This window comes from Ammodytes marinus (assembly GCF_949987685.1).
Source record: "Ammodytes marinus genome assembly, chromosome: 19".
In the NCBI taxonomy this organism is placed as follows: domain Eukaryota; kingdom Metazoa; phylum Chordata; class Actinopteri; order Uranoscopiformes; family Ammodytidae; genus Ammodytes; species Ammodytes marinus.
Genome location: NC_137223.1, coordinates 16,830,406 through 16,958,345, shown reverse-complemented (window position 1 = coordinate 16,958,345; position 127,940 = coordinate 16,830,406). Strand labels below are relative to the sequence as shown.

The window sequence follows — 127,940 nt, the reverse complement described above, 5'->3', positions numbered from 1 at the left end:
GATAAGACCCATTAAATGTGACTTATCCTGCAAATACAGAATTGTGCACATGGACTTGTATGTAGGCCTATGATATACTTTACACCATCACTGGTTACATATATGAGTGGAAGCCTGTCAGTTACTACCAGCATGCTTGCCTCCTCCATTACTCCATCACACCGCCAATTTGATGGTAAAGCATGCAGCACATTATCATCACTCAATTCCATCCAATCCTCAGTTCAAATATCTGAACTTCTGTCTTTTCCAAACACGTTAAAATATCTTGAAGTGCTCCCTTTTTTATTTTTTATTGTTTTTTTTGCGATGGGCGCAGCAAGAGATGCTATTTCCATGCAGAAAATATGTTGCCAAGGTAACAGAGCAGAGAGAGAGTGAGAGAGAAGCTGCGATACCCCCTGAATACCAGGACTGCCTCTGCAGACGTGGATCACAGCGCTCCACCCTGCATCACTACAGCAGACTCCCTTTCTGTGCACCACAGCTGCTGCCCATCAGAAAGCTTTTAAATGTCAAGACAGCTTGTGTTTATTTATTTGCTTTAAGTGTTATACCAAATAACAGCAAGGGTTGCAATGAATAGCTTTCGGTTCCCTGCTCTTTCCTGCACACCTCATACTAGTCTTCCTTCTGCACCCCTCATCAAGTCTCTGCCTATCCAGGTTTGTCTCCACCTCCTATATATAGACTTTGCAATTTTCCCTCTTCAGCTTCAGTTTGAGTCTCACTCCATCTGCGTGCACCTGTTTCACTTTCGTCGACCAAATCGGCTTCATCCTCAGCATGGCCATAATTAAGTGGACTGCTTCCAAAGTAGGTTAAGACAAGGGTTTCAATTCAGAATGTACAAAAGGACATAATTGGTTTGCATGTTAAAGCACTTTAAACAAAATACACTACATTTTATATATTGAATATTATCATTATAACCTTGATGACATAACAGTGCTGTCGGAGTATTGAATTTGGACACAACAGACATTTTGATATACAGTATATACTGTATACAGCATTGAGTGGCAGTAACAAAATGTTTTCATTCACAGAGTACTTGACATATTTGTCTGGCTTTATATTTTGGGGGTTATAGATTGGCTTTGAGTCTGTAAGTGAGTTGCTTCACATATTATGGCCTGGACAGGTCAGTAGCTGGTAAACATTTGGCATAAGCAATGAAGGGCACAAGCTGTCTCCACTGATCTTTTTTTAGTAGTAGACAGCGGTAAGAGCATTTGCTCTGGTGCACTTCAATGAATGCCTAGGTGATATTCAACATAGCTGGAAGATAACCGGGTCACTGAGCTTTGTGCTTAAAATCCTCCCACAACTCTGCATGTAGGCTAAGGTTGAGTGAGAGTCTAGGCAGTTAGCCAGAGGGATGGAGTTCAACTATCAAGTGATGGTGAAAAGGTTTTGTCTAGGTGATAGTTTTGGCCTAACCGAGCTGTGTTGGTATAACTATGTATTTGGTGCAGGAAAATATACCCGTTGGATGGCTAAAAGTTTAGATGGCTTTTATTGAAGATTGTGTTCATTCTCCAAGTAAAGAATTGCTGAATTCTTACAAAACAGATCAGCTCTTGAAGGTGGCTGACCATTACATTGTGGAGTTCAGATGAATTGTTGGTCACATTAAAGGCCCAACAAAAGGAAATAAAGTTAACAAAATCTTTTTTTTAAGTTTACAAATGTATGCACCAGAAATGTTCCTCTCTTGTGTCCTATACATCAGTAATTACGACCCTATTACTACTCTTGTATCTTCACTTAAGTACTCCACTAAGCGCTGTCAAAAAAAAAAAATCAACAAATGAATCAATAATGAAAAAATAATAATTAGGTGCAGCCATATGACATACAGTAGTATAGCCTTGTTATAATGACAGTGCTTTAAAGTCTGAGATTTCTTGCAAGCTTATTTTAATTTCGTTACAAAGCATCTCCTGCTTGGTTCTTGTCTTTTCATTGTTGCTCAGTCTCTCCCCTCCTTGTTTTTGGCAGACTATATGTCGCTCTACTCTGGGTTGCCAGGTATGCTTGAGTCCAACTGTCTCAATGGCCAGGTTTTGATCGCTCTCTCTGTATTCAGTTTCTAGCATGTGCTCAGATAACCTGCCACCCGGTGTGTCTGCTCAGTGCCTGATAGCTTTGAGTTTTGTAATCTCATTTAAATGGATTGTGAGAGGGTTGTACGCCCCCCCCCCCCCCCCCCCACAATAACCACCAGGCGTCAATCACAAATCAACCTTTATTTGATTAATTCTTCAAATTTGGGATCCTCATCACGTCCACTGCTCAACTGCAACCGGTCACTAAAGCTGAACTGTCTTCAAAAGAGCTCAGCCGTTGCAACTTAATTTCAAATCACTGACTGTACGGCTCTGCAGAGATGTGTGTTCTGCCTGCAGCTTTCAACACCGCAAACGTGGTCCCCAGTCAGATCAAAAGACCTTTAGTGCCTTGTTTACGAGGAGCTACCTGACATTCTCCATTTTACTCACAGTGGCTCTGTCCCATCAGTTGCAGTGTGGATGACAACTGATCAAACAGAAAACGATGGGGGCACTGCACTGCTATTTTTCTATTCAAATCCCCATGTGTGTTTGCATGCAGCCTACGCCTGATATGGCCAATTAGTGTGAAATTTGTGTTAAATGTGACACATGATAAATCTAAACTTAACAAGCACACTAAGATGAGATCACTGTGAGCAATAAATAAGATTAGCACTTTAGCAGTAACGCAAGCAATTCCTAATCCTAGTGTGAGCTGGTTATGAAAGCCCCCGAAGCCACGCAGATCTCAATGGCCGTGGATATGCGTTGTTATTATTCAGCAATGGCCCAAGAGAAATGCCACCTCGAAAGTAGTGCATGGAATTGTTTGGGACTAACTTGGTGTTTGTGTGATTTGGTAATGTGGCCCACCACTTCCCCACCCCACAGCTTCCTACTGTATATCCTCCATTACCAGAAGCCTGAAGCAATAACAAGATTAGCATAAGCACTTTCAGTAAGTCACTGTGAATGGGATTCTTGAAGAGGCTTAAACTGCCTCCCCACCCTCCCTTCACCGGCAACTGATGGATAGGCCTAGTTGGGAGCAGGCAGGCAGACATCTGCTTGGTTGCTGCACTGTCTTCTTCTTTGGTGATCTCCAACGCTTGCGAATCAATGCGAGATCCATCATTGAGGAGGCATGATGCAGAGACAGAGAGCAAATGACTTTCTAGAAGTGATATCAGCTATCTAATGGGCAGAAAATGGCTCCAAATGGTGCCTTGCATGTCTGGGTGTAAACTGCAGCCAGCCTCTTTGTCGTCCATCACCCTGGAGCATATGTAACCGAAAGAAGGGAGGCGGCAGGAGCAGTGAGGAGGGGGGGGGGGGGGGGGGGGGAGAGAGTAAGTAAGCATCTGTTCGTTCAGCGTGGGAACCCCTCAGGGGGGGCGACACGATAATCTGGGTTCACGTCAAACCAAATCTGGTGCCCGTGCTGTGGGGAGACGCTGTGTCACATAGTTAGTCTAAGCGTCAAACAGTGGGAGTCACTCTGTTGGCGCCCCCGTGTGCGACCTTCACCCAGACAGCACCCAGGGACTTCAAAAATTGCACACTCGTTTTCTCTGCTCGGCTTAGTCAAAAATCCTTTTGGTAATTGAGGCTTGGTTGACTTAAAAGCCGAGATCATAAAAAATGAATGACTCAGACCGTCCTCCTTGAACTATAGTCGAGAGCAGGACACCACTGGTCAAGAGGGGAGCGATTCACAGCAATACAGGTCAACCGGCAGGCGGCAGCATGAGTTATCAGCTCATATAAAGGGTTTGACGACTACACAGTAACAGTTGGTGCTGTGTAAAATAAGGAAGTCTTTAGTCGAGATTTTGACCATTTCAATTATTCGCCCTTATCCACCCCACCACTTGCCTGGACTGCTGTTTTCCCAGAAACAGTAATCACATTCACTATTAATGATCCATGATGTTCATCTTGGACCCATTTACTCCTCTCAATAATGCATGCTCTTTGGAATTGCCTGTGCATATTTTACACTGTGCCATCTCGCCCCTCTGTTTGTGTCCCCCCCCCCCCTCCATACCCCCAAGAGGGGTATCAGTGGATCGCTCTCTGGCCACTACATGTAGGGATAATTGCCAAGCCAACAATGTCTCATTCAATGGCTCTATGACTATATGACCGCCTGCTGCATGGAGATAATGAGACCCTGAGCTGCTGCATGTAGAGCCAAAGGTGTTAACACACTTGTTGAAGGGCCTCGGTGTACGTTAAGCATTCATATTATTCCTCTTTATGTGTGATTCTAATAGGCTGAAATGGGCCCAATGATCTCTTTCACTAAGACAATTGACAACAAATAGGACACATCAATGTCGCAATTTGATTGCACATCTTGATGTAATTTAAAAGTCAAGCAATTGTGGCACAGGGCTCCATGTTGGCTTAAGTGCTCTGTAAAGCGGCTCGTCCTGTCAGAACCCACTGAAACTCACACAAAGGAATGAGAAGCCCATTAGCAGTAATTGGTAGAGAATGAATTTAATTAGCAGGGGGGTTAATCAAAATGCTTCTGCCCATCAATCTGACCCGATCCGGTGGCATTTGAGAGGCATATCGAATCAACCCAGACTGAGGAGGGGATTGGCCAGTGTTTTGAGGGCAGGTCAGAGTCTGAATGATTGTCCGTTTCAGGTATAGTAAAGCCCCTGTAAATCCAAATCCCCAAATCCTTCTAACTGGGTAATGTTGGGAGTCAGTTGCATTATAAGAATCTAAGAAAGTTAGTGAATATTTATCAACACAAGTTAAAGATATTGACATCTAAGTTTGATAAACTCTTCAGAAATTCGGTTTAGATGTGGCGGGCTATGCTCTGGTTCTTAATACACTTAGGGCCGGTTTCGCAGACATGGATTAAGCCTAGTTCTGGACTAAATTGTACTTTCAATGGACAATCTCCATTCAAAATTCCATTTAGTTCAGGACTAGGCTTAATCCATGTCTGTGAAACTGGCCCATAAAGTATTTTGAACCAATCAAAGCAGTTCTCTACACGAATGTTCTAAAAAACTTTGTTGCCCACGCCCACACAGTCTTTTCAAATGGTCGAAAAGCAAGTTTTATAATATTTATGAATATTTATGTATAGGACTTTTGTAAAAGCTTATTGAGATACCAAACTTCGATATAATACATTTGATGTTTGCCATTTTAGACAAGGTTTCCAGAGGCATTATGTTGGTGGATTGATGGGTGGTTTGGATGTGGGTCATTTGGGAGCATGGCAGCACGGCAGGACTCTTGCAGCTGAGAGCAGTGAGTCAGCATGATGCAAGGCGAGGAGGTAAGGGAGGGTGTCAGATGGCGGGTGAGAGGGAAAGGAAAACTAGACAAGGGCCAGGAAACACATTATAGCGCTTTGGGAAAGCAGGTCAGGTTGGTGCGGCATTGTGACGGGGAGCATGTGGTTCGGATCTGGCCACAGGGCTCACACTCTGCTCTGCTCGTTGTCAGACCTCCAGCTGAGGTCTACCACCCACACTCACCCCTCTGCTGCCCCCTCAACCCCTTTGTGAAGGTGCACTGAATACTGAAGAGCCACAGGCTGCATGGCTGGGCTTACAAAGGATGCTCCTTTTCCTCTGTCTCTGTTATAGCCCTACATTCTCTCTTTCTCTGTCTCTAAGCTGTCTCACGTTCCTTTCTCTACCTCTCTCTCACTCTGTATTTCTCCCATCCTCTCCCCTGCCTGCCTCCCTCCCTCCTTAGCGTATTTATTTCACAAAAACTCCTCTCTGCATCCCCACCTCTCCTCCCCTCCTGCTCTCTCTCTCTCTCTTTGCTATCTCTCTCTCTCTCTTCCCTCCCCAGAAATGCATCTATTATTAACACACACCTCGGGCTCTATATCCAAAAACTGAACCAAGGGGTCCAGGGCCAAGCTCCTCAGCATTTTAATCACCCATAATGAGCAAGAAATAATGAATAAACTGCGCTTGAATCCAGCCTTATTTTGGGTGACAGCAATTAATTTATGTCTTAAATATGCGCAGCTCATCCTAACAGATTCTCCCCTACATATTGATGCCTACTCTCAGCCTGCTGTATTCCTTGAAGTCGCGAGCTGTTAAGAGGCATATACGAGTGCATGTATATAGGGCTATAAAAAATTAGGCAAGCATTCGTACACCAGAACACACGGTTGGATCAGAGCTTGTTTTCCCGGCAGCACATAATGGAAAGCATGTCAGTCCTGCTGTCAGGGAGACGTTAATGTAGAATCAGTGGTGCATGGGTTCCCATTGCGGAGGTTGTGTTAAAGCTCTGGTGCGGCTGGGTGTTCTGCAGTGCCTAGCGCGCCTTCCGATGGGCACAGGCACGGCGCTGTCAGACGATGGAGAGGAGATGTGCAGGAGAGAGGCGTCCCTAGTGACTAGCTTGGCCTCTTTTCATCATCAGCTTCCATCCTCCCTTTGAACAAACAAACGGTCTCAGGCCAGGGATCTATCCGTCAGAGGTCCACCACTAAAACAGAGGAAGGGGGGAATTATGTTGCTGCAAGACTGCTGAAACTCCAAAACTCACTAACACCACTTTGGTCAGTGGAGCTTTGCTGAACTGAGGGGATGCGTCTGCTGTTGTCTTCTGAAACAACCGCACACACAAAAAAAAAAAAAAAAATTCAGATGTTGGTAAAATTGTGTGACAATTCAATTCAATTTGCACGTTGAAAATGAGATACGTCCGACTGTGCCCCTTATATCACTGGTTTATTTAAACTGGTAAACATCAAACAGAAACAACAGCAAAATCAAGAGCTGACGCCTCCTCCCATTACTCATGACAATCGTTTCTCCTTCATCGACAAGTTCATTTACAATGGTTGTCGTCGGCGTGACAAGATAACGTCAGTAAGTAAAATAAGTAATCTACGGACATGAATCACTCCTCTGGATCTCATCCACACTGAATATCAGATCATTTCCCCGCGCCTGTCACGCTGTCGGCGTCGGCTCAATTGTCGCTCAAACCAATCATGACAGGAACCAGATTTGAGTCTCTACGTAATAATGTGATAAAAATGTATTGATTCAAAACCCGAGGGCAGTATTAGGCTGAGTCGAGAAAAAAAAGAAAAGAAAGAAAGGACTGCATTGTGCTGTGTCTGGGAGTGTCAGGATGAAAAGATGGAGCGCTTGTCTGTCTACAACATTCTGTTTCAACACCTCTGGGATGTAAAGCACATTCGTAATCTCTCCAAACCACCGCCAAGGTAATTAAGACATGTCACCGTCAGTCTGTAGAGCTGGAGACAAGAATCATGTTTCATTCCACAGAGATTGTATCACTTTAAGTAACAGGCAATGAGACAAGTGCGTAGAATAAACCCATCCCCTGCATGTTTCTTTCTTTGTTATAATACAGTATGTCTAGGTTACTGCATTCAATACCACATGGACACTTATTGTTTGTATCAAGATGTATAGTATCTCACACAGCTAAACATTTTTGTACATGGAGTTGTTTTAGACTGTACATTGTTGTGCCTTTCATTAAAGTTTGATCAAATGCCGTTATAAAGAACACTTTGATAGGTTATAAGGTAGAAAACAAATGTGAAACGTTCCCCCCATAATAACCCTGTATGCCTGCCTTGCCCCCAAATATATGAGAGAAGCTTACAGGTCCCTCTGCAGAGAGCACAGAAGCTCAAAACAAGGCATAAAGTCGCTGTCTGTTTCACAACTGGCCACAAATCCAATCCGAGAAAAACAAGAGCACGCAGGTTGTAAACTCCAAATCATAAAGTGCTCTCCAGAAGCCACTCAGACCTGGAGAGCTTGTCCCTGGCCCGGTGAATGTTTGTGGTGCTCCCGAGCTGCGGCAGCTCTCCGCTCATTGAGAGGCTCCGCTTGGAGCGCAGACTGGCCCCAGTTTTAGGGTAGGCCACATGGCAGCGCTCCAGATACAAGTCTGCATTTATGGAGTGCCTGCGGTTCATTCTCACTCCTGCTGCAGGCACAGTCATGTAATGTCGAGGGGCATGGTGGGGCCGTGAACCCCTGGGAACAGCAGTCCATTTGGTGGGCTGGCCTGGAACAGCCAGAGCCACGGCGGTGGCCATTTTAACCTCCGAAGAGTTATTCTGGTTCATGTTGTCCAGCTCCACGTCTGCCTGGGCTTCAGCTCGGCGATCCTCGGAGGGTTTTGGTGGAGCACTGAAGCGTTTGGGCCTGGGAGCGCCTGGGGAGGCCGGATGCCAGCTGTGGCTAGCGGCAGAGGAAGAGACAGTGCAGTCAGGGACGGTGGGCTTGGTGGCGGCTACAACAACTGTCGGTCGCTGCTTGACTGGCTCCGGGGGCGGCAGGGCTACTCTGAGAGAGTCCTTGTCATTCTTCTCTGGACGAAGAACCTGCTTGGAGAGGGACTTTGGAATCCCACAGCCCTGCAGCTGTCCATCACTGCTCAGTGAGCGAATATCCCCCATCTCTAGAGCCTGACGTGGCAAGAGAGAGAGACAAGTATTGGAAGACGGACAAGAATGAAAGCAATTCTGTCAAACACCACAGTTTCAATATTACCAGAAATAATATAGAGATAAAGAACAAAACAGAACGGAATCCTACCATACTGACCTTATCTCCATCTCCTTGGTTACACACCCGGTAGCGCACAATGAGGAAGATGATAAAAGCCAGTACAGAGGCCACAATTATCCCTCCGATGATCACCACAATGGTACCGCCGAGGAACTGGGACTGCATGAAATGGCACCTGAGGTACTGCGGCTCTGTGGTGAAGTGCACACAGCCTACAACCCTGGTGGCGGTCAGCGCTGTCACCTGGTCGTCGTAGATGGCCAGCACACACAAGTCGTATTGCGTACCAGCCGCCAGGTTGTTTACTAGGATGCTCTTACTGGTCGGGGGTATCATTCTGTAAAGATAAAAAAGCTTTGTCAGTTCTCATGTAGTTTTAGGGAAGGTTAAATGAAAATAGACGGGAGCAAATCAGATCCTGCAGCTTATTGTTTTGTAGGGATGAAATGACATGACAGTCATTCTTCTCATTCACATCTCTCGGGGGACTATTTAAGATCTGCTTGGGTCTAATCCTTTTTGACATTTGATTTATTCTCTGCAGCATCATGACTGATAAAAGGTTGCTTTCTGTAACCGGAGACGCAGGAGGCCCCCCAGTTTGTGCAACTCAACATCATGTGTGTCAAAGTTTCTTTTGGCCGGGAAATGAAAGGGTCTGGGCGGACATATCACAGTGATAAGCACGGAAAATGGAGCGGAAGAGGGCATACATTAAAGGATGCTGTGTACGCCAGTTTCTCAGACAGGCAAGTGTGAATGCTTTTCGTAAAACACTGGCAGACTACTCTTTTATCTTCAATCGGTCCACAGCTCAGTGCTGACATTCTGTTTTGATTTTGTTGATTAAGCGTTATCACGGTTTTGCACATAGTAAATGATACATTCGGGCGAGCGGGGGATTATGAGTAGAAGAATAGGAAGTCTGATACAGTGCACGAGTCTGTCTTCCTGAGTGGATTAACGGACACCAAAAATAATCACGTCGACACCCAGGTCCAGATTGTAATGACAGAAAATACAAAGGGATTTAGGCACTGAAAGCGCATGTAAAGGTTAAACAAGGTTCAAAAAATGTTTTTATTACTCCATCTTAAATATATTGCATACCTGCTGATTAAGATTCCTCGATTTGTTTATGTATTTATGTTTACCTGTAAACCAGAGAATCATCATAGCTGCCATTGTATTGGATCTGGAACATGCGTATTCCAGGTATATTCCTTTGGAAGTTAAAGTTGACCACGGCCGAGGTGGACGCGGCCTCAGCGATCACTACTTTCTTCTCCTGGCTGGTCTTGGCGTTCCCCAGAGGCAGCCCTCCCGCCTCTGCCCCTGTCTTGGTCACGGTGGCGATGTCTGAGGAGCCGGGGTCTGGCTCCTGCTCTTCCACTGTCTTGTTGGTGATGTGTGGGAGCTTGGCAATGACCAGATCCACCGTCTGTTGGGCCTCACCTGCCGGGTTGGAGGCCACGCAGGTGAAGGAACCTGGAACACAAATAGTTAGATAATAATCCTTCCTGATATTTATTGTGATATAGACATATTTATTTATCTTGTATACACAAGATTGAAAATCTATATATTTTTTGTCAATTCAGGAGGTCCGTGGTTTAACTTCTTTCTTTTTTGGAGGCTAGTAGGCGGTTGGATTAGTTTAGCATAACGACTGGAAGGCAGTCATTCCAATGTTCCCAGGGCCCAATGGCGCATAACGCCCTGTAAAAGCACAACCTTATGCGTCTACAAGCAGTGTTGGGAAAGTTCTTTTTCTACGTGAACTAGTTCAAAGTTCAGTTCACACACTTTAAAATGAACTAGTTCAGTTCATAGTTCATAATTCAAAATTATGAACTAAGTTCACAGTTCAAAAATGAACTAGTTCATAGTTATTTTTTTTTTAAATATGTTGCTGCAGGCTATTATTTTTCTAAATAATTGCCACATACCATATAGAACCACAGACAGAAATTATTTCAATAACATTCAGTCGACACTAGAAGCCAGCTGCATCTTTTACCCCTACAGTATATTCTCAAAAACATGAGGAAAAAGTTGTTGTTTGAATGATCTTTGAAGAATTATTCAAACAAAAACGATTACGGTGCAAATGTTTTTCCATTTTTATAATTTTCCAAACCTGGAAACAATTCACATGATTCAAAGAAAGCAATACTGGGAAATATACCAGGCAGGTTCTACAACCAAGCCTACAACTTAAACTAGGAAAGCCCTCAAGGAGACCATTCTAAACTGCAGTGTAGGGCCTACTGTTAACAACAAAGTCCAGAAGATGTGTTGACATAATTATTAACACAAACACAATCTGAGGAAGGTAACAATCATACGAAGAAGAGGTAGAGCCTGAGGCTAGGTCCATGGTCTGAGTAAGTGCTGCTGCACATAGACATTATAAAGGATAGACGCCGCATTGGGCGTTGAGCGCAAGAAATGCGGGCGCCATCTTGGACCGGTCACACGTTCCACTCAGTGTAGTCTGTTTGGCAGGTGGAATGAACTGTCAGCGCATGTAATTAATCATATCTCATTAAATACCAAACTGATTTTCACGCGGTTTTCTTTGCTGCAAAGATCATACATGTAGCTAAGATAGAGGGCACAAGTTTCGACGTGTTTTAATATTCATAGTGGGCTTAACAGTCATAGAAGATTCTGATATGATATAAGTAACCAGACGTCCGAGTCACACACTTCGTCCGGGAGGAGATTGAAACGGAGGATGTGTTTCTGCTTGGGGAACATATTGAGGAGACACAGTTTGGCATCGACAACCACCATTCCGACTTGTTGTCATTGGTTGTGTCTGTCTTTCACAAATTAAGGCTGCACCACATTGCCAAACTCGCCTCGCTTGAATTTATCTTCGGAGTAAAATGCGATTGTAAGGATGGTTAACTTTATTTTATGCATTTGAGTATTATTGTTGGCACCTGCCAAACAGACTACACTGAGTGGAACGTGTGACCGGTTCAAGATGGCGGCCGCATTTCTCGTCAGCGCCAATAGGCAGTAGCGGCCAACGCGGCGTCTATCCTTTATAATGTCTATGCTGCTGCATTCATTTGTTTTTGTTTTTTTTCCGCGGTGTTTCGCATTTTGATGACGCAGCGGCGGTGCGACGCTGTGGTGGCATGTGTTGCCAGATTGGGTGTTTTTCAGCTACATATTAAGGGCTGTTTACACTGTCTTTTAGCGGGGGTTTTCTATGGAAATCTGGCACTCTAATGAACGATTGAACGACTGAATGAGCGCCGTTCACAAACGCCAGAATGAACGCGTTCGCAAAAACGTTCATGAGGCAGAAATACATACGTTCAGTTCACGTTCGCCCCCAATATGAACGAGTTCATGAACGATCGTTCATTGAACGCGTTCAGGCACAACACTGTCTACAAGCACGTTTTAGTACAGATTAAACAAACAAGATTAGTAGGGTTGTGTGTTCATTGTACTCTAGCTTAATATAAAATGGGCAGACAGGAGAACAGTTACAGCCTTTGCATCCAACTCTCACTAAGAAAGCAAATAACTGTATACCCGATAAGTCATGATACATTTTTTTTTAAATTATCCTTTAACCACTAAAATAAAAAGGTGTAGAGAAAAGTACATTTTTGTAACTCGTATACAACGGACAAGTTGAAGGGGTAAATTTCCATTCCAGTGCGACTTTAATCATTGTGTGAGCCAGCACTCTTCCACACTCTAAACCTCATCACCTGATGTAGACAAATACTTCAGTCCTATAGCACACAGGCAAACACCTAATTTCGTTCAGTCAACAACAAAAGCACAGCCACCGGGGATGTAAACAGACCAGAGTCCTTGACAGTGCTGATGAGGATGTCCAATGTGCCGTCTGTGTGGACCGCGGCCCTGGAGGAGTTGGACATGAGGCGTCCGTCGGGTGCGATCCAGTGGATGATGGGGTCTGGGTCGCCCCTGGCCTTGCAGCGCAGAGTCACGCTCTGACCCTCCAAAGCTCTCAGCTCCTAATGCAAAGGAAAGGAAAGGCAGTTAGTGGGAGGACTTTGGCATGTGTAAAAAGGTGCAGTGTGTAATATCGGAATATTTAGTGGGATCTAGTGGTGAGATTCTAGATTGCAACCCTCCCTTGGTAACCTCTCCCATTTGAATAATTACAGAAGCTACAGTGGCATTAGAGGACAAGAAACCAGTTACTCAATATGGAGTCATCCACCGCTGCCTCAAGTCTTTCCACAATATCAAGTGATGAGGACAATATGTTTTTGTTATTTTAGTCTATAATACTTCTTCGTCTTCCTACAGGTGCATTTTTTCCCAGGACTCCCACTATATATAAATTACGCCTATAGCGGTTAAGTTTGTCCATTTTGTGCTACTGTAGAAACATGGCAGTGCAACATGGCGCCTACATGGAGGGTGCACCGCTTCTCCTTTAATAAAAGAAGACTAATTTACACTAATTATAGCATACTAATGAAAATTATATCCCATGTCTACCAAGTCAGTTCTGAAAAATGCCAATAAATACACACTGCACCTTTAAATTCAGAGACAAGCTGATTAGATAATGCACTAAACCCCAAAACTGAAAACACAAACAGTAATCATTTGTCCTGCAAGTTTGGCTTAGGGCAAACCTGAATAACTGAGATATTATAATTAATTCCCACATTAATGATTTGGTGTTATACAGCTTTATCCCCGGCGAAAAAGACAATTGATCATTATCATGATATTAAATTAGCATGATTTTGAAGGCAGTACATAGCTTTGTATATGGTGGAGGCTAAGTAAAAGATCATTTTCTCTGCAATTATGGAAAAAAGGTCTGCTGAATGTAAATTAGATAATATAGTTGTGGTTATTTGGCAAGGATTTGATTATATAATTTGGTTTGGATACATAAATCAGGGGCTTATTCATTGCAAGCTTTCACTGTGTAATAAGAGCTTCACTGCGGATCCTTCATAAATCTGCAAATAGCTTTATTAAAACTGAAAATCCTGTTAAAGAAAAGTGTCTTAAAAGTCTCCACGGGCCATGATTTGATTACATTTTTTAAGTGAGTCCAATATATTTGACAATATTCAGTTAGGTGAGCGGCCCAGATGAGTGCCACAAGTCTTGTTTGACTCCTCTGACTCGCAAAAAGAAAGCACTGAGTTCCGCCTTGGATTAACTAACTGAATCAAAACCCTCTGGCTCAGACATTTATGAGTTCTTTGTCTTACAGTTCTTTTTGGAAGGTTATACCTGAGAATGCCTGGTGATGAGAGGAGGCTCACAAAGGAACTCTTCCTCTGAAACCGTCCAGAAATAGCGTCCGGCCAGGTGTTGCGGTGAAGCACAGGTCTCCAGATCATCCTCCCTCCGCAACCTCCGCAGCCAGAGTAGCTCACAGTTACACCTAAGAGGGTTCCCACCAAAGCTCAACGCGAACGAAGTGGGCCCCATTATCCCGGAGGTGGCTAGGACCCCTGCTTTTTGGAAGATAGGGTCGGGGGGAAGCTTCTGGAGCTTGTTGGAAGTCACGTCCAGCCTCTTGAGCTTCTGCAGCCCGGAGAAGGTGCCCTCCGGGATGTAGCTGAGCATGTTGTGGTCCATATTGAGCGTGTGGAGACTGGACATCCTCTGAATGGCAACCCACGGTGCGCTCTCTAAGTTGTTGTAGGATAAGTCCAGCTCCTCCAGCGCCGTCAGGTCATTGAAGGCCCCGATCTGGATGTGTGTTAGCTGGTTGTTGTTGAGGATGAGGTGGTGCAGCTTAGACATGCCGCTGAAGGTGTCGTTGGTGATGCGGGTTATGCGGTTGCTGTCGAGGTGAAGGGCTCGCAGGTTCTCCAAGTCTTTGAAAGCGTGAGGCGTGATGGAGCCGATAGTGTTCCGAGACAGTGTCAGGTCTACCAGCTTGGTCATGTTGGCAAAGTCTTTGCGCTTGATGCTGGTAACAAAGTTATCCCCGAGACGCATCTCCACTGTGTGCCTGTCAATGTTCGGGGGCACAAAGAGAAGCCCCTTCTTGTCGCACAGAGTTGCCAGGTTGGGGTTGAGCATCTGGCAGACGCAGCGTTTGGGGCAGATCTGAACTTTGTGGGCCTTCACGGCCACACCGAGGACTATCAGATAAACCAGGAGAGACTCCATTTGGCTTCTCAGTCAGGTTGATACACCTAAAAAAAAGAGAATGACATACTGTTTTATATGCAGGTTAAAGGTGGAGTCAGCGATTTTGGTGAATGCTTGTTGTCAAAATGACTTTGTATAAATCAGTGCATATCTTCTCCTCACATTCTGCTACCTGTCTGTACTGTGTGTGGGCTGAAAACAATAATCTGGTGTTGTTAACACACAGCCTAGGCTCTATAAACTGGTATGAGAAAAAAAAAACAGAAACACTATCATTGCCAAGATTTCCAACTTTTGAGCGGGAAGCTCAATGCCTCAGATAAACAAGAAATGTTGTGTAATCAGACATGAAACTAATTAGTCACCTGCAGACTTGAGAGTGATCATGTGTGATTTTTGTTACAGCTTTCCTATTTAGCTCCTGCTTCCTTTTTTTATATGATAACGCCAGCCCTTTAATGTTTGTGTACAGAAGGATGAAAGACTGGTCGTCAAAGGCCTCGTCAAAATTAGACTGTTATCTCCCAGGATCACATTGCCAATAGGAAGAGATGAGCCCAGTGTGTCTGCGAAGATGTGCTATGCCGTGCTATTGATTTTCCCTCTGCGCTCCCTCTGCTGCTACTCATACTTATGACACAACTGAGATGGGGGATCAGGAGAGATCCATCTGATGAATCCTAAGACCTTGTCAGGGATATGCCATGTCATGAAACTAAGACCGAGGAGATCAGATTGCAGAGTGGCATTGTTATATTAAGAACTGAAATTGTGTGTCATTCTGGTTGAACATACAATTTTCAACTCTATGGGTGTCCAATTACAGCCCACAGAAAAAAGCATTAATCCAATCAAACACAGTGAACAAGAGAACCAATTCCGCAACTGTAGTAAAAAAAATCCAAAGGGCTAACCTTTAAATACCAAGGAGAATGGGTGATTTACGGTTATAGCTTTCTGTGGTTTTCTAGTAATGCCTCCATTGTCGACGCTGGGTCTTGGAGAGTGTGCGTAAAATTCTTGCCTCAGCAAAACAGCCTGCCAAATGGGCACCTTCATGCTTCAAAAGCGTCTGTTGCACTGGAGCGGCGACACACAACTCACGGTGTAATAACCTTGACAGCTGGAGTATTTGGAAAATATCATCAAGTAAAGAAAAACCTCAGACAGGACTGGGAGTGACACACTCGCCATGTGAGCGCATGTTTTTTTCGTTGCGAGAAAGGGTAGCGAAAGAAGCCCAGTTTCATACGCTGACAACAGTTGTGATTACTTGGCAGGGTAAAATGTCTCAGGCAGGGAAGAGGTCGCCTAAGAATGGCCTATTATAGCACAGGGAGGAATGACATCATTGGAAAGGGGTAAGCCAGGTGTGAGATTTCCATGAATACTGATGATCAAGAGGCTATGAATCAGTGTCTTTCTCGACCCAATGTTTACGAGGGAAAACTGTACCAAGTCACACAAAAGCCCGGGTTTTTGAGTTGTAGTCTGGTATGCAGTTGTGCAGAGGTCTGTGCTGCTGAGAGATGGACTGTGAGTCATTATTAAATGTTGCTGACTCTCCTTAAAGATGGCATGGCAGATGATCTCAGTGTCAAGCAGCACTGCAGAGCTATAGTGGTACCTAAGCATCTGCACGGAAACTTTAGTATCTATTTCATGTGCGTGTGTGCATCAGACGGTGAGTGTACAAAAGCTGAATGTACACAAGTGTGTGCTCATGCTGCTAGGGTGCCAACCACCTTCTGCTCTGACTCCTCTCAGTGGCACGGCCTCTGGATGTGCAATGAGGCGGAGAGGACTTTCTACTTCCTGACTCCAATGGCGCTGAAGACGTGAGATTGATTCACTCTGTGGAGATGTGGGGCTTCTTTTTTTTCCCGCTGCTGAAAACTCAGCCAAATGTGAAGAGAATGGTTGCAACGTTAATCCCCTACAAAATTTCCCTCTGTGAGGACAAAAAGGACAGCCCCCCCTCGTTGGTTACAGGGGAAGGAAATATCTGTTGCCGTCTCCCTAATTTGCATTTAATTACGGGTGTTCCAAGGGCGATTTGCATAGCAGGTTGCACTCATGAGGTACATGAACAAATAAGTAGACAATCAATCAATGCATTCATCAATCACGCACTTCATCTTTAAATGTCACACCCCCCTCTGAAAGAAAATCCTTCTCCTCCAGTTTAGGCTGTTCATTATAGGGAGGTCACTTGGGAGGGCCACAAATGGACAAGAAAACAGATAATCTACTGATGCCTTAACCGTAGTCTCCTTTTTACTCAATCAAATGTTCGTTTACTACCTCTGAGCAGGTCTTTTTTGCCTTCAGAGAATAGAACAGACAGCACACACCCACATGCGCACACCAGTGGGTGGATTTGTGCCCAATAGAGGTAGCTCAATACACAACAACCCCCCAGCTATGGAGGCAGACATACATGCGCAGCAGTAGAAGCAGCAGCAGCAGCCGCAGCAGCAGTGTACTGTAGGAGAGGATATCTATGGTCTCCCTGGGGCAGCATTCGCCAAGAAAAGCCTTATGCAGCATACTGCATGCCGATCGGCCGGTGAGGTCATGGGGGATATGTTTTCAGATGGTCTAACTTATGCTTGAGCTCATGTGAGAAAGCCTCTGCAATCCTTGTCTGGGCAGGGAATCAGAGAAAGCATGCAGCCCTGCGAGAGGAAGTTAATGATATGAAGTCTGTCCTCTCGACAGCGTTTTACCTGTCTAATAGAAGAACAGCCCAACATCTGCTACTGGCAAAAACAAGCTCTGTTGTGTCAAGGAGGTAAACTGATGCTGCAACATGGGGGCCAAATGGTCTCGACAAAGCAGTGTAATGGGTCCAGCCTGCCTACTTCATGAGACCATATCAAACTGCTGCATCTGCTGAAGTGGATCATATTTTGACAGAGCTTGTAGAAATTCTATTTTGTCAGGTAAATGCCCACGTAGCCAGAGTACAAACATCCTGACCAAACACTGATTATTGGACAGTCTAACTAACACATCTTTGTTTTTGTGAATGTGGGTATGTGTTGTTAGTGTGAGTGTGACACCCTTTTCCTACAGAGTGCCAATGTTAGAGTGCCATAGCTCCTGGGCGACAGCCGTGATGCCATGGCAACACAGTAAAACGTCAGTTTTAGATGAGATGTAATCATTGGCTCGTTTTCAGATCACCTAATAATATTTAGCACAGAGAGTCCTCTTTGGAGGAAGCGCCCTCTACAATAGAGATTCCCGGTTGCAGGGCCACAGCAGACTCGTTGTACCATTCATGACCCAGTCGTGATGAAAGACAGGATTGTTCGCTCATCTAATTTTGTTTTGGAGACGATGTTTGGAGAGACTGAGTCATTACTGTTTTCCAGTCTAGCGCGTAATAAAAACCTAAATTACTTGATGTAGAGCTCTGATGTAGTTGAAATGATGTGTGTGTGTGTGTGTGTGTGTGCCAGGGGGATAGCATACTAAGCAGACCCCACTGCATCAATAGAAGTGCTGTTCATCAGCATTTACAACTCCCCCTTGTAATTCCAAGTGTTTTACCTCACATGCTATCACAGGAAGTTGTCTGAAACATTGATAAGCTGCATATCTCCTGCCTGGGGGCATCAGTCCAAAAAATTACCAAACAAACACTCTTCGAACTTTGAAAGCCTTCTTGTGTTAAAACAGGAGGCCAAATGAGCCGAATCCAAATGCTGAGCACTCACTTTGGATCTTAATTCTTGCACGGTTGTGATGAGGCCTGATGTGAGGGGCTTATGGCCAGGGATTTTCTCTCCCGGAAAGAGGAACGCAGAATCGAAGAACACCACCTCTGAATATCAATATGGCCTCCTCAATGGAATATTCTCCAGAGTATGGGCCCGCAGGACTGTAGACTTTTAAATCTGCCAATTCCCAAACGCAATTTACGGTTTATGATGTATAAGAAAAATAATAATCCTTGCCTTTCCTAGTGAAAACAAAGAAATTGGCTTTTTTTCATGCCACAGTCTAACTATGGGTGAATAAAGGACAGCAATAATGAAATCCATGATCACTGTATCCATTGACTTACTTCCCCTCTCTTTCAAAGACCCCCAGGACGCTGTGTTTTGTACCTCATAGAGAAACAAAATAGCTAAATAATGCATCAGCTTCTCTCTCATTGTGTCGTGTAAATAAAAACCAACCCCCATACTGTGCACACTAAAACACACATGTACACAATATGTTGACCAGGTGTGTTTGCATGCAAGTTTATGTCAAATAATCTCAGTCTTTTCGAAACCTTAATGCAAGCGCTTCCTTTGCAACAAAACGTATTTTGTGTTGAGTACGAATTTGGGTCAGTGAATACGGAGCTGATCTGCAGGACTAGCCTCATTTGTTCAGGAACTACATATCACTCCTGTGCTGAGAGTGGAAGGTAGCAGCATATACAGGCTACATAACTGAGTGCATTAACGTAGCAGTAAAGAGCAAATAGAGGCAGCAAAATTAGGCGTGGGCCTGATTCCACTGCTGTAGCAGTATAACAATGGTGCCTGGGGCACTCGTGAATAATAAGATGTGTGATAACTAACACTGTACATACAAAAACACTATACCTCATGTCGGGCCATGTTTTTCCACCTGTCTTCATCAGTCACTTGGCAACATGTCCTCCTGCCCACACACTCATCCTCTTATCAATGTTCTTACTTAGGCTAATTTAGACTGTATTGCACCTTAATGACTGCTGGGCAATTCTCACATCATCAGGGGGTTTAACCACAGCACGGAGCGGTCCCATTTCTTAAGCCCGTGTGCTGATTAAGAAAAGACTATTAGGAACATCTGAAATCAGTCTCACACTGCACGTATCTGAGAGCGGGATGAATAATGGCCACAATAAGGCACGATGCTCGGTTTCACCTGTAGGGTAGAAAAAAAGAAAAGCGCACACAGAATGCAGCCAAATAGGCCACTAAGAATAAAAATTGTCTATCTGACGACGTTCCACTGCAATTGAGAAGATATATTTTGACCTTGCGGTGCAGGTCCTGGGCTGGTGGGTTACAGCCACAACCCGTGTCACTCACAAGGGAAGAATCTGAAACCTTTTCAGATGGGATCCTGGCTGGAGGAAGTGCCTACTTCAAGTTAAAATTGCGACACTTAAAAGGCAGTAGCCTACCCCCTAAGAGTTCATAGACTGTAGCCTAGATCATTCACGCCAATTGCAGCCTATAAAAACAAATTGGAATTTACCTTGCAGATGAAACATGAAGCCGAGTCAAAGGGGGGTGGGTTTGAGCCGATCTCCTCCCAGGAGAGCGGAGAGCATGCCGAGAGTGGCTCGCCTAAAATGGGACCGACGGTGTCGCTTGGAGATAATTCAGGTGTCCCGAAACACGCGTCTCGGCTTCTATAACATTTGACGGCCTGCGAAACCGGCGATGCCCTTCAAGAAATCCATAACCAGCGGACAAAGGACGGCTCCTCTACGTTCCCCACTCTCCCACTGGAGAAATGTAACCAAAGCTTCACTCCTTTCGTGGGAGGAAAAAGAGAAACTGGAAATCGCAGAGGGTCCCGGTGAGGCTTTGAGGCTGCAGCTGTGCGGGATCGCCTCTGCGCATCGCCTGGTATGCACCTCCAGAAGAGAAAACGCCTTGGTAGCGACAGGCTGCTTTAATATCTACAGCGCTGTATGACTGACTGACGGCTGGTGCCGTGGTGAATCCAGCCAGATGTTCCTATCGCTTTAATTTTTTTTCTTTTCTCTCTCTCTCTCTCTCTCTGGCGACGCAGGGCTCAGTGCGAGTTAATCCAGATTGACTGAACGGTTGCTACTATAATATGCCCCTCTCCCCTCCCTCACTCCTTCCCTTCTGCCCCCGGTCCACTGTCAACCACCGACCCGGCTCCATTTCTGACCAGAGGTGCTGTGCTCTGAATGGTAATCAGCGCTCTCCGAGCTGCACAGAGACCATTTGTGTGCATGGACAGATGCAGTGCCTCACAGGCCGATCTCACACGGGCAGGCAGGCATCATCATTTATTCATGTCGAATGAAAATGCACCTTACAAGATTTTACACAAATTCAATTAAATTGAAGAAAGCACAGGACGTTTTTTTTCTTTTTGGTTTTTCTCTTAACTAAGATTCAGATCCTACTCAGGAGAGTTAAAAATTAGTCATGCCTGAAAAAGTCTCCATCCTTCTTTCCCTTCGGAGAAAAACCTTTGGTGTGTGCAACATCTTGCCTGGGGGAAAGCCAAATATAGCAGCCTATAGCTGAATATTACTGCATGTATTACGTAGGTTATTGGCCAGAAAGTGTTGAGTTGGCGGAAAGTGAAAGCCCCTGCTCCCCTTGGCTCAGCTTGGCACTCAACCCATCATCACTATCTGATGCAATGATCCCATGGCCTGTTGTGCAGGTTGTGCAAAGTAGCTTCTATGTCCATATCTGTTCAAGTACAACGGTGCAGTAGTGTTCTTCTCAGATTTGGATAGTGTCTTTTTTTGTTTGTTTTTTACACATATATAGGCCTATACATTTCTAAAAACGATGACCGATGCTCCTGGGGCCTTCTGGCACATTGAAATGAGGTGTTCACTGTCATCCACAGAAATACCCTGAGGATTTTCTTCTCCAAATCCATAGCTCCATCCAATTACAACACATCCACTTGGGATCAATAGGAATAGCCTATGTGGTCTGAGCATAGGACTAACTATCCAGAACTAGAACGGCAAGAGCTATGTTAACCTTTTATCACAGTCACACGACATATGTTGTGTGGGCTGTACCTGCAAAAGAAGCTCGAAGAATAAGTGATTTTTCACTGGCCACAAAAACTTTCAGTCATTTTGCTAGAGGGTATGTGTTAATGTCAAGACCTGCGTGTGACCCTCTATGAGTGTCTCGTGTGAATCATCGTGAACTGACAGTTGGGTGATAGGAATCAACACAGACATGTATTTTTTTCTTTCTTTTTCTTGCTGCACTCCTTTACTTCTTTACTGCTTGTGATTCACGTCAAGCTCACAATCAGAGTCGCGTATCCTCCAGGAATCTGCGGTTAAAGGCCAGTCTGTCTGCCCGTTCACCTGTCTGACTCTTCCTCTCCAGGAACAGGTCCATGGCGCCTGCTGTCTTCGTGATCCCCAGCAGCTCTCGCACATGAGCAGAGATGACCTGTTAGGTGAACAGTACAGTTCAGTTCTTTGATAGAGTGCGTGTTTAAATCATCTACCTATATATCTAATAAGGAAGTCCTGCTGGGAACGAGAGCATCTTTTGTAATTAAAGCTATAGTGCGTAACTTTTTTTTATACGAAATGAATGTCTGTTACATCCAAGCCATCGCCAAACGAGTTGACAGAAAGTTGATTAAGCCCATCAGCTTCAACACACTCTCTCTGTATTGTTCTCAGTATGGCAGCGTATACAAACTGGTGCAGGAGCCCAAGACGTTTCAGTTGTTGATTCTACGTTCAGTTGATGTAGGTCCAGAAAAAAACCTGGCTGTACAGCAGAAGGCAACAAATCAATGCACAATCCCTGAAAGCTTGCCTCATGTAGATGCACCGACAGTGTTGTTTTAGGCTAATTACTCACAATTCCTCATGGGGGGGGGGGGGGGGCAACAGAAGTTATGCACCTAAGCTTTAAGATTGTGACATCATTGGAAGGAGAAACAAGGAACACTCTCCCAAACGCCTGTGCATCAAAGTCTAAACCAATAAAAAATCTTTACTAAATAGAGCGCAGATAGCTCTTTACTGAGTCGCTCTGTCTGTCTACAAATCGTCTGATGCGTTTGCAGTTAATAAGAGCTGCATGGCCCTTCAGTTAATTTAGGTCTGACCTCAGGGTGAGAAACAGCTACTAACAGCACATGTGTGATACAGCAGATTTGAGGTGTTTGCTGAAAGTGATGCTAGGATAAGATGCAAAACTTGAATTGGATGTCACACTCTTCGAAGAAAAAGTACTAGAGTTCCAATTGGGATGTGCAACTGAGTTGGCACAGACTCAACGCTGGTTTTCTGGTGTTTAAAGTCCACTTAGTGCCTACTGGGGAGACATTTGGGATACAATTTAGAAGGAAACTCATAATTATTTCTACTAAAAGGTAATCTTTTTTATTTTATCTATAGGCCTTAGGCTACTCTACCATTTGAATATGGTACTTCAATTAGCCGATGCAAAAATGCCCAGGCCAAAAGTTGCTATGTCCATGATGTCCAGAAATGTTTTAGAATCTCTGCACAATGTTTAAATGATCACTTATCAACATTTGAATAAATTAGACAAAAAAACAGTTGTTTCAGTAGGCTACCAGGTGGTAGGCTAATAGAGTAGGCTAGGTTATATGGCAGCGGTTGTGGTAGTGGAATCATTCATTTGCTAGCTGCCTGTTGAAACCTTTTTGAACACAATCTAAAACATTTTTTTTTGTAGGTTAGAATCCAAACTCTTCTGAATAATAGCCTACCTGCATGTCTTTAAAAGCTGTGATTCCGAGTCTTGGCATGTAGATACAATTGACATAAATTAGCCTTCTTCCAGTGATGAGGTTCTCCGTGAAACATCCCTGCGAAAGAAACGAGTAAGGAGGTCAGAGCTGTGATAGCCTAAGTGAGACATGATATCATCTGGAAGCTGACGTATCCTGTGACAGTGAACGTTATCTCTGCTCAGTCAGTTGTGTGGTAACCTACTTTGTACTGTGGAAACCCTAAAGACTCAATCCACCTTGCAACATCATGACAACTCCACCGAAGGAAATCCATGTTGCCTGCAAGCATGTTGCCATGGAAACTGTCACTGTGACTATTGACTTGTGTGTACCCCGAAAAATAAATAAAAATAAAATAAAAATATATTTTTTAGGTCATAAAATATTAGAAAGTGTGTTTTCCACGGGAAGTGTCGAGCGTTTGAAATATTCAAAGTTTCCAATGGAGTTTATTTTAATTTTCACATCTGTGTTTATCGAAACAAGCCAATCAGTTTCTTCTAAATTAGGGCGGCTTGCAAATTGGGCGCGGTGATTGGCTTTTAAATCGGGTCTGCCCCGCCCACAACGAACGGAAACAGCGAATACCGTTGCGCGCTGCTTTCTCAGATCTACAAACCACGTGCGCTGGTGTCAGTCGCTCAAGTTATAACCGGAAATTATTTGTAGATCGTTTTAAAGCGCAGCGCTGTGTCCTCTCCGCGTCACTACTGCAAGCTGAAGTTCTCTTTGCACTCCAGTGTTTTGTGGGTCGGTCGAAGGGCTTTTCTGAGCAGGAATTATAATACCCTAACTTCCCACAAATGGCAGCAATTCTCCTCCGCTCCCTTTCGACCAAGAAGGTAAAATAAATTCGTGCTCTAGTTGCTTTTGTTCGACGCGAATGCAACTCAAAATAGCTAACAACCTGAGCTGATAGCTAACGAAGTCGTTGTCTAACACCACGCATGCTGCACAAACTGTCCTGCTCCTTTTTTGCAGGGCAAACGTTTAATGTGTGCAAATCAAGTTGGATAAGTCAGTGTAGGTTTCATTTGCATTGCGTGCACAGGAGTGACATTGGCTCTCATTCACTAGACCTTGGACAATTATTATAAATAGAGGTTGACTAAATCAATGCTCTGGTGTTTTATTTCTTACAGGTCCCCCTCCAGCTGGGCCGCTGTTACTCCTCCTCAGTGGTAAGAGCTTCCACGGGACAGCTTTTATAACTGCAATGAATGAATGTCATGTGTCCAGCATAGACTCTTGTTTTGTTAGTTTGAGAAGTCTCCACACACACACACACACACACACACACACACACACACACACACACACACACACACACACACACACACACACTTCCATCTCCATGTGAATTATGTTATGGGCCCCATGAATACAAACAACGCCATGTTTTTAGAAATGTTTGCAAAGTTGTTAAATATTGTTCAATGTTGATGTCCAATGGGACTACAGATAGAAGTCACCCCCATCATCTTTAAGAATATTAATGAAACAAATACAAACGTGTCCTCTTCTTTTTTTTAACTTTTTCTTCATTCTTATGTCGTGTCTGTTCATGTTTTGTGTGTTTGCTTGTAGTTAAAACCAAAATAAAAAGAATTATACAACAACAAAACAATTATATTAATGAAACTGGGTTGTTGATTGCAATATCAGTATTTCATAATGTAATAAATATGGAAAAGGTATGTTGGCCATCAGGTTATCTTACCCCTTATATTTGATGAGATGAAGATACGAAGCAAGTGGGGCATTTTAAAGTTGTTTGAAAAAATAAACATTCTTAACCCTCTGAGGTCTAGGGGTATTTTCTCCGATTTTACATACTTCTATGAATACCTATTTCAAATGTGCAAGAAGATAAATTATACCAAAGTGTTTTATATGGAAATGTTCAGAACACATTAGGCCTTTGTTTTCTGAGGTCTACTTATGTCCTAGACCATTGTGTATATAAATAATTGGCTTAAATGCTGAAAAATGTATTATGATTTTTGAAAAACCTGGACATTTGTGTGAAAGAAGAACCTTTAGTCATCCTGTTGAGTTGTTTTGGCTCTTGAAATTGCTTCTCCTAAGCCTTAGCTTAAAAAATGCAGTAGGGGAGTGCACAAAACATGACTAATATAAAATTTGGTCCAGACGCTTTTTGGTAGAAATGTTGTCTCTACTTTCAAAAAACATTAGGAAATTAGACTGAATGAAGACTTTGAACCACATATGATGATTCATGGGATGTATACTAATAAAAGAGGAAGCATCACAAAACATTTTTCAAACAAACCATTAAGTAAATATAAAAACAATAATAACAAACTACTTTCACACTATGTATATACTCTATGCACTATTTACAAGCTAAGTGGTAGCTGGGGAGCTTCTGGGTCTTGCTTCTCAAAGTGTTTTCTAAGCCTGTAAGGGACTGACAGTATCACAAGAACATTCCCTGGAAACAGGAGGACCTCTAGTTTGAGATGTTTTAATTTTATTTTTCAGCCATATCTTCTTTATCTATTAATAAAGATATGCCCGCACGCGCGTGAATAGACCTCAGAGGGTTAATGTTTCCTGGCGGGCAAACCATGTATAAAGGGACTGTTACAAAATGACCTCCAACATGGACGCTGTGTCCTTGTCTCAGGCTATTTCAATGGAGAACAGATCCTCATAGGCTGCATGTTTAACCCAAATTCATATGAAGCTGCCTTTTTTCTTAATCCTTTATCTGATGTTTCATCCGTATCAACCACATATGTTGTTTTTAGTGGTTGACTGTAATCATGTGCCTGACCCATGTTTTACTTTTGGCCAATCCTAAACCTAACCCCTCGGAAGGGTCTCTGAATGACTTATGCAATGACTTCCAGCTGTTTTGACAGGTGCAGAATATTGTATTGGTTGATTAATCAGTCGGGCTCTACGCCAGAGTTTTAAGTTGTGGCATTTCATTTTCTTTTTTTGACTGGAAGTTATTTGGTCTGGGATATTTCTATGTGCTAGGTTTCACACTTTTTCAGAATGTCAGGATAGAACTCCACTTAAACCTTAAAGTGAGGACTGTGTGAGGAGACCTAAATCCAAAAAGGGGTGTTTAAATCTAAAGCATTTGAAGTTAGTACTCACTATTGCAGATTGTTCTGAACCTGAAAAGTTAGTGTTGAATGGTGTGATGATGGGTAGAAGTCCTTAATGAACTTTGTTCTGATCATGTGCTTCTTTAACCCTTTAGCCCACCACCAAGCTGTTCATTGATGGCAAGTTTGTTGACTCCAACACCTCTGAATGGCTTGACCTTCACAATCCTGTAAGTATTTGAGACTAAATGTATTCAATGCCATACAGTAACAAGACTTCTACTATGAGCTGGCTGAAAATAATCAGTTTATTGAAGGGGAGATGTTGAGAATTCTTAATTTACCAGTTTAAAATGTTTTCAATTGTAAAACCATTGGGATTATTTAAAAGCTAGATACTTCCATCACATGAGTATGTCAAACCTGTAAAGGATAGAAAAACATTTGATTACGAATGAAGGAATGAAGGAATGTTCATACTGTAAGAATGGCCTCCCCTGCTCTCAGTCAATATGTCTTATGTGGGCTTTCTCCTTCTCTTCAGGCCACTAATGAAGTGGTGACACGTGTTCCCATAGCCACCCAGGAGGAGATGCTGGCCGCGGTGGACTCCTGCTCCAGAGCCTACCCAGCCTGGGCCGAGACCTCCATCCTCAGCAGGCAGCAGGTCTTCCTGCGCTACCAGCAGATCATCAAGGATAACATTGTAAAGAGCATTTAGCTAAACCTTTTACTATTTTTTTTCTCTGAAGCACTTTGAGATTCTTGAATATAAAGTGCATTATAAATAAAATGTATTATTATTATTATTAGGGAGATTTGTCACAATTCAACCGGTTTCCATTTTAAGATAACAACTAAGAGAGAAAGGAAATAGACTGTATGTGTACTAGGGGTGTGAACGTTTAAAAAAATGTCTAACCGTGTACACAACGGAATTTTTTTGATGTACACGGTTAACCGTGACGTCATTGTCCTCGTGCGCTCACGGTCTTGTAGGCGTGCGCGCGCCGCACACACATACGCGTTTGTTCGCCTGTAAACACACAGTTGACATGAACTTCGCTCGTTTACACACCTCTTATAATAGGTCCATGGTACACACACACACGTTTGCCTGTCATGTGTTCGCCGTCATTATCGTCCTTAATTAATTCCCTGATTTAATATAGCCTATCGCTTTCTACATGTCCACGTTTATACAGGTTGAACAGGTGTTATAAAGTTTGGGCTACTTTCGCGCTTAGTTCACGTCAACCGGGTAACTTTAATCTTTAGGTTATCTTTCATCACTCGTCCGTGGCTGTGACTCGAGCCCGAGCACGGCGACTGTGTGTGTGTGTGTGCGCCCCCCGATACTCACACGCCGAGGGACAGACAGACTCGGCAGACTAGCTTTTATCCTCCCCAATTAGTTTATTAGTGATGTAAAATCAATAGATGAGTGTCTCCAGAACATATTTAAAAACTTTGAAAAAAATAAAATTTGATTTTTGATTTTTTTTTTTTTCAGATATCTTTTGGGCATTTTTATGCTTTATTGATAGTGTAGAGACAGAGTTGAAATGGGGCAGAGAGGGGAGTGACATGCAGAGAACGACCGTGGGCTGGAATTGAACCCGAGTCCGCTGCTGGCCGAGGCCCATGGGGGGGACGCCCTACCAACTGAGCTAAGGGCGCCCCCAAGATTTTTTTTTTTAAACGGTTTTCGTTCATTGATTTTTCCTAAACGGTTATGATTTACTAAACGGTTACATATGTACACCAGAGGGGTATACTACAAAGCAAACTCAACAGAGCCCAGCTCTCTTTTTTTGATCTGGTTCAACATAACACATACCCTCGCTCAGAGCTAACCGGTATCACGAAGGCAGTTATCAACCTCTTATGTTGAACGAGGGTTTCAGCTTCAGGCTCTGTGCGCGTCCCCATGAGAGGGGGCGTTTGGCTGTCATTTGACTCTGCTGCCGCTAACTTTACACTAACGGACTGATTGCGAGCGGCTGACTTCGCTGACTTCACTCAAGAGGAAGAGTTTATCAGTCTGAATTATCACAGAACAGCAGGAAACAGAGAGCCGAAAAAAACTCTTACTGCAAATAAGGAGAGAGTGGAATGTTGTCAGAAAATTGGGCTACTGAATTCATTAATTTATTTTACAGATCGTTCTCGCAGTGCGTAACGTGACATTATAAAGCAATAAAAGGTTGAACTCGGATTTAAACAGTACACCATTTAGCCTAGTTGATAATCCTACACTTAAGAATCTGATTTAAGTCTGACAATGTCCCCTAATGAATAGCATAGCTTGTGTGGAAAATCACGTTAGTTTTGATTTAGGCTAATAGCCCTTTATTTGCATCTTATAAATACCATTAAAATAAATAGCCTAGATACAAAACCTGTAGGCTAGTCTGTATTTTCCGGACAAATATGAATCTACTGTGAGAAGCTTAACCTGCGAGTCTGCAGCGATGTCCGAACTGTGACAGCTGTCACTTGTCACGTCCCAACTGTAATCGCAACTGATGAAAAAAAAGAAGCCTACAGTGAAATAATGTTGCATTGCAACCTGTGATTTTATAGAACGCTTCATTAAGAGCCAGTGTGTGTAGATCGCCAGGTAAAATCATTTGAGGTGAGAGCATAGAGTGGCGCTGCATACGCTATTTTACATTTTCTGCACAATAACTATGCATGTGGCAAAAAGCCGCAGCGCAATGTTACAGTTCACTCTAATGTAAGCCTTATGTCACGGCTTTGTTTCATTCATTAACTTACTGATCAATAAGTTTACTGATTTAACTAGTTTAGGCCTACTCAGTGAGAAGTATCGCTCAGACAATATAGTCAGGTCCGCGCCTCCGCGGGATTTCAAAAGGTGTAGTTTCCTTAAAGGGCGGCGCTCTAAGAGCCGAATTTAAACTCAAACTCTGGAACAAAAACTGGTCTGGGCAGGTTAGCCGTGCAGCCTCTGTTACCAAGGTGATCTAGCCAGGTAGAAAGAGAGCCACCTTTCGTGATACTGAAAACTCTGGCTTTAGACCGCTTTAGACTCAACAGACCTCGCTCAGCCCTTAATCTCGCTTCGTAGTATAGGCTACTGCACACCCCTAATTTGTACATCTTTTTGTTGTTTTCCTACCAATAATCTTTTTTTCCCCATTATATTTCAGAAAGAACTGGCTAGAAGTATAACCTTGGAGCAGGGCAAAACTCTTGCTGATGCAGAGGGAGATGTATTCAGAGGACTCCGTAAGTTAAGCACACAAACCTCCGTGTGCGTGTGTGTGCGTGCGTGCGTGTGTGTGGCACTGCACTGCCACAGATGCCTATGCCGATTCATTCACCATCGTCGTACTCATAGGCAAAAATATTGACACACACGGGGCGGGTGTCCGTTTACGCGGGAGACGAGACAGCTAGCAAACAAAATTGAGACACACGGAAAGATTGAGAGATACTTTTGAACCTACATTGTTGCACCCACTAAATCAATAATGCACAGACACTGCGGAGAATAAAGTAAGATGTCTTCCTACCTTCATGCTTAATTGCCCGAAGCATCCCATAAACCGTCCATAGAGCCCTCGGCCCCGCCCTTTCCCCCAGCTTCTCTCTTTACTTTTCACCCGTGCGGGCTGTGTATGCAAGCTACAGGTGCAGCTCGGTGCAGCTGCGCACCACTTTTGCACCGGGTCAAAGGGCATTATAGAAGTGCGATTAATCTGTGTTAATTTTTTTAATCACGTTAATTTTTCTGTGATTAATTAATCGAAATTAACGCGTTAATTTGACAGCCCTAATATATATATATATATATATATATATATATATATATATATATATATGTGTATATATATGTATATATATATATGTATATGTGTGTATATGTGTGTGTATATATGTATGTATATATGAGAGGGATCAAATTCCACTGTTTAAAGCTGTTGTCTATGGTATTTGTATCTCCTGATGAAAACTCTGTTTCTCTGGCAACGCTTAATGCCAGTGCCAGGGTTGAACTGCTGTAAGTGGCGGTGGACGTCAATTATTTGCGTGTAACCACTAAACCAGACACCCCGGCCAAAGCGACCTTCACTTTTTAATAAATAATGGTGGAATAAAGATGCTTTCAAAGTGTCCAATTATAACATATCAACAGTTAAGGAAAAATGCTTCACATTGTTAAGTCCTGATGTTAAAGTGTGACTTTTTTATCTAAGAAAGTTGGCAGGCTCTGCTTTTAGTGGCCTGGTATTTAAAGATAATTATGCAGTCTCCCTCTCATTGAGGTGCATTTGTTCACTTCGGCACACTTTCATCAACAATGTCAAGCCATGTTGAGAGATTAACAGAGCTATGCGCAGTTATAAAGTAAGATATATTTAGTTTTTACAAGAAGGTGCTCCCAAAGTAATTATCATACTCGGTACAGCTCCCAGTTTTGAGATGCCCAAGTCATTATTGCATGCTAACATTTAATGTATAAACTGAAAGATGGCCACACCTGCATATGTGCTGCCAACATTACAGATTTCTAACATTACTGAGACCGATAGTTCTTGCAGTTATTTGCACTAGCAGGGAAAATAAATCAATTAGCATTTTCTTTTAATACTTACACAAGAGCATGAAGTACAAACTGCATTATGTGTAAACATGAAAACACCTTCATCTTAAATAACTGATATATCCTTTACAATTTTCAGAAATGCATCCATTAACTGATTGTGTATTTCATGTTCTCGTCACCTTTTTTAAATTTGGTTTCTTCATCCTTGCTTCCCCCCAGAGGTGGTTGAGCATGCCTGCAGCATCACATCTCTCATGCTGGGGGAGACCTTGCCATCCATCGCCAAGGACATGGACACTTACACCTACCGCCTGCCCATCGGAGTGTGTGCCGGCATCGCCCCCTTTAACTTCCCCGCCATGATTCCTCTGTGGATGTTTCCCATGGGCATGGTATGTGGCAACACCTACCTGATGAAGCCATCTGAACGGGTCCCAGGGTGTACCATGCTCCTAGCCAAGATGCTCCAGGATGCCGGTGCACCAGATGGTACAGTCAACATCATCCACGGCCAGCACGCAGGTTTGTGTGTGTGTGTGTGTGTGTGTGTGTGTGTGTGTGTGTGTGTGTCTCCTACTTTCATTCCGAAGCATCTTTGTGTGTATAATAAGCAATAAAAAAAGGTTCAAAGATGACTCCAACACTAATCACATAACCCCATGGCAATATGTAGATGGAAAATTTCCATAAAATGTGCAGCCTATATCTGTAGATAAATCAGAAATGGCTTAGGCAAAAAGGATTTGAATCTCTGTATTCGAGGCCTTTGTGCTCTTGTATTGTGCCTTAAGGTGCAGCATAGAGGAAGAAGAGAGGATTCACAGTACCTGTTTGTATCTTTTGTATAGCGGTGAACTTCATCTGTGATCATCCGGCCATCAAAGCCATCAGCTTTGTGGGCTCCAACCCAGCTGGAGAGCACATCTACGAGCGGGGATCTAAGAACGGCAAGAGAGTGCAGTCCAACATGGTAAACCAGAACTCACTGTACTCAAATGAACACCAATTAGACTAAATATACCTCTCTACACGAGGGATTATTAGTCTCTCTATCTTAAACCCACATAATAAATGCTGTTGCATAGTATTGACTGATACTGTTACCAAGACACCAGCTCAGTGGTTAGCTGTCAATCATTGATATGTGTTACTTTATGTGCTACAGTAAAATACAGAAAACTCTAAAGAGACGTGTCCCACATTTTTCCATTACAGGGTGCCAAGAACCATGGTGTGGTGATGCCTGATGCCAACAAAGAGAACACCCTCAACCAGCTGGTGGGTGCTGCCTTTGGAGCGGCAGGCCAGCGCTGCATGGCGCTTTCCACCGCTATTTTTGTAGGAGAGTCTCGTGAATGGCTCCCAGAGCTGGTGGCGCGCTCCAAAACACTGCGCGTTAACGCAGGTAACTCCAGTTTCAAATAGTATACATTCTCATGCATTTTAATATAAATGTTACATCATGATCCATGCATCTCATTAAGGGAAATGTTAACTGTGTGTCCCCTAAAGGCGACCAGCCTGGGGCAGATGTGGGTCCCCTGATCTCTCCTGAAGCCAGAGCCAGGGTGGAATCTCTGATCCAGAGTGGGGTGGATGAAGGTGCCAAGCTGATGCTGGATGGGAGAAATGTCAACGTTAAAGGATATGAAAATGGAAACTTTGTAGGACCCACCATTCTGAGCAATGTTACGGTGAGCTTTGGCTGGAGAAAGAGGCGGTCATGTTATACGCTTTTTGTCCGAATCAGTCTAGTGCCAGTTTTGTATGTTTCAGAGAAAAGGCTTACATTTAATTTTGAGACTCAAATGTATTTAAAAAAAATTGCAAACATTTTAGTAACAAACAAAAAACGTCTATCACTAAGGGTAAGTAAAAAAAAAAGATATTGTCCATCTGTTGAGCACAGGTTGGAACAGCTTCACAGCTCTACTATGAGCAGATCATTTCAAGAGTTAAGAAAGCTGATGAAATGCTTTTACTCCTCAGCCTAAGAGTCTTCCACTCTATGATGTATGGGGCCTTGGGACGGATTTTCCTGTTCAGACAACTTGGCTGTCACAGTAACAGACTTAAAATAAAACGTGATCCATAATGTTAGCCCATCAAGGTTTCATGGTATTAGCCGAGTGTTAGACCTGGAACATATTAAAATAGAAAGTAGCTTTATGTGTTACTAAATGCACATCAAGGACTTTTACTATTGTCTTTTACTTGTATTGATATAGCATCATAAACTCTGAAATGACATGGTCTTTATGTGCTGTTAATAATGCCTCCTGGAGTTTTAGTGGTAGGTGACATTAAATACTGTGCTTTCCAGCCAAGCATGACGTGTTACAAAGAGGAGATCTTCGGACCAGTGCTCGTCGTCCTGGAGGCTGAGACTCTCGACGAAGCCATTTCTTTAATCAACAGCAACCCCTATGGTAACGGCACCGCCATCTTCACCACTAATGGAGCCACAGCGCGCAAATACACTCATGAGGTGGACGTTGGCCAGGTGAGAGATTTGAATGATAACTAGTGGTTTGTTGGAAGATATTTATTGAAGGGACTTAACGGCTCAAAGGAATTATAAAAGTGATTCATCCAAATTCAGTTCATCCTTTTCAACTGGAGCCGCTACTTTTTAGTGATATTGAAGGGTGGGTCCAAAAATGTTCTAGTCTTTCTTAAAACAATTTGCAAAGGCTCAAATTGACCCCCTTTTGCCACGTTTTGAAGTATCTGTGGGCAAGACACTGAACCCTAAATGGTGTGACTGGGTGAATGAGAGGCAAACTATGTAAAGCACTTTGGAAATATAGTAGTGATGTCCATTTACATTGAGGGAGACATAGGAAGAGATTTTTTTTAATTGCCGTTATGAACTGAAATAATGATTACTGCAAACAAAAATAGTTAATATTTTAGGACTTATATGGGGGGAAATGTCAACCTATCCTCTTTTAAAATTTAAATTTATAAGAAAGAAGAAATAGTACTTTTTTACTCAGTATTTCGTAACGGATGTAAATGCATTATATTGTTCTTTCACACCGGCTTTTTTAGCATAATGTTTCCTTCCAGGTTTGAGAATGATAAGCCAAACCAAAAGAAACAAGTCATACTTTGATCCTTGGTGTATTTGTAGACCTGCAGTAGTTATGTATGATTTCTAATTTGGGTGTTTGCTTTTTCTACAGATCGGTGTGAATGTGCCTATCCCCGTCCCCCTCCCTATGTTCTCCTTCACTGGCTCCAGAGGCTCGTTCAGAGGAGACACCAACTTCTATGGCAAGCAGGTAAATGACTAACGCGACTTGTTGAGTTGTACATCAATATATTGAATAAACTCGTACTGGCTTGCTGACACAGCAGTTGTCTCTTTACTACCAGGGCATCCAGTTCTACACTCAGATCAAGACTGTGACGTCGCAGTGGAAGGCAGAGGATGCGACTGTGACCAGCCCCGCTGTTACCATGCCAACAATGGGACGCTAAGCTAAAATGCCAGCACATCCAGCTTTACCTTCAGTGACTTCTCATATGCCTTAAGAAGGAGCAGAGGGACGGAATTAGGAGGAAAAAAGGTTGAATGTCCTTTTCCTGTTGAGAAATATTAACACTGGAGATTATTAGTTGGTGATGTTAACATCCTAGACACAATGCTGTTGCACAAACGCATAAATGAAAATTATACGTCATTCAGAGAAGAGGGGGGGCAATGAACTGGACTGAGGCAATGAATGGTACTTTGAATTTCTTCATGGGTTTGTTGTATTCTGTACCTTTTTCTCCTTTTCATGCCCTGGATGACTGAGTGCAATGGTTGATCATTTTCTTGGACTGTTGTTTAATCGGATGTCTCTTTTTTTTTTTTTTTTTTTTTAACCCCGGGCCGTAGAAAATAAATGGATCAGGGATTGTAATCAGCATTGAAAGCAGCAACAGTAAATGTCTTCCAGCACTATCCTCTGTGGTTCTGTAGCTTTAGCAGTGTGTAGATAGTTGACAAGTAGATAAACAAAACAAATGCTAAATGAGAACAAAAACACTCCTATTCTCTGTTACACCACATTAAAACTGAAACGATGGTTGAAGTTCTTGTCCTCAATGTATATCGTATTTTATATTGTCCAGTGTCCGGATTCTGTGTGTTTGGGATATAGTGTGTGTGTGTAATGGCTTGTATTGTATTGTCAGTACTTTTTTTTTTGTCATGAATGTAATGGAAGGAAAATTACAGTGTTAACATCAGATGTGAAGTCCATATCATGTATAACTTATACATGATATGGACTTCACATCTGATGTTCTTTCTAAACTATTATGATGAAATCCCTGGGGTGAAACTGTTACTCAGTTTACAGTGTCATCTTTTCATCCCTGACGTCTCTGTTTGATCATGTGGCAGTAGAAATAATGGGGTATTTGGGCCCTGTAGTTCACTAGATGAATAAAGACACTTTAATTAAACTTGGTTTCTGATTTGTGTTCAAAGGGTCTTGTGGTTGTGGTGCAATTATGTATCGTTCATTACACTCGAAGACATATGTACAGGCGAAACTCGAAAAATTAGAATATCATGCAAAAGTTCATTTATTTCAGTAATTCAACTTAAAAGGTGAAACTAAAATATTATATAGACTCATTACATGCTAAATGAGATATTTCAAGCCTTCATTTGTTATAATTGTATTTATTATGGCTTACAGTTTATGAAAACCCCTCATTCAAAATCTCTGAATATTTTAATATTACATAAAAATCAATAAAAAAGGGATTTTAAATACAGAAATGTCGGCCCTATATAAAGTATAATCATTGATAATGATATGTACTCAGTACTTGGTTTGGGCCCCTTTTGCATGAATTCTTGCCTCAATTCCAATTAATTTTCCATGATAGTCCAATATGAGTATCACCTGTTTGCTCGGGCCAAGACACTGGGACTAAATTATCCCAGAGATGAAAATTAAGACAATGTTTGCAGCAATGCACAACATATAGGCTAATTTTGTTTCTGAAAGCAGTCTGTTGTTCTGACTGCCTGTGAAATATGCAATGAATAAACCCGCTCGAGGTTCCCCCATTGAGAAAAACAAACGGAATATATTGTTTATTTGTGGGCTGCCTTATTTTGCACGAGGCAGGGTTTTATTCTGAACAGCGCACGAGACTCAAAATAACTCCCGGGGCTGTCATAACAACACGGATGACGTGACGTCCTAGACTGGGACATCATGGTGAGTTCGTACGGTTTGGCGTCCAGAAAACATTTCCATAAGTCAGCCACACGTTACTCATTGTGTGTTTCATTGTTTTTCGGGTGTTTCTCTGTTTGTTCTCACCGTTGTAACGTTTGGTAATTTGCTAACGCGTGGACAGTGGACCGCCTAACTTCCTTGCTTACTCCGAGTAGGCTACAGGCTAGCTATTCTCACATGGCTCTATTAAGGTATCGATAGCAGCTGTAGTTAGTTGTGATACAGGGACAGCAAAATTAACTGCCTAGAATTGTGCCGTACTGTTATTTAAAAAATGGTTGAACAGGCACAGTTCCATCTTTTGCTCTGCCTGATGGAGATTTTTTAAATACATGCTAATGGAAGCCTTGTGGCACCTCATATAATGAGATGAGATGGTCATGAAAAGTTCATGATTGAACCGAAATTGTCTCGCACACTTGACATCATGAAGGCTCAGCCTCAGACTCTGGCAGTCTGTTCCAGACATTGGGCGCATAAAAGCTGAATGCCGCGTCTACCCTGTCTAGTCCTAGCTCTGGGGACTTTTAGTAGACCTGTCCCAGACGACGTGAGAGCTCTGGTAGGTTCATAACGGGTCAGCAGATCAGTAATGCATTTTGGCCCTAGACCATTTAAGGCTTTGTAAACCAACATCAGTATTTTGAAATCAATTCTTTGGTTGACAGGAAGCCAGTGTAAAGACTTCAGAACTGGGGTGATGTGATCCACTTTTTTGGTCCTACTGAGGACTCGAGCAGCAGCGTTCTGAAGAAGAGGATAGGCCTTTGAAGCGGGCTAATAAAACATATGGGTATTGTTGAAACATTTTAAGTGATGAATAAGTAATAACAGAAAAAAGGGACCGAGCCAGGTGGCACAGTTGTTGGAAAGCCACGCCACGCCATTGATTCCACAAGAGTCGAGCATTTCAATAGATTTTTTAAAGTTGCTCCACACACGGTGCAAGTTAAATACCTGAAAAGTAAAGCCTTAGTGGGAATCCACAGTCAGTAAAACTTCTTAAGTGGAAATGTCTTCATGTGGCTTTCTATGTACGCAGGATTTTAAGACATCATAATCCCTAACATACACGTCTGAATTTTGCAGAGAGATGTGGAGTCTTGTTTGAGTCACAGTGTACACACACATCAATATCAAATCATTTAACTCCACACATTTCCCCAAGTCCAACATGGTGAACGAGTGATGTTTTTCTAAAGTGTCTGCAGGAGTTGACTCAGCAGTTAGCAAGGCTGATTTTTGCTGGGGAGTGGTCAAAGCCTTTACTCCTCTGTATGTCGTCATGCTGTAATTTACCATCTTCAAACCAACAACTGCTTGAACTATCAGCTGCTTTATTTTTTTTTAGCAGTTCAAACCATTTTATAATAGAGTTATGGTGCTCTAACACAAGGACCTGTTCTGTTATTTTCTGATTGGCCAGAGTAAAGATGAAGTTCACCGTGCCTCTTCTACTCCCGGTCCTGCTGGCGGTTGCGGGACTGAGCCTCGCCCAGGCCGACACCTCTCTCCTGGGTTTGACCAACAGATTAGGGAGCCTTCTTCCCAGCCTCAGCCGACCGGCCAACCACAGCCGCATCTTCTACGCGGTGATGTTTGATGCAGGGAGCACGGGGACACGCATCCACGTCTACACCTTCATCCAGGGGCACTCAGGTAATACTGGGCAGAGCCGGACAACAACTGGGATAAGACCCAAACTCAGATTATTATTAAGGATGCCAGATCTGATCAGGTCCGGTATTGCCGAAAGGAATTTATTGGATACGAGAGTGAAGCCACCTATCCACATTCGATAGTCTGTTTTTTGAAAGCTTATTATCTTAATACATTTTAAGAACCTAGCTACATGATCTAGCACACACTATACATTTTTAGTAATCAAAACATTTGTCATTGATGTTTTTTGCTCTTTTAAATTAGAATTGCTGTGTTGCTTAAGCCTAATGTCCGATATAATTATTATTAAAAAAGTGCGTGCATTATCCGTATTGACCTATATCCAAAACCCAGATATCAGAATCAGATTGGAACTGAGAAATAGTGGGTCGTGCATCTCAAATTATGATATTGGCAGCATCCAGCAGGGTGAGAGGCAGGTTAAATTATGTGTATTACCGCAGCAAGTATTTCACATGTACTATGAAATTGGATTGACATTGCAAACAGCAGAGTAACACGCTCTCCCTATTCTTTTCCTCGGCTCTCCCTCTTCTTGCAGCCTCTCAGTTCTCTGAACCTGTACTTATTCACTTAAAGAGACAGAAATTACACTCAATTTCATTCACCTTTTAAGTAATAATCCTATTTCGTCAGATTCACGTCAACACGCCTAGTCTGGAATAAGGGGATATGTTCTGCAAGCTAAAGCAGATTTAAGGCTTCTTAATGCTTTTAATAGCTGCTGCATATTTGATGTGGGTTGATCTTGTGTCTTTTAGTGGAGCTGCCTGTTTTGGACAATGAGATGTTCCATTCCTTAAAGCCTGGTTTATCAGCATATGCTGACTCCCCTGAAATGGTGAGTTCTTTGTCAAATCCAATCAATTATATAGAGCCACAGGAAAAGGTCCACTGGCTTTACATTGTATTCAGACACACTGCCAATACCCTCCCTCTGCATGAAATTACATTGATAATGATTGTAAGTAGGAAGTGAGAAAATGAAAACTAGTTAAGATCCCAGCAGCCTGCTATGTAAGGCAAGTGTCATCTCATCTCTAACCTACGGAAGAGTATTAGGGCCACAGGAGAGGAAAAAATTAGAGGAGGAAGTTGGTTTTTCATTATGCACAGATTCTGACTTCCAGTATCAATAACTAATTTCAATAATGGGCTACAACCTATTTTTTATGAAACAAGATATCCTCTAAGCTCCACTAATAACATTTCTCTCTATGTGCAGTGAGATGTAAGACGAAAACGCACAGGCCTTCTAATAGGTGCAACACATGGGGAAAATATTCAATACCTTCACTTGTATACAGTGCAGTGCAGTGTAGTTTTTAGATGAGGTAAGAGGACGTCTGGTTTCGGTAAAAATGAGGCTGAGGCAAAGGTGCATAATTTGGTTTATGAGTTATTGATCTGGGGAATTCAAATCTGTCAGCATCTTTCAAACTTTACTGCAGTCTCGAACTGTCAGATTTATTCTTGACATTGTATTTTGTCTTTATTCACAAAATTGTATTTCCACTTGAGTCCCAACATTTTGTCTTTTTTACTTAAGCTTAAATGCTAACCTGTCATCCTAATGTCAATACAATGCATTGTAGTGAGTATTGTCTCTGTTTTCCAAAAGGGCGGACACACAGTGAGGATGCTGTTGAAGGTGGCCAAGAAGACTGTGCCTCGTCTGGAGTGGAAGAGAACTCCGCTGGTCCTCAGAGCCACCGCTGGACTCCGCCTGCTGGCCCCGGAGAAAGCCCAGGCTCTGCTGGAACAGGTGAAAAAGAAAGTTCCCCTGTACCGAGACGCGACATAGTATTGGGTTCTCTGTAAAGAGAGAAGCTCCTAATCTCTGGCTCTGCATTGTCTGACACTTTGGAAGGATAGGGCGACCTGTTCTCCAGAAGAGGAGCAGGCAGAAAAAGGACAGAGCGCTGTCAGTGCAATGGCAGGTAGTACGGAGACAAAGAGGTAGAGCAGGGATGTTGGAACGGTGTGAGCTTAGTGGGGAAGGGGATATGATAGTAATGAATGGCCCCCTGGGCACCTTTGGAGATAAGAGATACTTTAATAATAATAATCCCCTTGAGGGAACGAATGAATCCCTTCAAGCAGGGGGCACCTCCATATGAGCTACCATTATAGTAGATAACCTTAAGGCCATTTCTCTTCTGCTTACCTTGGCTCCCTTCTCTCCTCCTCCCTCCCTCTCTCTCTCCTTCCATAGGTTCAACATGTGTTTGATGAATCTCCTTTTTTCGTCCCTGACAACAGTGTCAGCATAATGAATGGCACAAACGAAGGTAACGTCTGCTGCCCTGACAAGCAACACATGCGTCAGTTATCACAGCCACTCATGTTCTCTCAGCAGCGCTATGTCGGATTTAGGCAGCCGTGATTTTATTCTGCCCTACTTTCAGTGTGCTGGGGAATTTCTTTTGGGAATCTTTTGTTTACTACAGACATTTCAACCAAAATAACAGGAGTGTTTTGTGATGACACTCAAGCAAAATAGAATCGATCCTCACCACAAAGTTGTTGTGACCTATAAAGGCTGTAATTATGTGGTGAAAATCTGTTATTGTTATGGTCTGTTGTGAAAATGATTAGTCAGCATTTAGAATTGGAGCTCTTACTCACGTGTTGGCACATGTGTTTGTCTATGCGCTGTAACCATTGTAATTTCAGTAAAAAATTGTTTGTCAGCTTTTCTTAAATGCACTTCCACCTGAAATGATTTTTTTTTCTTCTCTTTCCTGGTTTGCTAATCTCTTTCATGTAGGAATGCTGGCTTGGATATCTGTGAACTTTCTGAAAGGTGACTGAGTACTCAAAAACTCACTTACTGTATATTTATGAATTTAACTTGTTTAAATTGTCATGGTGTCTTATCATAGACCCTGGCTCACAAATACACACAACTATGATCATATCGCCTAAAGGGATAGCTCTGATCTTTTTCAGGCTATGTGTTGGGATTTTGTACTTTTTGGGCTGCACATTCTGTGTCAAATACGGTAGGCCTTTTGAAGATAGCATCTAAGGTGTAACTGATTAGCTTCTCACCTGTGGCTGCTGGATTAAAGTGGGAAATGTTTTCCAGGTCATCTGAAAACACAAACCAAGAAGACAGTGGGGATCTTGGATCTGGGTGGAGGATCAACGCAGATCACGTTCCTGCCAAAACTGAGCGTAAGTTGTTTTGCATTTGGAGGTTTGTGTACAACAAATTAAACTCTTTAGTGATTAGTAACCCACTGTGTCCTTCACACTTCACTGTAGAAAACCATTGAAAGAGTTCCTCTTGCTGATTACGTTGCCAGATTTGACATCTTCAACTCCACATTTGAATTGTACACTCACAGGTAACAGATTTGATAATTAATACATTTCTCATAAAACATAGTAATCCTACATTTTGTTTTCATTATTTGTGAAAGCACAAATCAATTCCTGATTTAATCTTTTCCAAGGTGATTTCCATATACTTGTTTTAATTGGCCTCCAGTATTAACTAGTTTGTGTCGTAACTCTAACTTGACTCTAATCTGTTTTTAATTAGGAAAAATTCTATATTTTGTTTAGTCATGATATTGCAGACCATTTGTTTGGCCTATTTTCATAATGACTTCCTGGTTGGTTTTGTAACTGTACACCAATCCTCTTATTTCATCCAGTTACCTTGGAAATGGACTGATGGCAGCGCGTCTGGCCACACTGGGTGCTCTGGATGCAGAAGGTAGTGTGCTGTCAATGAGTAAATGGAGAGTGTGTTGCCATTACCTGTCCGTCAGTGTTGTTCATTTTGAGTTTGTCTCCGAGACACAAACGTGTAAGTGCTCTCTCAGGTGTTCTTTGTCTTCCTGCCTATTGCTCCAAACACTAGGTGAAGGAGGTAAAGAGAAAACCATGTTTTTGTGTGATGTGCTTCAAGTCTTTCTTTAGTATTAAAGAATTCAAGCGAGACGCTGTGATGAAAGACGAAAGGGCTCGAGAGGAAAGTTGTTAGTGACTTTCTCTGTTGTCTAGAGTCAGTCTAAGACCCGGGGTGGTGACCAGGTGGGTAGCTGTCGCGCCCGTTATGAGATTAAAGGAGTCACGTCTGTTCTCTCACAGGGCTGGAGTGGCAGGTATTTAAAAGTTCCTGCCTACCAAAGAAGTTCAGGGATGAATGGAGCTTTGGAGGGCTGACCTATCAAGTGAGCGGGGACCCAGATGGTAAAAATCCTGTATACTTCAAAGTCTAATCTGTCTTTTCGAGTCGAGTGAATCCAACGGTATTGTATGAGAGAATAACCGTTTTTAAACATCCCTTTGAATCGCATTGTGATGGGGTAGGAACGCCCAGCGTGGAGTGACACATTCCACCAACTAAAAAAATAAAATAAATTGTGCGATTACGTGTAATGTGTTGATTACAGCCACAAATCTGCAGTAATGTTTCCAAAGCCCATTAAAATGGACTTAGTGGAATTACGTATCATATTGTTGTTAAAGTATAAGGTGTGTTATTTGCCTCGCTCTGTTTCCTCTCCAGGTTACGCAGGATACAAGCTGTGTTATCAGGAAGTGCTTAAGGTGGTGAAGGGGATTATTCATCAGCCGTATGAGCTCCAAGACAGCAACGTTTTCTATGCATTCTCCTATTACTTTGACAGAGCGGTGGATGCAGGCCTTATCGGTTAGCACACACACACACACACACACACACACACACAGCAGGATGTTATTGCCCATTCCTTTGCTGCAAAGAAGCAGGACAATGCGAATTGTCTGCACCAGTCTCGGTGGATTAAATGAGCAATAGGGGTGCAGTTATTAGAGGAAATGCTATCCTCTGAAAGGGCACAATCTCTGTTATTAGTTTTATGGAAATGTGCACGTAGATCTGCTCTCATTCTGAATGTTAAAACATTATACATGTGAGGTAGATGACCAAAATGACTGTCTGTTCCAGATGGGGTCCACGGAGGGATGCTGGCGGTCAGGGACTTCAAGAAGAAAGCTAAAGAGGGTGAGATGGGCGAAGCAACGCATCATCACTATGACAAATGTGCAGCTGCCTGTACTTGAGACAGCTTCACTAGTCTTCAATGAGAAATCCTGCCCTTGTCCTCTCAGCAGAATACAGATGACTAGTTTTTCCAAGCTAAACCACACGATTCCCCTTTTTGTCTGCCCAGTGTGCAATACCATGACCAAGTCCGCTCCCGTCAGTTCTTTCCTGTGTATGGACATGACCTACATCACTTGTTTGCTCAAGGACGGCTTCGGCTTCAAGGAGAGCACTGTGCTGCAGGTGAGGCCGTAGAGTACCAACCGACAGGGTTTGTGGCCTTGTTTATAACGATGCCACAGTGGGAACAAGCAGTTTTTGTTAAGGTTGCAGGTCTTTATAAAACGTTAATATAGCACGCGCTTCGTCATGATCACCTAAAATAAGTGATATCTGATATAAAAAGTATGAAATGAACGAAAACAAGGGAAATTCTACACAAACATTGTTATTTTATTTCAATAAATACAGAAGGCATTTGAGTGATTTAATGGTGTTCTTTTTCCTCCACTTCCTAGTTGACCAAGAAAGTGAACAACGTGGAGGCAAGCTGGGCTTTGGGCGCCACGTTGGACCACTTCCACGACCTGAAGATCCACTGAGGACGAGGACGGAACAAACACTGCAGATTAAGTTGGTGTCAATAGCAAACAGGAGTAATGGGCACCACCTTATCTAGTGGTTCCAGAAGGCTGCAGAGTGCAGAGTACTTCTTAATTCAATGCATTGAATGCAATTATTGTCAAGTTTTAATATATTGAGCTGTAAATGAGCATGTGTGCTTTACTCACAGAGGAAGTGAAGCACTGGAGGTTGACATTTGAGTGAAAGACCTTACCATTAACACACTGAGGGAATGCAGCTTCAGGCTTTTCTAAATAAACAAGTTATTTCAGATATTTCTAGGTTTTTCTCAGGCTAATAAACGCAGTGGCCTGGCTTGCTTGGCTGCTTCTGCTGTGAGCAATGTTTACGTGTAGCAATGTGATGTGCAGTTTTTGTCAGCTAGTAATATGGATAATGGGGATTACACATGTCTGGTCCATTTCAGTTTGACAGTTAATCACATTAGCCTAGTTTAAAAAAATAAGTGGGACTTTCGAGAACATAATTTGACAACATCACTGCATTTCAACCTCAGACTTGTTTACAATGATAATGCACAACACAATGCATGGTCACTATATATTCATAAACTTTTAAACCCGTCTCATTATTTCTTTGGGAGTATTTGCTTTCAAAAACCTTAGGAAAAAGGTTTTTTTGTACAAACTTTGCCATTCCACAATTCAAAATAAAACCATCATTAATAGCTAATTACAGATATGTACAGGGGTGAAAGTCAGTGATCAATCTATTTACAGACAGATGTATTGTCTAGGTTTAGTCCACTTGGACTGTAGCTCTGCTGATATAGGCAGTGTGTGACATGTTTCATGATGGCAGACTACAGCAGCGCAACAACATCATCGCCATATGCATGGCCTTCGGTCGTCATGGTCACCAATTCGTGTGGCTGAGAGAGAACTACCACCGAGTCTGCAGAGCCTGGAGGGGGACACACAAACAAGTTAAGAGAAAATACCTGGCAGAAGAAATGCTGTCTAATACAGAGTGTCAATCATTACACAGCTACAGGCTTCACGAGATAAAACATTCCTTTCAGGGCAAACCCTCCTCATACATTTGTCCTTGAGTTTCTGCAAGCTTTCACTTGGTTATGCCTTTTGATTGTAATGCTGACACGCCAATTTCGGGAAAACATGTAAAGTGCAGTTCTGAGAAAATAGCTAAGAGCTGGGCCATATGGTTGAAAACTGTAGATACATGCTATATAAAAAATATGTATGGGTGCAAAAAAACATGTAAGCACAGCAATGTTATGTGCAAAACAATACACTAATGTTGAATAACCATTAAGCCATAGACATAAGATTAGATCAAAGAAAAAAAGACTGGGAAAATCAACCAAAGAAGTTAAATTATATAAGAAACCCCCAACTTCTACTATAGCTCACACCAGTATTAATATCCAGTGTATAATGGAGATGCGGCACATTTACTGTAGAAGACTGACTAAAATATTAACACTGCATAGGGTTAATAACGGTTAAAACCATATGAAATGAAAAAGAGAATTTACATCAAGGCCCTAGTAAATCTGACAGCATAGGACCAATGTTAGGTGCTCCAGTTGTATGGGTTGGAACCGACTTTCAGAAAGAAAAAAAATCTGCAGTGGATCTTCAGTAAACAGCAGGACCAATTAAGGCACGTTTGTTCGGCAGATCGATACTTGAGATCACACAAATGTTTAAAAAATTTAAACAGCATCACAATACCTAAACACATCCTAAAGGTGCTAACCGCAGAGGAGCAGCCGTTTCATTTATCACAATCGGAAAGGTTTATCCTGATAGTACATGTTTTAATATGTTTAATTTATAAGCTGGGTGGGAACGATTTTAGAATATTTGAAGTCGTTGCTGAGATTTTGCTGTCTTTTTTCTACTTGCCATGTAACATCATTTTTGTGTTAACAGCTGATTCACCAGGAACAGCAACATCGCCAGTACAAAGACAAATGACACAATTGAGTCATTAAGTAGAGAAGGTTACCAACAAGCTGTGTGTTCCTTTGACAATGAAGCATTTTTAACATGAGCAGATTCCACAGTTACAGTCAAAAGAGAGCTGACAGTTTGGAATTCAACGTTCATTGTTTGAGAATTACCAAAAGGAAATGTCTCACAATGGAGACAACTTCGGCAAACGCAGGTAAGCTAGACTGTTAGAGAGAAGTAGTGACGGTCACAAGCAACGAATGAAAAACAGGACGACAGCAGCACCGCAGGTTCAGCAGAATACTGAGCTTAACTTCAATGATTGTTTATATCGATGTGTAGGAGTCTACCTGGCGATCTCAGCATGGCATGGTGAAGATTCATGGGCTCCACGCTGGTTGTCATGGTGACCATATCGTCTCCGTTTTCGCCGTCTGCCTCCAGCAGACTGCTTTGTGTCAGAGCTTCTCCTGTGCCACAGGCAGACAACAAACTTTCAGCACAGAGGAAGTATCATATCGGTGACTGACATGCAGTGGTGGACAAAGTACTCAACCCCAGTCAAAGTATTGATACAAATATTACTCAACTACAAGGGACATTTGCCCAGTCAAATCATTACTCAAGGTAAAGTACCAGAGTATTTGCTTTTAAAAATACTCAAGTGTTTAAAAGTACTAAGTGTACATTTTTGCTAGATAAAGACTAGGATTAATGTAGGACTCAAATTCCAACAAGAAATGGGGTTGACATTTAGAAGTGAAGTGACAGATATTTTGCTTAAAATATGTTATAAAAGGACAACTTAATTATTGTTGATAGCAGAAACTTACAATCATGACAACATTTGAAAACTTCATTTAAATTATCTGGAGAGAATAGAATATATACCAGAGAGTTCTTGTTCGCGGTAAACATAGTAAACATTTTAAACAATTTAAGAGTCATTTCTGACATCTGGAACAGTGACTAGAGATATGGCCATAGGTGCTCTGATTTGGTGGCGTATTGCTCTGCATCTCTACCACAATTTGGTCTGCATTAAAGAGCGCACCTGTGTGACGTACATGTTTTTCTGTATTCACTTGAAAACCAGCTGAGAGCGGGTACTGTGATTGGTTTCCTTATGGGAGGAACATAGCAATCAACAGCTGACTTCAAAGCTTTTCTTAGCCCGAAAATGACAAATAACGACACGCTCCTTGGAGCGCAGTCCAAAGTACAATTTTTGTCTTCGAAATGTAGTGGTGTGAAACTCATAGGTTTCCACAAAAACAACTACTCAAGTTGAAAATGTACTTAAGTTCAGTACTAAATTAAATAGACTTGTTTTACTGTCTACCACTAGTGACATGCATAGAGAAATCATGACAAACTTACTCAGCAATGAACTTTTGACACTTTACTTGTTTTTTTTAGGGATGTAGTTATTCCAACAAAGTCAGTTTATTAATTCATCCAGTATAAATAAAACAGAAACAATCCCTCTGTTAGGAAGCAGCTTATTCTTTTGCTCGGGTTTTACAAAAGAAGAACCTCTTTGGGGAGGCTGACCCGTATAAATCTGCTGTTTATAATTAGAGCTTTGGCAGCATTTCCGCTGTGGTGATTCAGCTGTGGTGCTTCCCACTGCTACAGGGATGTGACTGGGAGGCAAATTCTCTGTCTGCTCTCATTGTTTCACGCCAAAAGAACTCATTTATGTGGATTTGATGCAATTAGACCATATGCTGCGATGTAAAAGGCTGAAAGAGAATCACTTTCAATCTGAAAAGGTTCTGAAACCGATAGCAAGAGAAGAGAAGGAGTGAACTGGGGCACATTTCCCACAGGTGCAGTGGGAGATCTACTCAAGCATCCACTCGTTTATCTCAGTCATTGATGTTTGAGCAGGGCGATAGGCGCTTCAGGAAATCAATCTGAGTTACTGTGCCATTTCAACTTGGTGACTACACACTATTTGGGAAAAATCTGACCACATCACGAGATGCCTACAGGCCAGTTTCTGCGGTAGACTGTTCTGTCCTCTCTCTCTGCTTCATAGAGATAGAGATATTTGCGCAGTCTAAAACGATTCAGCACCTGCTCCTGAAGAATAAAGAAAAAGTGAATGATAATTTTTTTTACTAGCTAAAAAGGCATTAATTATTCAAGAAGGTTCCAAAATGTACCTTGAACTTATTTAAAATAAAAGATATAGGGGGCTTGAGGCTACATAATGCAAGGATTAGCATATATAACTGCTAGTGCTTAGGCAATAAGTACAAATGTGTTTATTTGTATTAACCTACTTAAATATCTGATCAGAAGTGTGTCTAGTGTGTGCAAAGATTATCAAGAGTACTTTAGGATTAGGGAACTGGTCCGGACAAAAAAAAAGTTTGCCTTTTTAAGCCCAAATGCCATTATGTTCCCTAAAAACTAAAAACACAGTCTGAAAACAGTCAAGGAAGAACTTGTGCCTTTTGGAATATTAACTGTGCTCATTTACATTCAACTTGAAACAAAATTCAACTGACCTAACAAATACAAAGAAGTCTTCTGTAAAAATAAGACCAACTATCAACTTTGGCAAATTAACCATTTGTTTGCAGAAAAAAATATAATTTATGCCCTCTCAGGAAGGATACGAGATATTTAATGTACATGCTGTTCTAATGTGCAGCGCGCTGTTTATTATTAATATAACAGCCCGTCATCAGACACATTTGCACATCGGTCGCTCCTCAAGTAATCCAAGTCTTTTTTTAGTATGGGCAGAGATCGTTATTTTAAGTGTGTAGTTACAAAGTTTCATGTTTAACTTTAGTGTAGGGTTCGTCTCAACCACCGTGCGTAAAGGGTGCATTAGAACAGCTGACGGGAGGAAAAAGAAAAAGGCTCTCACCTGTTTATCTCTTCCTTTTTTATAAGCCCGCCCGCTGTTTATTATTAATATAACGGCCCGTCATCAGACACATGTGCCGGATGTTTTTTGCACATCGATCGCATCAGTGCTTTTTGTATGGGCAGAGATCGTTATTTTAAGTGTGTCTTTATGAAGTTTATTGTTAAACTTAAGTGTAGACTATTGTTTCCTTATCACCGCCGAGTTCCGCTGCATGTTGTTTTGGGTTCGTCTCCACCTGCCGTGCGTAAAGGCAGCACTATAACAGCTGACGGGAGGAAAAAGAAACAAACCAGCTGACGAACGTGAGTAAATACTGCGGGGCTTAAGGCAGCGGTCAATAAAACCTTTTTGCTTTGCTTTTATGCTGCTCTCACCTTTTTATCTCTCTCCCTCTGTTATTAGCCCACACATAGATGCCTATACACTAGCTAATTCTCACACATTGTATGTAAGTCCAATGGGCAATTCTGGTGTCTACTAGACAGGCAGCGGAGATTTAAACGTTTAACCGTCACGACCGCCGTCTGCTCGCTTGCGCTCGTGTGCATGTCATTTGACGAAATGGAAACTTTACAATTGTTGCAAGTGGCCGTATTGTCGTCTTTTCAAGTGAAAAACAACCAACTTTTAGAGAGATTCTGTCTCAACGCCATGTTTGCTGCGTTCTGAACCAAAACAACGCAGCGTGAGTGTCAAGTCATGACGCATTTGCAACAAGCGGAACCGATAAGCGGAATCGTTAAGCAGGCATGTTAACGATTCCAAGGAATTGGTTGACTCGGCACCGGTTCTGAAGAGGAACCTGGTCTCGATTCCCATCCCTGTGAGTGAGTGAGTGAGTGAGTGAGTGATCGAGTGCGAGAGAGGGGGAGACACACACACACCTGTTTCTCTGCTTTCACTGCCGAGCCCCTCTTCTCCGTGTCTCTTCCTCATGTGGACGTTTCTGCTGCCGGACTGGGAGAAAGTCTTCCCACAGATCCCACAGTGATGAGGCTTCTCACCTGGGGGAGACGTGGAAGCAAACACACAAACCAATTGACTCTGCTGTGATCCCTTCTTAATTTCTCAATCTTTCTCTTTAATGCCTATGATGATATGTACAGATGTACATGAAAAAAGAAAAAGAAGGGAAAAAAATGGTGCTCAGCTGTGCACCGGTAAACTCTGCCCCACTCACCAGAATGTACGAGCATGTGTTTGCGAAGACTGGAATACTCTGCAAAGGATCGCCCACAACCATCTGCTTCACACAGGAAAGGCTTCTCTCCTGAAAGCAGCCCCACCACACACACGCGCGCACGCGCACACGCACACACACACACAATAAGAACACTTACCACTTAATCTAGTAAACTCATTATTGCAGAACAAATTCAAAGCAACTCTAATGACAGCTGACCTATTTTAATGCACATGAACTAAAAAATAGGATATAATTTCACTCAACTAAGTGGATATTACAACTCATAGCAAGCTGCTTTTTCGGGGGCAAAATATAAACACTGTTTACTGTAGCTGGTCTGGTCCCCAGATAGAAGAAGCAGACTGTAGGACAAGCCGTGAAATATCTTAATGTCACCCTGAATAAAATATGATAGTACTGTTACTCATTGCAGCAGTGAAATGGAGGCGCCAGTGCTGCTGACTCTTCAAAATCTCCAGCCTTCACTGCACCAAGGAAGCATTAAATAAGCAGGGTCAAATGGCCTGAGTCAGTTATTGCTTTCAGCACGTTTGGGCTGTTTTTCAGCACACGGGTATACCTCCTGCTCACCCCCCCACACACCTGTGTGTATTCGCCTGTGGTTCTTCAGGTTTCCAGCGGTGGTGAACTTCTTGCCACAGTTCTTCTCTTTGCAGGTGAAGGGCTTGTCTCCGCTGTGTGTCCTCATGTGAACCTGCAGCCTCTGCAGCACGTAGAAGCTTTTCCCACAGCCCTCAGCGCCGCACCGGAACATCCGGTCGTTCCTTTTGGGGAAAGATGATCAAACAAACCAGGCTCAAAAGATTTATTTGCAACAAAGTAGGGGCCTGAGCAATATGGATTTTTATGCCAATTCCGATATTAGGGAGCAAAAAAGATTCCGATATATCGGCCGATCTCATTACATTTAATAGATGATAATCAAAAATAAATTACTTATTTTTTGATCCACTAAATGTAGATCAAACAACTGTTACACAGATATGAAATGAGGGCAGAAGATGTTACTGTGTTACAATACTTTTAGTGCATCCAAGAGTCACAAATATGTCTTTAAAGTTACATGGGGCATTTTGAAACTCACATTAAGCATTTCTCTTAGTGCAAGGAACGTCTACATGAATGTAGCTTAAATGTATTGTTTTCTATATTTTTAAGTAGGGCAGATGATGATTATTCTCAGATAAGCTATAATTGGCCAGCAATTTAAATCGTACTGGCTGTACAACTAAGCCCGACACAAGGCTAGACAGGGGGGCGGCAAATAGATTTCCTAAACTGATGTTAGGAACAGTACGGGGACAAACTTCTCAGTCTCAGCTGCGTTTCTCCGCTCTGCCTTTGCAACAGGCAACCTGTGGAAAACACTGTGTGATCCCTCTGCTGTGAAATCACATTTACAGGTCTGATCAAAAACATCTGATGATAAGTAATACAGCCCTTTTAGGTAATAATTATGTTGATTTTAGAGTTCATGCTGGCCATAATAATAAAAAGCTTGCACAATATCCATGCATACACACTTTAAACTGTTACCGATAGCGGTATTTGTTGTTTTCTGGTTTTACTGGCACTAATGGCTTTGAATTAGCCGCTAGCTTAGATTTGACATATAATATATAAATATCTACAATGTAATCACTTGTCTAAAAAGCTGGTAAATGTATTAGCTTGAAAGCATGCATTGTCATTTTTCAAATTGGAATATATTTATCTGCATTAGCCGGGATCTTCACAGGCTTGAATGTGGATGCTTTGGCAGTGGCATGCTGTTTGGACCGCTGCCTGCATCCTTAAAGCGTGCACTGCTGTTTGTGCGGCGTGCTAGGCTACCTGTGCGTCTTGAGGTGGTATTTGAGATGAGCGGGCCAGGTGAACGTCCTGCAGCAGCCCTCGAAGGAGCAGCGCAGGATCTGTTTGGCGAGGGGCCGGCTGGTCCGAGGCTGCAGCTCCCTCTTGTCCCCTTCTGCTGTCAAACTGTGCACGTGGTCCCCTAGGCAACCAGCAGAAGGAAAGCGTGAGTAAGCGGCGGAAAGAACAATCCGGGAGAGCCAGGTGGGCTGGCTGTATAAAAGCTAATGATCAGGCCTGCTGAACCACAGCAGTCAGAAAGAAAATAATCCCAGAAGCTGAATGCAATCACTCCCTTTTCACCTGCTTCAAAAGCCTTTAATAGCTCCCATTTGCTTGAAGCGTGGCACTGGCAACAGTAATGCACCTAAAACTGATGCCCCACTGCTGACGGAAACTTGTCTAATCTAATGCAAGTTAGTGGGGGGCCAGCCATTACACCGGCTCAAATACCAGTTACAGCCTGCTGTAGACTTTTCATTGAACAAAGCACAGACTATTTAAAACCCTTTGCAACCTGCCACAGAAGCTCAAGTAACACAGATGTTTCAGTTGGCAACATCGTGTAAAACAGTCTTGGGAGATCACATCAAAGACATAAAACGTTTTCTTTTTCCCTTTGCCAATTGATCTCTTGTGACCTTATCGAAATATAAGGAGGTCAAGGATAAATGTGGAAAAATCATAAGGATGTTACAAGAGAACATTTGGCTATGAGAGTCCATTTATTAACTAAAACTAGGCTACACGATCACTTGAGGTCAGCCAGAAGCACCTACATTACAATACTGCTTGTTAAGAACTGTGAGAAAATCTGTACATCTCCTTTGCCTCAGGGAAAGGAGCACTTATGCAACTATCCTAATAATAGGCAATAGGAATGCATTGCACAATATATCGGAAATGAATCTTTATCGCGATATTAACATTCGAGGTATACCAGAACATGTTGGAAAGATGGGCATGAAGATGATTTGCTGAGTGATCATTAAATAATGAACAATAAACCATGTTGTTGGAATGAAAATAATGCATTTCATTGTTTGGTTTTTCAGTGTCTATACATAGAATACTTACTGTCTGGGGTCTATGTTGGCAGTGAACTCAAAGCAGAAACACATTCAGTGCATACAAGTTTTTGTTTATTTATCACAAGTAATATCATCAAAGCAATTATTATTAGTATTTCCTGATTTTGTGTAGTCCTAATATGTAGTGGTATACTGTAGAGTTGGACAGAGCACGTACAATGAAGCAGTATTTAAGTAAAAGATCATAAACCATGAACAACAACAGATCCAGGTTGAGATGGGAGGAAATAAACTCAGGGCGGGCTGAGATGGGAATAAACTTTCCTCTCCCAATACTTTTCTAAGCACGGCCTGTGGCTGCAATTGGGCTCACCGGGAGTTCAAAGATCAGAGCTTTAGCTAGGAGCATAGGGCCTTCAATGTCATGGCTCATCATCTTTATCTAACGGGCAGCTTGTGGAGGGAAGTTAAAATGTGCTGTGATGTAGCCCTGATCCCTGTTGAGTGTCTACAACTTCCTACGGCTTCCTAGTCGCTGAGCGGGGGGGGGGGGGGGGGGAATAAAGTTACTGTTTGTCTGTCTAAGATCACAGCAAACAGAGATTAAAGCATGGATAACTTTAAAGCAACACACTGAGACATCACATCGGCAAGTAAAGAAGTTTGGAGTAAAGAAATCTTGACAAATCTAAAGCAGTTTGAGTTGGAAACTATTTGAACCACATACAGTGCCTTGCAAAAGTATTCAGACCGCTTGAAATGTTCCGCATTCTGTCACGTTATAACCACACACGTACATCTATTTTATTGTGATTTTATGTGATAGACCATCACACAAAGTGGTGCATAATTGTGAAGTGGAATGAAAATTAAACATGGTTTTAAAAATAATTTAAATAAAAAACTGAAAAGTGTGGCGTGCTAAAGTATTCAGCCCCCTGAGTCAATGCTTTGTAGAACCACCTATCGCTGCAATTACAGCTCCAAGTCTATTTGGGGTATGTCTCCACCAGCTTTGCCCATCTACAGACTGACATTTTTGCCCATTCTTCTTTAAAAAATAGCTTGAGCTTCAGATTTAGCATCAGATTGGATGGAGAGCGTCTGTGAACAGCAATTTTCAAGTCTTTCCAGAGATTCTCAATAGTATTGAGGTCTGGACTTTGACTGGACCATTCTAACAAATGACTATGCTTTGATTTAAACCATTCCATAGTAGATCTGGCTGTATTTTTAGGCTAGTTGACTCTCTGGAAGGTGAACCTCTACCCCAGTCTCAAGTCTTTTGCAGAGTCTAACAGGTTTTCTGTCCTGTATTTGGCTCCATCCATCTTCCCATCAACTCTAAACAGCTTCCCTCTTCCCTGCTGAAGAAAAGCATCCCCATAGCATGATGCTGCCACCACCATGTTTCACGGTGAGGATGGTGTGTAGCGGGTGATGTGCAGTGTTAGTTTCCGCCACACATTGCATTTTGCATTCAGGCCAAAAACTTCAAGTTAGGTCTCATCTGAATATGCTGTGTCCCCCGCATGGCTTGTGGCAAGGGTTGGAGGAAGGTGCTCTGGTCAGATGAGACCAAAATTGAAGTTTTTGGCCTTAACGCAAAATGCAATGTGTAGCAGAAAACTAACACTGCGCATCACCCTATACACACCATCCCCACAGTGAAACATGGTGGTGGCAGCATCATGCTTTGGGGGTCCTGTTCTTCAGCAGGGATAGGGAAGCTGGTCAGAGTTGATTGGAAGAAGGATGGAGCCAAATACAGGGCAGAAAAACCTGTTAGAGTCTGCAAAAGACTTGAGACTGGGGTGGAGGTTCACCTTCCAGAAGGTTAAATACCCTAAACATACAGCCAGATCTACTATGGAATGGTTCAAATCAAAGCATAGTCGTGTTAGAATGGCCAAGTCAAAGTCCAGACCTCAATACAATTGAGAATATCTGGAAAGACTTGAAAATTGCTTTTGACAGACACTCTACATCCAATCTGATGCTGAATCTGAAGCTTGAGCTATTTTGCAAAGAAGAATGGACAAAATATATCAGTCTGTAGATGTGCAAATGTGGTAGAGACATACCCCAATAGACTTGGAGCTGTAATTGCAGCGATAGGTGGTTCTACAAAGCATTGACTGAGGGGGCTGAATACTTTAGCACGCCACATTTTTCAGTTTTTTATTTAAAAAAAAAAAATTAAAACCATGTTTCATTTTCATTCCACTCCACAATGATACACCACTGTTTGTTGGTCTATCACGAAAAATCCCAATAAAATAAATGTCCGTGTGTGGTTTTAATGTGACAAAATGTGGAACATTTCAAGGGGTATGAATACTTTTGCAAGCCACTGTACATTATCATATTGATAGAGCCAACATAGCGCATGAATGGCTGTTTGCCTTGCAGAAATCTTTGACCCAGGGTTTAGGTTCTCTGAACCCTGCACTCACCATGTTATTGAACGTGCATTACATTATTACAGACGCAGCAAGTGTGATCTGTGTTTCATGACGATGTGGCATCGACAAATTCCACTGGAGATCTGCAGTCAGACTTTTAAGTCTGTGTGTAGACAAAGCTACTAATTGATTTGGAGAGACTTTTGATGAGGAGGGTTGAACACAGTTTCAGTCAGCACTGATTACACCACGTTTTCATCTTATCGCTGACCTCATTTCTCTTCTTTCTGTCTTTGATGCGTGCTGTAAGTATCCCAGCTGATATCATCTCACCATTAAACAGTGCCCCCTTCCATAAACAGGCTTAATTGCTTATGTTATTACCTGTGGGTTTCTTTCTTCTAATCTAATTTTTTTTTTTTACTTAAAGTCTCTAGTTGTGACCAGCCTAGAAGAGCCTAGGCTGTTTCTGGGTTGGGATGGAGGATCTGGCCTAGAATTGACATTTAAGTGTACAATATCTTTCTACTTGTGATGATTAAGTCAAAGTGACTGGTACCGTTGCTGACGCTGGCGGCTCTTGCGTCCTGGCTGGCCTTGGCATCTCTGGCCAGTTGTGCCCGGGTGGCGGCTATCAGGCTGTCGTGTGCCAGCTCCTGAACACGCAGGTACCACGGAGCACTGCCATCGATACCATAGTCCCCCGATGACACGCCCTCATCCTCATCCTCCACACCGCAATCTGCAGCAAAGATCAGCGACTCAGAGGAAGCTGTGATGCCTGAGAGGGAAGGACAGAAGGCAGGAGCAGAGTCACTGTGAAACAAGAAATTATTTTAAAAAAAGGAAAACGCAATAATTTGCTAGACTCATTGTCAATGGCTTGAGCCTCTCTAGGTCACATTTTGAAATCCATTACTGTTACTCCCATCGCGGCAAGCAGTTTGGGGTTTAATGTTATGGCTTTATTCTGAAAGGCCGAGAGGACGCTGGCCAACAGGCACATTAAAAGAGCAAAACGACACTCTATTAATTCATGGTGAGACACTGCAATTGAATAGGGTTACATTTTTAACTTATAGATGTCAACATGAAACTTTGCCAGTTGATGTATTACAATTTTTTAAGAAATAAAACTATATTTTGGCATGTCTAACTTATGCGTAAATTGGCATCTCTTTAAAAAACAAAAATGTAGATGATGATTTGTGATTGACAGCATTAAATAATATAATCATTTTGAGATACTGGCCTTTAAAGACGGTTGTATAGGAGAAATATACAGACGCAAACAGAAAAGATAGATCTAGTCAAATAAACACCTAAATGAGCATATTGGACCTTTAATTTATACTAGTGCGAAAGAAGAAATGTAATGGTAGCAAAATAGCCAAAAATCTCAAAATTTACCAGTGTTTGAAAAAATAAATAGTTTTTGCCTGCTGTGTCCGACTTTGATGTAATTATTGTCGAAAAGTGATTTTGTCTTCTGAGAAGTGTTTTCCATCCTTCACATGCTCTCTGAGTCAGACAAGAGCACGGCACCAAAGATGTATGTCAAGGGAACAAAATGAATTTTTTGGCTTTCCTGCCAAGAGCCGATGAACCATGAGACTTTGCCCGCCAAGGATTATCCCTTCCAGCCAAAATAAATCACAGTTTGCCTGTGTCACCTCATTTATTTTCAGCACTGTGTGTGGAATCAGGAGGCGTGCGAGACCCAGGGTACAGACACAAGATCAGATTTAAGAGCTTTAATGTAGAACCATCGACTCTTTTAAAAATGATGTGTGAAGTCCATCAGGCAGTGAAAGGGATTAATGTAATTAATCATGAAAGTGTTCCTATACCTTTGGCAAGGTTGAGTAGGACGTAGGAGGGGCTGTCTGACTGCTGCAGGTCATGGAGGATGGGTGGGGGGCTGGGCGACGCCCTTGGTAGAGAATGTGTCTGGACCACTAACTGGCTTTGCTCCGACAGACCTCCGAACCCTGACAGGGAGGGTGAACTCTCAGGCTCATGGCTAAGGCCTCCATCTGAGGAGAAAAAAAAGTATTTGGAAGTCCTGATTAAAATAGTGCAAATGAGAACCCCAAATAAGCCGTTTGGCAGGTACAAAGAGTACATTGTTTTAATGGCAAGGGTGTCGACTAACAAACATAAATATGCCGTAGACAATAATCAGCAAACAAATCAATAAATTCAACAAATTCATAATTTGGCAAAAAACCCTAAATAAAAAAATGTCTGTCTTCGATTACAGAATAACTCCACAGGGCAGATTTAATATGTACATGTATTCAATATTTATGGTAAGTTCAAACGTGCACATTTTTTACAGGCACAAACAAAATCACAGGAACACAAGCTCTGTCCATCCAAATACAATGCATGCTTTAGTCCCTTAAGTGATTTACTTTTTAACACAATGTTACAAAGCACAAATCGGAGCTTGGAAATGTATACAAAAGGAGAATATAAACATAGCCAGAACATTGAAGAAATGGACAAAGATGCCATTCACAACAGTTTGACTGGCTCTTTTAGGACTTGATCTACCATACGCGGGTTATGTATTCTTCTTCAATTACACAGATGTAAGTGATGAAGCAGATCTTTTTTTCTCTTGTACTCTGAGGCACCCTTTAGAATCACAACCCTTCTTTGATTTTCTATCTCGACAGTGGAAGTGTTACACATTTTTGTTGTACTACTACAACTGTAAACTACGTGGCAGGCTCACAGTAACAGAGTCATAGTCATATCACATAAAAAAGCCACCACTATTAATATTGTGTGACATCACATGTCGTAACACTGGAGATGAGCGAGCCTCTGAATACCGCAGTTAGTATTTGGGCCAGTGTTTGGACAGGACCAGAGAACGGTGAGTTGGCTGCTGAGTGCTGACCTGTGAGCTCCAGCGGGTTACACAGTGAGCTCTCGGCTGAAGCCAGCAGAGGCAGGCACGGATGCTTGGACTCGGAGTCCTCCAGAGCCTGCACCATGGGGATGGAGGCGTTCTGCACAAACTGCACCAGCAGCTGTGGAGAGCAAAACATCACACACATCAGGACGTGGAGCTCATATCAAGAAAGGGTGTCCTGCGCTGCCTATGAAATAACGACAAAGAGGAGAATTACCTCTGGTTTGGAGTCCAGCTCATCAGAAAGCATGGGTCACCCTTTTGTGGAACCTGCAGAAATCACAGAGATTTTTGATTTGATTTGATATTTGGATCCCCATAAACTGAGCCCACAGCCAGAGCTATTCTTCCTGGAGTCCACTCAACACCTGTGCATTTTTACATTGCAGTGCGTTATAACATTAAAAATACTTCAGTTCACAATATTACAACAACATTGACAGTCACACAAAAACATACAAGACAGCCAAAGAAACAATAACAAACCATAAAAACAAAAACACCACAACAGATAATAAACAGATAACTGATCCATCAATCGCACACACATTTGCTACAACGACTGGCTTTATTCTTGTCAGAACAATATTCACCTCAGATTAGAGCTGCTATGAGATTCTCTGTCGGTCATAAGCGACGAATGCAGGTCATCTTTGGCAAAACATCACACAATCTGCGGTCACACACACACACAACAGCTCAAATGACAAAGTAAAGCCTTACGTGTTGGGCTGATAGTTGACTACAAGTTTGACAATTAAATGGGAAAATAACTAGCCGGTCAAACCATGTGTCTACGTGTAGTTTAAACTGTTTGGTACCGCGTGAGGCTCTACTAGCACGGATAAAAACAGACAAATGACAGACTACGTTGTTAACTTAGCTAGCAGGGTTAGCACTTACCAAACTAGCCACCGGGGCTACCGGACAGATGTTATAGCCACCCGGTGTCACCGCCCCGGGCTCCGACGATGCAACGTGCAGGAATTTAACCCCCTTAAATCTTCGACGACACAAAACGTATTCTTTTAACGTGAAATACTTTGTGGAAACCGAGTTACAGCGTGACAGCAGCTCGATATCTGCCCCAAAACAAAATAGCAAGTCTGTTCTGGTTCTACGGAGTCTCTGGTGGAACAATGTTAGACACTTCCGCGTTTGCCCACACAGCATCTCGTATCATCAACGCCATCCAGTGGGCACAAGCGGTAACTACAATAATAAGAGGTTTGTAATTAGTATCCATACTTTTTTTGCTGTAGTTTTGAAGTAGCGAAGCCGTTTTACTTTGAACAGTTTATTTAAAGGAAGCACGTGCAAACATAGGCCTATACAGAAACACAAACTCACAGAGGCATTCTTATTAGACAACGATAAGCAATTGCCTGGGGCCCCAAGTTACCAAAGAAAAAATAATAATATTTTCCCTAAAATGTACACTGCCCAGTGGGATAACCCACTTGAAAGACCACTCTGGTCTTGACGGACAAATTCACAGGCCACACCGTAGATTTCTTTTAAATATGGGTTGTGATCCTTCGCCTTCGTTTTTCATTCCATCTCCAAGTTTAATTTTTCCAATTGTTTATTTTTATTATGATTATATTTGTGATTTTAAAAGATAATCAAATGGGAGAATGTTAGGGAAAATATTATTGTGTGAATATATTAAATATATTTACACTATATTGTATTATCATAAATTGTGAATCTTCATGGAATCGGTCAAACTGCTCTGACCTCAGTCTTGTGTAAGATAAAGTCAGGTTGTTTTATGTACTGGAGACTACTCCTTGTCCTCTTGATTTGTTATGTCTCACTACCCCAACCCTGAAAATCTAGTAGTAGGCTGAAATGTTTGTGCGTTATTAGATTTCACTATAACTTCTCTGTATGACCACCTATCGTTGGTCACTTCATTACAATCCCCTTGCTGTATTGTTCGTCTTGACCCTTGTTTGCAAACAATAAAGATCTGTTCTATTTTGTATTTAAACATTGTGTCGTCTGGTATTAACTGCCTAAATTCTCATCTTTTAAAGGTTGATATTTCAATTCCACGACAGAGCCAAAGCCAAAGTTTAACACCCAAGTTCCTCTCTGTGTGTAATTTCCCCAAACTGCCAGAATGGTTATCCAGTAAGACAATAACACTAACTTAGAGTGGTAACTGTATAGAGTGAAGACCTAAAACATTTGTGATATTATTGTCATTACCCCAACTAATCATTCACAAAATAACCCAGTTTAACCCACAAAACATTTCGAGTTTGTGTGGCAAGACTTCCAAACTTTTTTTTAACTTTATTATACCTTATACCTTATTTGAGATGTTCCTCAAGCATTGTGTACGATTAGATTTAATATTATAAAATGTTTAAAGACAGATTATTAAAAACACTTTTACTGCTAGTGATCTTTTTTTTTAAAGATGACAATATAAGTGCTATGCGTGGTTGTACTTTAAGAGTGCTAATATACACTACTGTGCTTATATTAACTCACAATGCAACTACGGTATCCTAAACAAAGGGCATTTTTCAGTCAGCCTTAAATTAGCCACCATAGCTGCCATTAAATTCTGCCCAGAAACTGCAGCAGAGCTACTCTTTTAGTGCAAATCCAAAGTCCGAAGACATTGGTTTTGGATATTAAGGCCATAATTTAAGAACATCCAACAAATCTCCACAACTATTCATAGTTTGGAAGTTGTAATTGTTGGTGCACAACAACTGGTATTCATCAAGAAACCTGACTTAGTGTTTATCCCAAAAAGGTTCACACAATGAAATCCCATTCAGACAAAAAGACACACAAACAAGTTTGTACTTAATTCTGACATTATTGTCACATTAAATTACATCAACATGTATGTATAAAAAAAACACAGAAACCAAAATGATAGAACACAGGACAATGAAATATGTCTGACTTATAGGAAGCATACTTCCTACTAAGGTGCTATCAGGGAAGCATCTAAATGTCTGTAAAAAGATTTGCTTCCAGCTAGCTTGCTCCACATTACAGCTGCCATTTACATTATGGGAATTATTGCAAAGGTCAACAAGGCATGCCAAATCCTCAACATCAAGTTTGAAAATGCAGTAGGAACTAAAATGGCACTTAAGGCATGTCTGTATATTGAAAGATGCTGACTGGCAGAGGCCCTGAAAGCATTAAATGTGACATGAGTTCCTTAAGTCCGTCATGATCATCAATGTGACATAATTGCAATTGTTGCATGAAAAAACTCAGATTAGGTACACACTTTGACTGTTAACAGGATGTCTTAAACAAAACATGAGTGGCAGTGGAAACACAGTTTCAAATAAACTACCATGAATGATGCAAAACTTTTGGAACAACAGAAATGTTAACCAATCAATTAATCTAGGGAGACATTGTGTTGTAAAAATTGAGAATTATACTCGTTTTCTAGTTTGAGAAAACACCTTGCCATGCACTGATGAAAGTTTAAATGTCCAGTCTTAGGGTTTTTTAAAATCAAGCTTCCAGATTCGGAGCCTGTTTTGTGCATTCACTCGGTAAAATAAAAGTTTTGGATTTGTTCATCCCTTCCATGCCTTAGATTCAAATCTGTTAGGGATTTTGGGTGTTGATTGCCAATGAGCAAGAGATGACTGTGCAGCACAGTGTGGCACAGTCAGTGTGAGCTGTGGTTCTGGTGTGGTTTCAAACTTTAGATTTCTGACACACCAAGCAGACAGCTGGCGAGCAGGCAACACTTTAACTGTGAGAGAATAGTTTTGTTGTGTCCACTGTCTTTCATTGACGGCCCTAGTACCACCTTATCTGAAGCCATTTGGTTGAGCTTGTTAAATCAGAGACAGAGAGCACTTTCTGAACTGACTGACCTAGCAAATCTGTAATTTCACTGATTCAGAGTGGCTTCTTCTCTCTCTCTTTTTTTTTACAACAAGCTAAAAGCCACAGGCAGACAACATCAGGGTACAAGGAAGGAAAGCACACAATATCCATTGAAGCTTATTAAAGGGGATTTACCAATATTCTTTACTCACACAATTGATAATCAGAGCATACAATGAGACTATTTTTAATATTCTTTGGGGGAAAAAAAGGTAGGAAAGTTTGCTTTGCTTCTCTTTCCGTGATGTTGCCTGGAATATAAATACAGACTGCTGACCAAATAATTTCCTGACACAAGTGCAGAACATATGCGAATGTTGGCAGTCAAATGGCCACCAACTACTGTATAGTGTTACCATGAGTTCAAGTGCAACAGAAGACATGGCAACAAAAAGTCTTTATCTGCACCAAATCTTTTAGGTCAGTTTGGTGTGTCAGGGCCCTAAGGCAGCCGGCAGCCTGAATGTAGGCCACAGCACACTGCGGGAGAGAGTTTGGGGTGGGGGTGTATATTGTGGCGCACATTACTTTCAGTCCATCTGGCTCTGCACGCTCCAACCCCCCAACCCCGGCCATCTTTCCCCCATCTCAGTCTATAGGATTACAGAGTGGCCCCCTAGTCTAGGCCTAATCTGCCTTTAAACTGGTGTAAACAGCTCTTTCCTGCTGCGTGTCTTCCTCCTGAAAGCTGGCCAGCAGTTTCACACAGATGCTGGTGTCACCGCTCATCAGGGCCTTAAGGAAAAGGTCTGTGTCTGCTTTGAGCTGGTCTATGTCGCTCTGTGTGCGTCGGTTCTCCCGGTGGAGCTCCTTGGTGCGGAGGGCGATGTCTAGCAGGCCAGATTTGCTCAGGATGTTGTAAGTGTTGCTGAAGCGCTTCCTCTTTGTATCATCATTACCATCACCGTCGTCCACTTCTGGTGAGCAGCTCTCATCTGTGGGGCCCTGGGGAACAGACACTGTCTGGGTTTTGGAGTCAGTGGTGTGAGAGAGAGACAGGGAGGTGGTGAACTCTGATTGGCTGACAGTCGATGAAGGCCTCTCCCTGGCAGGGCTACTGCAGGCGCTGGACTCTGTTGTGCTCAGAGTAAGTCGACTCTGGAGCAGAGGAGACGTGGTGCTGGGGCTTGAAGGAAGACTGGGAGTGGATGAGCGAGAGTGACAGGCACTGCTACACTGACTTCTCTGCTGCTGCCTCTCTCTCCGACAGTGTTCCCGGTGGCTGGAGGTGGAACTGCGGCCTCTCTTTGACTCTGATGAAGAGGAGGAGGTGGTGGAAGATGATGAGGAGCCAGTTCCTCTACCTGAGGAACTGGAGCTGTCCCCGGGATGTGGAGCGATCTTGGGGTAAGATTTCAGGATGGGGAGATACTTCTTAGGGCGTCGGTGTCTGGAGGAGCTGTCTTTGGGGGCAGGGGAAGCTTGGCGAGAGACCACAGGTTGGAGGAAGACCACCTGAGGCTGCTGGACCACGGTGGGCTGAACCACCTCCACTTTGGGACTGAAACCCCAGGATTTCAGAGGAGGAGGATTATCTCCAGGCTGCAAAGGCAAAAATTGTCCAAATTTAGTAAAAAGTAGGATTACTCAAAGGCACTTTCCTATTTTACATTAGTGTGATTATTAAAGAAATTACATTAAGACTTTCATTTCTTATACTCCCAGTTTCTAGTTCACTCTCACACATGCATACTTTACTTTGTATATCTCCATCTTTGTGTCTGGACTGGAGGCACTTCAATTACTTTTGTATGAGAATATGATCTAAAATGATCTCCATCCTAAATAGAGATGCCTTTTGGAGGAGGCTCGGTTAACATCCGGTAAAAAAAAAAATAGAAAACTAAAAATAATAACTCAGCTAGACATACAAACTCAGCAGCAAAGGTCAGCATGCAGTTTAATCCTTTTGTAAACTGTCTCCCTTATTTTTGATCACAGCTCTGGTTTAAGCTGTGGGGTAACAGTTTAGCTGTGTGGCAGCTGTGTACCTGTTTGAGGAGGACATTGTTCATAATGATCATGGAGGAGAGGTTGGAGTAGGAGCCTCCCACCACAGCCAGCCTAGAGGGCTGGCTCCTCTTCTGTGCAGCAGGGCGGGGGGAATCCTCCGAGTCTGTCATGGTGTCCCTTGTGCTCATGTGCTCAGAGCCTGCATCTATAAACAAAACATAAGATCAACTTGGGTTTGAATAAGGGACATCTTTACTTATCTTCCAATCACATTTTTAAGTGTAGAAGGAACAATGGCGAACCTGAGAATCCCGAGTCTCTCTCTGAATCGGTCCGGGAGCCTCCAGACTTTATGATGCGTGGTCTGTTTGCTGCCCTTGAGTGACTCTCGGCTTTCCTTTTGGAACTCATCTCCAGTCCGGTAGTACTGACGATTTACTCGGCTCGACAAGTCCTAACAACAATAACAAAAACGTATTCAAATATTTTAACAAAACAACAGCAAGTAGAAGGTATGTCAATGACAAAACATTGAGTTGTGTGGAGACACCTTATAGCCGAACCACCATAGCTGTGTGCATGCATAAAAAACAAGCGCTCAAAATACAGGAAATAACAGTAGCATACTGAAAGTAACCACATAAATGTAGTTAGCGCTATAAAAATAACGTCGTTTAATTGTGTAAGTATGAGACGTACCACAAACGTTAATTGAGCGTGACTTCAAATGTAGATGTTTTTAAATTACATGTAATATGACGGCCTAAAAGCAAGTGTGCACTTTGAAGAATACATGACGGACTCACATTTAAAGTTAGCCTTGGATAGCTGCGTTACGCTAACTTAACAACGGTTTCATGCAAAGCTAACGTCTTTATAGGTCCATGGTCTGAGCGTCGTTAACAGACAGAAATACACGGTCCGTCCATAAACACACCAACACACGTTTTAAGAACACAAAAGAATATCCGTACTTTGTCTTTGGTCCTGTTCCAACGGCGTTGTTTCCCAAGCTGAATGGTACGGGGGCTCACAGGCGGGTAGCTATGTCTGCTGTTGTCTCCTTGGTGTGGCAGTTGCTGTTGCTGTGTGTCCAGAAACGTCGACCAGAACTCGGTATTCCACGGTACAGTACACGAGACAGACAGACAGACCGCCCCTCCCCTGTACACTCGGTCACATGCGGAGCACGGTTGCAAATGCCGTTAAACGTTGCAATTTATCCGACCTCTGAGAGCGTCAAAAGGGAAAATAAACTGTTTACAGCCCATGGGTTTTCGCCAAAGACTCATAGACTATATAAAAAAAATTACGTAGTTGTTTTACGCACGTCTACAGACAATTGTTCATTAAAAATACAAGGACAGGATCTACCAACAACACACACTATATTTGGCAGTCAGGGGCGTTACTTGTCTAGAGTACCAGACACGTCCCCTGCACGTCCCCTTCTTCACGCTGCTACGCCCGCCCACCTGTTAGATTTCATGGCTTCTGATTGGTCGGCGCAGCCAACAGCTGAAAAACGTGACCGGGGCCAATGTGTGGCAAGTTGAGGACATTGTGTACAGCGTGCACACAGGAGGTGTACAGTACAGCATAGTGTACAGTAGGAGTACAGGCAGTACAGGCATGTCAAATGTACTGCCGGGAACCTAGTGACGTGAGGTTCCCAGACTAACGTTAGTGTGTTGCATAACAGCCCGATCGGCCTAAAGCTAACCTTAGCGAAGTATTTTCTGCTGCAGGTTTGAAGAAGTAAACAAAACACCGACCTCCTGAACAGAACGTTCTCACGTGCAGGAATGATAATACAGCTCGCTGCATTGATTTGGATGGCAGTGCTTTTGAAAAGAAAATAACCACAAAAAAGTGCTCTGAGTCTTAACACAGTAAGAGTGTGAATTTATTTCGTAAATGTATCACTTATTAAGGGAGTAAATATCACATAACATGTAGAGGATGTCTGTGGCTGTGAACCAGCAGATAAGTGGTTTATAACAGGAGTCACAATGAACCTGAGGTCATGGAGAAGGTCTCTGGCATATTTGTGAATTTTGTCATTGACCAGGCAGTTCATCAGTGGACCTGTCAAGATGGATGAAGGCCTTATAATCTCTTCCCCTGGTAGCTGATAACTTTGCAGCTTTCCACTCATTATCTCTATACCTTCACTGGAATCACCTGTATCCTATGTCTATGTTTAAAACCTCATACACAAGCAACTCTATAAAAATAAAAATGACTGTTACTAAAGGAGGTGTCAGACATGGTAAGTTGCTTTGATGAATATTCCAAAAAAGAAAACTGTGTTATGGTCAATATGGAAGGTCTGATGTGTGATGGATGCCCCGCACAAGTTAGATGTATAGATTTGCTTCTGTTCGCTACAACAATGTCAGTCTTCAAGGTTAAACTTTGGACGGAGGAGTGGATCAGTGAAGATTCATCTTGGTTTGAGGGAACTGGCACCTGAAAAGACAAAAGTGATAGATAAAAGAAAATTCTAATTTGTACAACACTATGTCCAAATCCCATCTTTCTTGGGACATTGTTTGACCTGTCCCAATTTTCAACACAGTTCTTATATGAAGCACAGAATATGGTGTTAAATAACAACATTATTAACAAGCCATTATTTGTTTCTGGTGGACGGTATATTACTGGTTTTGTCAGTAATAAGGCATTCAACCATAGGCAAGAGGCCATTTAAACGTGCACAAACCCGATTCAGACACCAAATCAGAAGAATTTGTTATAGAATATCATTATATGCTTTCCCGAATTGCTTGTTCAAAAGCATCATTCAATCAGATCTAAACATTGGAGAAACAGTAAGCCCATGTTGAATCTCTGAGCAGAAGTAACTAAAATAATTAAAAGGCTTTGTATCCATGATATACTCCCCTTTTATTATTTATTATCTGGTGTGATCTTGAGACACCATTTGAAAAGTTGTGTAATTGACTTTCACCTATCCTTATCCAGGGGTTATTGGGGTGAATATTGTCTAGACTGTGGGTTAGGTTATCGCTCATTTCACTCAAAGATGAGCCTACAAGCAGTCAGAACAGAGCAGTCGATAACCCATCGACCACCACCAAACACAGCCTCAACCAATGATGACCTCAAGTCAAATGCTTAGTGGGGATGTCTTTCTTCCACCTTCTTATCAGAGGAGATGGTGTAATGTACTCGCTGCTTCAAGCTTTAAACTCGATCCTGAATCCTTTACCAGAGTCCCTGTCTGGTAAATAGCCACATCAAACAAGCGTATTTTGCTATACAGGTTGTGCTTCTGTTATAAAGTGCAGTCCTCAATTCATAAACAGAGATAGCCATCATGGCATCATCAGGGTTCTTCAGCTTTAACTTTTAAAACCTCATAATGTTGCCTTTTTAGTAGCACCTATTCTTTTATTTAGGCATCTCATTATTTAGGACAATGTCTTCATTGTTCACTAGATCGAAACAGGTTACACAACAATTTCCCTTGTCACATAAAGACAAAGAAAGTGGGAGAGAGGCCAGTTCTATTACAAGTTAAACACGCTGCCCATTTGACCTTTGTGTGAAAAGAGCAAGCCCAGATCAACAAAATACCAAAATCAGTGTCCACAAAGCTCTTTGATCGGACTGTAAAATGACGGATCTAATATTGACGCTGGACTGAACTGCATGGGCTTGATAAATAATTTTGCTGCTTTTCGGATTCATTCCTTGGTTTGATTACATTTTAAGACAAGCGCTGAGCTCTGCTGTTGTTTAACATACTTTTATATGTTGTGCACTCTGATTGAGTCAAACCCCCACTGACTAGTTTACATTGTGTATACAGAGCTTGGCCACTAGGCCCCGGGGCTGAGAGGTTTCATAGGCCCCACGGGCGGCGGTCTTACAATACAGATGCGTTAAAGCCATGTTTGTCTACACCACAATATCTCTATTGATGAAATACAAAATCACTTAAGGTAACATGTAAATAACCCCCTCCTGGTCTGATGACTTTTAATAACCAAACACACATGGTTGGTACAGTTTTTCCAAGTTATTGAGGAGACAGTGGTGGGGACCCAGGACCTTCTAGCGGGCCCGGGGGCATGCCCCCTCGGAAGAAAAATGTGAACCTTTTAAAGTAAAATGCACCAATCTGGTGCACTTTGAGAAGAAAACTAAGGCTAAATCAACTGTGTCCTATGTGAGCTATTTTCTGGAATCATTTGTAGACACAGAAATACCAAAAAGCAGAAACAAAAATATACAGGTTTAAAAAAATCCAGTCAGTCATCCTAAAGCTACTTCTCTCTTTGAATTCTTTGTTTTGTTTTTAATGGCTCAACTCAATATAGGCTCTTGATCTGCGTTGCCCCGAACAATGTTAATTTATCAAAAATAACAAAAATGTACTGGTGAATGATAGGCCCCGTGATCTTCATAGGCCAAAAATAATGTGATTTTATTTTTCCTTTTTCTTTACTGGTTCATGATGGGCCCCTGATCTCCGTTAGCCCCCCCCCCCTACAAAGATTAGGGGCCTATCATGAGCCAGTCAATAATTTATTGTTTTAAATGACAATGTTCGGGGCCTTCTTAGATCAGGGGCCTATATTGACACAGTAAAAAAAAAATTAAAATTTTCTTTTTTTTCTTTTTTTTTTTTGGAGAGGCCCCTGATCTTCGTAGGCCCTGGGGCTTCAGCCCAGGTAAGCCCGTGCATAAAGGCGGCCCTGGTCGTGACTGATTTTGATGATTTACCTGAAGAGGTATACTGCTGTATTGCCCCATCACCAATCTTGACTTTTCCTGTTCTCTCTCTTCATTTTCCTTTACTTTTTTGTTAGTTTTCCTGATATGTAAATCAGAATATTTTCAGCCATCATTTTTACACTGGAGGTATTTGGGTTAGTGCTATCACACAGAAGCACAAGCTCATGTGATTCCACTATTGCCCATAGATTACAGGCCTGCCAACGGGAACAGCGACACACCAGACAATATATTATGACATTGTTTAATCTCAACCGGCCTTGGTAGTGTGACAGTGTGGAGGGGAACAGTGATGAATGTAGCAGTAACGTTCAAACATTATGAAGCTGCGTGTGTGTGTATGTGTGTGTGCGTGCGTGCGTCACAGGACGTCGATCCATCTCTTACTTGCCACATCCGTTTCCTGTCTTCCTGTGTTTCCTCCTGCGAGGTCTGTTCTTAAAAGGCTCGCCGCTGCTGTGAAGTCAGAGCAAAGTGCAGTGACGACACTGATGTGTTCAAGGCTGACAGACTTAATGTTCCTCTACTGACCTTTTATTGTTTACAGGCTTCTGACGGGCTCTAAACAGGGGAAAAGACACAAACACATGGTGGTTAGAGATGCTGAGAAAAATCTAATTTTGCATCTTGTGGACATGAGAAAGAATCTACCTGCATTCACATCTATGATGCTCCACAAAATTGAGTTCCACATAGTGCATAGAATTCATGGGATGAATCCTCATTACCTGAGAAAGACAGGACAGGGAAAACTAAAACTGAAGATACGGCCACATAATTAATATAGACAGTTTGTAGAAAGTATATTTTCAAATCACCCTTCAGGTATTTCTGATCAATAATTTCTGAATAGAGGTATTGCTAGACCTGCAGAGTGATGTTGCCGTCAAGGGTAGGCTGACACTCCAAGTTCTCATCGCCACAGCAACCAGAGCATCGCCAAAGTGGGACACAAGCAGGCAGGTAGATGTACTCCACGTCTCCAGGGTACTCCTGCTCTACATCCACCAACTGCTCCATGGGCCGACACAGGCTCTTTGCCCACACCTCTTGGAATGCCATGACTAAGGGACATGTTGAGCCTTTCAATCATTTGCAAGTGATGGAAAAGCCCATTCAGGGGGATATGATCAGTAGAAACACTTACCTTTTGAGTGACCCTCTTCAGGAGGGCGGGAAATCTGCGAAACACATAGTACAATTTTTTTAATGAATGAAAATTCAAATATACACAGATAAACCGGTCAGTTGCAGTTGATTCAAGTCTTAACATTAATGCTAAACATGTCTGTAATGAGTATGACAGCCCCTGCACACATCAGGAAACTGATAGAGCTGTTGCAAAAGCAGGGGGATCATTGAGCAGTTAAAGAACGCCCTCTGGTGTCAGAAAAATTGTAGTGCACACACTGCTCCAGTAAAAACAATGATGCTGTATGGCTTTTAGGAGTGTACCGCTGTGCCACTGCAGCAAAAAATAAACAAAAAGCAGTAAAATGAGCCAGCCAACAAATTAAATGCATTTTATTTCTCAATTTGTTGTAACACTAGATGGTTTATTATCACAAGAAGCAAAAACCTTCAAAGTATGCAAAGAATAACAGCAAAGAATAGCTGCTTTCTTCACTCATGGGAGTTTTGCACACTATAAACGCAGTGAAAACAAAGGCAGCGCTGAAAGGTATCGTGACACAGCATGAATTTCGTTAAGTTCTCACAGCCCAGCCTCCAAAGTCAAAATGGCAACGTTCCTGATTGTTCTGAATGCCAAAATTGAGCAGGAATACAAAGTGCAAAGTTGATCTTGGCTCTCTTCTTCTTTTGAATATCAACAATCTGTTTCTGACTCCTCACCTCTCCACAGCTCTCCTCACCCTCTGAACATTGATGGGAACATTGTCTTCTGAATGTCAAACGCTTTCATAGGACAGCAGTGGGTTTTTATTGTAGGATTTGTACCAAGTATACCAACTCATAACCCACAGAGCCTCTACTGCTCCATCCAGCAATAGGACCAGATGCATTACAACGGATTTAATGACTCTTTAGCATAAGACATGCAGAAGTGCCTGATGAGTTCCACGACGAACGCTTTATGAAACTGTTGGTTTGCAAAAATGTGCTTTTCTGGTCCCTTCATTATTACTCTAATTGTGTTACTTGCACAAAGCATCCAAGAAAATGCACAATCATTATTTTTCTACAAAACGGGACACAAATTGTTCTTCTTCCTCCTGATTTCATCTCTCTCTCTCTCTCTTTCTATCCCATCTTTACACACCCTTATTTGCATGTCTTTAAGTATGATTTAAAGATGTCAGGAATAGGTTTTGGTTCAGTGCTTACAATGTTAAAACAGTCTCATGTGGGCTGACAAGACCCTATCTGGACCTTTTCTTCCGACTTGATGAGATTCACAAACCTACGTTTCTGACTCATTTTGAGAAAACCAATTAGGAAATACATTTTGTAATTTTCTCAGTTATGAATAAGGTTGTTTTAGAGTTCTAAAAATGGCAACCTAATAATGGGAATTACACAATACTTCAAACTCTAGAGTCGAGATGCATGTGTCCTAATTCTGGAGGACCTGGAAATAAATGAAAATAAGTGGCTGGGGATTCCTGCTGCATTCTTTTTTCTGTAAAGGGTTCAGTCAGTGTAAAGATGTCTCTTGAAAGTACAGGTTGTCATGCTCTCTAAAAAGCTCTTTAAAGCTATAGTGCATCACTTTTTCATATAAATGAAAGTCTGGTACATTCAAGCCATTGCCAAACAAGTTGACACAAAGTTAATTGGACCTATAAGCTCCACAAAACTCTCTTTATATTTCTCAGTATGGCAGCTTAAACCAACTGGTGTCGCCCCCTAACACTGGTGCAGAAGCTCAAGAAGCGCGGCCTACAGAATGTTTCAGGTGTTGAATCTACGGCTAAGAATAAACCCGGACGTACAGCGTGAGAAGTCATGCGCGATCACCAAAAGGATTACTGAATGTAGAGGCGCCAACAGTGTTGTTGTAGTCACTCAGTATTCCTCATGGGGGCGAGAAAAATGACACACTGTAGCTTTAATGGTTTCATCACTGACATTGTGCCTATGTTACATACACGCCATGGATCAGATTCAGTTTATTTTTCTCATTCATTAAATTTGTTCAATTCTAACCCAGTTGTTTGTACTGTAACAATGAAAGCTGATTTAATTCACTGAAGGTACTAAGATTTATGTTCAAACATGTGTATAGCACAGCAGAACTATGGATGAAATGCTTTATGAATAATACATTTGTTCAGCCCATATAAGAGTCATTTTAGGTTTTTAGCTTGCTACTCAATTCAAGTCCTGTTTATAGTCTCCCCAAATAAACTGCACAGCCTATTCACTGTGCAGCCTATTCCCTGCCTGGCAATTCTTTATGTATCTGTCTTGCCTGGAGACAGGAGAGCGATGCAGAGGATAACAATAAACCCCCATCACAACCATGGGAGCTGGACCTGGGGCCGCAGAGTCTCCAGACACTCATGTCGGGGACCTACTATATTCTTTAAATGAATGATTTCTGTTTTCAGACACAATATGAAGCTACCTCTGCACACCTCTCTACATCCTGGATCAGCAACATGGAGCAGCTGCCTCAAAGGCTGTCATATCTGTACACATGGCTGTAAACATTAAACAAGACCGTTCCCAAACCCCTAATTGCAGATGGTATTCTCTCTCTCTCTCCCTCTCTCTCTCTCTCTCACACACACACACACACACACACACACACACACACACACACACACACACACACACACACACACACACACACACACAAACTCACTCTTGTGACTTTTAGCTGCATGGTTTCACGTGAAGTGCTAATCGGAGTCATGTTTGTAGGAAAAAGAAAAAGAAAGGACAACCTAAAAATAGGGAAAATCTTAACTTAAAACTTAATTTAGCATTCAAAATATCATCATAGAATAAAGTAAATGATAAATAGCCTACATTGAATTTCAATATTGATACTATCAATATGATATTAAATATATCCCAAGGGCACAGCTGTTCCCACAACACCCGAAACTTGGACAATAAAAAAAACATGGTTGCTTACTAGAAACATTACAACAATGCATGTTTTTAAATATATTGAATTACCTGCGCAGGTACCACTGGCAGCAGAAGAAAGGATATGAGATGCGAAACTCCGACGAAACTGTGCATAATGCTGCCAAAGACAAGTTACTCCCCCTCCCTCGTCTCCGGCCGGTCAGAAAGGAATGATAAAGTCCACACAGCAGCTTGGTGAAGCGGCCGAGCGCTTTGATTGGCGCGCCCTCCAGCTGTGCGCGAGCTGGGATGGAGAGCGCGAGGCAATAAACCCCTTGGCTATACAGTATAGAGCTGATTAGCAGTAGGAAAACAGTTAAGGGAATAGCAGGTGTAAGTTAGACAGCACAGTATGTCTCTCTTACACACAGACACAGACAAACAAACACGTCACGTAGCCTATGCACAAGACTGTATTCCATGACTCAAGAAAAGTTGACTTTAAGAATACAAATAAAAAAAATTCAGGATGCTTTAAAAAAAAAATTTAGTTTGCTATTACGGTTTTGTATAATATTCTGTTTTTTATTGTGACAAAGCCTAAAGACACAAACACACTAATACAGTGCTTTTAAGTCCTAGTTTCAGCAGTTTGGCTCCTGTACATTGTTTATGCACTCAGGCCCTCAGGGTGTTGCCTGTTTAGAGTTGGCACAATCGGGAAGTTATCACTACTGAAGCTGCAAGAATAAGCAGAATGCCAGACGACACCCTCCTTCATTCCTGATTTTGGCAAGTTTATGCCATGTGTGTTCATTACAGATATCGTATATGTTGTCATCGAGATAAGCCTTGTGTGAGTTCTATAAACAAACATAAATTAAGCCTTTGCATTATACAGTTTTTGGCTTTTTGTATGTTGCCAATGCTTTTCTTTACAGCTTTTCAAAATCACTTACAGGTGCAGTGATACCAGTAATATCATCATGATACTTGTTTGCTTGCTCGGTCTGCAGGGTGGAAACCACAAGCAATGAGATGTCCCTGCATTTATTAGGAGAGGCTCAGATGTGTTTTCACAGGCAGTGTGATTTACGGGCTTTTTGGGCCGGTGTGTTTTGAAAAACAGCCTAAGTGGAAGAGATAACCAAGATGGATCATGCCTTTTCCTCTCACAACATTTGCCTCTGAATGCCTGAGGGCTATCATGGATGAGCAAGAAACCATGTTTATATCCCGTTGTACATGACACTAATTACTGTATGAATTCATGTAAGGGTTTATTTTAATCATAATAAAAAATAAATAAAAAGCAAACGCAAATGAGCACTCGGTGAATGTTCTGCCAGATCTGGGGTTGTGGACCATTTTTGGAACCTCCTGGTCTTCCAATGACAGGTTTGCCTCTACGCCTTACAAGCAGGGCTCACCCTCTTTTTCTTTTTCCCGGGGCATTCCCCTTCCAGCTCACACTCCCAGTCTGATAGCCAGAGGTCAGACAGACAGCTGCTGCTTCCTGTCTATGGGAACCTCTGTGATGCTCCAGTCCCAGTCCAGCGTCCAGGGAAGATGGGGTTTCCCTCAGCTGGAGCAGGGGCAGCAGGTGGGCCTACACAGCTCCATATACTCAAGAAGCAGACAAGGCCGTGGCTTGTCCTTTAAGTTATATGTTCAGATGAAGATCCTATCCTCTAAGGCTTTGGTCTGCATCAACTTATTCTTCAAAGGCTATCATAGGAGTAACAAAGCTTTTATTTTCCTCTCCACAATCCCACTGAAGTTGAATGAATCACAAAAAGATGGAAGTTGGAACTGAAATGTAGCCAGAGTTTGTTTGTTGTTTGTGCCTGTGATCAGGATCCAAACTCTATCTGAACTTCCCACACTTTTTTTTGTTGCCAGTCTCGAGCATTGTGGGTAATACTACTGTTTCCCAAGCCCCACAGTAGCCAGACGGCCAAACACAGAGTGATGAATGTGACCCAAAAGGCCAAACAGATGCAACTCCATTCTGGGACACACAAACATTAACAGTGTATTGAGGGGGGTTCATAAATATGTTTGAGTGAACAAGGAACATAAATATGTTTGAGTGAACAAGGAAATAACCACTTTTTCGAGTCTCGGTTTACATACAAGAAACTCGGCTGACTTGCTTAAATGCAAGATGTGAACTTGCCAAATCAACAGCTGATCCTTTAAATGAGTCTGGGCTGTGTACTGTTGTCGTGTGTAGATCCACATAATGTGTTCCTGCTACATGCTGGCCACACACATCTTCAGTTTATTCCCTGAAGGGGGCTGCAGATGACTGCAATGATTCTCTAGGCTTACAGTGCCAAGAAATAGTAAAACAAGCCCATGGAAGACCCTACATTTTTTGCCTAATTTAGTCATCATTTAGTGATGGGATATTCTTGAGTGACAATAAGATACAGGCTACATCTGGAATAGTCACTTGAAAACTTCTGTGTATTTATTGAATTATTCGCTTGAACATTCAGAGGCAGTTAAGTTTGAGTTACACCATATTTGTTCATATACTGTATATAGTACACTCAACAAATGTTCTCCACTTTGAAGTCATTTTAAACTATTTTGCCCAAACAAGACTGTTTAATTATTAATATTTTGGGAATCTTTCATGAATGACTCTCTTCAGTTCATGACACAGATGCTCAATTGACCAGAGGCCATTATTTACACTTAGGCATTGTGGAACACTTTTCTCATGTCAGAGCCATTTTGTAGTTACCATTTTTCACTCTTGGATCTCCCATCTTCTATTAAGCCTCAGATGACAGACAGCTACCCTCGACCCTAAACTTGAAAAAGTAAATTGCATACATCTGAGTGCATTGTTTTCTCAGAGTAATGGTCTTGTAATTTACATAGAGTATATTTTTCAGAATGTTACTTTTCGGGGTTGAGAAGTCACAGCATGATATTATTTTTGCCCAACATCTTCATACAATTGAAACTTTATTTTAACATAATTAAAAGTCTGTATTTTTTGTTTAATACTGGAGGATATGTAGGATATGATATACCAGTGGTGCCCTTTTCTTCTAGCTTATGGAATTAAATTGAAATTTGAATGTTATTTGGATGGGCGCACATGGATGGATGGGTTATAGTTCAGGGCAAGCCTGTGGCTATATGTTTTCACACCACGGTGAGACATTATATATATATATATATATATATATGAAAATGGAAAGCATGTCTGGTGTACACTGTCAATGAATAAGGAGACCTAAAATTGTCTGTGTATTGGAATGCATCTTCTTAAAAAAAAACAAAACAAAAAAAAAACAGTTTTAACTGTATATATATATATATATATATTTATTTTTTACTAAATAATTATTATCTGCAATGGGTCCTTGTACTACTTTTGTGTCCTTGCATTAGTTGTGTTAACTTGTGCCTCAGGTGTTGCTCTCTTCACTTCAAGAATTGTATTGCCAATGACTGCTGCTGTAAATGTTGTGCATATGACAAATAAACCTCATGAATCTTGAATAGCATTTTTTTTTAATTCAAGGATAAAAAAAGGGAGAAAAGGCATGTCTGGTTGAAGTCTTAATGTTTATTTGTTGTAATAGTTGAATGTAAAGGCTTTGAAAGGTACAGAAGAAGATGGCGTTGTTAGGGAGATGTTTTTAAACTACCATGGCATACATACACACATTATTTACATCATTCAGCTTTAACTAGGCCTCTTCTCAGGATTTTGCCCCTGACCAACCTATTACATGTGCCACACTTGTTAGTGTTATGTGCGAAGTTTAAAAAAATAAAAATAAAATCAGGATACCTCCACCCTGCTTCAATTAGCTGGAGTAACTGAGAAGAACTTTGTGAGTTTACAGGTCCTTTATCAAATCCAAACAATAAATAAGTAAATAAGTGAAACATACATATCTTTGTTTTCTTAATGGGACATTACCGTCAGAACTATACAGTCAGATTGTTCGCACTTTATCATACATCCGCTTTCTCCAAAGTTTCGCAACACTTTCTGTTGTTTTGGTGACAGTGGAGTGAGTAAGCGCTTACAGTTTGTGTTTTCCTCAATAAAACTTGAAATAAAAATGGTTGTACGTAGCACAGGGACAATTTGAAATTCTAACACTCATCCTTGTGAAAAAAAAAAATCAATGTAACCACCTCAAATCCCAATCTCTTTTCCAACTGGTAAAGTCAGAAACCAGCTCAGCGGATCAACAGACAGTCCAAATTCAGAGCATACGAATGATGACTGAACTGTTCTATGTTTTTGAGTAAAGGATACTACATAGTTTTAATTAGATAACAGGGCATTCTACTTCTCTGTGGAGAATGCTCTCTTCATGAGTGGAGGAGGGGTCTTCCCTGCTTCGTAGAGAGACTCAGGAGGAGGGGAGCTCAAGCAGCACCAGTCTGGGATCCGGCCTGTCTGGTTGTAGTAGTCTCGTGACACCGACCGGCTGCCCAGGATGTCCTGCAGAGCCCCGAAGATAGCACCTGTTGAGCAGAAGATGATATGAATACAGACAGGGCTTCCCAGATTACACGAGATGCCACAAACTATATTTTCCCAAAAATCGCCTTGTATATATTTTTTCCGGTGCGCTGTTAAAAAACATTTCGTAGACAATGATACATAGAAAAGAGAAAAAAAATCAAGAATTAAAAGACAAAATCTCCTCTGACCTCCAAGCCAGGCGGTGCAGTTGGGCTTGGCAGGCGGGGCGTGTATGCGCAGGCTCTTGCTGGCCAGCACGCTGCTGTACTTGGGTTTCTCCACCAGGAGGCGTATCTCCGCCAGCAGGCGGTGCATGAAGCCCGGCAGCATAGCTGTGCCTCCGATCACCACCAGGTTTTCAGAGAGCACCTTACGTGCATCAATGGGACACTGCATGGGAAAACACATGCACACATTTATTACTTTAGATCATGATAAAAGGCAGTCTGAAGCAGTGTAATGTCTGCTGCTGCTGCGGGCCCTATACTGAGATACATTGGAGCAAACAAAACCGCTCTCATTTACATGGAATGGCCACAACTGAGTGTCGCCATAGCAACCACTCCGACTCAACGGCTGTACAAGAACACGGAGCAAAACGCGCAAATTAGACATGGAACAAGCTTTACAGTAATTCATCAAAAGTAATCAAAAAAGGCTTTGTACATTTAAAGAAAAAAAGAATAGGATTCCAGTGCTGACAGAAACATTTAACCCTTAAACCAACAAAACTAGGATATTTAGCATTTTCCAAAGGTGGGGGACGTAGGTTAAGGTTACGTAACATTTTGTCCTGACCCAAGCCAAGACATGTAGAATGAATGAACTTTTCTCTACCTTAACCAGAGCGTCAAGTATCAGAGAGGCCACGCTCTTCTCTTCATTGTCCTGCTCAAACAGGATCTCCATCACAGAATCTCTGGGGGGGGAGAAAGAAAATCTGATGATGACCTAAAACATAACTAAATCTCAGCCCGGGTAAAGGCAGTGGCAGAGGTCAGGTGCACAATTTGAATGAGCTACCTGATTGATCCTTTGACGTGCAGGATTTTCTCACCGTCCAATGGGTAATCTACATCTGGAGGATGGGCCGGACGCTACAAACACATTCACAAGAAGAGTCAATAAACCGAAGCAAGTGCATTACTTGCATACGTTTACAGACTGGTGACTAGCATAAAACAACATTAAACAAACAAAATTCCTCCCACCTCAGCTGTTCCATCCAGGTTAAATTTGGCTTCCTGGATCTTGAGGCCTCTCTGCAGGTCACTGACGAAGCATGTTCTGACTGCAAGAAACAACACAAAACCAATTAGCTGCCATGCATCCAAACTGTGCAAAATGAATTATAGAGTTGTAGAGAGGCCTTTTAGTTACATGTGTTATTTTGCAGCACAAACTTAATAAATTACATATTTGTATTGTTACGAAGAACTTTTTCTATTATTTGAATAATAAAGTGTGTATTTACAGGCTTCAGGGTTTTTTGTAAATAGAATATAAAACTCCTTCAATCTGTAGCAAAAGAAAAGGGCTGCGGCCTCTTGTCGCGGCAGTGAAATACCAGTGTGTCTAGTTGTTGGAAATGAATGTTGTGTGTATGAATATATGTATATATATATATTAGGGCTGCCAAGCGATTAAAAAAAAAATCTAATTATAGGCTCTGTGATTAATTAATCTAAATTAATCGCATACTTTTATGACACTTTTATACCTGTTTATAAACAGCTGTATAGCCTGCTACAGTTTGTTTCTCTCTCTCTCTCTCTCCGTCTCTCGTAACTTCTGTCTCCACAACAGACAGCGCTGCACTGCCACAGATGCCTATGCCGATTCATTCACCATCGTCGTACTCATAGGCAAAAATATTGACACACACACACACACGCGCACACGGCGGGTGTCCTTTTACGCGGGAGACGAGACAGCTAGCAAACAAAATTGAGACACGCTGAGGAAGATTGAGAGATACTGTTTTGAACCTACACCCACTAAATCAATAATGCACAGACACTGCGGAGAATAAAGTAAGATGTCTTCCTACCTTAATGCTTATTTGCCCGAAGCATCCCATAAACCGTCCATAGAGCCCTCGGCCCCTTTTATTTCCCCTGCTTCTCTCTTTACTTTTCTCCCTTTCACCCGTGCGGGCCGTGTATGCAAGCTACAGGTGCAGCTCGGTGCAGCTGCGCACCACTTTTGCACCGGGTCAAAGGGCATAATAGAAGTGCGATTAATCTGGGTTAATTTTTTTTAATCGTGTTAATTTTTCTGTGATTAATTAATCGAAATTAACGCGTTAATTTGACAGCCCTAATATATATATTATCTTGCCATACACACAACATTACATTCTATCACACTCTAAATGATGGTCACTATCTGAAGAATTATACTAGACTGCCCAAATATCGGATACTCCTGAAACCCTGTTCTTTCAGAAAATTAATATAAAGTATCAATGTAGCCACCCTCAATTCCTTATCAGGATATTAAAGCAGCTCCGAGTAACATTTAAATATCTTTTAAACAGCCTCATGTTTCCTCTCATAATCATAAATCACCTTTAACAGCAAACGAGACCATCAGTGCAAAGAAAGACGTTTTTATATAGTTTTTATTACTGCGTTTGGTCTGGTCGCACACCCAGTCCGATTTTCGGTTCGCGCGTGCAGGCTCTATGGTCACATATCCGTATTGGTCGCAGATTTCAGTGTGGTGCAGCAACGCGATTTGAGAAGCCTATCCCTCCAGGTGATGAGGGAAGGGGAGCGGGAGCCTTGTTTGAGACAGTTGTTTGTCGTCATAATGACTGATAACGGGGCTGAACCATCAAAGAAAAAAAAGAGAATGCAATGAAGAAAAGCTAAAAGGGAGGGTGATATAGGCTACGGGCGGGACGAGGGCGTTGCCAAGCAACGTGTATATAATTTCACGAAAGCGAACTAGACTGCAGCATGAGCGGTTGGTACTAACACAAAGTTTGCTTTGCTTCACCATCATCAGATAATCATTATCTGAAATAGTCATTATTTACATCAACAACACAAACACATTACCTCATCGTGATCCATACTAACTGCCGTCTCTCGTTCATTCGCTTTCTGTGAGGACACGTAATCTTTCAGCTCCGAGAGAGAGTAGTTAGGTGATACTGCTGCATCAACTCATTGCAATCAGGTGTGTGTAGCACTGACTGGCATTAGTTGATGCAGTGTCAAAACCACTCTCGAAAAGAGTCCTCACACTTTTAACACACGGACATGCAGTATATTGCGCCCTTCTCAGTTACACTCGCACACCTGGCACGAGCTATAAAACAGCTCTGCAACAGCGGGCGTATTAAAAATACTACCGCTTTTGTCCAAAAGGGCCGCCAACGCCAATGTTACTCGTAGTGGCTTTAAATTAAATTGGGTGAATGGAAAACTTTCCAAATAAGTTTTAATTTTCTTTTTGTGTTGGTTTCCTCTGGGAACACGGGCTTAAAAGGGAATAAATAACATCATGATAAGTTACCCTCATGGGAGCCAAGCAACACTTTTAAATACTTTCTTTCTACCTACCCTTGATGTCCTCCACAGTCTCCTCTGGGATGGTCCCTGAAGAAGAGATGAAACAGACATAAATGAAGTGAAACCTAATTTTCTTTCATTTGCTTGTTCATAAATCAGCCAGTTCTTTCATTTCACTTCAAAGTTAGATTTACAGGTGGAGTCAGCGATTCTGGATATCACTTGTTGACTAAATTACTTTGTCAAAATCAGTCGATATCTCCTCACGAATCGCTACCTGTTCGTACTGTGTCGATACCAAATACACAGTACAGGATTGCTTACTCCACCATTAACGATTAATAGGGGGTAATGTGTTAGCTGATGCTGCTGCAAAGGACAAGTATTAAATATGACAGGTATTATATTGGCATTGCAAAATAAATTAAATGTTGTCTTTGTCATGACTGTAATATAGATAATGTAAAAATCATGAATGTACTTCTGATTTTTTCCCTGGGTCATGCCCTTTGCAAAGGGGGTTGATAACAAACGTCTCAGTTTTATTGGACGGGCCAGTCGATTGAGTGCACCTGCTCTCCGTCTTAGTTATTGATGCATATATGTGTGTAGCTTCTTTCACTTGGCTGCAGCTCAACTCGATGATTCCTTTTGGTTTTTCTCCATCGAGAAACAGGCACAGAGAGAACACTTTTAAATTGACTGTATGCATATGTATAAATCACAAAATAAGAAAGGCATTCACTCGAATGTCACACAAAATCAGTTCTCCTTATGAATAATTAGTGATGCATTAGGGCCCTTATTGGTTTCTGCTGTCTGTGTGGCACTGTGTATTAAAAGACAAAGGATTATTCCCCCCCCCCCCCCCCCTTTTTAATATTTATGCCAAAGTCAACAAGCTAAACACAGATTCTGTCGTATAATATATCACAAGGTATTTTCAAAGGGTTACATTATTGATGAACTCGTATTCACCAGCAGAGGGCGCTCTAGGCCTTACAGTTGGATGGGCATCGGTGACTGACACCGCCGAAGTAGGACAGTAAAGTAGAGCTGATGAATTTATGCTACGCTAAAAAGCGCATCTTTTAATGTGAACTGTTTATATTTCCAACAGGTATGTTGTAATATACACTAGCGAAATGTATAGTAGAGATTAGACTTTCCCCTGTTTTAATAGGAACATTGAAGTTGGCCATGGCTAAGGGTGGTGATGTTGTATTTGGACGAGCCAGTGTTTAAGATCGCGGCGCCGATCGCAATGACGCGGCTAAATAAATAAGCTAGTTACGTCCTGTGTGGGGTTAGGGTTAGTGTAATAACTGTGTGGCTATGTGTGGTTGGGGACCGGGAGTGATGACAGACTGTTTGATGCATGATGAAACGGGTGAATGGGTCGGGAGACGGAATGAGCCGTGGGTATTGATGAACGGGGCCGAGCTAGACCCCGCTAGCACGCTAATGCTAAGGCTAATAGCCGTTGGGTATTTCCTCCCGGTCACGTCACTTAAAGGGACAGTTTAGCGTTTGGATAAGAGTGTAATAGTCTGGTCAAATGCTGTTGTGTTGGTTTTGAGAGTAGCCTAATGTTATTTGAAGGCTCTGTCATTTGAGTTTATGCATTTATGTTTACCTTTATTTACAGTATGCTTAAATAGGTATTTCTATGATTAATGTGTATTATAAAGTGTATTGTTATTAAGAGCATGTATTTTGGAGATGTATTAGATTAGATTATATGGACCAGTAGCGCCGAAGTAGGACAGTAAAGTAGAGCTGATGAATTTATGCTACGCTAAAAAAGCGCATCTTTTAATGTGAACTGTTTATATTTCCAACAGGAGGAAATAAATGTGTTGCAGAGGAAAAGAACAGAGCTTCATTTCTTAAACCTGTAACATCTGCATTGTAAAACAAATCAGCAGTCCAGTTTAGAAGTTCAAGTTTATGCGTTTAAGAGATAAAGACAAGGCAGTGTATGGTATTGTATATTGTATGTATGTAATTACCAATGACAGTTGGGACACTTTGCCCAGTGGTAGAGTCTGTGTCCACAGTGCACTGTTCCACAAGAAGTCCATCTAGTTCTCTACAAAAAAAATACAGACGTGCAGTTATGGAAGGAGAGGAATCCAGCACATCAAATTTTCAATCAACACAGAGCAGAGGTGAAATACAGGTGTTCTTAGTTTTTACAGTTAACTCTCATATCAAAACTGTTAACAGCTACTTACTTATGGATGGCTTTCCCTCCCAGAGGCAAAGCCTCCCAAGCTGGCAAAATAGGAGTGCACTCATAAACCTGATTTCAGAGTTAAGGTGGCAACAATCAACCTTCCTTTTGCACTGACACGTTAAGAAATATCAATGGCCAAACAAATGCATGTCCTAAACAGTTGGAGTATTATTTTAAGAGTCGAAGACTCTGAGCAAACAAGAAAAAGGATACAGGCAGCACCAGCGTCTCTGTGTAGCCACAGTCCATCACCAGAGCAGAGTTGATGCCCAAAGTCATGATGGCCATGAGGTGACTTGGGGCAAACAGCACAGAGGGCACCTGGAAAAAAACATTTAAGAAGAAAAGTTACTGACACTAAATAAGGCCATCAGTAAGATTAAAGAGAGTTTTGGGTGCCCCAGTGTACCCTACCACCGTACCCTTAAGGCAAAAGTCCTCCGGTTTGACTCCGGCCCGGGCCGTTTACTGCATGTCTTTCCCCTCTCTCTCTTTCTCCCCCTATTTCAACTCTGTGCTTAATACTATTCAATAAAGGTGAAATCACCAATACTGTTTCTGCAAGGCTTTCTTTACTATTGTCTCTAACCTTTTCCACTGGATAGGTTAATCACATTTTGGCCACCACAGCACAGAGTCGAACTTATTCTTTAAATGAGAATGTTATACATGCAGCATTTTTCTTTATCTTCTATACAAGACAGACCTGCTTGGTTTTCATACCTCAAACTGTTTGAAGAAAACTTTGGTGAGCGTCTCCCTGAAGTGAGACGGGCAGAGGATGGACTCGATGATGACCACCCTTCTGTCGCGTGGGTTCACCAGCAGGTGCCTGGTGGAGACAAAAGGGAAGACAGACTTTGATTTGATTAGGGCTGTGCCACTCTTTATTTTTCAGTGACATTCTGTAAATACTGCATTTAAAAAAACAAAACATTTATCACTTGCTTGCAATGAATTACTAACGCAGAAGAGTCTCACCTGAAGTACAGCAAATGGATGAACTCTTTGAGAATGACATAGAGTTCTTCTGTGTTGATGTTGTACTGAACCACTTTGACAGCCTGACAGTGAGAAATCACACATGTCAATATACATTTTGAAATATCCAAACAAATAGATCAAAAAGAGCAGTGGCGTCGTCTCACCTGTTCCTGTCCTGGCTTCCGGATCTCGCTCGGAATGATGAACCTGGGCCCCGTTTCCCCTGCAAAGCCACATCTGCAAGAAGAGGAACCCATAAGCTGAGCTGCTCGAAGACTTGGATATAAAGGAGATATAAACTGTATAATAATATTTATTACTAGAAGGTTTCATGCTAACAGTTATCTTTATTCAGACTCTTACACGTACTATGATATGAGCAATTCTAGTAGAATGTATGTTTAAACTTAACAAAGGTTAATATAATGCATGAACATTGCATTTAGACTTTAATGAGGAACCATTTTTATTTGAGGAACAAAACACATTATTCCGTTATGAAATGAAATAAATATGTTAGTGAGTTGTAGTTGCATATAAAAAAACCAGTGCAGCTCTGTGTCAAGTGTAGCAAACACCAACAGCAGACAAAGACATCATTATTAAAAGAGAGCAGACCCCTTGATCTTCATGTGACTTGCCTCAGGCCAGTTCCTCATCTTTAATATATCATACCATGAATTTCAGCCAGACTAACCCACATACAGTATTCAGCACTAAAGACATATACAATACCAGCTAAATACACTAAGACTTATTAGTACAGTAGCACTCATGGTAATTCTCCATTACAGTGCTCACTGTCAATTAAATTTTTTTTCCAATATAAACTGGGAAGGCCATTGAGAGCAAGCTCTTATTGCAATACATATTAAAACAAATACAAGCACACGTAAAACAAAGAAACATGAAATAATTGCATATAAGAAGCAAAAAAAAAAAAAAAAAACATTACCCAATGCATACGAAACATAAACACATTGAACAAGTTCACATCACTCAAAGAGAACACTTGCAGTCACTGCACGCTGTCAGACAAAATAGATCTTAATTGATTCAAAGGGATTAGTTTATTAGCGTCTAATTGTAAGAGAGCTGCAGGTTATTTCACTTGTGGGGGACATATTATTTAAAAGACAATTTTCCAATGTATATGATTTTCAAAAACTAAATAGTCTTGGGACTTAGCAAAAGCACAGTGTGAGATTGATATGATAGGACTGTCTTCTCAAAACGGAACAATGACAAGACTTAGACAAGTGGTCTGATCTGATTAAAAACTCATTTAGATTTGTTTCGGTGCGCCCTCTCCAAATACATATAATGCTATTAAGTTTCCACCACTATAACTACCCGCTTCTGATTGAGTGCAACTTTAAATGTGCTCATTCGGTGTCCCAAAAGCTCTCAAACACGAACACGTTGGGGGTTTAAACCTTCATTCGTCAGTGTAGCTGTTTGAGATGCTGCTGAGCTTCAATTGTTGTATTTCTTTGCTTATTGGATTGATCTTGGCTCTAATTTGGCATTAGCTCCTGCTAACTAAACACTGACAACTCTAGTTAGCAGTGACTGGGCGGCGGCTTCCAGGCTAACAACGCTACAGCAGTAGTTATGCACATTATGCCTGTGAGGTTTAACCCCAGTATTAGAGAGACTGGCGGTTCTTAAAGAGAATAAATATGCCAGCCTTTAATGCTAAACGAGTGGCTTTGTTAGCATTGCGGCGTGCTAACGTCTTCTACTCACTTTGTGTATGCTGCTCCTAAGTCGATGACGATCGCAGTCTTCTCTCCTCCGCTTCCCAAACCATCAAATAAGGGCATTTTTCAGCGGGAAAAAAATAATGTCAGCACTTAGCAGCGACGATCGCTAATTTGCATCGTATCAATAGGATAAAGGCGATATGTTGTGTTGTCTTCCTGTTGGGTTGGGTCTTCAAGAACGCGATGACGTCACTGTTGGCTGCCTGATCAAAATATGCTCAAAACGATCACAATTGATAGAGACGAATTATTTAGCCTGAACAGTGTTAGATAAATCAGCTCATATACTTTTTGTAATGTTATTATGTTGCAGGTTATTGTGTATTGTACTTTTGAAAATCCCTGTATTCTGGGACAGACAATTGCAGCTGTAACACATGTCCACTGATTGAAAATAAAACACGACACACTGTGTTCAAAAGTTCTCACAAAAGGGAAGCAATGTTTGAAACTTAGATAATACATAGATAACGATGCCCCTCAGACTACCTGTGGGTGCTGATGGTGCAACCTCACTGGGCCACCACAAGAGGTCACTGGTGCCTTTAATCTTCTAAATTCCCCAAATATTAGCCACCTGCACTTTTGTTATGCCTTTCATGGAAAGCTTTCGTTTCATATTAAGCCTTATGTCTGTACCCATAGGAGTCACAACTTTGATATTACTGTCAGAGTGGACTTATTGGGAATGTCCACAAATTCGTGCAGACTTGCTGGTTATGTAAGTAGTTACTTGTGATATGTGGAAAAGGCACACGGGCCTACACTAAGCACTCATGCATGGCCCTGCTTGGATGCTGTGCCTTTTCTGAGTAACTTTGCTAATTAAATGGGCCAGGGCTTTCAGTCCACACTGTCCACTTTTTTAAAGGAACACAACAGCCAATTTGCTCATACTAGAATGCATGTCAAAGCATGGAAGTATAATTAATTATTGTGAGATCACTGGCACATTTTGTGTTCACACAGTGTACACAATGCTCTCTAACACCAAACAGATCACAATATCTTAAACTAAATGAGTCCCCAATTGGATATGTTTTGGTTTAATTTACTGACTTCCTGATCTGCACACACGTTTACTCTTCCGATATGAAAATGTGAGATAGACTCAACTGTGAGGATTTGCATGAGTCACATTTTCATCCAGAAGAGATTGCCTTTATACTCGCTATCATGTAAAAGTGGAGAAAGGCACTTATCATGATTATTGATGAATGCCATTTCTTAAATATGATTGAACAATATCTGGCAAACAAGTCCTGTGTAATTTGATTCATGCAAGATCATTTTACACATTAGATTTACATACTTCTTTCTGCTATTTATTATTTTCCCATTTATACAATTTCCCCTTGGGTATTAATATCTATCTATCTATCTATCTATCTATCTATCTATCTATCTATCTATCTATCTATCTAAATATCTAAATATCTTACACTTAAAATCAATGTAGCACTCCGTTCATTAAAAACGTTTTCATGCAACATTTCGATTAGCATAAGAAACAGTCCCAGTGAAATACATTATTTCAGTAAACTGTGCTTTCGGCTTCTTTGTGAGCAGCAGGCGCAGGGAGCAACTTGAGGGCAAGGAGCTGTCCATTCAGCACCACATGGAGCCTCGTGTGGCCCTTTGGGAAATACATTTAAAACACACACACACACACACACACACACACACACACACACACACACACACACACACACACACACACACACACACACACACACACACACAATTGATATCTATAAATATGATATCAATGAAGTCAGTGCAAAATGACTAGGCAATAGATGCAGATGAAGGCAACAGCTTGGTTATCATATGCCCAAGTCGTCAGTTGGAACACATCTGATCCTGCACAGATTTGATGTGCAATTGGTGGCAGCGCATCTGAAGCACGCGGACATACGTAGAGAAGAGTCTTCCAGTCAGTGACGCTGAGCTGCACAACAACAAGCTTCTCCATCAGCTTCTCCAAACTAGCCTACACTCTGCTGGATTTGTATCCGAGCGAACTGCATTTGCCTTTGCACGCTTCAAGAGTAGCCCTGCGTCCTTCGCTCGCGCCGGCCGATCTATCATGAACTCTTGAAGGTAAAAGGCAGCATTTATTAATTTATTTTCTTTAGCCTCACGCGACTTTAACGGTCACCTTATGTGCATTTCGTGCCAGTATGTGACTGATGCTGCGATTTGTGGGGATGCATTATGTTACGATTAGCTCCGGTATGGAATATCCGTGCGGACAGATTGGAGAAATGTGAGTCAACACACCGCAGTGTGAATATGTTTACAGCCCAAAGATGCTCGAGGTGGTGGACTGCACGAGCGCTCCGGCTGTGTGCGTTAACTTTATTGATCGCACCAGGTAAGGAGAAAAAAGTGGGTTATTGTGACATTGTTGGACTGTGCATCATGTGTGGCTGGATGCTGGTTTGTGTCAGCCGTCTGTCTGACGAGAGCAACACGAAAGGGTGACACCCTTAACGCTACGTGTCGCTTCTCCTCCTGTCCCCACAGCAGGTGATTGATTGATTACATGCATTCTGTTTAAAAATTGCCCTCTTTTTAGAGAGATGCAGGTCTGTTCAATGTAAAACCGTAACACTCACAGTCACAGAGCCATCCGTAGAGGATCCTAGGATAGAAAGCCTGGTGCTATTTATAGGTGAGTGCGGAGGGGTGCTGAGGATTGCTGTGTCAGATCTCCCCACCACTTGCTCTCTCTCTTTTCTGTTTGTCACTCTCCCTCTATGTGTGTGTGTGTGTGTGTGTGTGTGTGTGTGATCGCCTGCTTGTGTTATGCCCAGCATTACCTTCTATTTATACAATATGAGCAGGAGAGTCTGAGGAATTTCATCCTTATTCAACGCGATGCAACTGCAGCATCAAAGCAATTGGACGGCACAGTTAGTCCTGTTTTCTGTGGTTATCACAGGCTTAAGTTATCAAATGAAATGTACTTTACCTTCTGACCCTCTGACCCTTTAATCTGCAGGTGGATGCCTTTGTATTTTTCCCAGTGTGCGCCTATCTTCCCTCACATACACTGCCACCTCTGCTTTGCCCGTCTACATGCCTGCAGAGTGGCAAGGTTACAAGGCAGGCATGTGGTGGTCACACATCTATATATAGACCTGTAAGCATTTGTCCCAGAGGTTTCTCAACATTCCCCCCCCCCATTTTTGCTGCAAGTTTTTCTTCAATCAAGCTTAGGGTCTATGGGGAGAGGGTGTCATAATTGTGTACGGACTATGAAGCCCACTGAGGCAAAAGGCTTACAGGGCTATATAAATTAAAACTGATTTGATTTGTTATCTGCGTCCACTCTCAGCAGGCCCTGAGACGAGACAGAGATGCTGATGTTTGGGACCTTCCTTCGTGGCCTCCTCCTGACCGGGACCTGTCTGTGTGTCTATGGAGCCTCCGTCCACCTGCCCAACTTCAGTCCCGCACTGGACAGCGACTGTGCCGGCCAGTGTGCCAGCTCAGTGTCAACTGTTGGGTCAGTGCACACCACACATGTAGACACAGAACATGTGCTGATGTTGGATTTAGGCGCGGTAGGAGGGGCTCGCCCACATGGACGCCCCGGGGGGATAGCTCCAGCGACGAGGACTGAAAACGGAGACAATTCTGGGCCGAGCGAGGCCGGTGGAGAGGCATGGAGCCGGAGGAGAGAGGTTAAGAAGTCTGGGAGTAAATCTGAGATGGGAGACACTCAAAGACAGTCGGAGGCAGCTCCACCACTGCCTATGGATGCAGAGGGTAAAAAGGAGGACATACCTGCCACCGATGAGTCTATATTTAGTCCTACAGATGGGAGGAAGCGCTTAGACAAGGAAACATCCCATCCAGATAGATTTATAGCCGTCCCCACAGCACCACCAAAGCTGAGCAAAGACAGAGGATCGGAGTACAGAACAAAACCCCCTGGTCTGGGCGATTCTCTCCAGGATAAAGACCCCGAAACAAGTTTGCCATCCTCTACAGAACCTCAAAATCCTGGAGTGCGGATCCAAACACTGACCTCCGACAGTCCCGTCCCCGCCTTTGTCTCCCATCGGACCTCCACGCCTTTGTCAGTTTGGGGCCATGATGGAGCTACGATATCCTCCATCCCAGACTCCCTGTTACCTGAAATGGGTCCAAACCTGATGCCCAGAGAGGATGGTCCAGAAAGCCTTTGGACTGAGGCAGCGAGGCCCGGTGTAGGTGAGTAAAAAATTGCAATTAAAAATGCACAAGCATGGATCATTGGGGAAAAACCTTTTGTCCAAGCCTTTTTTAGTAATTTTTTCAACGTGTCTAAACTTTAAGGTGAAGTCAGCGATTCGAGAGAACGCTTGTTGTCGAAATCACTTGCCTGTCATATAGGTGGAGAGACAGTATACTTGTCCAATCCATGTTCCTCAAGAGTGCATGGGTTCTCTGTTAAGGACTACCTAGAGTTGCAGATTAATGTTGTAATCAGTGATTTTGGAGAACGATTGTTGTCAAAACCACTGTTTGTCTAAATCAGAGAATACCTCTTCACGATCTGATACATGTCTGTACTGTGTGTGCGCTGAAAGAAAATCTGGTGTCAATACAGTCTAGGCTCTAAAATCGTGTATTTAAACAAAAGGAATGTGAACAAAGGGGGCCCACCATAGTTAGCAACATGCTCTTTTATATAGCTGAGGATGTGTATTAACCCTGGATTTTTTTTTCAGTGCACACACAATACTGACGTGTTACGGAGCGTGAACCTAATTTTTTTTTTATTTTATTTATTTAAAGATATTTTTTGGGCATTTTTATGCTTTATTGACAGTGCAGAGAGACAGAGGTGAAATGGGGCAGAGAGGGGAGTGACATGCAGAGAACGACCGCGGGTGGGAATCGAACCCGGGTCTGCTGCTGGGCCCGGCCCGGGAGGGGGACGCCTTACCAACTGAGCTAAAGACGCCCCCTGAACCTCATTTTGACAGAAAGTGATTCCGTCCACAAGCATTCTCCAGAAGCGCAGGTTGCAGGAAGCTTCATTTAAAAATAAAAAAAAGTGAGGCGGAAATGAAGGCGATGACTCTTATGGCAGAGATTGCCTTTGATGATTGGCAAAGAAAGGCGCCCTGCTTTTCCACGCTCCACTGTGAACCACAGCTGGGACTCGTGGCAGTCTAATTACTTTCTATTCCTGACTCCAGTCTGAAAAAAGATAAAAAGAGAACACATACGACTGCCAGGAAAGAGCTGGTGCCAGGGCTGTGTTATACAAGTGCTGGAGGATTCAACCACTCTCTCTATATATCTTATCTGTATACACCCCAGCCTCGAACCAAAAAAAGGGGAAAACTAATCTCTTTCTTTCCCACACAGACTATTGTAAGGAACCATGCAGGTTATTATCCAGTGAGGCAGGAGAGGGAACAGGATTAAAGGAGTCTACCTGAGCCAATATGTGTTCCTGCCGTCCATTTGGGGATTGTCTGTTTGATGAAGCTTCCTCCCAGCAGAAAGGACGCTGACAAAAAAAAGCTGAAACTCAATTCCCAAAACGGCATTATGTAAAAGGATTGCCGGCTCCATAGGCATTTCCCAGCCTCCTTTAGAAGTGCTTAGGACCAAAGGAAACATCTGAGAGAGTTGTAGTATTCCCTGCGACAGCCGCCCCCCCCTTTCTTCTTTTATCTAGAAATAACCGTGCAATCCTCCTTTCACTTTGTCTTAGTTAGCTGAACTGTGAACTTGGCTGTGAGAGACCGCTAATGAGAGAACTGCATGTCCAAAGAGGTTGCATTCTGTCATAAATACTTCAGATCTATATGCCGCATGCAGTTTCTGCTTTGCAAAATAGCTTTTCATTCATTTTAGCTGTCAGCAGTTGTGTGTTAAGAAACTGCATGAACTTCCACTTGTCCTCGTTCATTTGCCCCACTTTGCTCACTGAACTGAGCCTTAAGCATGATCACAGATATCACATTTTCTGGCTGCGGTATTTAGCTTTTTCCCGGAATGTCCAAACAACGCTGCCCTTTTGAAAATGAAAGAGGCCTACCACACACTAACACACCCTGACCCTCATTCCGTCTTTGTGCTTGTGTTGACACAAATCACAGTGGACACGGCGGCCCCCCTGTCTCAGGATGAAGCCACAGAGGGCACCATGTCATCGGAGGCTCTTCCGCTCATCTTTGAGCCTTTCGAGGATGTCACGCCGGAGGCGGTCACATCTGGGCCCCCTGCTGCCGTGGCGACCGGAGGAATGCCTGTTTCAGAGGCAGACCTGGAGCGGTTGCGGGTCACCGTGGAGACAGACAGCGATGGTCCCTCACATGTCACACCTTTGCTGGTGCCAGACTGGACCTCACCCTGGCAGACGTCCGGCGCTGAGCTCCTGGAGCCCCGCAGCATCTCAGGCCCCGCTGTGCCACAGAGGCCAGCCGATACCGAGGATCATCGGGAGAGAGGTGAGGGAGGCAATGAAGCAAGAATGAATGAAACTCATGACAGCATAAGTAACCTAATGCTCTATGCAACCATTTAGTAAATGCTGTGTTTGAATTATTTTGCCTTTATGCCACGCAACAGCTGACCATTTCCCAAAGAATAGGCTACACAGTAGGAGTCATAAATCCTGAGTGATGGAGTTACCCATTTCAGTATGTGTATCAACATCCCTGGTTTACTTTATACTACAGGCCTACATTTGTATGAGATTATCCAGGTGAAAGGAGAATTAAAGCGGCACAATGCATTATGATAGTGCAGCGCCATTGTCACATTTCTTTAGTCGGATAGAATACGTTTTACCTGTTACGTGAATTCCTTCAGTAGGCTATTGATGTGGACTTTTAGAGACTTGAAACTTGCTCGTGGATTCATCATGAACATGCATTAATGTGTCTTGGTTGGTAGGATAATGGAGGAGACTAAGGAATCCTCTGAAACACAACAAATAGGCATACAGTTCACCCAAAGTCTAATCAGGCATAGTTTACTCTCACACTGTATTAATGTCAATATGGGCCTTTATTGGCAAACACAGTGAGTAAAAACACCCTTCACTTGTCCTGCTTTCTCCTCTTGCCATTTGATTTGCGACGTGTAGGTGCCGTGAGGACACTTAACCACGAAGACAACGGGCCTACCACTGGCCCCTCCTTCTCATCCTTCCAGCATGCTATGACAACGGTAACCAAGGCAACCCATCACATGGTGCACAAGTCCAGATCGGGGTTAGAGGAGATGGAGTCTGAGGGTAAGGAGCAGGGCCGGCGGTAGCCAGGGGCCAGGGTGGGCCGTGCCCACCCAAATGTGGGCTGTGCCCACCCAATCAATTTTTTTATTTTTTTAGGTGGAAGTCCAGACCCACTATCGGACGGACCTGTTCATTCGCTGTCCAAGAAAATGTCAAATAAAATTCAGACAATTAATTAATACTAAAGAATATACCATTCCCATTCATTGCTTCTAATTGTATTATTGGGTGGGCAGGACAGCCTGCCTCCAAGTTACCCACCCGCTTATAGTGGTCACTTGTCAGCAGAGCCGACCCGAGGCATAAGCGAAATGAGCGGTTGCTTAGGGTTTTTAGTTTGTGTGTTTGATATTAACATCATATTATGTAAATGTAAATTATCATACAATAAAAGGAATACAATGTTTTGGTAGATAGTTAATAGCTTAATAATTGAATCAGTTCATCTGGGAGGTAATCCGAGGTTAACTGATCACGTCACGTTCAAGTCCATGGCATGCACAGTGTGTATCAAGTTTATTTAAAAATATTTGAAAATGGGGCTGCCCTCAGTTGCCTATACACTGTGTATACTGTAGTCTATAGCCTATTTCAGCCTCGTCTGTGGAAAAAAAGATAACTGGACAACAGAGTTCTTCTGCTTCGTTTCTCTCACTGCATTTAAATTCATTCATTATATTACAGAAAAATATGTCCCGTAAAAGAAAAAGAGCACCAAGCCCATCCCAGAGGACCCTGCATTACATTTTATTTCAAATTTGTATTTCTATGGAAAATCCATGTGTCTTTCTTCAATAGCTTCTAATTCATCCGACCCAGTGTCTCCAAATTATTTGTTAACACAAAATTCCTCAGATTTAGCCTCTTAATTTTCCTCTCAAAGTGCACCAGATTCATGCATTTCACTTTAAAAAAAGGTTAAAAAAAATCTGGTTACTATTTTCACCCAGCTGGACATCGGAGGCAATAGTGGAAAGACTATATATCTATATAGTGTCGTGTATAGTATAAAGCTCTGGACTACCACCATCCAGGTTGCCCAGTCCCAAAGCTTTCTCTTCTATAAGCTCAGGCTTCCTACAGTTAATACTGCGATTAAACACATTATGTTGTATATAATGTATATTATATGTTATTCATAAACATTTTGAAAAAAAACATGCAAGAATCACAATTCACAGTAAATGTGCCAAAAAGCAGACGCAGAGATCTTACAAGGGCAAAAAAAATCTGCTCGCGTGCTCTGTGCACACTCGCATCTTCGGTATCTCTGCCCAGTGTGCCCACCTAAAATTTCTACAGGCCCACCCTAATCTAACTGTCTAGAACCGGGCCTGGTAAGGAGAGCTGGAAAAATGATTTCATTTTATTAATCTTAATTGTTTGATTTTTCAGTCAGAATCGTGAGCATTCCTACTTGGCTCCGGCAAAGATCTTTTTTATTCCCCGCAGAGGAGACGGATGAAGACGAGGATGACGAGAATTCTGAGGAATCTGTCGAAAGCGATGAAGACCTGACAGAAACACCTAAAGCGTCCTCAACACAGCCTCCATACAGCATCATCCCTCCACCTCCTGTCTGGGTACAACGCAACCAGGGCCTGAGTATGAGAGCATGATATTTAAATAGCCTAATCTTTTTTTTGTGAGTGTATTTTAAAGCTCATACATTCATTCATGGTCTTAATTAAAGTGACCATAAAGATTCGGATTAACAAACTTGTTTTGTAGGTTGTTGCCCTGCCTGGCTTAATCTATGGCTTCTTTTTCCTTCCAGTGCGGAGCTGGGTGGAGCTGATCAGAGAGAAGGTAAGACTGCCCCCTCCTGTCCAAAGAGAAAAGCTTGGTTGTCACAACGTAAAACACCAGTGTCCTTCACTGAGCTGTATTTGGGATGACGCTGGCAATATTCTATAATGGCCCTATTGTCAGCGATTCCCATGTAATAATCAAACCAAACAATTAACCAACAGGTATAGTGTATCCTTCCATTGTTGTCTAAACAAAAATAAAACACATCATTATGAACATGGGCACTGAAGTTAATTTTGAGTCAATTACACACACGTGCGCCATCCTCCTGCCGTGTATTGTCACGAGAGCATCACACGTGTATGTATTAAAGGTGGAGTAAACAATTCTGGAGAATGCTTGTTGTCAAAATCAGTGAATATCTCTTCACGATCACCAGTCTGTACTCTGTGTGCGCTGAAAAATAATCCAGTGTTGATAAACAATTTACAGTAAGTGCTGCGAACGGGAATGTTGCTAGTTACGGTCGACCCATTTTTGTACGTTTACACACCCTAGGATATTAACATCAGATTTTTTATGAGTGCACACACAGTAGACTACCTGCTGGTAGCAGATCTAGTCATTATGACAAAAAGCATCCTTCAGAATCACTGACTACACCTTTAATCCGCAACACACGACCCAGGCAGTCACACTCACACACTTGAGGGACATGGATTAGACATGTATACTGTGTCTCCAACCTTTTGACAGGCGGGATACGTGTCTGGGATGTTGGCCCCCGTGGGCATTGGCATCACCGGGGCCCTGCTAATCGTTGGTGCTCTCTATAGCATCAGGATGATTCACCGCAAGCGCAGGAACAGCTTCAAGCACCAGAGGAGGAAGGTCAGACAGCCAGAGGTCAATACCCTACTCGTATTCATCACTTGATTTCACTTGTTACAGTTATTGAGGATTGATCATGTATTGAGTGTTAAGTGTACTCTTTCCTCCCCAGCAACCTGGAGAGCCTGGGACCAGCCGCCAGGACCAGGCCATGTTGCTGGCAGACAGCTCTGAGGATGAGTTCTGATGAGACCTCTTCAAGTCTCCTTGTTTCTCTGTGACCAATGGCTGACTCTCCTGGAAAGGAAGGCTCAGCCAGCTACCCCATCGCCATGACTACCGCATCTATCATCTATGACTCATCTGATCCACAGAGTGTGACTACTAGGGCACAATTTGCACAGGCTGCACAATGGTCAGCTTTGTCCCCCCCTAAACCCTCTCTTCAAGTACCAATGTGAGCACTTTTCTGAATGTTGTCAGGTGATGTTGACTCTAATGGCTTGACAGGGCTGGCGTGATGCAATTTGACATAAATTTAACATTGCTGCTCGGAGAAACTGGATGCATTAACCGGGTCATTTGCAAGATCAGAGTAAACTGAGGTTCTGGCTTTGTGGCATTGAGGGGAGAAAGTGTGGACGAGCGAGTTTACTGTCAAGTAATAAAAAAAGGGCTGTAGAAGAGTTAAATAACATGATCAATGTAAATATACATACTGTATCTGTAGCTGACCACTGGTCAGTCGTGTTATAGTGTAAATAATGTAGCCTATTATTAATTGCAGCACATCTAAGATATTTAAAATTAACTGTTTAACATTTTGGAATCTTGGGGAGTTAGATGAGAGAATGGATGGATACACTTTGTTAACAGGAGATAGCAGCCGGTTAGCATAATTTAGCATCAGGACTATGGGGAGACCGCAAGCCCTGCTCAGTCCAAAGCCTGCCTACCGACAAGAACTTTCCCAAACCGTTTGGGATAGTTCTTGTTGGTAGACAGACTTTGGACTGAGAAAGCCAATTAATAGTTTGAAACTATTAATTGGCTGGAACCAGTGGCTTCCTGGAGTATCCGCTGGTTTCCATCCAATGGCTAACACTTAACAACTGCTGGATCCTCCCATTCTTTTCCACCCTTTATGCTAAACTATGCTAAGAACCTCTTGGATGTAAGCTTAACCTAATATTTAAAAGACATAAGTGAGGTATTGATCTTCTCATCTAACTCTTAGAAAAAGCAAATACAAATGATTTCCCAAATTAAACTGAACCACTCCTTTAAGCAAGATTTCCACACAATTTAGAAACCTTTAGTTTAAGTACAATCCATTTGAATTAAAGCTTCATTTATATGTGACATTGTGTAAATGTAAATGTTTTAGTCAAAGAAATTTGTTCATAAAAGTTAATGTAAGAGGAACATACAAAATACTATTATCCTACAAGGTATGTAGCATAAAACAGGGTTCAATGTACAATTTAACTCCGATATTCATTCTTTAGCCACTTACAAAATGTTTTTTTTAGTGCAGGGACTGATATCTAATGAAATGTTTCTGTTGGCTGGGAAGCACAAACATTGAGGAAACTGGGGCAGAAGTTAATATTTTCAGGAGCATTTGCTTTCTTTATGTATATTTTTCTCAATTTTGCACAGTAGTGGTTTCTGTGTGGTAATCTGGCTCAGACAGGGACAGATAAAAGAGACGTTTTGGCCGAAACATTTGGCTCAAGAATGTTACGCTGTAGTCAGATAAAGTCCTGACCCTTTGGAAGAAAGTCAGATCAATCATTTAATAACCTCTTACCGTGGTTAAGACAGAAATGATGCAACGAATACTGGAATGTTATTAATCTGAGCCATGTTTGTATCACCAATGTCTTGCCTTGTTTCAAGAAAATCTATTTTGCGTAAATTCATGAGCCATCTGATATGCTTAATGTACAACTGCCTGTCTATATGCAATAATACTATTTTAGGGTAAGTGTGATGTAAAATAGTGGACGCATTTTTTGTCTCTTTATGAACATATGATATAAAATGTGATCAAATAAACAACTCTCTTAAGATGTCTGATTGTGACTCTTATAACAGCTCAGATGTGAATTATGTTTTAAATGAAAACCACAAACGGCAGACAAGATAACCCAGTTTACAGCATTAAAAAAATCAAATAATTTATTTCTGTGTTCTTTTTCCACATTAAATAAAAGCTATCGGACATTTCCAGATCAAAATCAAGAGAGGGGACAGGGAAGAGGAAACAGAAATCTGACATGCAAAAAAACCTTTTGCTCTCCCCTTGCCACACTTGCTGGACGCCCTGAAAAGACCGCAGGAAGCCCCTGTGGTTGGTTGGTGGCTGGGTTGTAGAGACGACAGCTTTTGTGGCGCAGCAAAGACATATGTTATTTATCTGAGCAACACACTGGTTTCTGTGGGGACTTTATGATTGTAACACTCTAAATGTAGCATGGCAGATGTCAGCCCAGGTGAGGACAGAGATAAGTCGGGTTGTGATTGTTAGTGTAAACTACCGGGGTAGCAGAGCGGGGAGAGGGGGGGGGGGACTGCTTTCGAAATCTGTGAACACTGAAGTGGCATGTCAAGTCTTAAATTATTCCAACACCACAAGCCATGGCTACAAACTGATATAGATGACGGAGCCCTTAGGTCAGTGGTCACGAGCTAAACGGAGCCCTTTGGCTCTTTGAGGCCGGCTGTAATGCCCATATACTTAATGGAACTGCCAGAGTTTCACAGGAGTACAAAAAAAAAAAGGTTGAGAACAGACTCTTTCTAAAAACATCTCCTCACACTGACAGCTGGTCTGAACGAGCGATATTGGTGTTTCTTATGTCCTTTCACCCATCAGTAGTCACTGTGTAAAATAAGGAAAAGGCGGGACAGTGAGGGGACACAGAAGAGGGGGTCCAACACAGGGACTGAATATTTAAATCTCAAAAATAAACCAGGATAAGTTTACACAGGGTGATAATGTAAATGTCTAGAGCGTTTTTTTTTTTTTTTTTTTTTTGTATGCCCACTATGAACTGCTCATATTTCTCATTGCACCTCTGGATGGGCTTAAATAGCACAGAAATAAAAATTTAAAATTAAATTTGATAAATCAACCCCAAAACCACCCCTCCCAAACAGATGATTCACAAAAAAAAAACAAAAAAAAAAAAAAACACATGCTCTTAATATATCCAATGAATAGAACAACACTCGTATACAAATCAGACACAAAAAAAATAAAGAAAAATAGCTCATCTGATCCATTGCTCCAAATGCAAAGACACTAACTTACATACACAGGATGTTACAAGGGTGGCAACTCTGTAAACATCTACACTTCCTTTCAGTTCAGGGCTCCTGGGTTGACACATCTAATGCTCTGCTGAGCAGGGAACTAAACCAAACACATGATAAGGGTCCTTAGCGTCGGTCAGAGAGACTGGTGAGAATGTTTGTTTAAGACGTTTGTTCTCTTGTCAATATTTCACTCCGATTGCGTGCAACATGGCAGTGTCTTGCGGTGCACTCTCCACTCTGACTATTGTAGACAGCATTCAAGCAAACAGATGTCCAATTGCATAATTTGAGACGCCACAAGGGAAACTAAAATTGACTTAAAATTGCATTTACACCGAGTGGAGCAGGTTGTTTTTTTCCAATTTGACAATAAAAAAAATCATAACAAATTTTGGGTTTATTATTCTGCTCTCAGCCATCAACCAAACCCGTCTCCTGCCCTTTCTATTGCATTGAGCGCTCACTTGGGGTTCCTGGGAAGCTTAAACATACACAAAAAAGTGTGATTTGTTCCTTCCTGTTATACTTATAAGGCTGGAGAAAGACACAGCACCTCAAAAGGCTTCCTGTGCAGGGCCTCTGAAAGTAGAGAAATGAAAGTCTTGCAGTAGAGATCCACACCGTTGTCAAAATAAACTAAACACACATTCACACATACACACGGCAGCGATTTTCCAAAGAAGTGCATCTGACCTTTGTTCATTTTACTTTTTTTTAAAAAGAAGAAACAGAAACTCGGCTGCAACAAACTTTCTTTGCCATATTTAGTGTGGAATTGGTCAGTCCGGGTTAGCTCAATGACACCTTTCAGGATGGAGATCTTTAAACGTTAGCGAGGTGGGTTGTGCATCGAGTTAGCGCACCTGGGAAGTGCATCATGGACTCAAGACGCTTCTAAGCAGCACAAGGTTATGCAGGTGTATAGTTGACAATCTAAATAAACTGAAGAGCGAACACAAGAGTAAAATATAAATTTGTTAAGAATACTTGTCTATTTTTCCTTTTTTTTTTTTTTTTTTTTTAAATCAAGAGATAAACCAACCCACACATGCACACAGCATACTCAAAACAGGAATCCAGCATATGTAACTGGGCCTAGCCTGCAGCATGACACCTTGTTAAAGCTCATCACTGCAGTTGTGGCTTAAGAGTGCTGATGGATTGAGTGGCACTTGCTATGAGGAGAAACAGACCAATTATCTAAAAATAAAAAGGAGTAAACTGTTGACGGCTAGGACACATATGACCACATCACCGTTGGCAAGTTGTCTCTTGGAAAAAAGACTTAATTTTCTCCTTTAAGTGAGGTTTGCAGCAGCTGGCAGTGCAATTGGGAGAGAAAATTGCTCTGGAAAAAAAGTTAAACTACTCACACATACTAAGAAATAGCAAAGGACACTGAAGCGAAAAGGTGACAGATCCACCAGCTGGGCAAAGTTTGAAGTGCTAATGGAGTGATTTGTTTCGATCAGCCGCTCTGCACCAATATGCTTACACCAAAACAAAGGAAGGGGTTCTGAGGGTTAGTCGCAGACTGGGTTTATCAACACACACACACACACACACACACACACACACACACACACACACACACACACACACACACACACACACACACACACACACACACACACACACACACACACACACACACACACACACACACACACACACACACACACACACACACTTTACCCCCGCACTTGCATTAAAACAAATGCATGCACATCTTTACAGGCTTCAGTCCGGGAGGCTGAGGCAGGTGATGGGAGCAGCTGCGCCATCTGGACACAATGGGAAAAAACAAAAAAACAATTCGCACCACACATGCGCTCAAACAGTCACACCAACAGGTTCACTCGCTCACAGTGAAACCAATCACGCTGCATACACACACATGCCCACAAAACCACACCGAATGCTCCCAAAGAGAAGAAAAAAAAAAAAAAAAAAAAAAAAAACACGAGGCAGGTACAAACACACAGTCATACATACTATATTTTTCCACCAGGCTCCCGACGTACAAGGTTAAAAAAGAAACACAAAAATAAACTCCACAAATATTTTCTCCCCAGTCTGTTTTTACCGCCCTGCTTCATTGTTTCACTTTGTGGTGTTTTTCTTTAAAGTCCTTTTTTTTGTCCTGTGTTCTGCGTGAGGATTTGGTGTGGTGCCATGTCCTCTGGGGTTTTCAGACGCACGTCTTCGTTTGAGGTGCATGGACGTCCCCGGTCGACACCACATCCAAGTTCCAAGGTCAAAAGGTCAAGGTCATCCCAGAGACCAACCTCACTGGGCCCCACCCTCGTCACAAAAAGGGGCCCCTTTACAAGAAACATGTGGAAACATCAGGTCGCTGCCTAAACAACACTTGTTCGGAGGTCGAGGACAAACAGAGGGTGTGTTTGCGTGTCTATGCATACCTATGTGCATACTGCTTATGTTTGTACACCGGTGTGTGTGTGTGGGTGTATCTGTGTGTGTGTGTGTATAAGAGTGAAATGACCAAGGCAGAACCGAGGCTGTCAAGCTGATAGTGTACGAGGTGAACAGCACCCACTGTCCCGTCTTCCCCTGTCCCCTCTTCTTCTTTCCTCTAGCGGAGCCACAGTTTGAGCCGCAGCGCGTCCACTCCGTTCAGGTAATATCTGAACAGCCGCTTGTCTCTGACAAAACCCAAGTTCTCGTACAGCTTCAGGGCTGATTTGTTGGTGATTTCAGTCTCCAATACAACCTGGGGACACACACAGCGACCATGTCATTACGTTGTTGTATGCCTTTCTTTTTTCTAAAGACACATTTGGTTGTTGTGGACCCTAACAGTAGTTCTGCACATTTTAGCTTTTTAAAATGGAAAAGGGTCAACAATAATGGAAATGAGCTTATATTGGCTTCATTGGATCTACATTAATTGTATCTTTGCTGGTTCAGTTCACTGATAGCAAGTTTGATTATCCAAGGCTAAGCTCGCTAGAGAAAACTTACTGACCCTCATACCTCTAAACCTGTCTTAATAACATGGGGTAGCTTGTTACTGATACTATCATGAGTCAGCTGGCTTTTGTACAACTTAAAGTATGCAAAGCCGAGAAAATGACCTCTAAGGCTGTAGATTCTGTGTGTAGTTTGGGGTCAGCTGGTAGTCTAGACGACGTTCAATGAGTTAACTTGCTGCTGCTTATTACACCAAAACCTAATATCACGTTGTATTTCTTCAAGTGTCTAACACACACGTTAAGTGTAAACAAGTTCCGAGTATAAAGGAACGCAGCATTCAAATGAAACTGGAGCGCGACTTCGACGTCATCGTTCGCAGCCAATCGCTCTGTTCGCCGATTGGACGGCTGTAGATTTTCCTGAGAAAAGGGAAAAATTCACCGCACCCCAAGACTGTCTACTGAAGGGAAAATGAAATTTGAGCGGAAGTAGGTAGGCGGGCGGAGCCAGGCTCACAGTTCAGTGCGATTGAGCATGGTTTTATTTGCCTTTCCAATGTCAAAAGTTGGGGCTGGTCCCAAAATAAACGCACCAAGCCGTACCTATTTTTGGGACCCTTTCGTTTTGGTACCAAGCCGTCACAAAATGGTGGAGCTACACACTAGTTATGTAGTTGTTCAACGGCTCAAACTGTATACTCTGACCGTGGCTATCACTGTCCGGATTAAACCTCACCTACCCATAGGGCTGGGTATTATGGCCAAAATGATTATCATGATTATTTTGGTCAATATTGATATCACAATATTTTACCACGATTATTCAGTAATTTTAGTGAGTCAAATATTTGTATTGGATTGTCACGTAAACACAACACTGCTTTCATATCCATGTGATTGACTATGCAATATTCCTGCTAATGTACACATTTTTGCATAAAAAAATGTATCCTCAGTATTAACCTGAAATCCATGCATTTCCACAAAGAAAAATACATGTCAAAATATTGTACCAAAACTTTGCACAAAATCAAATCCACAGAGCACTGCTTTAACTTTTCCTTGTTTTACATTTCTGTTAAATAACACATCTTTGCAGACAAATAAGGTTTTTAGTCACCTGACCTCATTGCATCGCCTAGAAGCAAAATATAAACTATTTTACTCCATTCATTGTACCTGCATGATGGATGTGTATAAAACTTGATTTTAAACTAAATAAAATTGTGGCCAAAATGTATAACTAAAATATTTATACTAGGATCTGCGCCTTATCAAAATGAATCACAACCTATATGGCTCTACCATGCCAGAATTTTATTTGAAAGGACGGACACAGGAATGGGCAGGTAACACTCAGCAACACAGGTGGTGTGAACGCCGGTGAAACAGAGGCACTGACTGTAGAAAAGGCCTCAAAGTTTATAGTTTACAGTGTTTGTTATTTTCTTATAGTGTTTTAAGATGTGTTTTATTCAGTGCGGGTGACATTATAACTGCCAGTTATCGGCGGTGACGTCAGTCAGCCGGAGCGTCTGTTTAGGGATGTTTCCTTTTCTTTCTCTCTCTGGTGTGTGAGCGTGCAAGTTGCTGCAGTAAACTATCATTCCACGTGCTTTTTCTGAATTTGTTTTGCATCACCTGTGTGAGTAAGTGCATAGAGTTTCACGATCGCTGTAATAGGTTATAATTTATGCACGTTATTTAATGGCCGCGATTCGCCGGTAGCAACAGCTGTTTAACGTGTCATCACCAGCGGAGTGTAAGCCATTGTTCTATTCCCGGGATCTGTATGCTGCTGTGCATGTCAAAGAAGAAACCAGTGACATTAGCAGATCAGCGCGGTAACGGTACATCCACCAGTTTCCTCTTCTACACTGACTGTATGGAGTTAGTATTGGGTTATAAATCCGGCGCACACAAAAAAGAGACACCAGGGGCTGTATGTGATTTCACACGCGCAGATATCTGCTCTCGCTCGCACGATAGGCAGCAGCTTCCGCTCGCTCGTGGAGTGCTTTCTATCTATGCGGGCAGAAAGTTATTCACCCTTTGGGGGCGGAGCCACTGGACTTTGATTGACAGCTCTCTGTGAGCATGGGGTTGCCAGGTTGGAGCATGGACAGGCACATGATCAGCGAGTGGTTTCGGGAGTGATTGATTTGCTTCGCAGCGGAGCACACGCTCACAAATATCGCACATTCCTGTACACGTCATCGTGATAAAAATTTGATATATTGTGCAGCCCTACCTACCTAGTAAGGATATTGTCGGCAGTTGCAACACAAGCCAGACTATGGTAACCGTGGCGAACCGAACTGTGCTGCTCAGTGAAAACGAGGCAACAGTGTGCTTTAGGCTTCTGTCAAAATCCTAAATATTCTCAGAACTTATTAAAAGATGGTTTGAAAAGAGAAGACAGGAATGGATTGAGACATCCTTGAGTGGACTTGGGTCTTACTTGTCTTACCTCGTCACAGTCACCCTCCACCATGGCATAGATGGCCTTTTTCACCAGATTAGTACCTGTAACAGAAGTCCATGTCAGCGACAGCAGGCACATCAACAAACTAATGTTTCATTTAAAAGCACTGGGTTTTTCTATTTTTTTCTGGTTTGACATTTGTTAGCATAAGAATGGCAAAAAGTTTAAATTATGTCACTTCTGTTTGAAGTGAAGTGTACATGTTGACTCAGAGTGCTCCACTTATCTCAAAGTGCATTTGCATAAAACATTTTGGTTGTCAAAGAAGTGCAAAAGAATTGTTACACCACTTGTTCTTATTCTGTGCGCGACATGCTCTGTGAGTCTATGCTCTCACCGATGCTTTTCCTTCTGTGCTTCGAATCCACTGCCAGCATGGCGATGTAGCCGCGACGGAACATCTTCTTGTGCATGTCAAGCTTGCAAACGATGGCTCCGACACACTCTTGGTCCACCATGGCCTATGACACACACACACACACACACACACACACACACACACACACACACACACACACACACACACACACACACACACACACACACACACACACACACACACACACACACACACACACACACACACACACACACACACACACACACACACACACACACACACAGTTAGGGGGTCCTCTGAGTGTGTACTGGGGTGGCAGCTAAACGCATAGCAACAGCTTCTTTATCATTGCTGTCGTCCTGCCAGTTCCAGTAGCTCTGAGCTGACCTCTGACCTTTATTTAATGGCAGTTCCTCTTACATCACACATGCCCTTCCAGACAAACTGGAATTGGGAAGTTTATGACCTTGAGGGCTCAGGTGATAAACAAAGACAAGGCCATGTTTTTTCAAAGTACGAAAACACTAACAAGTCAGCACAGGTGCAAGAGGAAACATCAAATTGAAGCACATTACATGCCTCTACTAGAACTGGTGCGTGAAGGTTTTATAACTTCACTAGCTCCTTAATTCCTGAACACATTTGACTGAACACTCCCCTCAGTGTTCTACTAAAGGCATACATTCGTTTCAGCTCAACATTTTTAAAATTGGACAGCTTTAAATTCGGACTGTGAGCCACAGTACTGACAAGGATAGAGGCTATTTGGTAGAAAAATGGGTGTGGTAGCTGCCCAGCAGACTCCAAAGCAATGTGCTTTAGGTGAGACATTTACATCCGTGTGTTTAAGCTGTGTATGCTTATCTTCATGGCATATCAGCACTATGTTTGGCTGCCTGTGAGAGACACTGACAGGTGAAAGCTGTGAGCGTGCAGTCACACCCTGACCGATTAATGCTATGCAACTTCAGGTCACTAAAGTCAATAGGCATAGAACGACAGCTCACATTATGTTTTGACTCGATGAGCAAAATGTATAGAGTGAACACACAGAAAATTTTTCATATTGAGATGTTTTCAGTGTCACACTCACCAGAAAGCAGAGCTGCGGCCAGTTGTGGATGAAGTACCTGTACGTGTAAATTGAATAAGGCTCAGACAAGTCCTTGGTGATCAGTCTCATGATCCACGGCATCTGCAGCTCGGACTCGTAGCGGACATAGCGGATGCCGTGGCTGTCCTCGACCGCTCGGCCCGGGGAGCCGCTGAGGTCGAGCCGGGCCAGCTCCGCTACCGGCGGCTGCGGCTCTCCGCCGGGCCCGGAAGTGTCCGTCGGCCTCGGAGGCTCCGAGTGGTCACTCTCCTCTTTACCTTCGTCCTCCTCGGTTCTCGAAAAACCCGGAATCCCGTTCATGCTATTGTTAATCAGGGGAGAGTGACGGCCGTTTTTGGAGAAGGGGCTGTGGCCTTCATGTTGGCAATGCTCACTATTGTTTGTGGCGTCCGGAGCCTCCTCGCTGCTGCCACTGCTGTCACAGTTGTCCACGGACGGTCTCGGATTGTCAGGCCGGCTCCCTGTGTGGTGTTGGCTGTCAGTGTCCTCTGACGAGATGGCCAAGCCGTTGAGCTGCTGCTGCTCTCGCGCTTGCATTTTGAGGTGCAGCGCCGATGGGCTAGCTTGCGCTAGCATGTTTTTCTGCTTGTTCTTGACCGACGAGTTGACTTCGCTTTGCGGCGGCGGCGTCTTTCCTGTGTTGGCTAATACACAGTCCTCTCTGTGGCAGGCAGCCTCTCCGTCTCCCCCCGCCGGTTCCGCACTCCCAGCCCCGTGGAAAGGAGGAATTTCAGCCGGAGAGGCAGGCAGTGCGCTACTAGGCCCAGGCGGCACTGTGGCCATCCCACAACATTAAGGTGGAGATTTACGCGTGGAAAACGTTGAACACAATGTCATTCACGAGGCAAAGAGATATACAATCAATATATAATTTACTTAACCGAATATGACATAAATCCGAGGGGTTTTGAGGCGATAACGTATCCGCTGGCGACGGTTGTCGCTGCTTTCTCCCGATTTCCCTGCTGCCGTAAAGTGCTGTCGCAGCAAACTCCATTGCAACAGCATACAGAAACGTTTTACGACAGTGGTGTAACGCATGAGAGATGCAGATATTTTCAGGATCAAGGGTCAATAAGCTGCTGCATTTCTCTTACATTTATATTAAGGAATGTCCTCTTCTCTCCTCTTCAGTATTTTCAACAACAACAATACAATGTATTAGGAAGTTCCTTCACAGAATTTACGAAGACGGATGTGTTGAAATGAAAGGTAAGGGAAAGTTTATAACATAAAAGAGGAATAACCTATAGCCTACTATCTATTGGAATAACAGACAAAGAACAGGGAAACTGGTAATATTGGAGCGGGATCACATGACATGAAAAATGTAGCCTATACATGTAGCCTATTATTATTGACCAAACGAGAGACGGGAATAATTTCAGTTCTGTTGAAAGTTTTCTCAGTTTGCATTTCATTTTGTACCAATCAGACCTAAATATTTTTGGACTTTTTGTATTGAATTTGTATCATAGCCTCATGTAGGCATATGTTGGACGTATGTCTCAGTTTCAAGTTTTATTTAGGAAGGAACAAAAAACTTCTAAATTCAAGAAATGTTGGCTCTTCCAATTTCTTACCAGCAGAGGGAGGCAAGTTGAAGATTAATTCGGATATATTAATTTTATTTATTTTCTCCAGTAGATGTCGCCAGCGGATTAACTAATCTATTTAGGCATTTACCTGATCAGTTTGCTGGTATCATCCTCTAAAGTAAGTAGGTCTACAAGTAAGTTAAGAGGTAGACCTATGTGCGTTTATCTGGAGTAGGCTAATATCCAGACTGTGAGACTTAATAATTATCCTATATTGTATTTTTTATTTTCCCAATTACTGTGCAAACTTACATGCTTACAGTTGTAAAGCGCAAACACAATGGATTAATTTACTTTCAATTAAATTGTCCATATTTTCCCCCATTTTAGACACTCACACAAAACACTTGCAGTGTTGTTGTATCCAAAGACAAACCGTACGTGTGAGTTGTTGATGATTTTCAATGATCAACTAGATCACAGTTTTGGTTTTAATCCCCACATGAAAACACAAGACCAAAGAATAAGTCGGTCTGTTCAACCTATTCAGTCATGTACGTATATAAGGTTTGACAAAAAAAAAACCCTGCCTCCTCCTGCCGACTTTAACTAAACAAATATTTTTTTATTAAGGATATGTCTGTCTGTCTGTTGTTGTTTTCTATAGCTTCACATTGTTTTTACTTCTCCCCAAAATACTGGGTGCTGTGCTCTAAACTGAAAAAAGATTAAATGTATTGAGAATATTTTTGATTTTTTTTTTTTCAAATATAATCATGTTTCATAGGACAATAAAGAAAAAAAAAAGAGCTAGTGAAATTTCTCAGGAAATGATCTCAAGGACGACGACAACACAGTTTCTTATGTCTGCAGGGCGATGGAGCATGTCCTTGGGCTCAGGTTTACTCTGTTGGTTCCTGAAGCGTATCAATGCACCAATGCTATTTGGAAAATACATTGTGTAAACTTTCAAGCCTAATAGCGCTGCTCTAAACCTCCTATAGATGCAAGAAGACACAAAACGCTGCCATTGAGCCATAGTTTCTATTACATCATGTAAAGATAGGCTCCCTGTCCTACTTTCAACTGCATGAACATGTGTGTGCTGAATATGTGGAAAGAGTCCTATTTTGTCTGTAGACGTACGTTGCCGAGACGGAGCGATAGACAGGGAGAGAGACGGCCCCTTTTGAATGCTAAGCCTTGGGGCTGAGAACTCTCTGAAGAGCTGGAATCAGACATGCACAATCAGTTCCCCCTCTTCAAATCTCCTTTGCAGGCCTATCTACTTGAACAGGCTTCTCTTAATTACTTTCTCTATCACTTAGCGAGCTATGCCTGGGACTAGGAGCAGCAGCGTCTTGCCAGTGACACTTGGCTGGTTCAAACCCATATTTATGTATCTTCTTTCTCACAACCCCGGCCCCGAACACCTCCTCCTCTCACTCTACGCTGTTCTTTTCTCTCCATGGCTCTCACCATCCTGTCTCTACTCTTTTCCAAATATCTCCAGGGCGTCAGTTGCATCATGTGACTGGTGTGCTTGTGATTAGAGCAGTTGGCAACCATACTCATCACGAAGAAGAACCCAAAATACCTTGGAAAAAAAAGACAGCATGTGAAGAAGTATAAGGTCAGTAATGGAGCTCAGCAACACGACCCGGGCTGACAGTGACACCAAAATACCTTCCTCTATCCAAGATCTCTCTCCCCGTCTTTCTGTCAACTGAAACGGTCTCAGGGGCAGGAGGCCAAACTTTGGATATCATGTCCCCCTCCCCTCTCTCTCCATACTCCTCCCCGTCACATTGGCTCGATCCACTCCTATTTCTTATGTCTGGCGTCTGGTCCACTAGAGCTGTATTTAATTAGTTTCTGTTGGGTTAATTAGGGGCTAAAGTTAGGGGGTCGGACCACAACAAAAGCGGGTCAGGCAGGACGGATGCAGGTGCTTCTGCCAGATTCCACAGTTCTGATTTAGCAGCATCATTGTACTTGTTTGATTAATTTCATCATCAAATCAAATCAGTTTGATTTGTATAGATCACAAATAGACATTTGCCTCAGTGGGCATCACATTCCGTACAGTATGACACCCTCTGCACTTAGCTCAGCTAAGAAAAAACAAAAAAAAACTCGAACGGGAAATAATTGAGAAATCTCAGGGAGAGTGACAGAGGAAGGGATCCCTGTCCCAGGGCTGACATCATGCAATAGATGTCACGTGTACAGAAAAGAGCAATAGGAAATCACAAAGGAATACAATAATTGATTAAATGTTTACATGCAGATACTAAAATAAGATATGAATTGTGTGGATTCAGGAGGACTTCAGATGCTGCCAGAGGATGGACCTGATCCACACCGTCTCGTCTCCACCAACAGACAGACAACCAATGAGCGAGGCAAAGTGAACATAAGGAGTGAACAGGCATGAGCGTAAAAAGAGTACTATCCTGTTGAGCGATGAATTAATGCTGATGTGAGGCACTATCAGCAAGGTGAGAGTCCGATCCTTCGAGACATTTTTGTCTTTGCATTCTCCTAAATGGAACAGTCCTGTCTGATTACTTTCACGTCTTTCCCCCTCTCATATTATCCTGGCACTGACCGCCTACCTACTTCCGCTAAATTTCCATTTCCCTTCAGCAGTCAGTCTGGGTCTGCGGTATATTCACAGGTTTTTCTCAGCCAGATTTTTGGCTGTCCAATCAGCGAATAGAGGGAGCGGCTCAGAAGCCGGCGCATGACACGTCACGACCAAACGTTATGCGATTGGTTGGCAGATCCAGAGTGGCACTGGGCATATCCAATAGTTTTAAACTTCAACAGACACCAGCCTTCAAGTGAGTTAGCGTTTGTCAATTGAGCGATTCCAGACCTGTACAAATGAAATTAGGTACGATGGTCTGGTAGGACCAGGCTACTCTCATACTACACTGGCTGATCTAATGTATTGTGTGGGCAAGTGATGTCTTTGCCACTCCGTTTCCCCAGTAGCCATACAAGGCGCTGAGTTTTATGTTCTCATTCATATCCCTCCCGAACCTCAGTCCCTTTTTTCATCCAGCTATACCCTTTAGTTTTGCTTTGTGGGTTGGCCATGAAGAATGAAAGAAAGAAAAAACATGTGAGGAGGACTTCAAATGACCAATTGACAAGTGAAGTGAACATAAAACGGACCATTCAAGCCTGTGAAGAGAACATCAGTTGTTTAAATGCAGTGATCATGTAAATGAAAACGGCAGATGTGAGCCTAGAGAAGCATGAGGCTGCAGCACTTTGAAGGTTATACCTGGTTACCCATTGGACCTTCGATATACATTTACAATTTATTCATCAGAATATTTTTTAATTAGGCGTATGTCAATTATGCACTTGTTGCGACAAGCCAGAAAAGACACAATTTTGACCTTTTTATTCTTTTCTGTGGAGTTGAAGATGGACCAGATGAACTGATATGGGAGGAGAGAGAAGAGGAGGAGGAGGAGAGAGAGAGAGGGCATCTCTGGCATGGCTGGAGACCCTCAGTGTGTGAGGGTCCTGGGGCCCTTTAGACAGGCGCCAGCCCAGCAGGGAAGCAGAGACAATCACGCAGCACCAGATTCAATTCACAGAGATGGAGTGATGGAGGGAGACACAGAGGGGAGGCTTGAGGGAGGGGACTGGACAAAGCACGGTTGGGAAAGGTGGAGGACATGACAAGGAGAAAGAGTGGACGTGTTCAGGTAGAAAATGGAAAAAGAGCGGCGAATAGAAAGAGAGTTAGGTTGGAGAGGAGAAAAAAGACTGTGTAGCAAAAGGAGGTGAGGAAAAAAAGGAGTAAAAGGAAGAAAGAGACAGCGAGAGAGAGATAGTATATATTCCCTCTGTTACAGTCTTTATCACCAGCCCAGATCGTGGCGTATGAACAGTGATCCAAGTCAACCATCTGCTGAGGCTAGATAAGCCTGGGAGAGCTGGGTATTGAGCTGTCACTCACCGAGGAGCGGCGAAAAAAAGAAAGAGGAACAGAAGAGAAATAAAGACAGAACGAGAGATGGAGAGGGAGGGAGGGGTCCATGCAAGGTAGGAAAATTCAAAGGAGAAGATGTGTGCAGACTGGAGAGCATCCGTCTTGTAAGAGAAGGACTTAACGTCAAATAGATGTCCAGCCCTGTCCTGCCGGATCTGGAAATAATCCTTCAGCTAACGAGAAGGACAATAAAACCTCGCCATATTATTTGCTTTTTATTTTTATTCAACCAACACTCATGTACGCTCGTTCATGCACAGACACAAACTCTTTAACACACATCCACTCACATCATCACTCCTACTTACGCTTATGATGACACAAGGCTGTTTGTTGTTCATATTCTGTCACTAAGACACACATTCATAAACAAAATGGTTAGAAGAACAAAATCAAAGGCTCTTTTTATTTTTATAAGTAAATAACAAGAACACTCACAGTACAGTATCATATTACAAAAGTGTGTGCACGGGGGTTGTCTCAGTTGATTAGACACCTCTGGTGGTGAGGATCCCCAGAGTGGAAGATGGGTTACTATAGTTGATTAAGCCAATGTGTAGGTGATTAAGTTAAATCCCACTTAAACATACCCCTCTAAACCACTTACCGCGCAACTATGAATGACATTATCATCCTGCATATGTCTCAGAAGTTGAACATTCCAAAGTGGTTGATTTGTACCACAAATTGCCAAATTTTTTGTTTATCGTACATCGTAACACAGTTATATATTTTGTTGATGTGTGTTTTTATTTATAGTGTGATACTGTGGTAGTACAGGGGCGTGAATTAAGACTAGGATGGGAGGGGGGGTCAGGGCCGGGAGTAGTGGGGGTTAGGAGGGGATTAGCCGAGGCCAGTTGGATCATTTTACAGCCGGAGGACCCCCCCTCACCTTCTGCAGTCTCCCGGACAATGAGGATTAAACTCCTCTTGTTCCTCAACTCCGAAAAACGGCAGGACGACAAAGACACTATTCCTCCTGGGTCCCCATGACTGTGGCTGGGAGCTGAGCTGAGAAGGGAGGGAGAGAGGGAGGGAAGGAGGGAAGGAGTATAGAGGAGGAGGAGAGAGAGGGAGGCAGGAGGAGGATGAGGGGGGTCCATCATAAAATTAATCCCTTCACAGTTTCCTCTGGGTGCAAAGTGAGATATGAGGCAGACACGTCTAATGAAACGTTACAGTCATCTAAGGGCACGGCGATAAAAGCATATATTATACTAATGGAGCTCGTCATTAGTGCCACTATTAAGGGGATCGAGATGGCTGTAGGCCTGCTCTCCTTTGGTGATCGGCACGGAAGATTCATCGATACCAATAATAATACTTCCCACATCCTCCCATTTCAGTGCTAGTATTGCGTGGCAGTATTTAAGCTCCCTGGGTCAAGTGTTACTAGATTATGCTTGTGTTTGTAGTTCACAATAAGGGGAAATGGTTTGACATTTGGGAGAAATGCGACTTTACTTTTATGCCTAGAGTGAGATAAGAAGATTGATACCCCTCTCATGTCTACATCAAATATGAAGCTGCAGCCAGCAAACGGCTAGTTTATCTTAGCACAAAGACAAGAAGCAAGAGAAACAGCTAGCCTGGGTTTGTCCGAAGGGAACACAATTTGCCAACCAGCACCTCTAAAGCTCACTAATTAATACCTTGTACCTTGAAGTGTAAATACAACATGCAATGTTACAGAAGGTGAAGTACTGGGCTACCACAATGTGTCGTTTTTAGATGTTGGTTTACCAAGGACATAAGACAAAATGTGTAAATTAGTTAGCTTTAAAATGCTGGCAGGCAGAATTTTGAAGCTCTTCCCCCAGTTTATGCTGATTTAAACTAACAGGCTTCTGGCTGGTGCTTCAAATGACCTCACAAATATGCTACCGATCATCCCAATGTTGAAGTATTCTGATAAGTGAGGCATAGGCTAACTTTGCTACCATCAAACAAAAACAGGCTAGCTGTTACCCTCTGTTCCCAATCTTTATGCTAAACTAACCATATTTCTGCCTGTTTAGTTCCCAAGCTGTCAAACTGTTCCTTCAATATTACTATGTGTGACACAAATAGCGGCCACAGTGTATCACGTGACTTGGGCACCCAGTCAACCCAAAAAAAGTGCCCCAAACTTGGTAAATTAAAAGATTTATCATTTGTGGAAACCCAGGGTGGAGCAGTGTGTGATCATAGCCTAAGGCATGGAGATTAAGGATCCCGTTGCGGCAAAGTGTCCACCCTAGGACATACCGTTATAGTGGGCTCAATATGTGTCGGGCTTAGGGTAGGAGACAGTTTCCTTCAATGTATTCCTGAAACAACTAGTCTACTGTTGCTAGTGATAGAGGACAAAAGTATTTTTTTTATGTTGTGTTGCTGAGGAGGATCACATTTGCTGGTCAACGTCCAAGGGAGAGGGATGATAAAAGAGGAAGACAAAGGAAACAGAAGTCCACTGGTTTTAATCTGAGCAAAAAAACGAGGGAGTCAATATAGAAACGTGGAGAAGAGTGAAAGGGAGAACCGAGGAGGAGGGCGAGCAGCACAACAGAACCAGGGGGGAGTAAGAGGAGAGCAGAGAGCAGAGGAGGGGCCTTTCACAAACAAAAAAACACTCTCTTTTACTTATAGAGAGAAAAAAAGAGCAAAAGAAAAGCTTATTCTCGCCTCCTGGACGCAGTGTCAAACCCAATCAGTGTCTGGTCTGGCAGTGCTGCTCGTCTCCCAGGCACCGGCTCACAATGGAGGCCAGCCTCGGCCGACACACCTCTCACTTCCAATCTGCATCCTCCAGGACAGGCCTGAGAGCAGGGGGCTGCGGGGAGGGACGACAATGCACCTCAAATGTTCAAATTCTCATAAAAAAAATCCCAGTGTGGTGAGAATTGGATTAACTAGTAAAAGTAAAAAAAACTCTCCTCGAGCAGCTTTAGATCAGTTCATGTCGATTTGGACAGTTACTATCAGTTTTTATTGTGGAGAAGCCGGGGCAAGTGTGGCTTAGGATAAACTGCTTGGTGTGGGTAGTTATTGTTCTTAAAGATTTCCAATACAGGTGGAGATAATGGGACTTAGTGTCAGGGTGTATGTGCATAAAGCCAAACACAAACATGGATAAACTGATCCACGATTACAACGACCAACAATCCCTGAGCTGTGGCGTCCCGCGCTAATAAACGTGAGCAACAAGGCTTGATCCTTAAATTCCTCGCCACTCAAAAAAAAATTCTATGTTGAATAGACAGCCCCCTTAATCGCATTGTTGAGCAAATCCTGTATTAAAGGAAAGAGTTACTCTGCATTTATATTCCTGAAGACTTTAGTTAAGCCAGTGCCTCTGCCACTTTGCAGCGCGGGCTTCATCGAGCCCGAGTAAATCCGTCTCTCAATGGCGACTGGCTGAAGCCGAAGGGGCCATCTTTTTCACACGCTTCCTTACTAAACCCCCTCATACATCTCAGCTAGTGTTTACCCGTCACCAAACAATGGCTGGTTACTGGCAATTAAACAGCATTTTCCGAAGAATCCGTGGCACTGGTCTAATGGCATTACTGTTGGATGAGTCAATCCTTGAATAGTCAACAGGATTTTGCCTCTTACCAAGAAAATACTGCTTCATCGAATTACTCGTATTACATAGATTTACCCAAAGCTTATGATTCAGGGTTCACAGATTACTGCGCCTCTAAAGATGGCGGGAGAAAGGAGTGATAGGCCAGGAGCGCCATGACTCAAATGCCTCAAAGCAGGGCACCGCTGTCACTGGCACGCTGTTCCCTCATGAAGGCTGAAGCAGACCATGGATTTATCCAAAACCCTCTGCAGGTTTAGAGAGTTTTACAATTTACCTTCTTTTCTTTTGTCATTTTTTGTGATTCTCACTTTTACTTTAATATGAGATGATGCAAGTGCTCAAAGATGGTTTACACAACATTCCGCAGTCACACACACAAACACATACACCTACACACACAAACATATAGGAGCCAAACTGCACATTGTGCCCTCTGACCTTCAATGGGTCGAGTTGGGGTTGGGCAGCTCGGGGAACCGGGAAGACCGGCCAAGTCCATTATCTCACAATGAAGGGCTAATTACTGGGCCTGCAAGCCTCAAATCACACGGCAGCAGACTGCCTGTCTCTGTCCTCCGCTCACCCAACATCTTAATTGCTCTTTTATTCTCTCTCTGTTTTTACTGTGCCTCTCTCCCTGACTCACTCCCTCTCTCGCCTCAGCCATTTCACACATAAAAGCAAGATGCTAATTGCCTGCTATGGAAATATTGGGCCTGTGATTAGCCAAGCAGGAGGTTTGGCTGGCCTGTGTTTTTTTACCCCGGTCTGTGTGAGGGAGCGCGGAGCCAGCAAGCCAGGCAGCGTAAATATAGGAAACGGCATACGTCTTTGGTGAAAAGAAATTCTTTTTTTTTCGTTCACATGCAAGGCCGGATTGAAAGTGGGAGCGTTGTCATTGTGCTCCAGTGGCAAATTTTCAGACTTGCTATGGAAAATCCATTTGAACGAAATTACATGAAAATTAGTTAGTCGTTTTCAGGCAGAGTTGGAGTAATGTGTTCACTAGCATAGACATTATTATGAGACTAATTACTTTTCCCCCTCATAATTGAAATATCTGGACAAACATTTGGACTACTGTTAACCTGAGTTAAAGGTGGTCACAGTGATTCTGGAGAACGCTTGTTGTCAAAATCACTTTTCTGTTAAAATCAGTGAATATCTCCTCATGGTTCGCTACCTGTATGTACTGTGTGTACGCACTGTGCTAAAAAAACAACAAGCATTCACCATAATTGTTGAGTCCACCTTTAATAAAGAAAGAAAACCAGGGTTATAAAATGTACATAACAGGTTAGTGCACAAGATAAATTGACAAATTCACTTTTAATGTATTGTTTTTTTGTGTTATCCTTGATGAATAATGACCCAAATCCTCATTATGTTCTTCTCCCTGACCCTGACTTGTTATCTCCATCTGTAGGTAATTTTGTAATAATGGCCGCACATAATCATGTAACTAGACAACAAGGGTTAGTCTTAATAGACTCCATCTTGAGATGCATATACATATGGAAATGAGACCCAGTGGGGGATTTTGCTTCAGCCTATACTCCAGCTAGCTCATTTTCTGAACAATTATTTCTTCATACAAAAGATAGTTTTTCAGTGTTCCAGTATCTATTTCCAATTAGACAAACCAAGGTTACAGAGCATGTTAGAAGAGGAAGTAGGGGGAAAGAGGAGGGACAAGTTTTTAACCAACAAAATAAGAGTTTTTAAAAAATTAAGAAAAAGCCAAAAAGGGTATTTTTGAAGATGTGCTGATTTAGCTTCTGGGAGACTAAGAAGGTGCTACCTTTTCTCTTTCCTATTATAACGCCTCCTTGGTAATCTTAAACTCCTTTCCATACACTTCAGATGTTAGCAGGTTATTTTAGTAACTTTTCTCCATTCAGAGTCACCTGCCATTTGACCTCGGCCTTGTCCCAGTACCAAACCAAAGCTATTTGAGAACCTCGGGCGGATATTGAAATGTTCTTTCAGACACTTTTCTCTTTGCACTTGTCCCCCGGGTGCTTTGTCCAAGACATTGGAAAAGATGGAGACAGGAGAGAGCCTGCATGGTTTTCCCGGCGATGGGAGCCGTGAAGTGTTTGGCCAGAGCAGGGATTGGTGGTGGCGATGGTCGTGGCGGGGGGAAGGTTCGGGGGCCAAGAGGGGTGCAGGTCGGCTGTTCAAAGGCTGGCTTTTTGCATTGTTGGTCAGTTGGGGATTAAAGTCCTCTGTGCAGCCGAATAGCCCCTCTAATTAAAAAGGATAAGAAGGCAGAAAAATAGCGAGAGGCACGGGAGGAAGCAAAGAGAGAGGGAGAGGGGAGAGCAAATTTGCAGAGAAAAGAAAGGAAAGAAAAACTGTTTTCAGTGTCACTCCTGCAGCCGGGCCCGTCGATTCAGACTGGATTAACTTTACACTCCTCCTCCCTACTTCTTCCTGTCACTCTCTCCACAAATCTCTTTCTGTTATTCATTCCTATCTTGCAATTTTCAAACTTTGTTCCCCGCAGGCATTATATATACTTTAAAGTACAGTTATACAATGGATTCAAAGCATTTAGCTGCACACTTCAAAACACTACATTTTACAGTATATTTTGGGGGTGTGGGGGGTTGTAATCTCTTTGCAAAACCTTGAGTAGTTGCAGCTGTAGACTATATAGTAGCTCTGCCATTGAAAAAAACAAAACATTTTCAACAACATTTTTGTGTGTGTGTGTGTGTGTGTGTGTGTGTGTGTGTGTGTGTTCTGCTCCGTATTTGCAGTCATCAGAATGTGAATAGAGGGGTTGTGTGCTGTGCCCCAGATGCTGGCTGACAGTAGGTGGGCTGTTTGCCGTGGGGATGCCAGGTTGTGTTTTTGTTTGGCCCTCCTCTGTCCCGCCTGCCTCCCTCCCTTCGCCCGGTGGGGGGTCCAGGGCTCCCGGGGCCGGTCCCTGCTGACCAATACCCAGGTATGATGCCTCTCAGTTTGGCTAACACTAGCCGCAGGCCGTGGGAGGTTAACGAGGTACCAGCAGGAACAAGACATTCAACCCTCCCATGAGCAAACCAAAAGTGGTGGGTGTCACTCAATGAAGCGCATGAATATGATATGATGTCAACCAGGCAGTAGGGGGTTAAATGTAAATAATAGTAAAACACACTGATACTCCGCTAACAAATACAAATTCTCCACCAAGTAATTTTAATAGCTTAGTTTCTCAGACCAGATGTTTATGCCTGTCACACTATCAACTGTATTGCAGCACCTAGTTTTATTCAGCTTTCCTCTGCCAGAAACTGTGCATGCAGTAAAGAGATAGTACTTTGAAGTGCTCTTGTGACTGACTAGTGATAGCATGTTCGTGGCTGTCTAACAAGTTACCTCTTCAGTTAGGGTAGTTAACTAGAAAATATGTCTCTCGGATAAACTGTTACTTTATTGTCTCATCTAACTAACAATATAGCTAACTCTTTCACTAAACTTAATGTTGATTTACAACTCTGAGAACAAAAAAGCTGGGGGGAGTAAATAGAGAAAAAGAGGGCTTGGATTAGTAGATTGACCATATCTTGAAACCAACAGGGACCCTTAAGTTTAGACAACCGCACATTCATGCATGCATACCTGCTGGCGTTCATGCACACAACGTGGAAAGGAATGCAATTCAGGGCTAAGCACACCTTTCGAGCACACCTTTCCACACCATGGAATGCAGTATTTTAATTGCCAACTTTACAAAAAAAGCTCCTGGAGCTCTTCTCTAGAGAAGACCAACTTTATGACAGGTAACCAGCAGACAGGTTCCGTCAGAAAGAGTGTCTTAGCCTATGACGCTTGCTTATGAGTCATAGGCTGCATTCAGGCCAAATCAGGCAAAACACTGCAGGTTTCTACTTTTCTCACTGCAACCTTCTGCCTTTTCTCTTCAGCAAGTTGCAGCAGCACAGACCACCACAGCCAAAATGGACAGGCCTCATTCAAATTAATGAGAGAAACCTGTGTTTTGAACGCACCACCTTATTTGGTGTGAATACAGCCATAGGCAGGCAAAAGCCTTAAAAATGACATTGATTTAGCCTATACAGACAAATCAGTTTAGAATTCAGAGGTGTGGTGCATTGTTTTGTTTTTTTATATTCGGTTAGGTAATAATGAATGGGAGAGAACCTGATAAATGTCCATGTTAGTGATGAAAAACAAGTATATACGATTAGAATTAGAATTTCAGTTATATAACCGGAAGAAGTTGGCAGTGAATGTTGGACAATGTTGTGACTGACAAGAGCTAGCGTATCCCTTGTTTTCTCACGTCTTAGCTAGCTACAGGTTCAAAGACTCTGACAAATCTTTTTTTTTTAGATGGAGAACTAAGAACTGACACTTTGATAAGAAAAGAAAAAAAATTATTACATCTGTTTTTCGCAGAAACACCTGTTGTGCGAAGCTCATTTTGACTCTTCTGATACAGTAATTAAATATCCACTGACGCTCACTTCTGTTTTGCCGCACAATCATCAATAAATATACACGGCTTCCACCGCCGTGCCTATCAATAAATCCATCAATATGAGTTCGGAAGTGCAGATGGCAAAAAGCAACCATAATATCCAATACAGGGTTGGTGTGTGTAACAGATGGGCTGGGTTGAGTGGGCCAAGTCATTGATTTGACCTTGAAATGGATGGCTGAGGTGAAACAGTTGGTCAAAATAATATGCATACTAACATGATGAGATAGATAGATAGATAGATAGATAGATAGATAGATAGATAGATAGATAGATAGATAGATAGATAGATAGATAGATAGATAGATAGATAGATAGATAGATAGATAGATAGATAGATAGATAGATAGATAGATAGATAGATAGATAGATAGATAGATAGATAGATTAAATTAGCAAGGTTATGAGCAGCATTTAGGCTAACTATTTTCCAGAAAGAAGCCACTTTGAGATATATCAATAGCTTATCCATATTTCATCTCATTATTATGGATTTAGAAGAAGATTTTAAAGATAAAATCCCATCGCCACAAAGGTTTCTTTGGATTTGTGCTATCATTTATGTTCTGTAACCAATTGGGAGTGAACAAAAGGCTGCAGGAGGAGAGGGGAGGCAGCACACCGTCCCCATGCCAGCCAGTCTTACCCGGTGCACTGTGAAAGAGTGGTATCTCAGTCCCACGATTCTTAGCCTTCAATTCGTCTCCCTAACAGCAGGAGAAGCCGTGACTTTGTCAATTGGCCCGGAGACAGGGGGAGGGCATATTGCCACAGACATTAACAAGCTCCTTCACCTTTTTTAATATATACTACCAAGGCCCCGTTTAGCTGAAATGCTCCCCAGGGCTATTAGATATTTTCAGATGAATTATATATCAGAGCTGAAGATGAAAGGACTCTGCGTGAGCCAAGAACATAGCTCTGGGACAACAAGGGGACCAGATAGTTAAGCACCGGTTAGGCTGTTTGTTTGACTATGATCTCTAAGGGGAAATGTGAGAACTACGCTCATTGTAAAACGCTTTTACTCCTTTAATGACCTAGACGGGATCCCAATAATAACAAAATACCATTTACCCCCCCCAATGTCTCACCATATAAGTTCCTTATTGACAACTCTTGTGCCAATGTACACCTATACCAATAATCTTAAAACTGAAATATTCCATCAATAGGCTACTGTAAGTGTTGTTATCAGCTACAGTCTGTAATTAAAAAAAAGGTTGTATTGATTTTAGTCTTGCCTAACAACCCAGCAGCCTCACAGTCTGTTCATCTGGCATGTAGGCCTAGACTCCTAATTAGTTTTCTAACCTGCTGCTTGTTTGGGAGCTTCAATCGGCCCCTTCAGTCTGTGCTGATGAGGCCCACGTTTAAAAAGAATAATAACCATTTTTACACTGGAATGGAGCACTATATTGATAATCCAGCAAAAAAAAATGCCCACAAATTGAGGTGTATTGGGTGAAGGGTGATGTTAAAGTGTAAAATAATATTTCAAGTGATTTGTGGTGTAACCCAGAAAATAACGCTAAATGGACAACACAAGGTTGTTTCTCTCTCTCTCTCTCTCTCTCTCTCTCTCTCTCTCTCTCTCTCTCTCTCTCTCTCTCTCTCTCTCTCTCTCTCTCTCTCTTTAACAACATAAAATTAAAAAAGAATAGTGGTGGTGCTGGGCTTCACGGGCCACCATCCCCCCCCACCCCTTTAAATCTCCTTTACAGGGTTACATAGAATCAGACCGTGACCGATCCCCAAGAAGTTATTTCCACTTCAACAAAACACAGCTTCAGTTTTGCTTTCTCGGCTTATTTTGACAATGCAATGTGCGAGGCTGAGACTGAAACCTGCTGGTACTTATGTGAGCTCTATTTTTGTACTTTATTTTTTATAATCAAAATGAATTGTTCACCACTCTGCTCCGTGCAGGTGCTGGGCTCTGATTGGCTATTCTCGGCCAATACACTACACATATGGACCTCTCTACACACTTGGTCTGCGGCTGAAAATGAAATAGCCTAGCTTAGATAGAAGTAGGCTATGTCTATTATACGTTTTTTGTGTTTGAAATGATAAATTGTCGGTGACTCAATACAGTGAAGGGTGAGAATACAGTGGAGCTGAGTTGCTCCCACTATAGGCCTTTTTTTTTTACTCCAGCTGCTGCATCCTTTCACAACCTCTACCCATCATATTTTTCTCTCATTTCCATTGGCTGCTTAAATCCCTCGCATTCTCCCTCTCTCCCCATAAAAACCGAACATCTCTTGTTATCCGCATCCAAAACGCTTTACCCGCGAAGAAACTAAGCAAAGCCGCTTGATAGTGCGCAGAGAAAGGCATTTTAAAAAACACACAATTTTCAATAGAAGTAAGTGGCTTATTTAACTTTCGCTGTCTATATGGGATTTTTTTTCTTTCTTTTTGTAAATCGAATTAATAATTGAGAAATTTGTTTTTCGCCGCGTGCGATGGAAATGTATACGTTTCCTATAGGGAGATAATTGGGTAGGCGTGCACGGAGAGGAAACTTCGCTGCCTCTCGCCGCTGTGGGGCTGCATGCTAGGAGAACAAGGGGCATTCAACCGATTAATAGCAGCCCACAACTTCACATAATACACTCTAACTGCTGGACGTTTGACTGTAGACTGTGGGGGTATTATTCAGGCACGGAGGGGAAGGAGGGTTAACCCTCAAAGTCAAGTTCTAAGTGCAGAGTTACGCATTCAGTTATTAATACATTTCATAGTATAATCTACTGAAATCAAGTCTTTAAAAAAGGTGGTTAATGGTTAATTTTTTTTTTGTTTAAAATGGTTTGTGCCAATTTGCATAAAAGCAATACAATATTTTTATTTAGGCCTATTACGAAACAAATTATGGAAAACTTTTGGAAAATATTGAAACAAAACTTCCCAAAGCCTAATGCAACTTAATATTATGATTATTAATAATAATCATAATAATAATCATAATAACAATAATGATAATTACAATTTTGAAAGACTGCATTAACGTGCATACATGTGTCTGTTTGGGAAAGTGAGTTGCATGGTTGGTTGAGTTGGGGTTTGTGGGGGGGTGTGTGTGTGTGTGTGTGTGGGGGGGGGGGGGGGTTGTCTGGCAGTCAGCTGGTCTGATAAATACAATGCCATGCTTTGTTTTATTTTCGTGACGCAGAAAATTAAGGAGGCCTGAATGCGGAGTCGTGGCTGGCGTCCTGTAATCAGGCCAGCGCGTGCCGTACGGATTATCTCGTTAATTTCTTACAGAAAGAAGGAGAGAGAGAAAAAAAACTCTTGCATCCCATAATAATTAATGGCCGGTCAGGCTATTTATTATTAAACGTAGATGTGGAGCAACCGGTGGGTCGGTGGTGGAAAAAAAAAGTGACAGATTGACCGTAGGAGTGGCCGTTATTGGCTCTATTTAAAACGAGGGGTCCGGTTAGAAAGAGGACCACCCCGGGGTCCTGGGAACTTTGGGCTACAGGTAGGTGTCACTGGAAAACGTTAAGAGACAGCAACATATGGTATCGACTAATTAGCTAAAACTAATTAAGGTAGGCCTATATTAAATGTGTTGTGTTTTGAATATTGTATTTATGGTTACTAGGCTGTATCTTTAATTCTCAAATTAATATAGCCTAATTGAATTGACACATTTAATCTCATCTGTTTACATGTTCTTCTTAAATGTAGGCCTACACATTTGTCTCACAAATCATTCATTCATGTAGTGACCGGATTCAATTTATCAGTGGTATTGGTAAAATTAGTTAAAGTTTCTTCATTTGTCAATTAACACACACATGTAGATGGATAGTATATCGATGATTTGTAAATGTATAAGCTATTTAGGAGGATTTTTTTTAAATTTTAAATATTATTGTGCTATTTGTCTGAAGTGCAGCCATCTGAAGATTTTAACAGCTTTCGTTTAGATAATCCTGTCAGGCAGAATGATATAATGAAAAAACATTTATTTTAATGAAGAATATTTTTCCTTCTCCATGCTACCCGTAGTAAAGAAAATGTAGTGGGCCATCTCCTTGTTTGTTCAGATCAAGATTAAGTACTCCTCTCTAATCAACACTTCTCGAGGGTCTCACCTTCCAAATCTAATTACCGGGGGCGATTCATTAGGAGAGGAGGGGGAATCGCCCCGAGGAGTGGCAATAATACATGTCAGAATTCACTTTAGGGAATGCCTCCATGTTTCTAATTATTTGCCGAAGTTGTCCTTCGTATTATAATTTCGTACATTTGAATGTACAAGGGTTTTATAGGAAACAAACAATGGGTCCTGAGATATAGAAATGAAGATGCTCAATTGTATTTGAATGGGCGCTCAGTTTGCAGTATTGGCTTCTTTGTTTGTTCCCTAAAGTCTTTTGTTATCAGCATTACTTATCGGTCAACAGTGGGCTTTGTTTCTGCAAATGGCCCCCCAATCAGCTGTCTATTTAGCTTCACCTAACCTGTGGGTATATGCTAATTGAGAGCCCGGTTGGGGCTCAACGAGTGTGCGCATTTTAACGACAATGTTTTGTTTTGGTGGTAAGAAGAGAAGAGGAGTGTGTTTGGGGGTTTTGATAAGGGGCGTGGTTATAGTAGCAGTTAGTGTGTTTGTGTGTGTGTGGGGAGGGGGGGCAGGATGGCGTAAACGCATGTCAGCCAGACAGAAGTATCCTCTGTACGTAACGGAAGGGACAGCTGGGGGTCTCTGCTCGGCTTTAAGAGCCCTGCCAGTCCGAGGACGCCCACTTCTTTAAAGCCACTGCGGTGCGTAAAGGCTGCGCGTAAAAATCCAGCGGACGCTTAAACAACATTCCTGTTTCTTGTCCTATCTCAGGTTGATCTGGGCGAGGTGAAATAGGCTACTCAACGGAGAAGCAAGAGGAATAAAAGCCTAATTTCTGACACCATTTTTCCCCCGCATTTCTTCTCACCGGTGGCCCATCGTCAGACCGCCAGCATGATGTCCTATTTGAAGCAGCCGCCGTACACGGTGAACGGAATGAGCCTATCTGCCTCAGGAGTGGACCTGCTACATCCGTCAGTGGGATACCACGGTAATATACCTCACACTCATGTAGCTATAAGTAAATAACTTAAAATCTGTCCATACTTGTTCATGTTTGTCCATGTTTAAATACCGATCGATTAATGGGCTTTTTCAATGTTTTATTGTAACCTTTTACGTCTATTTCCACTAGTAAAGACTGTTAAAGTCAAATAGGCCTACTGTATTGGACTTATTTGTTATTTAGTTAACTGATTCCATGTTTCTCCATCTTCTCATCAGGGACCCCTCGCAAGCAGAGGAGAGAGAGGACGACCTTCACTCGGGCCCAGCTCGACGTGCTGGAGAACCTGTTCGGCAAGACTCGGTATCCCGACATCTTTATGAGAGAGGAGATGGCCTTAAAGATCAACCTGCCTGAGTCCCGAGTGCAGGTGAGTCAGACGCAATCACCTTAACCACACGGTTAGACTATTCGTGGTAGCAGCTCGATAATTGGCGTGACGTGTCTAGGCGAGACTAGACCGACCACTTCAGGGAAAAGTGTCATTTTCATTGTTAGTGCTGCTGATGCTGTGCTGGATAAGAGTCACTTCTTGAGACGATATTTGGTCGTTTTCGATCATTTATTCTCTATCTTAACCTAAACTCACTGTAGCCTAAAAGTAACCAATCTTTAGGCTATTTTAAAAACAAAGTGTAGATAGGCCTAGATTGTCAAAATATAGTTTATTTAAGCAGGCCTGTGTAGGCTTATGCTCTATATTCACTTGTGTTATTATTTTTTCTCTGTATGTGTTGAAGGCCTACTTCTGCATATTTAATTGCCCTACAGCGTTTGAAAAAAACATCTTCAATATTTGTGTCTGATGATTTGCTTTTGTGGTGACTTAAATATTTAATTTACGCATTTATCTTTTTATCTTCAATTTAACATTACGCTGCAGTGTTGCGCAATGCCTTTCATATCTTAACAACAAGTTGTAGACTATAATGTGTAGCTAAATTCAATGGCCTAAATGTCCAAACATTTTCCCTCCAGGTATGGTTCAAAAACAGACGAGCCAAACATCGCCAGCAGGCCCAGCAAACCCAGAGTGGTGTGCAGAACAAGGCTGTCAGCAAGCCGATGAAAAAGAAAGGTTCTCCGGTCAGAGAGGCCAGCTCAGAGAGCGGAGGCAGCGGGCAGTTCACACCGCCCTCGACCACCTCCATCCCGCCTGTGAGCAGCAGCGCCGCGCCGGTGTCTATCTGGAGCCCGGCCTCCATCTCCCCGCTCTCCGACCCTCTGTCTACCTCCTCCTCCTCCTGCATGCAGCGCTCTTATCCCATGACCTACACCCAGGCGTCGGGCTACAACCACCAGGGCTACACGGGCTCCTCGTCCTACTTCACCGGCATGGACTGCGGCTCCTACCTTTCGCCTATGCACCACCAGCTGTCCGCAGCGGGCTCTGCCATGAGCCCCATGAGCGGCAACGGGGTGTCCAGCCACTTGAGCCCCGCATCTTCCCTCTCCTCGTCGGCTTACGGGGCGGCGGGGATGGGCTTCAGCGGCCCCGTAGACTGCCTGGACTATAAGGACCAGACAGCCTCCTCGTGGAAGCTCAATTTCAACGCGGACTGTTTGGATTACAAAGACCAAGCAGCGTGGAAATTTCAAGTGTTGTGAAGGGGGGAAGAGAACTAAAGGGACAACTCTAGCAAACAGGTAAATGGGCTATAATAAACCCACGTTTGAGAGCAGCAAAGTGCAGCGTTCCTCCAAGACTATACACTACGGAACCCAACTTCTACCTCGGGCAGAGCTGGAAAAGGACCGCCAGCCGGTTGTCTCATTGTTGGGTTAATTTATTGAACATTCAGACTGACTTTACTCCCCAACTTTGATCAAGGACACGGAACAAATGTGGTGACCGAAAGGAAAAAATGATCAAAAGACCTAAAGATCTACGCCTAAATTGGCTGAGTTTGAGGAATAGGTCAGGTTTTCTTCTAAGCTCCTTAAAAACTCCCCTCTCTCTTTTTTTTGTATTAGGTTGGCACGCTGAAGGGCCCCTTTGATCAAAGCATTGTGCACGAACGTGTGTGTGAGTGTATGTGTGTGTGAGAGAGAGAGCGAGAGAGAGCTCTGACATGAACCTGGATGCACTATTAATTTATGAGAAATGTGTTTAAAACTAGTTACAAGAGACAATCAGACCGTTAATGTGCTCATGAAATGTCCCTTGTGTGTTTCTGAATTACTTCCCCATGTGTTAGATTTCTTATGTTTTCTTTTTTTTTAAATTGTGATTCTTTGTACTACCTGTATGCAAGTTTGCTTCGCGCCATTCATGCGCGCACAAACGCCTGCTGGGAATTTGATAGATTTATTCTCGTTTGTTAAATGATAAATTATTGTTATTATAAGGACTTGTTAGTTAAGTGATACATAGGGGGCAGGGTAAATCAAGCCAGCAGCATGTAAAGTGCGGTGAGAAGGCCACAAACACTACAATAAAAATAAAGACCACTTGACCTGACCCAAACACTGTCTGCATGCGTTTATCCATCTTCATCTCCTGTGTTTGTTTCTGCGCATGACGCAACACATCAAGCATCTCAATTTACCCACATGTTTATTTAGGCCTTTCACTATATATTTTACATGCAACACTTCAAAGTTATTGCATTAAAAGTGTCAGTAGTGAAAAATGTAAATTTTTGTAGAAAATTGTGAAATATTTGAATCATGATGATCGACAATATGTAATTTTAATTTACAACTATATATATATTTTATACTGCCATCACCTGAGTCCAAGATTTCTGCCCAGGATGGGAGGTATGTGAGCAATGGGAGAGCTATGTTAATCCCGTCTCGTAAAGAGGATAATCCAACATTTTCATTGACAGCTGCTCTTTGTTTCAGGTCGAACGGTTCAGTCCGGCCAGTTCAAAGGCAGAACTGAGCGAAATGAGTTCTGGAAAACACGAGTTTAAAGACGGGGGTTACAGAATAGCAGGAGAGAGGGAATGTGGATAGGCTCCATTAATTAGGCTATTTCATAAAAATACCTAGAAAATATAAATAAAAACAACCATAGTTTCTATCAATGATGGATGGTTGTACTAAAACTTTTTGTTAGTCTTTATGAGATTAATTTAATTTTTGCGTTGCTGATGATCTTTATTTGTGATAGATAATAGGCCTACAACAAGTCATATATTTTAGGGATTGTGAATAAATCCTGTACTGCCCACATGGAGTTGTGTGGACATGCAGCCTGTTTATTTATTTTATTTTATTTTATTTTATTTATCCTTTATTTAACCAGGTTAGTCTCATTGAGATTAAAATCTCTTTTACAAGAGAGACCTGGCCAAGATGGACAGCAGAACACAGTTACACATAAAACACAATATAACGTTAAAGGGGGTTTAATAACATAATAGGCCTATATTAGCCCGAGCAGGTCCAGGAGCTCGTGCATGGATTAAGGATGAAGGAAGGGGGCTCGTGCTATCGGTCTAATTAAGATGTCAAGAGAGGCTTCTTATACCGCCACAGTGACTTTTTGCTGCCGGTGAAGAGCTTTGTTGCCCATTTGACCCCTAATTAAAACTGAATAACACACATCAACTCACTGTTATAAACTCTGTTAAACATCTATACTTTGAACACATATAGAAACATATGTTTATTTTAATGGATGATAAGGTATAAATGATAGGTTAAAGGTCTTATCCTTAAGGACAAATAAATAAAGCAAAGTTAAAAAGGCTATTTAAGAAATACACTTTTTTTGTGAGAAGTAATGCGAGT

At 42.3% G+C, this 127,940-nt stretch overlaps 9 protein-coding genes across 13 annotated transcripts; 3 read left to right on the top strand and 6 right to left on the bottom strand.

Moving 5' to 3' along the window:
- Positions 1-9,773: 9,773 nt before the first annotated feature.
- Positions 9,774-14,776, bottom strand: lrfn5b (leucine rich repeat and fibronectin type III domain containing 5b; the record flags this gene model as incomplete). The annotated part of the gene is made up of 3 exons (XM_080047558.1): positions 9,774-10,111; positions 12,462-12,636; positions 13,886-14,776. The coding sequence occupies 3 exons, from the start codon at positions 14,774-14,776 to the stop codon at positions 9,774-9,776; spliced, it is 1,404 nt and encodes a 467-aa protein (XP_079903684.1).
- Positions 14,777-23,994: 9,218 nt separating this feature from the next.
- LOC307266210 (methylmalonate-semialdehyde/malonate-semialdehyde dehydrogenase [acylating], mitochondrial-like) lies at positions 23,995-35,380 on the top strand. The gene is made up of 12 exons (XM_080048185.1): positions 23,995-24,114; positions 24,415-24,453; positions 26,511-26,585; positions 26,900-27,061; positions 29,532-29,610; positions 31,151-31,453; positions 31,780-31,901; positions 32,147-32,336; positions 32,444-32,625; positions 33,255-33,434; positions 34,120-34,218; positions 34,313-35,380. Exons 1-12 carry the CDS (start codon positions 24,076-24,078, stop codon positions 34,415-34,417), a joined length of 1,575 nt encoding a protein of 524 aa, XP_079904311.1. The 5' UTR covers positions 23,995-24,075; the 3' UTR covers positions 34,418-35,380.
- A 2,234-nt stretch (positions 35,381-37,614) lies between these two features.
- On the top strand, positions 37,615-43,567 carry entpd5b (ectonucleoside triphosphate diphosphohydrolase 5b). The gene is made up of 13 exons (XM_080047628.1): positions 37,615-37,842; positions 38,628-38,707; positions 39,488-39,631; positions 40,082-40,157; positions 40,637-40,672; positions 40,958-41,046; positions 41,137-41,219; positions 41,532-41,593; positions 41,971-42,072; positions 42,392-42,535; positions 42,812-42,868; positions 43,038-43,153; positions 43,429-43,567. The coding sequence occupies exons 1-13, from the start codon at positions 37,617-37,619 to the stop codon at positions 43,510-43,512; spliced, it is 1,299 nt and encodes a 432-aa protein (XP_079903754.1). The 5' UTR covers positions 37,615-37,616; the 3' UTR covers positions 43,513-43,567.
- znf410 (zinc finger protein 410) lies at positions 43,397-58,883 on the bottom strand. Of its 3 annotated transcripts, none has more exons than XM_080047625.1 (12): positions 58,688-58,883; positions 58,378-58,457; positions 58,002-58,054; positions 57,770-57,902; positions 56,709-56,894; positions 55,418-55,639; positions 51,405-51,564; positions 50,142-50,335; positions 49,545-49,634; positions 49,249-49,368; positions 45,825-45,944; positions 43,397-44,458 (listed from the first exon to the last, which is right to left on the bottom strand). In XM_080047625.1, exons 3-12 carry the CDS (start codon positions 58,032-58,034, stop codon positions 44,358-44,360), a joined length of 1,359 nt encoding a protein of 452 aa, XP_079903751.1. In that variant the 5' UTR covers positions 58,035-58,054; positions 58,378-58,457; positions 58,688-58,883; the 3' UTR covers positions 43,397-44,357. The 3 variants fall into 3 exon arrangements, with proteins under 3 accessions (XP_079903751.1, XP_079903753.1, XP_079903752.1); XM_080047627.1 differs by having other exon boundaries at positions 50,154-50,335; XM_080047626.1 differs by lacking the exon at positions 58,378-58,457.
- A 1,723-nt stretch (positions 58,884-60,606) lies between these two features.
- On the bottom strand, positions 60,607-64,952 carry cipcb (CLOCK-interacting pacemaker b). The gene is made up of 4 exons (XM_080047394.1): positions 64,600-64,952; positions 63,928-64,079; positions 63,664-63,830; positions 60,607-63,214 (listed from the first exon to the last, which is right to left on the bottom strand). Exons 2-4 carry the CDS (start codon positions 64,034-64,036, stop codon positions 62,300-62,302), a joined length of 1,191 nt encoding a protein of 396 aa, XP_079903520.1. The 5' UTR covers positions 64,037-64,079; positions 64,600-64,952; the 3' UTR covers positions 60,607-62,299.
- A 1,108-nt stretch (positions 64,953-66,060) lies between these two features.
- Positions 66,061-69,454, bottom strand: LOC307265685 (vascular endothelial growth factor A-like; the record flags this gene model as incomplete). Its single annotated transcript, XM_080047479.1, has 4 exons — positions 66,061-66,097; positions 68,924-68,953; positions 69,044-69,120; positions 69,260-69,454. 4 exons carry the CDS (start codon positions 69,452-69,454, stop codon positions 66,061-66,063), a joined length of 339 nt encoding a protein of 112 aa, XP_079903605.1.
- Positions 69,455-76,005: 6,551 nt separating this feature from the next.
- Positions 76,006-85,609, bottom strand: actr10 (actin related protein 10). Its single transcript, XM_080048406.1, has 13 exons — positions 85,437-85,609; positions 83,852-83,924; positions 83,685-83,767; positions 83,427-83,535; positions 82,917-83,024; positions 82,702-82,769; positions 82,477-82,556; positions 80,516-80,551; positions 78,155-78,234; positions 77,967-78,040; positions 77,781-77,862; positions 77,132-77,333; positions 76,006-76,942 (listed from the first exon to the last, which is right to left on the bottom strand). The coding sequence occupies exons 1-13, from the start codon at positions 85,511-85,513 to the stop codon at positions 76,761-76,763; spliced, it is 1,254 nt and encodes a 417-aa protein (XP_079904532.1). The 5' UTR covers positions 85,514-85,609; the 3' UTR covers positions 76,006-76,760.
- Positions 85,610-97,454: 11,845 nt separating this feature from the next.
- Positions 97,455-106,462, bottom strand: naa30 (N-alpha-acetyltransferase 30, NatC catalytic subunit). 2 transcript variants are annotated; one of them, XM_080047610.1, is made up of 4 exons: positions 105,467-106,462; positions 104,371-104,494; positions 104,010-104,074; positions 97,455-101,346 (listed from the first exon to the last, which is right to left on the bottom strand). In XM_080047610.1, the coding sequence occupies exons 1-4, from the start codon at positions 106,268-106,270 to the stop codon at positions 101,209-101,211; spliced, it is 1,131 nt and encodes a 376-aa protein (XP_079903736.1). In that variant the 5' UTR covers positions 106,271-106,462; the 3' UTR covers positions 97,455-101,208. The 2 variants fall into 2 exon arrangements, with proteins under 2 accessions (XP_079903736.1, XP_079903737.1); XM_080047611.1 differs by having other exon boundaries at positions 104,019-104,074.
- Positions 106,463-123,884: 17,422 nt separating this feature from the next.
- On the top strand, positions 123,885-125,804 carry LOC307266136 (homeobox protein OTX2-A-like; the record flags this gene model as incomplete). Of its 2 annotated transcripts, none has more annotated exons than XM_080048072.1 (3): positions 123,885-124,181; positions 124,415-124,566; positions 125,175-125,804. In XM_080048072.1, the coding sequence occupies exons 1-3, from the start codon at positions 124,085-124,087 to the stop codon at positions 125,802-125,804; spliced, it is 879 nt and encodes a 292-aa protein (XP_079904198.1). In that variant the 5' UTR covers positions 123,885-124,084. The 2 variants fall into 2 exon arrangements, with proteins under 2 accessions (XP_079904198.1, XP_079904197.1); XM_080048071.1 differs by having other exon boundaries at positions 123,885-124,211.
- Positions 125,805-127,940: the final 2,136 nt, after the last annotated feature.

Coding starts and splice junctions, on each gene's coding strand:
- LOC307266210 (XM_080048185.1), top strand. CDS start 24,076: ATGGCAGCAATTCTCCTCCGCTCCCTTTCGACCAAGAAG. Junction 32,337..32,443: donor AACACTGCGCGTTAACGCAG/GTAACTCCAGTT, acceptor TGTCCCCTAAAG/GCGACCAGCCTGGGGCAGAT. Junction 33,435..34,119: donor ATGAGGTGGACGTTGGCCAG/GTGAGAGATTTG, acceptor CTTTTTCTACAG/ATCGGTGTGAATGTGCCTAT.
- entpd5b (XM_080047628.1), top strand. CDS start 37,617: ATGAAGTTCACCGTGCCTCTTCTACTCCCGGTCCTGCTGGCGGTTGCG. Junction 40,673..40,957: donor ATCTGTGAACTTTCTGAAAG/GTGACTGAGTAC, acceptor AATGTTTTCCAG/GTCATCTGAAAACACAAACC. Junction 42,536..42,811: donor GGTGGATGCAGGCCTTATCG/GTTAGCACACAC, acceptor TGTCTGTTCCAG/ATGGGGTCCACGGAGGGATG.
- znf410 (XM_080047625.1), bottom strand. CDS start 58,034: ATGCTTTCTGATGAGCTGGACTCCAAACCAGAG. Junction 55,640..56,708: donor CCTACTCAACCTTGCCAAAG/GTATAGGAACAC, acceptor CTTCCCTCTCAG/GCATCACAGCTTCCTCTGAG. Junction 50,336..51,404: donor TACCACCTCAAGACGCACAG/GTAGCCTAGCAC, acceptor TTTCCCCAAAAG/GAACGACCGGATGTTCCGGT.
- cipcb (XM_080047394.1), bottom strand. CDS start 64,036: ATGAGTTCCAAAAGGAAAGCCGAGAGTCACTCAAGGGCAGCAAACAGA. Junction 63,831..63,927: donor GAGAGACTCGGGATTCTCAG/GTTCGCCATTGT, acceptor TTTTGTTTATAG/ATGCAGGCTCTGAGCACATG. Junction 63,215..63,663: donor ACAATGTCCTCCTCAAACAG/GTACACAGCTGC, acceptor TTGCCTTTGCAG/CCTGGAGATAATCCTCCTCC.
- actr10 (XM_080048406.1), bottom strand. CDS start 85,513: ATGCCCTTATTTGATGGTTTGGGAAGCGGAGGAGAGAAGACTGCGATC. Junction 78,235..80,515: donor GACTGTGGAGGACATCAAGG/GTAGGTAGAAAG, acceptor TGTTTCTTGCAG/TCAGAACATGCTTCGTCAGT. Junction 77,334..77,780: donor TACTTGACGCTCTGGTTAAG/GTAGAGAAAAGT, acceptor TTTCCCATGCAG/TGTCCCATTGATGCACGTAA.
- naa30 (XM_080047610.1), bottom strand. CDS start 106,270: ATGGCCACAGTGCCGCCTGGGCCTAGTAGCGCACTGCCTGCCTCTCCG. Junction 104,495..105,466: donor GGCCGCAGCTCTGCTTTCTG/GTGAGTGTGACA, acceptor TGTGTGTCATAG/GCCATGGTGGACCAAGAGTG. Junction 104,075..104,370: donor GCACAGAAGGAAAAGCATCG/GTGAGAGCATAG, acceptor CTTCTGTTACAG/GTACTAATCTGGTGAAAAAG.